General features: G+C 33.5%; 2 protein-coding genes across 6 annotated transcripts; one reads left to right on the forward strand and one right to left on the reverse strand.

Moving 5' to 3' along the window:
• Window positions 1-16,944: 16,944 nt before the first annotated feature.
• On the forward strand, window positions 16,945-107,307 carry LOC143240147 (uncharacterized). 3 transcript variants are annotated; one of them, XR_013021594.1, is made up of 16 exons: window positions 16,946-17,082; window positions 18,469-18,600; window positions 29,683-29,806; window positions 32,052-32,282; window positions 59,197-59,394; window positions 63,982-64,124; window positions 64,517-64,631; window positions 65,217-65,369; window positions 66,003-67,342; window positions 77,900-78,028; window positions 82,911-83,009; window positions 84,908-85,051; window positions 91,052-91,144; window positions 94,217-94,363; window positions 104,193-104,277; window positions 106,949-107,307. XR_013021594.1 is itself a non-coding variant. In XM_076482104.1 (15 exons), exons 2-15 carry the CDS (start codon window positions 18,499-18,501, stop codon window positions 106,979-106,981), a joined length of 3,051 nt encoding a protein of 1,016 aa, XP_076338219.1. In that variant the 5' UTR covers window positions 16,946-17,082; window positions 18,469-18,498; the 3' UTR covers window positions 106,982-107,307. The 3 variants fall into 3 exon arrangements, 2 of the variants coding, with proteins under 2 accessions (XP_076338220.1, XP_076338219.1); XM_076482104.1 differs by lacking the exon at window positions 104,193-104,277; XM_076482105.1 differs by lacking the exons at window positions 82,911-83,009; window positions 104,193-104,277; window positions 106,949-107,307 and having other exon boundaries at window positions 16,945-17,082; window positions 94,217-96,487.
• On the reverse strand, window positions 98,290-111,691 carry LOC143240148 (G-protein coupled receptor dmsr-1-like). 3 transcript variants are annotated; one of them, XM_076482107.1, is made up of 2 exons: window positions 111,559-111,691; window positions 98,290-99,824 (listed from the first exon to the last, which is right to left on the reverse strand). In XM_076482107.1, exon 2 carries the CDS (start codon window positions 99,540-99,542, stop codon window positions 98,406-98,408), a length of 1,137 nt encoding a protein of 378 aa, XP_076338222.1. In that variant the 5' UTR covers window positions 99,543-99,824; window positions 111,559-111,691; the 3' UTR covers window positions 98,290-98,405. The 3 variants fall into 3 exon arrangements, with proteins under 3 accessions (XP_076338222.1, XP_076338223.1, XP_076338221.1); XM_076482108.1 differs by lacking the exon at window positions 111,559-111,691 and adding an exon at window positions 111,512-111,526; XM_076482106.1 differs by lacking the exon at window positions 111,559-111,691 and adding an exon at window positions 106,947-107,080.
• Window positions 111,692-139,362: the final 27,671 nt, after the last annotated feature.

A 139,362-nucleotide genomic window follows, 5' to 3' on the forward strand; every position in this document is an offset into this window, starting at 1 on the left:
AACTGGTATTTATCAATAGCAATACAACTGTCTTTGTTTTTACCTCAATTCTGTTATAGCTGTACTATTTGTAGTCTAAGTTATTGATTACAACAGCCAAAATTGGTCCAACATTGCCGAGTGGTTAGGGCACTTGATTCATAATGTGAGGGTCATGGGTTTGCATCCCATCACACCAAACATGCCATTTAAGCTGTGAGGGCATTATAATGTGATGGTCAATCACTCTATTCATTGGTAAAAGAGTAGTCCAAGAGTTGGCACTTGGTGGTGATGACTAGCTTCCTTCCCTCTAGTCATTCACTGTTAACTTGGGGACAGGTAGGGCAAATATCCCTCATGTAGCTTTGTGTGAAATTCTAAAAAGAAACAGACAACCAACCAAAATACAGGATAAACTTGTTGCACAGTTTCTGTGTTTCATTATTGTTTTAAATTTATTTCTCTGGTGGCACAGCTGTATGTCTGCAGACTTACAAAGCTATAAACCAGGTTTCGATACCCATGGTAGGCAGAACATAGATTATGTAGTTTTGTGCTTAACTGCAAACAAATATAAATAAATCAAATGAATAAAAAAAAGTTTGTAATCAGGTACCTAATCATATTCATTGTTTTATAACTTAAAACATTTCTACCACTAATCAAATTGCAATAAAGATTTTTTGTATTCATATTATAATATAGATTGTCTGTATAGTACCTTCTTTAGAGCCATTGAGATGTGAGAATCAGCTATGACAGTTTATGCAACTTCTGATGATTAAGGTATTTCATTGATTACTCTGTCTTTAATATTAGCTTTAGAAGTGGAGTAGTGATTGTAACCAGATAACAATGTTGTTTTTAAATCTGTGAACCTAGTTTAAATTATAATCAATTGGAATTCCTCGAAACTTACACTTTCAACTTAGTTTTACTATTTCAGATTAAGTTATCTTGATTAACTTGTTCTTTGTGTAACTGATGGTCGTGTTTTTGTTCTTATGTCCTAAAGCTGATATTGAACAAAGTTTTAACAGAAATCAATATCTCCATAACTTCTTGCTAAGTGAAGATATTGCTTGCACAACTGACCTTTATATCTATTATCAAACAGCAGAGAATGGTTTAAGATGTGTTACTTACAAATGGATTTTATGAACAAGACTTCTCTGCATTGATGGTTAGTCAGTAATTCTGTTCTGTTGTATTTTAATTGAGGTCATGTTGGTAAGCTTTAATTATGCATCATATAAATTTGAAAACTATGATAATCTTTGTGGAATAACTGTGACACTGCAAGATTATGCAGTGGTATTTTTAGGGTAACTATGTGTGCACTTGCATCTTTTTTAAAGGTTGGTGTAGTATATAGTTCTACTGCCTTAAGTATTATGTGATCATCTGTGTTATTTTTTCATTTGTGTAAAATGGTATAATGTATTTTTAAAAGCTATTTTTTGTGAACTGAAATATTTGAGTTCCATTCAGTTTGATTGAGAATTGTGATGTCTGGCTCTGTGCAGTATGTGTTTTCAGTGGTGAAGAAAACTCAGGGCTGCAGATTTAAACTGCATAAAAGCTGTTTTGGTTTTAATAACACAGATTTCAAAAAAATATCTATTTCTATTGCATAAGCTCTTACTTGGATCAAATTATTTCGTTCATTGCAATGAACATTTTTATTATTACGTTTGTAAACAGAAGTATAAACAAACTGAAGGTGAAGGAGAGAATGTTGATGTCAAACCAATATACATCCTCATTCATCCAAATGATTTTTGTGAAATCTAAGTGTTTTTAGTCTCAAAATTGTTGATCTTTTATGTATTGCATCTGGAATATGTTGTTTCAATGGCCAGCTGTACTCAGCCATCATACTGAGTTCAACCTTCCATGATACCTCCTCTCCACATCCCTAGTGTACTGATGGAACTTTTTCCTTTTGTTCTTTCCTGATGACACCAATATTTTAATGAAAGAGTAAGTGAGTGTAAGAAGTAAACTTTCAAGGTCATATTATAACCCAACTTTTTACATTTATTAGTCATATTATTGACAACATTTTGGTCTTTGCTGTTTCCTTTAAAAATGTCAACAACATATTTAAAGGTAATTCGCCCTTCTTTGTCAACATTCCTCATTATCTTTTAGAACTGTTCATCCAAAGTCAATTTCCCAATTTGGGACCCAACAAAAACCATTTATTTGTGATTTGCTTCTGAAAGAACTGGGAATTGCCCACACAGTTACTTGCTGTAGTTGCCATCTTTGTCTAAGGCATTTACAAACTGTTTCATCAAGCCCAGTTTTGTGAGAAGTACAGGTAATAAGACTTTCTTCATGTCAACTAAAATTTCACATTCATTGTTTTTCTATCCTGGTATCAGGCTGACTCAGTGTGGCCCTTACTTTTCTATCCAGTGTTCACTGCATACTCTGCTGCCCCATTCACACAAAAAAACAACTTTGTATAACCAGATTGTTGAACCATCAACATACAAAGGAGTTTTTAAGTGTCCATAAAGTAGCCAACCATGTTCTTTGTATTTTACCTTATTAAGAAGTTCAAGATTTTCATAGGTGTATTTTAAACAAACCGAATGAATAGGAGGAACAGGTGCATATATGTTACCATTGTCAAGGAGAACACCTTTCAGACTTCTTTTGGAGTAATCGATGAACAATCACCACTCACTTGATTCACAGGCTGCAGTTTCTAAGATTGGTATTAATTCAGTAATATTATTACAATAAACCTCCTTGCAAAAAAGTGTGGTCTAAACTTTTCATCAAGATTACAGAACCAGTAAAATGATATTATCTCTGGAGAAAGTACGTTCTTAATGCTTGGAACTCCAAAATTTCTGAAAAAAAATTTGGAAAGCCCAAAGATTTCAATAAATCATTGAGTTAACCTCATGTGAGAAGTTATGGTTCACCAGGTGTTTCAGCTTGAAAACAATTCTTGTCATCATTCCTATTTGCATCAGATTCAGAAGCAGATGAAACTCTATCAAGAGTATCTGGTGGTGTAGGTACAGATACACCCGGGCTACAAGCAACAGATCTCATAGCAGACTGAAAGCTCAGATAAGAAATTTCCTTTTTATATCGAGTGTTGTAACCTTACACTTTACAAAAGTGAAAACAGTAGTCACCTTCATGGTTTCTAGTCTCACACAAGATCATTGGAATCCCAAAAGGTGATTTTTTCTTACCTTTTTTCTATTGTCTCAACTCTTCAGCACAAGCGGTACAAACTTTATGTGGAGCCCATGATTTGTTTTTACCCCCAATTCTTATTCCAAACCATGTGTAATACGTTTTTGTGACGAATGTTGTTGTGTTTTCCTTTACAAAAACATTATGTATGAGTCATTTACACAACGTTTTGTTGCTATAGCAATGACTAAATAATATTAAAAAGAAAAGAGTATTGTCAAAGTTGATCTACTCTTCCAACATAAATTACCAAATCCAACGTAAACTTTACCACTACTAACCTAATCTGTAACGTTTACTATCTACATTTGAAACACCGTGGTTATACTAATTACGTGAATTATCCATGCATGTTACGAGGCCTTAAAGCTTAGCTGAAATAATTTGCAATTTCTATCATATTCTAAATAACAATTCTATGTTAGTTATTACTTTATTGTTCCAACACGTTTAAAATCTATATCGTGAATTTCAATGCATTTCAATAAAATCAACTTATTTGTTAGGCCTGATACATCCTTTTTACTTACAATGGAGTGAATTGATGTTTTATAAACATTTTATCAATTTAAAATTTTCAATGTCGACAGAAGGAAGAAAGCTTGGAAAATATATGATGTGCTGTCATTTTAGTCTTTAGTACCTAATTTACAGTTAACAGCAACCTATTGGATATCTAATAAATCTGATGTGAATAGGAATATTACTTTTGTGTGTAATACCAAACAACGTAAGAGGTCGTGCATTTTATCAGAATAAGCAACGACACAAGAAAGAAAAGATTTAGCGATACTGTCGTGAAGCCGTATCAGAACGTTTTCTGATACGATACGTTTATGTATCTTTACGAAATTTGAGAAGCTTTCATTAATCATCAGTCTTTTGTGGAGAGAAAAACAAAATCTCTAATAAAATATTTTTTGCCAGAAATTAATGATTCAGTAACGAAAGATAATTATTGAGTACCGCACGATGCCTTCGTTTCTTAAATCAAAAACATTCACTGCTAACTATTATCACAATAACAAAAGATAGACAAATATTAACTTTTTATTTTACTTCTCATGCCATCTGTCATTTAGATGTTCAAACCTGATAATTTAACAAAAACACTGAAAAAAAACTATGAACTACTTAAATAATACAGTGGTAGTAATATAGATAATAAAGTATACACAAAACTATAAAACTTCGTAACAAATCGTTGGGAAACTTTTGTATCTGCCTATCATGCCCAGGTGGGTTAAGGCGTGCAACTCATAATCTGAGGGTCGCGGGTTCGCATCCCCGTCGCACCAAACATGCTCGCCTTTTCAACCGTGGAGGCGTTCTAATGTGACGGTCAATCCCACTAAAGGTTGGTAAAAGAGTAGCTCAAGAGTTGGTGGTGGGTGGTGATGACTAGCTGCCTTCCCTCTAGTCTTACACTGCTAAATTAGGGACGGCTAGCGCAGATAGCCTTCGAGTAGCTTTGCTACTCGAAATTCAAAAACAAAAAAAAACAAAAACTTTTGTATCTAGATGCATATATCGACAATGAGGATGAGATACGCACCCTTATTAGGAAGTTGTGGCTAACGTTGGTAATATCCATTGACGACTGACTGACCGTCTTCCCGTAACATACTGGAGATGTGCTTGATTTTGGACATCTCCCGCGCCTTTCACAGTAGAACTGTAGTTGTTGTTCTGGGATCTACTGGTTCCATCAGATTGGAAATGCTTATTGCCAGAAACAACTTGGCATACTCAAAGTGTATGTCTTGTCCGAAAGTGTCCACTGATCAATCGAATTTCCCCGAAGCAAGGCTGCTAAAGTATCTTTCTTGCTTCGCAGGGCGAGGTTGCGGGTTCGAGAATGCCTCATGCCTGTCTGCCTCACCAAGGAGCCAGGCTTCTTTAAAACTCACCTACTAGGTTTCATTAACGTAACACAGGTCTCACACAAAAGTGATTCATCCATCCCCTACCTCGTTCTCTGTGAGTAAGGAGCCGTTAAAAACAGGAGCAAAGTCATGGAATGAGGTTAAAAAAGCCCGATAATCAGACACGTTGAAAAAAGCATCGCCAACCCGATAAATGGCAGCCCCAGCTAGGCACTGCTTTAGACTAGGCGTCACATAAAAACAGTCAACGCGTATGATAATCAATCCCACTCTTCGTTGGTATTAGAGATTAACCCACTGTAGAGTTGGCGGTGAGTGGTGTTGACTAGCTGCCTTCCTTCTAGTCTTACACTACTAAATTAAGGGGCAGCTAGCGCAGATAGCCCTTTTGTAGGTTTGCGCAAACTTAAAAAACAAAGCCTGAGGATAATTATCAACGTGGCACATCACCATCTGGCCCTAAATGCCGTCTCGCTGAAAAACAGAGTGGTGTTGCTTTATCATGTGAGTACATTCCGTGGCAAGCAGACGGTAGAGAGAACTGCAGTCCATCGAAAAGTCATTTGACTTGATGTGACAGCGTCTGATCACCGCTACAATGTCAGTATACTAATTGAGTGGATCAAAACATGTTGGTCTACTCAGGCCTGGTGAAACACCAAAATGCCTGAGCCCTGTGCCAATCAGGAAACGAACAAGTTGGCTACAGGGATGAACCTCCCAAATGAGACAATGGACAGTTGTGGAAGTGGACAAGAAAAGAGAAAGACACTTGGTCCAGGCAGACGGGATGCTCAGTCCTCCCTTGTAAGGAGGCTAGATTTAATTACAACCAAAACACGGCCTCAGTCTTACCACTCCACAGGAAGGTGTAGATATGCAACTCGACAGCTCATGCACTGCCACTATTCAGAGGAAAAATTGCCCCAAGATACCATATCAATGGGAGTATTCACTCCTTTATCATCTCTGCTCTACCAACGAATAGTGGGATTTATCGTCACATTATAATGCCCCCACGGCTGAAAGGGCGAGCATATTTGGTGCGACGGGGATTCGAACCCGCGACCTTCAGATTACAAGTCGAATGCCTTAACCCACCTGTCTATAGCAATAATCTTGAACTGTCAAACTGATACGTTGTATCACCTCCTCCCAGGTAGCCTCAGGTTCAGTAAGGAAGCGGATCCTAAAACATTTGACTGGAGAGAAAGTCCATACCAAACCAAATGGGGTGTCTGTGGCTGAGGCCCATTTGCCCAGCCACTAGCTATAGACTTGGTATAGTTGAGTCGGGCTGCACTGGCTTGAGATTACTTGTTGACGATTGCCAGTGCTGAACCCAAGGATGTTAGGTTTGCTAAAAAGAGGTTTATGTCATCCGTGTGGCTAACATACTTAATTGACACCCACCCTTCTCGGCAACTGAAGGTTATGCACTGAAGCCGAGTGGTGCAGATAAGATATCAGGCACTCCATCAACAACGTATAATGAGATGGTGATAATGAGCATCATTGACAAACACCCTGACAGATGTTAAAAAGGGCCGTCAAGTATCCATTTACTGGGAGCCTGCTCGAAGAAGATGTATAGAAGGATCGTACATACTGCACAAAAATTGGAAGAAAACTAGATCTCTCGAGAACATACCACAAAAACTTGTAGTGAACTCGATCAAAGGCCTTAATCTGATCGAGTGACACATAAAATTGCATGGGTGTTCCTGTTCATGATGTAATGGGAACACGTCCCGTAAAAGCACCAAATTTTGTTGAATATTTCTACCCTGCACATCACACGTCTAAGTGCTACAGAGAAAAATGGACATAACAGCACTCAAACGGTCACACACGACTTTAGATACAATATTTACGTCCACAGCCAGGAGAGATATTGGATGCCACGAGGAAAGATCTTCAGACTACGTAAGATCCTTACAGATCAGAGTAATTAACCCATCCAGCATACCCGGAGGCATGGACTCACAGATAAAACAGTCGTTAAAAACTCTAATGAAAAGGGTTCCGTTGACGTGCCACATGTGGCGATAGAATTCCACTGGTAGGCCATCCGGTACTGGGCACTTACCAAGTGACATGAACTATATAGTCATCCAACATTCACCCAGAGTACTGGGTTTCACAAGGTTGTCAACTTGCAAAGGATCGAGGGTTGGCAAGAACTGTGTAATGTTTCGCCAAAGTCCCTGGTACACGGGCGAAGCCAAATATAATTGGCTATAATAGTTAAGGTACATGTTGAGAATGTCAGTAATGTCTGAGGACACCTGACCATCTTCCCTCAACAGACTGGAGATGTGCTTGTTTTTAGATATCTCCTGTGCTTTGCACACTGGAACCCTAGTAACATTTCTGGGATCTAGTGATTCCATCAGGCTGGAAATGCTCGCTGCTCAGAACAATTTGGCATATTCCAACACTATGCCCTTTTACAACCTTTCAATGTTCAAAAGCATCCATTGATCCATTGGTATACCTCTAAACAAGGCTACAAAGGTGTTCTGCTTACTTCGCAAGGCAAGACGGCGGGTTCGCGAATGCCTCTCTACCTCAGCAAGAAGACACAGGCTTCCTTAAAACCCATTTACCAGGTCTCATTGATGGTATCAATAGAACAGAGGCCCCAGACAAAGGCGATCAATTCGACTCCCACCACGTCCTCAGTGAGTAGGGAGACATTAAATCTCCACATTCCTAGACCCTTAAAAACAGGGATATTATCTTGGAATGTAGTAAAAAAAGGATCGATAGTCAGACATGTGAAGCGAAACATCACCCACCCAATAGACTGCAGCTCTGGCTAGACACTGTTTTAGGCAAGCCATTACATAGAAACAGTACAGGCGACAAGATATGCCCTAACTGGTCCAAGTAGTAACAAAGGCAATTCTTTAATGTATGCCAGACATCATGGAAGTAACCCAGTCTTATCGAGTTGTGGATCCAGGACAAAGTTGAAGTCTCCGCCAAGGACGATTCAGTTTGTGTTATCAAGAACCTGCCCAAGGAGGAAAAGAAGGTCCATAATTTCTTCCCTTGAACAGGTATATAGACATTAACAAACTGTATCTTACGACCCTGAGAGATGACATCAGCATATACAACCCGTCCTTCAGCATCACTATGTGATGCGAGAATACTTTTTAAAAAGTTGGGATTGAAGGAAATTCCCACCCTTCAAGCATGAGTCAAACCAAAAGACAAGAAAGCCCTAGCATGGAAACGATTTATAAAGAAAAAGTAATTCCTCTTAGAGATAAAATGAGTTTCCTGCAAAAATACAATGTCAACCTTGAATCAGATGAAGAGAGAGAATACGTAGAATTGCTTTGTGTATCTTCGCATTCCCTGGATATTAAGCGTAATGCAGGATAGACCCCTCAATGCCTCTCGAGGGAGCAACTTACTTCCTATGTTGCATTAGTGTTACAACTGGTAGGGAAGGGTCGTGCACCCTCTTCAGACTATATTGAGACATAGGTTCATCTGGATGGGATAACCACCCCATAACTTTACTTTGTCCCAGCAAAATTTCTTCCAACTCTTCCGATAACGAACTCAGAAGACTTGGAAAATCCTCCAAGTACTGTTAAGGGTGCATGCCCTCCATGCAAAAGGATGGTGAAAGAAGCTCGTCTTGCACCAGCATAGGGTTCCCACTTCGATCAAAGAGGGGGCCCGAGCCTCTTCTGAACTTGCAAGGAGGTCTGAGTCCTCTTAGAGACCTCAACCTCCTCCCTAACTAACAAGAGGGTCTGAGTCCTATCAGAGACCTGAACCTCCTCCTTAACTAACAAGGAGACATGAGCCTTCTCAAAAATTGAAACTGTTCAGGGTGCCTGAGCCTCCTCAGAAGACCCACCCTCTTTATGATCTTATAAGGAGCTATCCCAAACTCTTCCCGGGCCGGTGAAGAGGTCCGAGCCTCCTCAGAGGCCCCCACCCCTTCTTGGGTCGGCAAAAAGGCTCGAGTCTCCCCTTTTGCCAGTGTTGAGGACTGCTTTAAGGAAGACTGGACTTGCATACTGTCTTGGGTTTCTTGCCTTTTCTCGTGATCTTGGTTGTGTATGATGTTACGCGTCGTGGGCTGAGTGACGACCTATGATCGCCATCACATATGGGGCATTTTACTATGCATGTGTCTCTAGTGGGTCCAAATACATGGCACTTTTGACACTTTGAATTTTCATAACTCCCTGACAGATGGCCCTCCATGCCAGGGTAGTTTACCATGACATTAAAACCTTTGATTTTTAAAAAGTTTGAAACAGGTTTTCTCATATTAAAACACGCCCTTTTTTACCCTTGCATACATTAGAGCGTGTCTCGAAGCATTCGTGTTCTACTTTCATCACCACCCTTTATACCCGCAGTTCTGACGCTATAACGTCATGTGGCAGTTCAAATGGCGATAAGCCAGTGGTCAGCCAGCTCAACTCGAACCCTTCGCTGGGCGGAATTTTGATCCAGCCCTCTACACCCGCGGATTATGTATACTTATGTCAACTATGGAACACTGTATTCAACATTAATTGTGCCTCCACCAAAAGTTCTATTAGCTTCGTCTCAGTGTTTCTTAGAGGCGTCCACCCTAGCATTGAACTTGACGAAAACAAACAGGTCATCGAAAGTCAAACCCAAACCAGGCTACATGCAGTACATCGTATATTTTCTAAACATGCCAACCGGCTCACCTATTTCAGCAAGACTGTAACAACTTCAAAGCATAGCGTTGACTGCATTTTGTGCTATGGGTGTTTCTACCATATCTTTCATTTCAGCGCCGAACGCCCACGTCACCACTCCGCCCACCCGCAGTCATATAACACTTTCAGACGAAATAGGCAACCTACGGACGACTTTCAACAGTCAAGCACCGATTTACCACTTAATCCAGATCTAATCAGGAAAGACACCCAAACTTTCTCATCCAGCTCTACATCGGCGCCTTCAATCTCCACTTCCAGCAACATATCTGGACTTATTGATCCGAAGGAGGCATACAACAAATTCTGCCAAACCACAGCTTTAATTTCAGGTACTACAATCTCAAGCCAGATACAAACTACGCGACCTAAAACTACAGACGCATCAGTTCAGACAGACTTCAAGATCACAAACACTCAGAAGTTATAGACTAAGGCTGCAAGAAGTCACAAATCAGTCCAGACCACCATAGAACAACACATCCAGGGAGTAAAACCAGAGAACTCACGCTTACCCTCACCACTTCTATGTATCTCTGAACCCAAGCCCACACTGAAATTCCTCGATGGTATACAAGCGAAGCGCAAGCGGTTCATCCAAGATAGAAAAACCAATTACTTCTATAGTTCTGCCGTAAGCCTCTCACGTTTTTACGTGTTATTTGTGTGTGTGTTGTTGTTGTTTTTTCATACGTTTTAATCCTGTATGCATTATTAACCTAGATTTTCTTTCCCCACAGCTATTCCCGGACACGGTCTAGATAGATTATTCGGCACCCAGGCCGTGAAAGTGGGTTTTTTCGGGGCACCACGGTTTCCCCCCGCACTTAAATTTTAGGAACTGGATCTGTAGATCTCAGCTGGGGCAACTTGATCCATCGATCCATGCCCGGCCCTGAATCGGACCGTTTGATTTGAGTCAATATGTCGTCTGCCGACTTTCTTCTTGCTTTTTCTTCAATCGGGCGTTGACTTTGCCTTCACTTTGTCAGATGCCACGCCTACCAGACTCGCATCAACCAGATTCATGTTAAACTTATCAACCCTTTTAACCCCAAAATTATCAATAGTCACGTGGTCAATATTCTTAACTTCTACCAAAAGCGGGGTTAAAGGAGGACTTTAGTCTTCGAACGCCCCTGATGGTTAATATTTTTGAGGACATATTAACCTTATTCCAAAACAACTGCTCGAATAAAGAGAGTGGATCGAGTCCGCGGGAACCACGAACCTGATTGATCGGACTAAATATGGTTTGATAAACTAGAACAGAAAAATGGAACGTTAGAAACGATATATTTTACCGCACACACAGGAAAGAAAAAAGAACTAAACAAAAACGCTACAATATTCTATTAATTAAAAAAAATTCAACAATTAATTATACTTATTCAGAGATAAAACAATCATCCAGCTGACTAAACTAGTATAGCTCTCAACCGCCACACATTCACCAAGTCTACCGTGACTATTATAACAACAAACCATGGCAGATATTTAGTTTTGAAAGAGGTATTTCACTTTCCCAACTGGGGAGTTTAGGGATAGGAGTATCCCCTTCGCGAATATATTGACTAGTCAAGGAATTAAATGTATCAACGGATCAACGGTGTAAGTTGAATGGTCAGTGGATGCCTGTTACAAGATTTGGTAAATGTCCGGTGGGTGTCGAGGCTGAGTGAAGTCCAGGTCTGTTAGTGATGATGATGAGGAGCCGGAGATGAGAGAAGAAGCAAGTCGATAGCATTGAGACGAAACATCACATCAACGGGTCTTTAACAGGGCTACTTTGTGGCGAGGATCTATAAATCCAATAACTGAGACTATCCACAAACCGCAAACGAACTTGGCAGGAGTTTAGTTTAGGGAGATAGAAGTCTGAAGAATTATCTCCCCAATAGGGATAGTCAGGAATGTTGTGGTTCCTCTTCGTCTTCTTACATGAAAGATTATTTAACTTTACGTGGGAGTTTGCTATTATTTTGCTTTGACTTGTTTATGGTGATGAAGTGAGGTGGGGAGTATGAAAGTGACACGTGAGAAGGGAGAGCTGGACAAAGGCGGCATAAGGGAAGAAAGCCAGGCCAGAGCTAGTAGTCAGAATAGCCTGTAGGCTGGCAATACGAAACATTAACTCAAACGACTCCTTTCAGGACCAGGCAAGAATGTTGCCTTGGCTGGTATCTAGAGATCCAATACCGGAGACTTACGTATGGGGGGAAACGGGAGTACCCCGAGAAAACCCACTTTCACGTTCAGGGCGTCGAATAGTCTACCCTGAACGTACCCCAGATAGCTGGGGGAAGTCGAAATGGAACATCTAATAATTATGGGGTGATTAGGTACGACCACTCATCTCTGAAGAGACACCATGCTCGTTGCAACCTTGCTCTGAGGCTTTTTGGGCGTGCTTCTCTTATTATAAGACCTGGAAATATTTTCTTTCGTACAGACTCATACAACGAGTCGTCGTTTTGATTCTCTGCATAAGCTTGAGATGATCCTAGGTTTGGTGAATGTGGCATCTGAACTTGAATAGGTACATTCTCCGGGTATTCCTCGGTCGTCTGGGACAGTTCATGTTTTATAGGTATTCTAGCTTGAATAACTCGAGAGATGGTTGGGGGCTTGTCTGTCATAGTTGACTTATCCAAACAGGTAGTCTGTGTAGTTTGCATCTGGGAAGATGTTGTAGAGCATAGTGTAATAGACGACGTCTGAGTGAATTTGTCGAGATACTGGGTTTTGTTCTGTCCATGAGCGGAGGTCGAAGTGTCGCTTGTCTGAAAATGGTTGTCGTGCACCTTGATGGAAGTTCATGTTAAGTTGGATATCGGCTTTACGGGATACGATTTCTCTTTAGACTGTGGGGGCGGTTAATTGGATAAGATGATATGAAAGGTGGCAAAACAGGTTCTGGTTGCTTGGGTATCCTAGGATTAATTGAGCGACGGCGGGGACGTTCAGCACTAAAATGGAAGATGTGATAATAGCAACCACTACGTAGAATGGTATCGGCAGATTGTTTGGTGGTCGTTGCTATTTTCATGTAGGTTGTAGCTTGCTTGGTGGATTTAGAGAAGATACGATGCATAGAGTATATCTTGGACGTTGTTTGACTTTCAATGGCGCATTTGATTTCGTTAGGGTGAATAGAAGGGTGTTCCCTTTAAGAAAAACAGAGAAAAATCTAGTTGGGCTCTTGGTGGGTGAACATCTGACATTAATTTGGGTATTCCATGGCTCAAAAAAGTAAGATAAGTCTGCAGGCGTTGACGGGTGGAGGAGAATTCCCCCTCGGCGAAGAATTCGTGTTCTGAAAGGGTCAGGGAGGCATCAGGTTTAGCCTGTGCGATAAACGTGACGATTTGAAGAGGCGAAAGGTGGGGTGGCAGACCGTCGACGATTACTGGCAGGACCGGTGGCGAAATAGGCACAGCAGGACCAGGTAATGAGAACGTCATACTGGTAAAGCAGAGGCAGTACACACGTCTTACCTTTTCGGTGTACTGAGATTATCATGTTCTAAACAAGCCTTAATATGCGGCAATTTATACATCCGCATAAAGTAGTGCCAAATTGTTAAATGACCTTATTCATAACTAAAAATAGTTATTAGAAATTTTAAATAAAATTTCTCTAATTTTCATTTTTTTATGTTTATTTAATACATCCTTATATTTAATTTCTAATTCCAAATATTTTTTTTTCTTTAATAGATATTGAATCGTTTTCAATTTCTAATCCTGATAGATAAATAGTGTTAATAACATTGTTTACCGCTCTACATCACTAAGTCTACGGATTTACAATTATGATATTAAGGGCTACCTTTCTCTCTGTGGAATCAGCAAATAACCCAATTCGGTTTTGCTAAAAGAAAACACGAACACACAAACTTAATAACATTATTTATTTTACGATTATTTATACTAATTAAATAATCTATATATCTCTAAGTTAAAGTAAAAAATATTTGGATTTGTGTAGTTTTCAATAAATATATTTTCATAATAGTAAAGATATAAATTTGCTATACAAATAGAGTGGTCAGCTCCAATTGGAACTCCTATTACTTGTTAAAAAACCTGTTTATTGAAAAATATATAATTATTGTAAATATAAAAACTTAGTATATCTTATGTTTTTTGAGATACGTTTTCTTTCTTCCAGTTCTGTAAGTTTGTTTGATTTTTGGAATTTCGCACAAAGCTACTCGAGGGCTATCTGTGCTAGCCGTCCCTAATTTAGCAGTGTAAGACTAGAGGGAAGGCAGCTAGTCATCACCATCCACCGCCAACTCTTGGGCTACTCTTTTACCAACGAATAGTGGGATTGACCGTCACATTATAACGCCCCCACGGCTAGGAGGGCGAGCATGTTTAGCGCGACTCGGGCGCGAACCCGCGACCCTCGGATTACGAGTCGCACGACTTACGCGCCCAGTTCTGTAAGAGAATAGCAGAACTGTTCTATTAATGAATTTAAATAAACCAAAGATTAAATCTTTTAATAAAATTCTGGTATACAATGTGGTAAAATCATGTGTTTGAATATTACCTATTTGTTCACATTTTTTCTGCTATTTTAAAATATAGTTGATTATTTTTTTATTATCCAAAAAAGTATGTTTCTTGTTATTAACATTCACATTTTTTATTTTATTAAGTAAAATATTGAGTAATTTATTTAATAATATAGTCAGTTGTTTGATAATTGTTCTTATCGTATTGGAAATAAATCAAAATTTAATTGGAGATTTATATAGTTTGAGTATAGCATAAAGAAACGATAAATCTACACAAGAATTTTGTTTAGAGTAAAGTTTATTATAAGCTTTATTGAAATTATTAATTACTGCATCATTGGATTGGTTAACAAGATTAAATGTTTGTGTACTATTGATTTCTTTTATCATGGTTAATGCATAAAACGTTTTGCAAATGATATCAATTTTACAGTTAGCCTTATCAATGGGTACTATAACATATTTTCCTTACATTTCTTGAATCTTATTTTCTAAATGAGGAAATGATAAATCTGTATGGTATTTCTTTAATTTTATACGTAATAATATTATTTTTATTTTTTTAAACAAATACAACTTTCATACCAGAAACCATTTAGGCGGAAAAGATGTAATGTAGTTAAGTTTTAAAATATATTCATCAATATTGATTTTAATAGATTTCAAAATATTATTCTTATTACATTTTGTGGCTATTCTGTATTTAGATCTTTTTTGAGTATTTCACGTAATATTTTATCTTTTAAAATATTCAAATTACCAGTAACAATATGTTTATGAAAAGTATCAATAAATAAACTATTTTCACACTCACAAAATAAGTTATTAATTGGATTTACAGCGCTAAAATAAAGGATTCAATTCCCCTCAGTGGACTCAGCAGATAGCCTTATGTGGCTTTGCTATAAGGAAACACACACACGCAGTTATTAACTTCATCTACATTTAGATTAGGTAAAAAAAACAAAAAACTTTTATAATTATATAGTAATAATGGACAAACTGGAACTTCGTACTTGTAACTGACGGTAGGCTTTAAGTTTTTACAAGGAAAACATTATTTTTTATAGATTATTATTCAGAAACTTTAGAAATGTGTAAGCCATTGAATATTTTATGTCTAAAATTAATTACTAAATATGAAGGTTTGAAATACCGTTTCGTTTTTTGAAAACTTGATAAATCATTTACTTTTAATCGATATTTTATACTGTCTACAAGGAAGTGTTTTGCATGATCATTTAGAAAATCAATTTTTATTACATTAATTACTGCTTTTATTTTGGGAAGATTAAGTTGATAAATCTTTTTAAAAATAATTTATATACACTAATACTACTATAAAAACAATTGACCAAATAATTACAAAATTCTAATAAATTAACCCATTTTAATTTATTATTTCCTTTACCTCTAGTTTTCATCCCGGTCGCACCAAACATGCTCGCCATTTCAGCCGTGGGGGTGTTATAATTTACGTTCAATCCTACTATTCGTTGGTAAAAGAGTAGCCCAAGAGCTGGCGGTGGGTGGTGGTGACTAGCTGCCTTCCCTCTAGTCTTACATTGCTAAATTAGGGACGGCTAGCGCAGATAGCAATCGTGTAGCTTTGTGCGAAATTTAAAAAAAAAACTTCTAGTTTTCCTATTTTTATGAAAAAGTTATCTATAAAAAATTAGCAATACAATAATCATACTCAATTTCAAAGCAGTAGAATTATTACAATTTTTGTTTAATCCATAAAGATATAATGTTCTTAGTTTCAAAATGTATAAGTTTTCTCGTTAATCTATTGGCGTCTTCATTAACAGCTTCTAATATTGTTATCTTAACAGAGGTAAAAGGGTAAATCCTGAAATATTTTAATGCTATGGAATTGATTAAATTGTTTTTAACGTGAGATCTATGTAAATTTATACGTATATGCAATGGGTTTGAAGTTTGACCCACATATTCCATATTACATTTAGTACATGTTAGAAGATAAATTACATTTTTTATTTTACAAAATAAATTTGTGTAAGTAATAGGGTGAAAAGTACTTAGAGCAGGACATTTTTCACTATTACATTTTATAAAATTTGCAGCAATATAATTACTATAATTAGCTCGCTAGGCTGAACTATAGTTTCACATTATGTCATTAGTTAAGGCTATTACACTTAATTTGATAAAGATTGAACAGTGTAATGGAAAGTGCGTCATAATACAGCCATAATTCACATACATTGATTATATTTTAGTTAAAATGAGTACATTTTAATAAAATTAAATAAGCAAAATTACAAGGAAGAACTGCGTCAAAAACAGTAAATCCAAATCTCTGACTAATTATGTTAGTTATAACTTAAAATACAAGCCGAAACAAAAATAAATTAAACAAAAAACGCTGCACTAATTGGCAAGATCCCAGGATACAAGATATAATGTGGGATTATAAAATGTAACCAGAGTTTGGGTATATATATATGATTCTCAAACGATATATATATATATTTACATTTAACGTTTCAAAGCAAATGGATTTTAATTAGATATAAGTTTTATGTCATTTTCAAGCGAAACATAAAATTTTTTAAAGATGAATGAAGTTAAATTACACAGAGTCCCTCTATTCTGAATATAATAGTGCAAAACAGAAGAAACAGAAATTTTCGCGGGAAATACGACGTATTATTTTGAATGAATTGGATATGAATTAGGTCTTTATTGGTATAGATTAATGTAATTTAAAGTAAGTTAATTTTTTACATTTTGTTTGTGTTCTTTGTTATATAATTTTATAAAGAATATTATTTAAATTTTGTGTAGAGTATCTCACATAGTATTATTTGAGGCATTAATGAAGTTAATCGTAATTAAGTTAGTGATAAATGTATATACGCTATCATGGTATCTTTAACTAAATTTGACACTAACTCACAAACTCCACAAAATTGTATGAATTGATAATTATCCTTTGCATATATATAGTAGTGTAACAAATAAGCTAACTGAAATATATTGTGGTTTGAACTAAATGCAAAAGAAAATACAAAAATTCGTGAACGTGAAGATGACACCATCATATCGAACTTTTGAGTTCATAATTTTTAATACATTTTTACAAAATCTTTAGTAACTTGTATTACATCAACAATGAGTTAATTTGTTGCGACAAATTCAAATATATAGTCAACTTGTACCGATTATTGTCTAACATGCATACTGAGTTAGAATTTGTACCTTAACAAATGGATTTTTGCTTTTTTACATTTTTATTCACTTGAAAATCAGAATTTATTTTTGTTCAATAATAAGTCCATGAAATTTGTTATAAACATGTTTAATAATTAGTTTAACTTAATTATTGGAGAATAATGATTTGAGTACTAAAAAATCTAAATAGATTATTATGATATTACACCTTGGTTTTTATTAGATTGCTACCCACAACTTATGTACTGCTGCAGGTTTATGTTTTGAAGTTTGGCAGCATCCACATTTCATATTGTGGTTTTTCCACAACAACTGGCAAATTGTAGGTCAGATAATAAGACAAATTTTGCAAATAAATGCTTACCAGTAGGTATGAGGTGTAATAAATATTAGAATGATTTTGTTTGGGTTTCATTAAACATGTAAATAAGATGATATTTAAAAAAAGTATTAACAAGTTAACTGTCGGAAGGTTGAGCACTGCACCAGTAATATTTGGCTTGGGAATTTAAAACACTACAGAAAGTAATAAAGTAAACTTGAACAGTCCAGATCCAGGTTCTTTTTTCTTTATTACTTCAGACATAACTTTATCAAAAATTTGAGTTTCAGAACTCGTTTTCAACTAGATAAATGTGTCAAATATTTGAAAAGTTAATTGATTAAAATGCTTGACTTGGATGTTTGTTAAATTCATTATCCATTTTCACATAGACAAGGAATGGAGTTCCACCTACTGAGGATTCAGGCCAATTAGCCTGACTGATCTGAGTTAAATGTTAAACATAAAGTGAATCATGCAAGAAAATTCCACATCTTTCAAAATCCCAATTTAACCACTTGTTTCACATGTATTTTGTAGTTTGTAATATATATATATAAAGATTGTGTGCTTTATATAGTTTTTGTTTATTAACTCTAGGATAAAGCAAGCATGATGTAATAAACAGAAATGAACTTAGATTCAGGAAAAATCAAAGTTCAGCTGGACAAGAATGCATCAACTGACAGTGCATTTTTCAGTAATACTAGTGCTCTTGAAACACCTGCACAGGTGAGAATAATTTAGTCAGTGCATTGTTATGAATACTTTAACACTGCTAAACCAACATTGTACATCATTGAGAAAAAAAATTAAATAAGTTCAAAACAGTATTAGTTTGTGAATGTAATTTTATTCCATCTATGTGAAGTTTAATAAAGAAAATCACAAATATTGCAAGTTCTGTATTGTTTCCTGATAATAAATGTATTGTCTTGAATTTTGCTTTTGAAATAAAACTTTTTTTAGAATATTGGTATAGAGTTAGAAGCATTTGACATTTAAACCAAAAATACATAAACAGTAGCTTTACTTACTTTCATCACACCAGTAAATTTTTATTTTGATGACAAGATGATTTTAAAATAGAAAATTCATGTGTAACTATGAACAAACTAACATATTTCTCTTTCTTTATTTTGGTAATATGAAAATTTTATATATATATTCCATATTAATGCAATGTATTGCTACATTCACTCGAGGATGTTGGTATAAATACATTGCATAATCTTGTATATAATTCTGATATCACAAATATTCACATGTGCTTGTAAGGAAGTTAACTTAATTGAACTTGTGGACTTTTAAAATCATAATTGTCTTTTGATATTTTGCCATATTTTTATACCTTTATTAACCTACAGTTTTGCCTTCTGATTTGTGTTTATTAGGTAAGGGTCTTCATATTATAAGAAATTTAACCCACATGAGAAAAACATTAAAAAATTAATGGCAACTCAGGTTAGAAAAATTGTTATGGCCTATATGAATAACCCATGGGAGGTATGTTTGATTACCAGAGTAATGAGGTTAAAAACAGTGACCCAGATATGGGGAGTAAGATGTACATTGTATGCACTGGAAGCCAAGACTCACATTCAGTTTGTTGAGTTTTCTAATGAGTGAAAAATGTATGAACATTTTTCTATGTATTGTGAACAAATTTAATTATTTCTTACACAAATAGATGCTTTTGGAGTGATTTGCTGTTTTGAGTGGTTATTTAGAGTAAAAAAGTAAACCTATTGTACCTTCCCACTTGTATATTTTTATGAGAACATGTTCATGGTGTTAACTATAAAAATTGTTATTACTTTTGCAACAATAAATGTTTGTGGGAAGATTCAAGAAATTATGAAGTTAATTTATTTAGAAATACAAAACATTAAAGTTGGTCATTTTCTTGAATTTTTAGGATACGTTTTTGAACATTTAGGTTTATAATTTACACAGACAAATCTTGTTTCAATTTTAAAAGATTCTGGATAAAAACGTATTGTATTTTATTATTTTGTATTTGTGTAGAATCATTTCTGAAGTTAACGGTCACTTAGTTTATTTTTAAATCAAAAAACCAGTTTTGAAACCAACATGTTTTATACGTATAAGTTGCAACCTAATAACTATTACGTATAACAATTTGTGCTCTCTCTCACTAGACCTCCATTGTTATATGTAAGGTTACACCTTTCAGCCAGATAAATTAATAAAACTAAAAATCATGTTACAGTAATCTGCCTAACAGTCTTCCAGATTGATATCTTTAAAACATTTGGTAAATGACCTTCACTCTTTCATTTAGAAACAAATGAGTACATATACTTGTTGCTCCTTGTATTTGTACATGAAAGTAACCAAAGATGCTTGCTGAAAATGGTACATCTTTACTTACAAGCAGCATCCCCATACAGTAAACTGTGGTATTAGTATTTAATATAAGGATACTCTTTCATAAAGAACTGGTGTCTAATGTTGTGTTTAACTAATCACAAAAAATATCATTGGCTTCACTGCAGTTTATAGTCATATAGAAATTTGTTTGCTTATTCTTGAATTTTTGGAACATTGTTTTATGGCTGTTAGAGTTTAACTGGTCTGAGTATAGAGAGCAGGTTATGTCACTTTATCTGGGGTTTTATTCCCATCACTTGTTAGGCTTATAAAGACAGGAGATTGGTGTTTAGTCATCAATCATTCTTGTCTATTTCAATGCCTAGATTCTCTAGGGTTCACAAGTAACTCATTTTTCAATTAAGTTGGCTTTTATTTATTTTTACTAAGATTATAGATGGCCAAGTTCATTGTAGTCAACTCTTATCTATACATTATCATGGTAGTGCCATTCCAACACTTTTTGTCGTTTTTTTATGCACAATCATTAGGTTCTGCAGTTCAGGTTTTTACCTTCAGACTAGTATAGGTGCAACATGAGTTTTGTTGAATCATACATGCTTTTTCTCATAACATCCATTACCTAGTCCTATGTAAACACCATTCCATGGATAACTGGTTACTGCTGGCACCATTTCAGCAATTGTCAAAATGTCACTCCTGGGTTTGACTTTCAATAACAACCTGGGCAGACATCATTCTCAGAGCTGAGGCATCTGTTCTTATTTCAACTCTGAAAATCATTAGTCTAGGTATTTGTTTTTCATCAGTTGACTACCATTTGACTCTTAATGACCTCTCCCTCTCTCACTGCATGTATGTTTTTTTCTCTTTTGGTAACGTGGGCATCACTCATTTTTCACAAGCCATTATACAACAAAGGAATCATAAATATTGATTCACTGGATTCTCCAGTTTTCATATTCAGGATCATTCTTAGATCTTGAAGGGTTGTTATGCTGGGAAATTACTATGATCCTGCCTCATCTGCAGATCCATTTATTTACAAATGACACACTTCAGGAATGGGGTGCATATCCCAATTGTTAAGAATTCTAAATTTCACACGTAAACAATGAGACTTCTCTACACATTGTTTTAATCCTTTTTGGTCTTGTGGTCTGGGTTTATAAAAGGAAAATCTTTAGTTGTCATTCCAACAATTCCTTGGTGGTGTTTTGCATTTCCAATGAAGAAGGTAATTGATTCAGGGCTCCTAATTTTTGAACCTTGGACCTCATTTCACAGGATCACTTCACTAGGTTGCCATGCTCCACAGATGCTGTAGCAGATCAGTTGTCTCAGCCCAAACAGATTTAACAACAGAACAGATGCTGCATCATAAGATTTTGTTGGATTGGTTCTTATTTTCCAACACTAATGATTTGTGGGTTGACCACTTGTTTAAACACCTAATTACTGACACTTTGGTCTGGATAACCTTACCTTTGGATTTTGGCAGTGAATGCATTCCATCAGGACAGAATGGGATTACAACTCTTAAGTCTTTATTTTCAAATTCACATGTTGCCCAAGTTACTAACTGTTATTTGTTCCATTACATTGTTGGGTCCTGTTGATAGCACCAGATTTACAACTAAGCCCTAGTTTCTTTTTCTGTAGTACCTTCAAGAATGTTCACCTCTACCATGTCTTCTTCAGCTATCTTTGTGGAGGAAATCATGATCTGACATGATCCAGCTATCTAGAAGCACAGCCTTCAGACATGGAGGTTATGCAGTCCTTTGCATGGCATCAGAGTTTATTTTCTAAGTTTGCCATCTATCTGTTGTAGTCTTTGCTTAGTCCCAAGACCAAGACAAACATTTAACAATTGAAATGACACACACTTTTCAGCAATGGTGTTTTGAGAGGTGGTTGAACCCACTTCAGTCAGAAGTGCCAAACATAACTTGTTTTTGATCTAGGTTTTTGGCATAGGTTTTTGCATCTTATACAATTGCATCGAATAAGGCAGCTATATTGTCTGCCATTCAATACTCATGACAATATATTCTTTGAGTCCTCAGTACTCTCTGGATTCCTTGAGTTGCTTTGGGTCCTTTGTTCGAAACGACCATCTCAGTTACCTAATTGACATATTACTGTTATGTTACAAGTCCTTTCTCTATTGGCCTATAGACATTACCTGTTGGAGTTGTTTGTGCTGGTTGTCCATAGAATGCTTAATCATTTTATGTTCATCTTCAAACCATTTCTTCTTACCTAAGACATTGGTAGACAAGAGAAGGAATAAATCCTTTCAGTTACTGGTGTAGGGAACAAAAGTTTTTTTTGCATAGTGTTATGGTGAATTTCCTCAACACTTAGAGAAGAGACAAAAGTTAGGGCATTTCTACCTCGGTTCCTGGAAGTTTTTTTTGGGTCTCAGTAGAAGACACATCAGCTTACACAGGAATCTACTTGAAATACCAGTTAATATTTGCTGCTTGACTATCTGGTTGGTTTAAGTGTGGCACTTCCTGTTGATCAGTATTGGATTAGTACATTGTTTGTAGAAGATGGTCCATTGTTTCCTCATTATTACAGACACAAAGCAGTCCAATCCTAGATCCTTGGTTGAGCAAACTTGTTCCACATCATCCCCATAATTCTAGGGTTTAGTTTAATTTACTTGCTTACAAGGTTGGTGAGTAAAGATGAGTGTTTGTAATTCTGGACTGGATAAGTTCTGTTTATTCAGGTTTAGTAAGGCAGACACAATCCTCTCATTGTGAGCTTAGGATGTTCCCTTTAAGTAAGAGTTTTTGAGGTTGAGGAGAAGGTTTGTCCACTTCAGTGTTGCTTCAAATCGTGATTATGGTGACTCCATATGCATGACAATACAGCTATAGGCTGGGATAGACTCATATGCATATGTGTGTGTGTGTGTATATAGATTGTGTTCCAATTCCCCTAACCATTCATTTGGGATATAAGGCTCTGTTATTTCAACCCTGATTTGTGGAACCTTAACTATCTGGTTGGAGGGTGGCCAGTAGTGATGATAAATTATGTAAAACTCTACATACATTACAATATTTAAATATTAGATGAAGAACATTCCTGGTGTGGATGTAGTGCAGTTCCCCCACTCAGGTGCCAATCTTCTGCTGATACATCTGTGATCTGTATAGATAATACCCTCACTAACCCCTCCACTTTTTTATTGTGGGAGTCTAGCTGTTGTGTAAGAGGAGGTAAGTATGTTTTGGAAGTTAAAATATTCTTGAAAATGTATTTTCAATAATGTACAGTGTCTTCCTTCCTCCCTACTAAGAACCAGAGTTAGAGAGTGTGGATTGATTCAGACTTTAAAGCAATAATATTATCTGAATGAGGTGGTTATATACAGTACCAGGATAGTGGGTGCAGGTAGAGAGTAAGCAAGAAAAAGACCAATGCATAGAAGAGCAAAGGAAGAAACTGTGGCAGTCAATTAATAGCTGTACTGGGATGGGAGGTAATTATAGTTGGAAATACATTTATTTATAAAATGTTAACATAGATGTTTGACAAATTAATGATGACATTAGTATAATATACAGACAAAAAGGGACCATCTGATACTTCAAGACTGCCCTTTGAGTACATAAATATTTCAATCTTTTTGTTTCCAGAAAATCACTGATTCTCCTTTCAAACTCTTGTAAAGTGCTATACTCTACTACTATAAAGTATGTTCCATAAGTCAATCACTCTGCTATTTATATAGAAAAACAAACCTATCTTAACTAAAACATAGCCTGACAGTGTCTTTTTCACAAATTTTAAATGTCCTTCTATTTTGTTGTCTTCAGAATATGATCCCCAAAAAAATCAGAGGCCTTTATCACATTTATCCTGTGGGTAATCTTATTAAATTCAATATGATCTTATATATCTTTTCTCAAAAGAAATGAAGAGGACATAATCTATACATATAACATGACCTCTTATTACTGAAATTATCCTAGTAGCCCCTCTTATCTCTTTCTAGTAAGTCTGTATTCCTTCTTACAGAAGGTAACTGAAAAGTATTCACAGTATTCCAAGTGAAGCTTAAATAGTAATTTTTTTAGAGATAATTACCTCTTTTGATGTATAATGAGTTTGTCTATAAATATAACCAAAATTTCTATTAGATTTACTACTAGTAGGACGAAGAGCACTGCTTCAATGACTTAAGTAACTTTTATGTTTATATCTACTACTATGGGAAGATCCTTTTTTGAATTATGCTGTTCTTATTCATATTAAACATACGACCCAAATTATAATAACCCAAATGCATTAATTGTACACATATTATAATTAAAGGTCATTGGACAATTTTTTTTGACTTAACAATTGATTCAAGTCATTCAATATCTCAATATCCTAGAAACAGCTTGAATATTAAATACTCAAGTTTTGTGTCATCAGCAAACTTCACATATTTACTAACTATGTCTCTGTCAGTGTCATTAATGTAAAAACAAAGAGTTAAGGCCCAAGCATTAATCAATCATGTACTCCACTTGTAACAATGATTATTTTAACTATATGTTAGTAACCTATTGACTGAGCAGTTCCTCTGATTATGTGCAGAATTTTTACAAGCCTTGCACTGTATACAGCATCCGTGATGACGAGAAAACCCACTTGTAGGAAAGAAATATATATGTACATAGTGCTTTCTCTACCCATAATAGCTGTTTTTACATATATACATATACACCATGCTTGCCTTCAGCTGTAGGGTGTGCAGCCAGTTGGTTAATAATAACATCTTGCCATCTCTTATCAAACTACCATACAGTCCAATTAATTGTTTGTTATTTAGCCACTTGGTGATGTGATTTCCTGAGCTAATCTCTTGCATGCTATCTTACCAAAGTACAGCAAGCCAATTTTCTTTCATCCATATAATTAGTAACCCTTAGAAACAGCTAAAAGATTAGTAAGGCAAGATATTTCTATAGTAAATTCATGGTAATTTTGTTTGACATATTATCAAACTCTAGAATTTTTGTCACTATGAAAGTAAAACTAACTGATGTATAATTCCTGAGTTTACTCTTATCATATATTTTTAAAATAGGAGAATGTTAGCAACTGTCCAATCCTGAAGCATATACTACAAATGAAAAAGATAGTTCTGCATATCTTATCTTTGACCTCCCATAAAACCTTGAGGAAAATTTTGTCTGGCTCTGATGCTTTATTTATGTCTAATATCTCTCTTTCTACTCATCACCAGGGTTAATATCTACATGATTCAAGTCATAAAAGTTTAAAAGTGGCTTGACTTGGCAAGGAAGCAAACCTTATTATAAATGTCGAGGTACCATATTTACAAAAGGAACCTGCAGAAGTTATATAAGGCATGAGGGCCCAGACTGTATCTTTACCAAGATTATACGAGGGCTGTTCATAAAATACGCGGACTGTTTGAATTGCGCGGCTCCAGTTGGTTCCAAGCGGATTGCTTGGTGTCACTAGGTTCACACAGATCAGCTGGTTACAATGCCATTTCCCGATTGCAGATATCTTCATTTGTGTATTAGCTACGTGGTTTTAAGTGAAGTGCGATTTTTTCGTTTGGCGGATTTCAGAATGAATGACCTGAAGGAGCAACGACTTGCTGTGAAATTTTGTGTTAAACTTGGAAAATCTGCGACTGAAACTTTTGCTGTGCTTAACATGGCTTACGGTGATGTTGCTAAGAAGCGTACGGCATGTTTCAAGTGGCATGAACGTTTTAAGGATGGTCGACAGTCCGTTGAAGATGATGCGCATCCTGGACGTCCTTCCACGTCAACTGACGACCCACACGTTGACAAAATCAACACCCTGGTGCGGGCAAATCGACGTCTGGCTGTCAGGGAGCTTGCTGAAGAGTGTGGGATATCAGTTGGATCTTGTTACGAGATTTTGACAGAAAAATTGAAGATGCACCGCGTTGCTGCAAAATTCAGCTCTCAGAACTCGTGAGCTTTTGCCCACACACTCGATCACTGTTCTTCCCCACCCCCCTACTCACCTGACCTTGCTCCTTGCGATGTTTTCTTGTTCCCCAAACTCAAAAGACCCTTTAAAGGAAGAAGATTTGAGACGATTCCCGAGATTAAGGCAAATGCGACGAAGGAGCTGGAGGACATTACAAAAGAAGCGTACCAGGACTGTTTCAACAAGTGGAAACACCGTTGGGATAAGTGTGTGCGTTGGGGAGGAGAGTACTTTGAAGGGGTCCCAGACCTGTAACTTCTAAATAAAGTACATTTTGTTTTATGACGTCAGTCCGCATATTTTTTTAACAGACCTCGTAGTTAAACAAATCATGCATGGATAGTATAGGTCATATGGGGCAATTTTGTTTGTGTGGTTTAGGAATGCCATAGAGTTGTGGTGTATGTGTGTGAGTCAGTTTCTCTTAGAGAAAAACAAAGATCTTCAGTAATCAAGTTGTCCTTTGTTTGTGACATGGTTTTGTTTAGTTGTTTTCATCTGTGTATGTTTAGTTGTTTGGGATGGGTTTAAATTTCTTATTATTTGGAATGCTGTTGTTTATTTTCTGTGTTGTTTATAATTGCATGATCTTTTTGAAATATTGTACATTTATAATAAACTTTTCTTCATTACTCAGTCCAACTGTCTCTAAACTTTTACTTTCTAAAAAGTGGGTTCCTAATCATCAAATTTATGATTCAGGTCAATATTTTGCAGAAAATGCTCAGGGTCAGGAATATTTCTGATATCTTCATTTGCATCAAGAGAAGAGAACTTATAATTGTACAGTTAGGATAGTCTCAGAATTTATAGATTGATGGAAAAGTCACACTAGTGCTCTTCCATATGTGGGGAAAAATAAAGGGGTATTTTGACATATTGTAGAACATATTTTCCACAGCTGAAGTTGTTCTCAAGTGTTTGAACTTGTAGACACTTTAAATCAATCTGAATAAAGTTGTCATGGACCTTAACCTGACTTCAAAGCTGTATTTGCATATACTATTATAAAGTTATTATAGATTTCATAAATATACTATACTATTTATCTTAACCTAAACTATGTTTAAAAATTACTGTGTTCTCAAGGGCCATTCTAGATCTTTCTTTGGACTCCTAGAGGAGAATATTTGCACTACAAAATAAATGATAAGTGAATTTGTATTTTGATGTATGAAATGAAGTTTATGTACTCTTCTCTGCACTAAAGGGACAAGGACCACTGTCACAATAATATAAAAAAGTATTATTATAATTACTCTTCAGTAGAGTTCTTGAATGTATGAATTAGCAGGTCATGTGAGTTAGAGAACTGATATTCAGAGGAATTAATAAAGTTGAAGTGCTCTCCATTACAAGACTGGAAGAATAGATCTTAGCTTTTAGTGCTTGTCACAGTTTTTGACGAAAATCATTTTTCTTATATCTTACCTATTCTTGTAAGATAGCTTTTCTCAATTAGTATTACTCTCTATCAGCCTGCATATTCAATGTTCACCATTAGCCTTCCACCTCCAACTTCTGCATATCCACATGTAAATGATTATGCAGTAGCTTTCCATAACTAGGAGTGTGATAATTCTTATTCTAGCCAACACCCTCTCCACATTAGTACTCATTAATCACTTCTTGACTGGCAGTAGTACTGTACAGATTTGTTTGTTTTTGGTCACCAACTTGCCATCATTTTTCCTTTATACTACAGAATCAGTTTTCTTTACTATGTTTTTGTCACTTCTTTATTTACAGAGGTCTCTTTGCTAGTGTGTCATGGATCCCACTCTGTAATGAGTAGTGTCTGACCAGGTATACATGTTTTGATTTTTATATATGTAAAAATGGTTCGTATTGGTGAAGAAAGCTCTATGTAGAGAAGTGAACAACGTTTTGACCTTCTTAGGTCATCAGATGTTCTGATTTTCGTTTTTGAAAATCTGCACTGTCCATTCTGTGATTGTTCTTTATGTCAATTTTATTGTAGTTCTACCTACCATGGACTAGGTGTTGTTTGTGTGTTTCATTTTATTCTCATGCATGCTGAAATGATTATGTCTCAGAGTTAGATGATCCTTTGCTTACTGTGAACTGATGTATAATTCCAGATACCACTAGGTGTTTGATGACATCAAACTATCACTGTGATCTGTTATACCCTAGATGCTTGAAACTCAGGGGTTCCATTAATCAGTGATGCATATTCGGTGATTACATTATGTTTTACTACTATTTCTGCTTGTGATTCAGTTGTGAAAGAGTGAAGAGTATATCTGAATCAGATGTGGTGTTGTCGCCCACTGAGATGTGATATATTTTTTTGGTTTTGCACCTCCTGATCTCTCTTGAAGTGCTTCCTAAAGTAGATCATTTTTTTCACTAGTTCATTGTGAGATTTTAGCTATTTTGTGAAAGGAGGTAAGATATTGTATCAGAAAACGTTTTCCTAAACCAAAAATGTATTTCTGATAAATACTTATCTCACATTTCCCATCCAATCTTTCCACTTCTGGTGATTTATGGTATAGATCTTCTGACTGATCTTAGAGTAATTAAGAAGTGTAGACATGAAGAGAGCACTGTAACTAGGGGTGGTGTTACACTCTTATTGTTGGAGAACTGCTGCATAATCATTTACATGTGGATACATAAATGTCTGAGGTGGAAGTCTAGTAGCTGGTATTGGTGTCTATTGAAAATACACTTTCAGTTTAGGAAAATGTTAATTTTTTTATTTAGTAACAATCAACTAAAATGTTGATTTCATAAGTATAGAACACGAGGAATAAGGGCTTTAAAGCTTTAGAACTTATGAAGTAAAAGTATGCTAAAAACAATAGCTAGTTATGATATGTTGATAATTTTCTTAAATAAATTTCATGATCAGTAATCACATGAGTATAATATCAAAGAGTGGTTATCACAAATTTATTAAATTTGTTGGACACCTATGAAGAACTTATATTGTCTAATGAATAGACATTTAAACAATTTCTGAACATTTTTTCAGCAAACTTAGTACATTTTATTCCTAATTGACATTTAGTAATGAGTTTACTATGGAAACTAAAAATTAACCTAAAATTTGTTTAATACTTGTATCTTACAGTTGTTGAATTTTACTTGGTGTGCATAGCAGGCTGTGTTTCAAAAGTTGCATTTAATTTTCCTAATTTTTTATCCCTAAAGAAAAATTAGATTCTAACTATAATATTTTTGTGAAATGTTTAAAGAGATTTACAGTATTTGATATTTACATAAGTGTCTTTTTCACTAATTATCTTTAACCCTTTAAATTTTTTTTAAAAGTAACTAAAATTTACTAAAATAACATACACTTCATTAATTTTTTCCTTTTCCAGTTACTCCCCTTGAATTGGATTTTAAAATTTATTACTGATATTTGAAAGTACTTTTAATTTGATGATAAATGTCATTTGTATGTATTATTTGTAGCAATATGACTTTCCAGACTTCTGTGAATGGGAAAAAAGTAGCTGCAGTGAAATTCTTGAACCCAAGAAGAGGAAAATAAGAAGAAAGCTATTCAGTGGAACAGAAAATCAAGAAAATAATCCAGGTAAGTAAGATTTTTAAACCTCTTTTTTTCATGTGTATAAACTGTAGGAACTTTCAGGTTTGCACAATGAAATTTATATGAAATTGGAACAATAGTTTCTTGAAAGTTCAGTGGAATTAATTGACTACCTGTGAGCAATCTGTGTGAGTTTTGGTGCGGGAAGGCTGATTTTAGACTTAATATTTCTAATATATTTTTCAATTCATAACATGGGTTGAGATTAAATATACAGCCTTGTAATTTGTTTCATATTTTATGTAGTTTTTTTTTTTTCACAGTATCAGAAGTGCAATATTTGACAAGTTTTAGAACTATTAATAGAAAAGTGTTATGCATGTTCAACTGTAAAAAACATTGTATTGAAACTAGGGAAATATTCATATAACACTTTCCCCTCTGTTGGGTCATTCCTTTTGAAATTGTTGTAAACAGTAATGAAGCATAGTACTTATGAGTTTTCTTACTGGATTTTTTTAAAACATGGTATTAGAGAAAACTCCAGGTGGTGTTGCTCATTTAATTTTAAGATAGCGACATTGAATTGAACTAAGGTACGTGAAGTTGGTTCTTCAATTCTAACAAAATTACAAAAGTTACTGTTATGGGGGGAGTAATATTTTGTTTCTCAGAGTATATTTCAGCAGATTTATTTTTACAGTGAGGGGTAATTAGCTGCTCTTTGTAGCTAATGTTTTATTAATTTAAATATATCTGAAAATTAGTATGTATGAATTGAGAGATCTCTGAGTTTTACTATTATTATTTGACCTTTTCGTACCTGTGAATATTTGATGGTACATTTCTAAATGAATATACTACTCACATTATTTATTTTGTTTACTGTTTTTTAAAGAGTAATATTTAAATTTTTGTTTTATGGCTGATAATAAAGCTTAAAAATCATGGCTGTAAATGGATAGTGAAGAAACAATGCTTTGTAACAAAATATGTTATTAAAAGGCAGTGATATGTTTTATATATGAAACAGCAGGAAAGCAAACATAGTTTAGTAATTTAAGGAAATTATCCCTAAACTTAAAAATTTCAGGAATAATTGTGCTTCTGTCTCTTATTTTGTCTTTGAACCTGCATGCCCATGGAAAAATATTACTTAGCTAGGCCAGTTATGAAGATGTTGTAACATAATATTGGTTTATATGCAAAAACGGCTCGTTTGGGTTGAGAAAATATTTTACATAGAAGAGCGAACAACGTTTCGACCTTCTTCGGTCATCGTCAGGTTCACGATGACCGAAGAAGGTCGAAACGTTGTTCGCTCTTCTATGTAAACTATTTTCTCAACCCAAACGAGCCGTTTTTGCATATAAATTTCTCAACAAGTGGGTTTCTCGACATCACTGATAATATTGGTTTGTCACTCTGTGTTACTTTATTTGAAAATAATTATTTTATGTATGTGTTATATTTTATGATTGTATAATTGTTTGGTGTTTTTTTTTTATTACTTGTTAAAAGAAAGAAGAATACATTGTTCAGTCCACCTAATGATAAAAGCATTTTCTCCTTGTCTTAAATTGTTCTACAATTTAACTAAGTTTAATGAGTTTTCTTAACTAATACTGAGCATAAGTTTACAAGTGAACTCATCTTAACAGAAATTCCACATGTTAATTTTGTGTATCTCGTACTTTGTTACAATACAAAATTTACAACACTGTATTAATATTTAACTGGCTAATAGAAAGAAAAATAAGTGACCAAATTGTAGACTGACTAATAAACATTTGCTAATTCTAGCTTAACTTGCTCTTCAAAACCTTTGAAAAAATTTTCAGATGTTAAGCCAAGAAGTCAATCCTCTCTCTAGCTAGAGAACAATGTATCTAACTAAAAAACAGCCTAAGTGAATAGGTTATGCCAAATATTATTATATAAATGAAAATGCAACATCTTGGTATTTACCATCAAGTTGCAATATCCATGTCTGAAGATTTTTTTCAGTAGTACTTTATTTTTTGAAATTCGTATTACAATTTATACTCAAATTACAAGTTAAAGACAGAGTTAATTAGGTTGAATTATTAGAGAAAATAGTAATATAACTCTATCATATACCAGTTGTGTTCAGATTTAGAAAAATTCAAAATTTTACCTGTAAAGTTAAGGATCTTTCTAAAAACAATGTGATGTTTTATAGCCTGAAGCTAGAAAGTGTTTGTATTTTAGGTGATCAAATTGGTCTTAGTTAAATCTAATGAACATTTTTCTGTTTCCTTTGTTACAGTCTTTCATATAGAATTACCTACTTTACCAAATAGCAGCAGCACTCCTAAGTCCAAATGCCATAGCACTATTAGTCCTTCTGTTGAAACAAAGATTACTTCAACTTTGAAATGTACTCCTGTGTATGAAGGAACAAAAGACACTCCACTTAGCTCACGACGCCACACTCCTTTGTCAGAACGTCAGCAAATAGCTTTATTGCTCCAGCTTACAGCTTCTGAAAATCAGAGTGGTAAGTTTATTGCTTGATGATAATAGGATGTAATGGTATCATTTGTTAAACTTTGAAAATCTGTCTGTTATGTGTGTTTAATTTGCTATAAAGTGATCAAGTAGTCAATATATTTTTGCATTTTTAATAGTTTGAATTGTTAAAAAAAATGTCATAATCACTAGTAATTGTCAAGGGGCTAACCCTTTAGCTCTTTTGGTAGATGTTTTGACTGGCATGCATTGCAGGTTTCAAGTTCAATCCTAAGCAGAGAAAATTACCACAGAAGAATAAATGCTTGACAAGTTGTTATCCTTCAATTCTGAAATAATGCTTAATACATAGTTTCATGAAAGGAGATTAATGCAGTATCTTGAATTGTTAAAAAGTCTTTCTAGCAATTGGTAGAGAATTAACCATTTAATCAGTTTGATAGAGTACTTGTTTCTAGTTTGAGTGATCCTAAGTTCAGATAACGGGAGATGCAGAAACTTAAATGTCAGTCAGTGAGTTTATTACAAAATAGAAGCATAATTGAAATATGGCAACTTTTTATGTGACTTGATGCTTACGTTGTGTTGTATACTTAGGCATTTTCTTATGAGCATTTGACATACAAAATTCCAATACGATACATTACCTTTTCTCATTTAAGTAACTATTCTCTTTTCATCAACGTCCTATTGACCCATGCAACTCCCTCTATTCAATTCTACTGAACTGTCATTTCTAGTTTGGCAGAACTTATGTTATAACATTTAGTTTGAGCTCTCTTAAAGTGTTTTATTTTGATATTATGCCATATATTTGATTTAATTTGTCTCAACAAGTTTACTCTTTATTACACAATAGTGATATTTATAACTCACTGAGTTATTCTGAAATTGAATTACTTTATGTTTCTACCCAGTTACAGAATTTATTACTTCATTACAAAAACATTTTATTTGTTTCTGCTAAAACAGTTGTGTTTGGTTATTCATTTTGCATAATGGATTCTACATTATCATTTCTGTTGTGATATGTTCCATTAGCACATTTACACAGGCTCCAGGGCATGCTACTCCTCAGGAAAATTTATAGGCCTCATCTTGAGTTTATGGTCTACACATTTAAAATACAGTGTATTGACTTTGGAAAGATAAGTCTTTCTACTGTTATGTTTTTGGAATTATTTTATTGTTGATATTATTATTTGGAGTTATTAGGGTTCCATAACATAAGTTTTATTTGAATGGTTAATAATCATAGACGATTTCAGGTTAGCAATTAATCTTAGTTGTGTCCTTACTCCTATACCATTCACTTAGGTTTACCATGGTTTGTTATTTTAGGATTACCTGTAATTTATCTTAGTGGTAGATCAATCTTTAGCTTAACAATAGTTTTTCTTCCATGCATACGTATTGTTTGGTTAGGCTTCTGTTTTATTGCTTAGTGTTATCCTTTGTTCTGTATTCTACAGATGGACTTCACAAGTGTTTGTTACTTTTGGTTTGTCTGTAGTTCTACTTCCAGGTTAATCAATAATTAGATTAAATACCTTGTTCAATTAGGCTTATTAAGTGTCTGTTATTTTTGGTTTACCCAAGGTTCTGTTTAAGGGTTAATCGGTAATTGGGTTAAATATCTATTCTTCAACACATAACATCACATACATATGTTTATTTCACTACACATTCTTAAAATTTCCACTATACCAACTATTTCATTTTCATCTTTATAGTTTATACATCTTACCATTAATTTTATTTGTGGGGGCTCCTGGGATTAGGGTCCACTGTACCTGCTCCCAATGTTGCTTGCATTCCTCCTATAATGGCAGAACCCATTTTTAGATGACATAGATTTTGTCAATACACTCTTTAGAGTGTGTATTTTCAAACACTCCTCTCATCAGGGCCATCCATTATTCTCCTTGAATGCATTCAAAGTTGTTTTCTGTTATCTTTACTTTGGATTTTTGTCATTTTTTGCCTTCCCTCTTCATCTATATGCATTGATAGTTCAACATATCCCACATGGCTTTGGGCTTACAGCTTCCTCTCCTTCTCTTTTGGATCATTCTTCTTCCCTGATGCTCATCTCCAAAGATGTGGGATGCAGTTCTGTCAGTAGGAAACTCCAGGATAAGAGTCTACTGTTGAAATCTCTTATCCACTTCACACCCAAACTCTGCCAGTCCAAGGTGCTTTAGTTCACTTTTTTCTTGTCTGATGTGACTAATACTGTTTCTTTCTTATTTTTTTAATGATAGTAGCATGTATAACTCACCAAGAGGACACTCCTTTTTTTCTTGTTCCTTTTGAGGTAAACAGTGAATTTCTCTTCTTCTTCTTCTTTTTTTTGAACTCACATACTTGCCATACATTTCCTGGAGGGTCATTTTCCATGTGCTTTGTCCTTATTACTAACTGACTTTCCAGTTCTGACACACTTTCTCTCAAGCAAATGACTTCTTGATCCTCCAAATTTTTGGTGGCTCTGTCTCCTGTGAATTACTTACTCAGGTAAAGTTTTTGAATATTTTATCATTTTCCAGTTAGTTACCTCTTTCATTTTAAGTCTCTGGTTAATCTTCTACTTGTCCTGTCTGTAGTTAAGTTCAGACAGGCTTATATTAGTTTTCTTCTCATTCCTTCAGTTTTTTTCTCAACATTTTGGGCATCCATATCACTCCAATTCAGGTCTTTCTGGTTTTATCTTTGCTAGCCAGCACTGATTTGGATTTTTTGGCTGTTTTGGCTCAATTTTTCTTTTTTGTTTGGAATTGATTTTATTACCTCATGTTTTATTGGCTCATGTGATGTATTTTCTTTGACATTTACGTTTCTTACCATCTTCCACATATTTTTCTCAGTGGGATCCAGCTTATCTTTTCTTTCCAATACATTTTTAATGCTTCTTTCCATTAAGTTTATTTTTCATATGTATCATAGATGTCTCTGTTCTCTCACTCATTTATACTGTTGTTACTCCATTTGTGTTGTGGATTATTTAGGAGACACTTGCAGATTACTGCGGTTCTTCCCCTTCTGCTATCCATAGTTGTTTTTGTTATTTTGAGGATGTCACTTCATTTGGGGTCATTCTCAATTTTAAGTTTGATTGAGGTGGATGACATTATGCAGATATATTTTCAATGCCAAATATGAGGGCTCTGGATCAATAAATCATATTCTAACATTGCTATATACCTCATTCGTGAGTTGGAGTATAAGAGATGTGATATTTTATTTTACTCCAATTGGCCTGATTTAGATGTAGTTGACTTGCCATGTACAGTCCATCATGCCATAGCCACTCCACACCTTTTAATCTTATCCATTTTTATTTTTTCTGAAATTAAGTTTCATATTTATTTTATGATTTGGATCTCTTTCTTGCCATAGTTCTTTCCCAGTTAGATGTGCACCTTCATTTTTCCATCATATATGCAATGTTTTTCCAAGACATGATACAGTCTCTCATATCAGATCTTTGACTTTGAATATCTCCTCTTCAGATGATTTTAAAGGATGGTTCTTCCTTTCCAACACACCAATCTCTCCACCTATTCAATGCAGATTATAGCTTTTTATGTGAGAGGTGGAAGTGTACTGTATTGGAAGTTATAATTTTCCTATGTTAAAAATGTATTTCTTATAGGTACTTTCCTTCTCTCACACTTCCCACCCTTTCTCCCTACTGAAGTTGGGTGCTTCCATTTTCTGCCAAAACTCAAAGTGACAGTTTGGTAGAATTGAATAGGAGGAATCAGGTGTGTCAAGAGAGTATGTTGCATTCTTGTTGTTGGAGAGTTGTCACGTGATGATTTGCATGTGAGATGTATGACAATCAGTTATTTCCAAAAGAAAAAGAGATTCAAGGCTTGTAGCATGTGCAAAGAAAGTTATTTTATATACAGTGGGCAGTACTGAAAAAGAATAGTTATTAAAATACATTTTCAGCATAGAAAACTTATAATTCTCTTTGCTGTCAATTGATAAACATTCTTACTGACTAAATGAATCACAGATGAAAAAAACACATTAACTTATCGTACTTTCTAATTCATTGATGGACATTTGGCTGATAAAGCACTGAATAACACATTTTTATCTTTCACCAGTTTTCTACATACCATGGGAAGCTTTGAAACTACTTTCATGAAATTTCTATAATTCACCAGTCATTACTCATGTTAATAAACAAGTATCCTCTAGTGATTAAAAACATTAAAATTATTTTATGAGACAACTACAGTTTTCATGCATCTATTTGATTAACAAAACAATTTGCTGACTGAATTGTAAATTATTTTGGTTCTTTCTTACTCATCCTTTCACCAGTGCTAATGCATCTTACATTTTACTTTACACATATTTGTTCCAGTGTTAGTTATTCTTTTGCCACTAGGCTACCATTTTTGTTTTACCATTCAACATATTTCTTGTCATTTTTGCATATATCTCAAAACTTCTAATTGTTGGGATATTTTATTAGCATCCGTAATCCTTGTGTTTTCCTGTGATTTTGAAGCCATACCAACTTTTATCACAAAGATACCTTTAACTCCTGGATGAGACAGAAATAAGAAATCATGTAACCCAAGTACTTTACAGGTGGACCTTTTTTCGTATGGTGCAAAATGGAAATCTACGTGTACTTTACAGTCATTATATTCTGTTACTACCCAGATTAAAAGTATATGTTTTAAGTAGTTATAATGTGGTAGTGATTATTAGATATCAGTAATTGTCATGGTTAGTAGCCTCAATGATCACTAAATCTAAATTTAAAGTTAAATAGTAATTACTAATTAGATATTTAATAATTGAAACTGTCAGTGCTTGATGAAACTCTATAATTATTGAATTGAGGAAAACAAGACAATCATACATGTCACAAGTATATCATTTATTCATAACCATGGTCTCACCAGTAAAGGCATCATCTGGTAATTAGACTTGGGTGCTTGTATAGGCTACTGACTGTAACAGCAACTTACTATTTTAATCTATTTTTCACATTATTTATTTTCCTCTGTTCATTTTCTTTGATTTTGTTTCTCACTTTTACTTTGAAATTAAGTCCATTTTATGGAACTGATGACCATCTGTGTTATTTAATGTATTTAACCTGCCAGTCATAAAACTTATTTTGTGTGTGTCTTCTGATGAATTCCTGTTTCTGAAAAGATAAAGAAGTGTTAATAGTGACCTTTATGTAAATGTACATTACATCTACATTATTTAATGATCACAAACCAGCATCAGTAGTTTTTATTTTATTTTAAACTATAGTCAGCATTTAATTATGTTAATGAATAATATTGTCTTCTGTATTAAAATGCTTCCCATCACTGATGAAATAACTTGAAACTGTTATTTGTCTTTTATTCAAAACAATCACTTCATGTGTGTACTTTGATGTTCAGTTTTTGTGTACTTCTTTGTCAGTAGACGAGGGTCAATAATGTTTCTTACTATATATTCTCTGCTTAAAATTCTTTTGGCTTGAACTTTTTAATTTATCCTTTCTATATTCCTTCACAATCACTTTTTTCATTTCTACTATAGTGATTACTGACATACCAGTGAGTTAAGTCATTGATAAGATAGTGAATATTTTTATCATCTAGTAATAAGCTAATCTGTTACTGTCTATGTGGACTTTACTTCAAATTAATTTCACCAAATTATTTGAAAGAACCTGCCAACAGAAAAGAAACATCAATAAAATGACATCAAAAGTAGGATTGATTTGGTGAAAATAAGATAGAACTTTGACCAAACTTCAAGTTTTGTTCAATTTGACCGTAAGGGTAACAAGTTAAACAGGAAGCATGTTAAAAATGAGAAAACAATGGGGAAAAAAGAACAAACAAAAAGAGACAGAGAATTTAAAGAAGAAAGATACAGTAAATTTAAAATAGGAAGACCTAGGAAAACCTAGAAGACCAAGAAGAGAGGGACAGAAAATTAGAAAAATATGACAGGAATTTAATGGAGGAGTTAAAAGGAGATGTATTATTTATAGAAGATTTAAATTTAAATACTCTGATTATATACAAGAGCAATGAAGTTGTTGGAGATCCATAGACAGATTACATCAGTAATATTGAATGAGTACTAAAGGGCATTAAGAAAGTCAAAAACAACGCATAAAAACATCTGAGTAAAGAAAAACATAAACAAAGTGGAAGAGAACATCATTGATAGAATAAAATGTAGAAAATGAATTATTAAAAGCAAAGACTAAACTAGCCACATCTCTTTCTCAGTTGGCTCAAGAGTTTCAACTGAAAATGCTATTGTGACTATACAATCTTCTTATACAGCTCAAAGTCTTGTGCCATTTGTCTTCAAGTCAGTTTGTGCAAGTTATTGCAGTCTTAAATAGTTTTCAGGTGGATTGAAGTAGATGTGCTTTAAATGGTTGTTTGTTTCTCGTCCTGATTTGTGGAGCATTGAATTGGCTACTAAATTTTTGCAACCTAGAAGACCAAGATGTAAAATGGTTCCAAAAACTTTAGGAGTATAATTTTAGAATGGGATGGAGCAATGGGAATGCTTGCACATTATCATGAAGACTATTTGTTGATGAAGAGTGTAAGAACTAGGATAAGAGGGAAAATGTACAGCAGAATTTATTCCAAGATGTGGCATTTACAAGTAATGTTAAGGAACTGATATGGTACAGCATTCATCTGGAAGATGCTCAAGCAAAAAATAAAAGTTGAAAACCAATTATTTATTAGCTCAAGAATGGTACAGAAAGATACTGATGGTAAACAGTTGCTTCATCTTGTCCAAAAGCAATGATATATTGAGCACAATAGGATTCTTTATGCTAACAAAAAAAAAGGACTTATTATATTGGAAGTTGGAAGAGACCAGTAGATAGAACAAAGGCTACAGTTTGTACTTTCCCAGCAGTGTCTACGTTGTGAAGCATTCTGTCATCACGACAACTTTTTAACGACTGGGCACTTGAGTGAGTAACAGAATATGTATGCTGGGTTGAATGCCAGGAGTCTGAGAAGAATTCGTATAAAAACGTGAATAATGCTGTAAGCAAAACTTTTCATGAAAAATTGAACAGCTATAGCAGTATTATGTTGGAACATCATTGGAGAAAGTTGCTGTTGATGTGCTTGGTCCACTGCCACAGAACAACAGTGGAGATATATACATCATAGTTGTGATGGACTGTTTTACCAACTGGGCAAAAGCATATGGTATTCTTAACCATAAAACAGAAACTTTAATAAAACAGCTCATCCATAAATTTGTCTCAAGATTTGTACAGCAGTTCATAAAGTTACTGGCAACACATTATCATCACTATGTTTGGGAGAGAACTTAGAAGTACCAGTGTACCTTTTTACTCTCATCAATAGAACAGTTGCACAGAAGAATTTTACACTGAATATACAGAGTTAAAGAAACTTTATCAATGTTATGCATGACTTTTACCCAAGGAAGACTTATATGAGCTAGTGATAAAACAAAACTTGCAGGGGAGTTTGAAGTTTCATTTGAGACAACTTACAAAGGGTCATCAAGGATGGAACCACCTATAAATTCACTTGACCATCTGTTTATGTCAAATTCCCTTAGTGACTGGACATCCAGTGACAACAAGGAACAAAAAGCCATCCCATATGTATAACATGGACCTTGGAAGAGAAAACCATAAAAACGACTTGACAAACAGACAGTTTAATGTAGTGTTTTATTTTTGTATTAGTATTTTCAAGAGATATTAAAATCCAGGAAGGAGAAGTATTATAAATTAACTTTTTTAGTGTTACAGTTTGTTTTTTAGTTAAAGGAAGCTGCAGGTCATAGTGATGACATCAAGATAAACACATCTAGAACACATGAAAAAATCTAGGAAATTTTTACATCACTTTTTCTTGTAGATTTTAGAATGGATTAGAAATATGTGGGTGGTGACACATCCAGAGATATTTAAAAAGGTAGTAAGGTGAATCAGCTAGAGCATGTTTTTGTTTCAGATATAATCTGTTTTCAGCCAGGAGATATGAGTAAGTTGATGGACTTTGAATTATTTACACCAGATAATTTAAAAGAACTGGCAAAAAAGGTGTCTTAAGGTGGTTGACAGATTAACCTTCATCAGTACAGCTGGGGTCAATATGGACCCCTATGATAAATATTTTTTTAAGATTTTTTTATTGACCAGTTATATTTTTATTTATTTTTAAGTAATAGTCACATGATCATCTTCTGATACACAAATAGTGAAACTTTTAACGTTTTGCAGTCAAATAATATTTGTGAATAAAAAGTTGCATGGGGTCTGTGCAGACTTCAAGTAATATACAGATTTGGAGCTCTGTGTCTTCATTAAGCATTGTGTGTATGGACTCACAAAGGTCATCCATTGTGATAAACAGTGATAACGTATTTAGATATCTTTTGAAGTGAAGTAATGCACACAACCTACTTCAGAAACATCTCCAGAATCCCCATGCAATGCAGAAAGGCATCAAATCTGCCCTTGTAGATCTAGGATTGCTTGACACAAAACAGCATGCTTGTAAAGGTGTTCCAGCAACAAAAAAATCAGTATTATCTTTGCCCAAGAATCGCGGACAGGAAAGACTGTTAAACCTGTACAGCATGTGGAAACCATGTCTGTATTGAATACTCCACACCTAGTGTATGGTGTGATGAGTGTTTGTAAAACGACTGGTAAAAGATGTGAGAAACACTTTTTGTTCACTCAGAATAAGTTTTGCTTACATGATGTCCAAAATTTGGCATTAGTTTAGCTTTGAAACAAAGTTTGATGTAGTTCGATCCCCTTGGGTCCATTCGGACCCCAAGCACATTTTCATATAATTTGGTGATTTTTGTTATATATTCAAGAAATCTGTTTCTTTATTCAGTACAGTGGTACCTCGGTTCTCAAACTTAATCTGTTCCAGAAGGCTGTTCAAAAACCGAATCAATTTTTCCCATAAGAAATACTGTAAATTAAATTAATCCATTACAGACCTCCAAAAATTATGCATTATGAAGTATTTTGAGTAAAAATATTGCTTATTTATACCTGTATAATAATACTTACATGCATAAAGTCAACCACAAAAACTATAAACACAATAAAAAAATAATAAATGAAAACTTAACTGTACTTTACCTGTGCTGAGGAGAGCTGATGGCGTAAGTAAAGGTGGTGAGGAATGTGGAGAGTAGGAGGGTTATTATTGTTTGGAAGGGGAGTCACCTTCCATAAAAACATCAGGTAACTCTTCTTCTGGGGTTCTTTTTTGTTTTCTGTCTCTTTGCACCACTACAACCTGCTTGAGACTCACTGGACCTATTTCTCACTAAAAACTTGTCTAATGAGGTTTGTTTCTGCCTGCATTTTAAAATGTTTCTGAAGTAAGGGATGGCATTGTCATTGAAAAGGTTTATGCTGTGGTTTGCTACAGCTTTGTCAGGGTGAAAATTTTCCACAAAACTTTGTAACTCTCCCCATTTTCCACACATTTCCTTGATTAGTGAACTAGGAACACCCTCCCTTCCCTCCTCCTCATCTGAAGACACTTCCTCAGTTGCCATCTGTTGCTGCTCCTTCTGAAAGTCTTGGAGTTCTTCTCTGGTGAGCTCAGTGTTGTGGTCTTCCACCAACTCCTCCACATCATCACCACTCACATTCAAGCCCATACACTTGCCTGGTGAAACAATATCCTCGACAACAGGCTCAGCCTCAAAGCCTTCAAAGTCTCTATCTGCTACTGAGTCTGGCCACAATTTCTTTCAGGCTGAGTTCATGGTCCTCAAAGACACTTCCCTCCAGACTTTGTCTATGATCCTCAAGCAATGGAGGATATTAAAGTGATTTTTCCAGAACTCCCTGAGGGTTAACTCTGTATCAGAGGTCACTTTAAAGCACCTTTGAAACAGTGCTTTGGTGTAGAGTTTCTTAAAGTTCGATATGACCTGCTGGTCCATGGGCTGAATGAGAAGAGTCGTGTTAAGGGGCAAGAGCTTCACCATAATGAAACTGCACTTCTCCACCAACCCATCCTCCAAGCCTGGTGGGTGAACAGGTGCATTGTCCATCACAAGAAGGGTCTTGAGTGGCAACTGTTTTTCCGTAAGGTAATTCTTTACACTTGGGGCAAACACTTCATGAACCCACTCCATAAAAAATTGCCTGGTTACCCATGCCTTACTATTAGCCCTCCACATGACATTTAGTTTATTTTTCAGAAAATTATTTTTCTTAAAAACCCTCGGGTTCTAAGAATGGTACACAAGCAAAGGCTTAAGTTTTAAGTCCTCACTTGCATTACTACATAACAATAGAGTTAGCCTGTCCTTCATTGGCTTATGTCCTAGCAGTGACTTTTCCTCCTTGGTGATGTAGTTCTTCTTTGGCATTTTCTTCCAAAAGAGGCCTGTTTCATCACAGTTGAACACTTGTTGGGGAATAAACCCTCAGCTTCTACATATCCCTTAAATTCCCTAACATATTTATCAGCAGCGTCTTTCTTAGAACTGGCACCCTCCCTATGTCTCACCACACTATGTATGCCACTTCTCTTCCTAAATTTTTCAAACCACCCCCTACTAGCCTTAAAGGCATCACTTGTATCTGCACTCATTCCAGGGGTGTTTTTCAAGAGATCAGCATGCAACTGCTTTGCTTTCTCACAAATGATGGTCTCAGAAATGCTATCACCAGCTAACTGTTTTTCTTTTACCCAACAAGTTTTTCTACCTCTTCCATTGTTTGTGATCTTTGTTTTGTAAGCATTGTCACTCCTTTAGCAACATCAGCTCCTTTGATGACCTCTTTATTTTTCAGTATGGTGCAGACTGTAGACTTTGCCATACCAAACTGTGTACCAAGGTCAGACATGCAAACACTGCTATCATACTTCACTATGAGATCTTTTTTCACCTCTATTGTGGCTCTGACAACTTTTCTTTTTGGTTTTCTGCTTTCGTTATCCTTCTTTGACCCCATGTTGGCTTATTTAATCAGAATATTTAAAAAAAAAAAAAAAAAGAAAAACGAGAACGTTCACAGCAGATTTTAGCGGTGGTGTGGACTGAATGACAGGTGTGGGTAAAATGTTTTTAGAAAGCTTGGCGTGGGCCGAAAATGGTTGAAGAATTATTTGGGTCATCAGTTGGGTTATTTTGGGGTTCGGGCCATGACAGCTTGGTTTGGGAACTAAGTTTATGTTCGACAACCGAGACATTTTTTTCTCAAATAATATGTTCAAAAACCAAATTGTTCGAGAAGGGAGTCGTTTGAGAACCGAGGTACCACTGTATTTTATTAATTTTAATTGTGAGATGTCAATTAGAGAAGAGTGGCCCTATATTATAGAAATATATGTAAATAATGACAATTTTTTGTCTAAATATGAAAAAATGGATATAAGTAAATTTCATATTTTGTAATAGTAAATCACATACCATATAATTATGGTACTCAGTCTTTCTTACAGTTTATCTGCACAATACTATGAGAAGCTAGTATGCCTAATTTTTCAACATTATGATCATTATATATATGCAGGATCCGTATGGACCCCAGGTGTACTGAAAGATGGTTAAAAGGTGGTGTTTTAAACTTTGTGATTCTAATTTTATTTCATTTTACCAATGTAAATGTAACTGTGATTTAGTTTTTGAGGACAAATTATAATTATTCCACCAAATAATTTTATTAATGTGATATAATGATATCAGTGAATATTTAATTATTTGTTTGAAATTCAGTAATTAAGCAGTATTTAAGTGACAGATGTAATAAAATATGCATTCATATCACTTAATTATTATCCTCCTACACCCTACATATCACTATGTTTGATATTAAACATTTAATCTTAGAGTTCCTATGAAGTGCTATTTATGACCCCCAATTATATTTGATCTTTGCCTTATACAAGATTTGTGTGTGTGTGCGTTTGTAACGTATCAATTATATTTTTTATGATTTTGTTGGTATTTTATTCAAATTTTATTTTTAAATGTTTCTAAATTGAAAAATATCCCACAGTTCTGAGCTAAGTGCCATTGGGGTTCACTCTGCATCTCAAGCTAAATTTTTTTATGTACACTTCTAAGTGTTATTATATATATCATGTAGTAGGATTATTAAATGTAATTATAAATAATCTAGATTCATGCTATATGATGTTACTCTGTATTATACCTGAGCTACAGTAAATGTTGATATCATTGTAGCAGATTCAAAAGTTATTTACAAATGATTGCAGCTAGAGTGTCAATATTTAATGCAAATCAATCTTTAGCATTGCACTGATTTAGAAAAGTAAAAATTATATTAATATTGACTTAAATTTAAGTGAAAGTAAGCAAGATTAAAACTTCTTATAATATTGGATTATAATAACACAAAAGAAGAAATAGAAAGAATTGACCAAACAATAAACATGTATTTGCTGAAATGAAAAACCAGTCAACAGCTTGTTATTGTACTTTGTAATATTTTATGTGTTAGTGTTCTAAGTGACTACATCATATAAGTCTAAGAAAGGAAAAACATTCAGAGGAAGCTCATCAAAATATATATTTTTGCAATATAACTGGGGTGCTAAGTAAGTAACATGGAGCTTTCATTACACAGACATTGACTATTATTTGCTGCTTTAGTATCAGTTTCAAAAGTTCAAGGTCAAAGAATAATGAATATAATACTATGTGCCATTTTGTAATGGTTAATATTATATTGTCTTCTTTTTTACCCATGGTAATACAAGAATCACCACATTTCATGTTGATTGTGTTTTCAAGATTTTCAACAATGTAGGCAATAAATACATAAAGTAAAATTAATCTATATTTAATGTTTTGTATCTTCTAAGAAATCAGTTGTGTTTATATTCATTTATTTATTTTTAGGTTCTTCACAATTATAAGAGATAATTGCAAGAAATAAAACACATTGAATAAAAAAATTAACTTTTTTTTTTACTCTGTCTCTCTTTCTCTATCAGAGAGCTAATTTTGACTGTTAGCCACAGATTGCCATCAGTAGTAATAAGCTGCAGCTTTTCAAACAGTATTTTTAGATTATTTGAATAGATATGGAGATTCAAATTATTCAGATTATTTCAAGAAGCTGTGCTTTTGTGCAATTGGCTCATGATATCAAAAATTTGCTTTGAAAATGTTATGTTAGAGTAATAAAACTTCCATCCCACTACCACAAAAAAATTTGTGGGATGGAATTTTTTGGATTTATACAGGTTCTCTAGGATCAAATGCTAAACTGCTTGCAAATGTAAAGCATAATAATTGTATGATGTTCCATTTGAGTGCTTGAGCCATGTAAACCCACTCATGCCATATTTAATCTTCTAAACTTGTCACAAGCAAGGATCTTTTCATACTTCATAGGGTTTTGGGTCCATTTTACTTCACCGTATAGTAACACAAATTAATTTAGGTATGTGTGAATAATGTCATGATATTTTGTCAATTTTGTTATTCAGTATTATCCAGTGGACCAGCTGTTTAATGATTGTATAAATATATAGATGTTAAAATATTTCTTTTTAGCCAGAGGTGAAATTGAAAAGAAAATTGATTGGCTCTGCCCTCTGCTGTGGACTGCTTTTTTATCTATTAAAGGCTCATGAGCATAACTTGGATCAGCAAACCAAAGAAATACTATTAAGCATCTTATTATGGTGAAGTGTGTATAATATCTGTGAGGTTTTGAGTCTGTTTTACTTCACCAATATATTATTTACGAAAACTGTTTAGAATTACATTACTATTGGCTATTAAGTTCTTTGATGGCCTCTGTGTTACAGATTCTTTTTTCAGTTTCACTTCTGGTGAAAAAGAAAAGAAATCCTTAACATTTATATGTGTTTGTATATTTATATATACTGTTTTCAAATTTTACTCTTATAGCAACCTTATTTTACTGTAATGGATATAGTGTGTATGTCAGTATCTATGTATGTAACTAAATTTTCTGTGCCATGTATTGAATGACACCATAAAAAAGACGTTCATAAAACTTTTCACACTATGGGTATTCAGATTCCAGACAGTTGGATAAGTAACAGTGGTGTGTACAACAAAAATTTCTTTATCATAGAACAGAACATAATTTTAAATATTAGTACTTGTCTCACAACAAAAACATGACTTCACTAGGACTCTATGTGAGGGTTTGATTATGTCTTTATTGATGTAATGTTTAAATGTAGTACTGAGAAACTGGAGTTCTTAAAAAAAATGTTTGTTTTAATAAACAGTACCACTTTTAATATTTAAAAAAAAACATTACATTTTATATCAGTAAAATATATGAAAATTTGGAGTTCTGTACACTGAATCATTTTGATGCAATGAGTTGCATGTGACTAAACAGCACAATCCAAACACTTCCTGTGCAGTACTTCCCAGAAGAAAAAAAAAAATTTTAATGTTCACTGTTTCAAGTTTTTCATCGAGGTATGAATATTACTATTAATAATTACTAGCATAAATAACTGTGTCATTTATTTCTGCTAGTTTATGGCAATAACTTTTCTATTTTGGATTGCTGTTCGAAGATAGGTAGGTAACAATTTATTATTAAGCTGTAAAAACTGACATCAGAGTCACAAATGCATCAAAATAAAGAAACACTGAATATTTTTACATGAATCTGACTGATACATGATAACCAATTTAACTCAGACTGTGTTGCAAGTGGAAGATTTATTTCACCAGTATTTTTTTTTTTCTTAGTCCATACTTGTAACAATTATGAATTATAGGAGATTTCAAGTACTTTGATTAGTAAACCATATAGTAACATAATGGTCAATAGCAATGTAATTCTAAATAGGTTTCATAACTTAAACAATGGTGAACCTCTTATCTAATACTCAGTACGTAATTTGAGTGTTAGGTTTGGTCAAGAGATCTGGTAACATTAGCAACAAAGTCCACCATTTTACTTTTCATTTAAAACTGTTTGAAAGATAAATCAGCTCAAACACGAGATTAATTTAATGTTAGGAATATGCAATAGTGAATAAATGTTTAAAAGGAATAATTCAGAAATTTGTAAAATGTGAAAGAATTTTGAGTCATTGAAAAGGAGAAAAAAAGCAAATAGATAAAAATGTATAGAGAGGGAGAGAAAGTAAAAATAAAAGGTAAAGGATAGAGAGAGAAATAGATAAGAAAGAGTGCCAATTATTAGTTTTTATTTATTGAAGCCACACCACTATAACACTGTTATCAACCATTTAAAAATGGCAAATGGCTCGATAGTTATGGGGCTTGACTTACAATTTCCTTCCCACAAAAAATGTTCACCTTTTCAGATATGATGGCATTAGAAATGTGCTGCACAATTCCACCAATTTATGTGACATTATGACATACACCAATGTATGTCAAGAATTTACAGTGGGTGGTGATAACTAACTGCCTTCGCTCTAGTCTGTCTTTCACTGCTAAATTGGGGATGGGTAGTGCAAATAACTCATGTAGCTGTGGGCAAAACTCACAACAAACCAAATTCCAGTACTTTTTGATAAAAGAGTAGCTCAGTGGGTGGTGATGACTAATTGCCTTCCTTCTGGTTTTTCATTAAGTTCAGGAGGCTAGGGCAGATAGCCTTTGTGTAGCTTTGCATGAAATTTAAAACAAGCAAACAGAAATGACGAAAAGTTAGAAAAGAGTTTTAGGAGCCTTGGTTGAGGATATGAGAAAAATCTTTGATTTGTTTTTGTAGGAATAAAATATTTATCCTTCAGAGGACTATTACCTGAGTTATGATTTGTAATATACACTTAAAATTTAAAAGTGCAATCTTTTGCAATTTACCCTCTGTCTGATGACCATGTGAATTTTTTTATAGTTTTACAGTGAAGTTACCATTGCAAAAGGCTCTGGCATAAAAGTGTCATATCCATAGCACATACCTTCTCCTTGCCTGCTTTAAATAAGACCTTTAGTGTATGAGGACATTGATTTCCAATTATCCCTTTCAACAATGTGGTTGTACAAGTATCTACACATGTTGTGTTCAGTGACTTTATTAGTACATTGTCATGTGGAACAACATTAGTATCTCTTTCACTCTCTAGATGCTTGAGGTATGCAACAGTTGAATGGATATGTCATGGAAGTAACTTGTGTACATGTGACTTAGTTGCTTTTCTATTTGGAGTTCCTTCTTCATTATGTTATACACAATTGTCTAGGATACATAAACAGTTTTTTTCCCATTGAACATTGTGTTCATGGATTCTCATCTGTTACTTAGCTAACAGACTTTACTTACCAAGGATTTGTTATGACTTGTTACAATTCTCTTTGTGTATGACCCTGGTACCTGAAGTTTATCCATATTCCTTTATTTTCTAATTCCATTAAGTGCAAGGGATATCCACATCTAGGAAATTATAAATCTCTGATCTAACACATGTTTATGGTCTGAGTATATGAATATTTTCCTATTATATTTCCTTAGCAAGAACAACCAGTTTTTCAATTTGTGCATGGAATACTAATGTTAAAATTAGCAACCAGGTTTTCAGTCTGTGCATGAAATACTAATGTTAAAATTAGCAACCAGGTTTTCAGTCTGTGCATGAAATACTAATGTTAAAATGCATCTCTGACACATGCCATTCCACTTCAGTTTATATTGGCTGTTGTTTTATATTACTTGGTGATTTGCCCATTCAAAATAATTTTGATATAATATATTTATCTGTTTGTATTTTGACTTAAACTATAAGCCTGGTGTTATAATTATTGATTCAGCTCCTGAAATTGTTAATCATTACTTAACTTGCAACTGTGAAATGCCCTACATCATAACTTATCACTAAATCAAAGAAGGTCCATTCAAATTATTATTATCAGAATAAAATATAGAATGTTAATTTAAAAAATCTGTATTCCTATAACATACATTCTATTTATATTTACAGAAATAATCTACATTTATTTTTATGAATATATTCAACACTTCAACGAAATAAACTTTTATGATTTGTAATTTAAAGTCTGAATACACAATACTAGCACAAGGTTGAGGGTAAAAAAATGTTGCATACTTGATGTTTAGATCTGAACTCAGATTCAAATGATTCAGTGATCAGTTTAAAAATCCTAAAAAGGCTTAAGGGATCTAAATTGGAATCTACAAGTCATAGTAGTACATATATGTTTCTAGTAAAATCTTTTCACACCAGAAAAAAAATGGGTATTTGTATGATGAATTATTCTGTTATTGATTTACCTTCAGCTAGAGAGCCTCTTAGTGAAGATTATAAAAAATTAGTAGAAACTATACATTCAGTAGAAACTCTAGCAGTGAAAAGTACATTTTCTTTCTTCATTCTATTTTGCATTAGCTCTGTTGCAGTTTTAGAAGTGAAGTTTGAAAAGAAATCAGGCCTTTGTTTTATTTGAGAATTCCTCAGGTTCTGTGCTTCAAGAAAATCAGCAAAAATTACAATTTACTAAGAGCAATTCAGTTTTGAGAAGTGGGTTTTCTTTTTTCTGCCGAGGTCTCTTTTAGCAGTTGAATAATTTAGTTTCAATTTTCATATCAAATTCTTGCAGTTATGTGGCTGAGTATTATTTCATCTATCATCTTTCTAGTACTTTCAGTTTTTTATTGTTATAGTTTTATCACACTGATATGATTCATGGTATTCAAGTGCAACAGAAAAGTCTAATTATCTGCACTATGAAGGTTCATTATTGTTAAACAAAGAATGAATCAAATGCAAATATTTAAGGACAATGAATAAACACAAGTGAACTTGACATGTAAAATTCTTTATTCACATCATAGTTTTTGTATTACCAAACTGATTGGTATCCTATTCTTCATGACTATTGGTGTTGAGTGTTGAAACAAGAACTGCAAAATAAACAAAAATATGAAATTTTACACTGATGCCTTATTGCAGAATAAGTCCTGAGGTTATAATAGTTACTAAGTTTACATGCAATTCTAAGCCATCTCAGGTCAGTATGTACAGTATAGGTTTCTATATTACTTTTTCAATAGGCTACCTTCCTGGAAGTACATATGGAAACATATATGCTAGCCTGAGACTTAAGAACAAAGGCTGCAGTACATAACCTAACTTAAAGGGTTGTGATATGTTACTACCTCTTGAAATTTAGTCAGCTTAGATGTGATCATGTATATGCAGAAACTGCACGAAAATTTACCTGAATATACTTGACTTAAGTTATATTTTATGATAGTTATGGAAGAGTAAAATTAATAGCAGATTTATCAACAACTTCTACTTGCTACATACAATTAAATATGGTTTAACATTTAAAATTAAAATAACTTATATGTCTCTACCTTTCACAGGTGCTTGATAAATTTTTAAAATTAGCACATCGAGTATTACAAGGAAATCATGGGTACAACATTTACGATATTTTCATGATGTTAAAAAAACGTGTTCGAGAAGTCTTGATAGAAATCAGTAAAAACCCTATGACCATATAATTACCTAAAGCTATGCACTGAGCTATCTGCACTGTGTCAACCACAGGGATTGAACTTCAGCTTTTAATATTATAATTTATCAAGCCATCAGAACATTTAGTGATTACCAGTGAAGATTTTTAGAAAAAACTGGCCAAATGATTACTTAAATAAAAAACTAATTAGCAGGTGGAGCCTCTCCAGAGCATTGATAAAATATGAAATTATATGAACATGCAAATATGACGTGTTTTTTTGGAATTTTTTAATTTATTAGCTTTGCATAGTCTTCTTTTATTGTGTTTTAAAATATATGTGAAACACATTTCTTTTCCAAAATACTATCTTTAAACACATTTTTATTTTCTTAATGTATTTAGTGACCTTTCTTTTATGAATTTATCCTTGTACTTCTAACCATTGAATTAATGACAGGAGCTTTAAAATATTTAATATTTGTGAACCATACTGCTTTGGGTACATGTAGTGGTGAATGAAATGATAAACTGGGCCTCGCGTGTATTTGCTTTTGTAGTACATGAAACATTTGATTGAATATGTGCTTTGTAAAAAAAACTTAATTTAACCTGGACATGAAGTATGTGATATGTCCCCCAAAGTGAAATAACAGCTTAACTTGGACATTAAGAACTGAAATTTTCTGGTATGTTATTTTAAGTAAATCTGTAATTTTTTAAACTTTCAATTAAATAAGTTGTTGGTGGAAATGAAAATGAACATGAACTTGTGTATATTTTAAGTTTCCTAAAAGTAACTTGTGTGAAAAATATTTCTTAAATAAAATATATATATTTAATATTCTTCTGTTTTGGTGATGTCTAGGACATTATATTTTTGTATATTTTAAAATAAAGTATGCTATGCAACAAACTGTTAGAAATTGACAAACACAAAGGTATATCTTATATGAAATGTATCCCTTGTAGTTGGGGAAAGTATACAAGATGCAGATGGGCTATAGATAAGCATAATGCATGAATAATCAGTAACGAGACATACGTTCAGAACTTGCACGTGCACTGTACAATTGCTCTACATATAGTTGGAATATGTGCTGCAGGTAAGTTTTTTACCACATGTGCAACCATGTCTTTCAAAGATTGGTCTAATTCTGTCATAAGTATTTGAGAAAAGTTAAAAAATAATAAGAAACATATGACATTTAACTGATATTTTACAAAACAAAAGTGATTTTTATACCTTTCACAAAGCTTGCTTCCTATTACAGTAAGAGATGAGTTATTTAAACATACCTTTTTGTAACTTTATCATCCATTTATACAGCTTTCATGTTTGCATTACCTCTCTTCACAAGTAGTGATTAAATCTTGAATTGTAGTTTTTTGCATAAAATTAATTAAATTCAGGTTAACATCTATTTAAGAAACTTTTAATTGCTTATGTTATCATGTAGAAACAATTGTAACAATTTTTCGATTGTTTAAGTTATATGTCATTTGTAGGTCTATCATTTAGTGATGATTATTAAAAACAAGAGTAGTTGAATAAATAATTTGCATAAATATTTACAAGATGCAAATATAAAATGAAGTATATACTAAAAATAGTAATTTGGAAAAGATGAAGAGAATTCAAAGCACAGTTTTCTTTGTAAAGTAAAACATTTTTGCACATAACGAAAAAATATATAGCATTCAAAGTGTGCTATTATCCAAAATAGTTGTTTATATGTTCTTTATTAAGATATGAATTAATAAAATATTTTCCGTTAGGTTTTTTGTTCAATTCTTCAAGTAACTTTGAAGTACCAATGATCGCAGGTGCAAGCTGCGTTTGGAAATCTATTCAACAAGCGATTTTTCGTCAAAACCTTTCGGAAAAAAAGTGAAACTGGTTTGACTGGTTCTCGTTTTTTTGTTAACAAAGCGAAGTATTCATATGCCGCGTAACGCATAAAAATTTATGATGCGTACTGATTTGTTAAAACTAATTAATAAAGTAAGTTACGTTATAAACATAGTTTGCAAATAGGTATATAATATCTTATTAAACACGAAACAAGTTGCTAGTATTGGGAAACAAGCACCATGGGAGGTGCACGAGATGTATCTAACACATAACTCAAATATTTAATAAACTTATTTTTCAAAGTTAAGGATAAAAATTAAGTATGCTTTCTTTTTTCACTAATTTCGAAATTATTCATTGTGAAAGATAAAGCAATGGATTTACGTGTTTATACTTATAATACAGTTATTTTTGAGCATTACGTGTTTATACTTATAATACAGTTATTTTTGAGCAATTATCTTTTATTTTACATTGAACACTAGGTGTCGCATTAGTGAAAGTAAGGTTTCGGGCCTACTTCTTTGTGAGGTATGGAATTATAATTTTTTATCATAGTATAATTGTTTGTTTAGTATTTTATTAACACGTTAAATTTTAATAATCTACATCATAAACAATACTAAGCTATAAACGTAGGCTTCTATTAAAACTGATAAACATTAATGTAACATGCTAACAACCAACGATAAATCTTTTGGTCTTTCGTTTTTCGGTTTAACTTCGCGTTTTCATTGCAGCTTTCAAGGTTGCCCATCTATATACACCTTTTGATTCGTGAGAAGTAGAAAGTAAAAATTCTAACTCACCATTTTTTCACAAAATAATTGATTCTCTTTTTAAGCACTTTTAAAATTCTCATTTTATTCTAACAATGGCAGCTCGCTCTGTTAGTCGACTGTATTGGTTGGCATTACTTATATCGATAGCATAAGAAAACTCCAACTGTCTTTAGGCTAGCCCATCTATCATTCGGTGAGTTTTTAAATCGGAAAATTACTTTGGTTCACCGGTAATATCGAAATGTGCTTAATATTTGATGATAGTGGTATTCTGGTCGTTATTAAGATAACCACTTTTACACTTAAAAGTTGTAATATGGGCTACAGGTTTTTAAGCATGACTGGTGTGCTGCGTTGTGTTTGTTGGTACATGTAAAAGTATAAATTTTCGTCTAAACAGTAATAAGTCATAAAATGTAAGAATTGTAATTATTTATTACAATTTTTAGTGCAATTTTTAATTTAGTAAAATGAGTTGGTTATTCTGCATGTTCTCGTATTTATAATTGGTAAAGTAGGTTGGTGCCTCTGTCAATTAGCAACTTTCTTTTCCTGAGTAATTAGCCAAAAAGTTGTTCTTAAAATTCATAAGTAAAAGGAAAACATTGAAATATCACAGGTACAATCAATGAATGGAATCTGAACACTCACAGCTAAAAGCAGGTTTTTTCCATTGGAGTCTTTGCTGAAACAGCAGTAGCAAAAATTATTGATATATATGTAGAGAGATTTCATGCATATTGTTCTATACAAATATTTCATAAAACCTATTACTATAAAATAACAAATTATTCAGGTTAGAGCTTAGGATACAGATTTTAAAATTACAGTACGTGGCAACCATGATCAGTATTAGTTAACATGTGACAGCAGAATGTATGGAACAAAGTGTGTTGGTACTAAAACAGCAAACATTAATTTATCTTGCATTAAGGATCTTACAGCCTAAGAATGCCCATAAAAGTCTGAAATGCTCATGTGCTCCTATCCTAATGCCATTTATGAACTAATATCTACCAAGAGAATAATATAAGGTTTCAGTTGATGTGCAAATTTGTTAGCTTTGTCATGTATTTCTGTGTATTTTAGTATTAAGAAAATCCATCATGTTTTATTGTCTTCAGAAGGCATGATAAAGAAATCAAATGCTTCTATCATATCAGTCTTCTGAATAATATTGTAAACTTTAACAAGTTACCTTTTTCTCTTCTCAAGAAAATAAAATATCATAACCAAAATCATTCTTTTAGTACTCCTCTGAACCTTTTCTTGTCATTCGGTATCTGTAACTGAACATTATTCTATGTGAGGCCTGGTTAATGGTTTATGTAAAGTTATACTTATCTCATTTGTCTTCAGTTTTATAATGTTAAAAAATTATATACAATTACCATATAAAAATCTAGAGTAGAATTTAAACACAAAAAAACTACATGCAACAAAAGTCCACATCTATAACACTATGTAACAAAGTTTTTACTTTTTCTTGTTCCTGGGCAGAAAGTGTTATTTCCCAGTTGCTTATGCCTAAAGTAAATGGAAAAGACCTATTTTTCTCTTCAAACTTTTCTTTTGTGACCTGGGAGCATATAACAAAAACATAATGGGAGACTATATTTGGGGGCTGATATGTGAAAGTGATTTACATTACAGTCGCAAATCTCGAAAAACTACTCACTTCTAAACATTTTTGTTCATTTTTATATAACTTTAGTATAAATACATGTAAATTTTAATTCATGTGTTGTTTTATTCGGACCCTATGTAAATAAAAATATGTAAATTTGTCCATTTTTTACATAGAAAATAGTTTAATTTCTAAATTTCATTATTGAGGTCACAAAAGCAAAGTTTGAAGGGAATAATGGCCATTTTCTGTATTCTTACAACATAAGCAATTAAGAAATAATGCATACTATCCAGGAACAAAATTTTTGTTGCATAGTGTAATTAAATAATGAATGATATACTTTTCCTGATAAGAGAAATAATGTTTTTATTTAAAATATCATGATTGCAATTAGAAATAATAAAATAGTTTACTTATTATACTGTTTAAATAAGATAAACATAAAAATAAATATTTTTCATCTAAATATTTTAGTCATATATTCTCACTAAACAGTAAACTAAAATTATCTGATTTGATTATTTTATTTTGTAAATATATATAGAATAATGTTTATTGGCATTGCAACTCGGTAAAACCATGGTTTATCTGTTAAAAGTAAAAGCATTATTCAAATAAAGAACCAAACATCAATAAAATGCCTTTATATACCTTAAACTAGTTTTTAGTCATGTGGCTTTAATACAGTATGTATGTATATGTATACATAGTCCTTTGTGTAATTTAAAACTATGTACATGGCTATGACAAAACCTTCAAGCATCGTGCATTGTTTTTTGATATTCTAAAAAAAATGGTTACTTATGCAGTAATACTATTTACACTTGTTTTAAACATTAAAAATTTAAAACAACATCTTTATCACAAGAATTGTAACTTCTAAACTGTGTAAAATCTGTTTTTAACAAATATTTTTTATATGCGCTTCAGATGTCCTAAACATTACTATTTTTGATAAACAAAACTCTAAAAATTATATTTGAAAAAGACAAGATAGTAAAATTTATCTTGCAGTGTTTGACATCCATATTGTTGTGATAACTTAAAAATAATCAGTTATTGATTGAGGCATTAACTCTATTGCTAAGAGGGATGTCAACCAGTTTGTAGACTTATATTCAAAACTATATGGAACTACTGTTTCATGAATGTATGTCAGTAAGTTTGGTATCAAATTGTAGATATTAATATTTTGGTATTATACATTATTTAATTTAATAATTGAAAAGTAAACATTAGAAACACAATTCTTAAATATCAATTTTCGTGTGTCACATGGTATGTTGAATGCAGCTTTGGTTCAGATTAGGTGTTTGTGATGTCCAAATACAAAGTCTGTAGTTTCTTGTGAATTTTTTGTACTTGGTTGCTGATGGACATTGTTTGCTAAGCCTTTTAAAATTTCACACGTGGAAGGTATCAAACAAAATATATTTTAGGTTTTACATATTCAGTTAAATAACCAACAAATCATTAACAACTACACTATTACCATAGAATTCCACTATCATTTATTGAGCTTAGTAACTGCTATGTATTTTGGTTTTAAAAAAACATGAATCTTTGAGCAGACTAAAGATGCATCCTACCTGGAATCAAAAGAACGTGGTAGCCTTTTCACAGGTTAAAATGCTGAGAAAAACCACTCTTTGGTACACTCGTGTATAATATAGTTATTTACGTTTTTTTGCTATTCGACTGTATATATAAAAAACCTAAAAAAGATATCTTTTATATGCAAGATTTTTAAAGGCTTAGCAACCTGTGTTCAGTGGCAACTGAGTACTAAGGTCTGAGTGAAAAGATAATTATTTGACTTATTGTTTTGTATGTTAAGAAAATATTTTTAATTTATTTCTAAACAGTAATAATCTATACACACACACATATATATATATATATATAAAGTATAATAATTGATATGTGACTGTATATTACAAAATACTAGTCCATTAAAACATGGAAGACTAACGGTCAGTTTTATATTATTGGGTATGTAACACGAGTGCATGTGCACTGTGTCAGTGCATGTTATGTAATATTAGGTAGGCATGACAGAATGGTCAGTATGATAATAAATATATATATATATATATATGTTTATTTGTAGTGTTATGAGACTTAACCTACCTAGAATAAACATTTGTATTTTTGTGTTATAATATGTATTCATTCTAGCTTGAAGAAAGCATAATTTTTATTAACTTTTTTATAATGGTTGTGAGATTGATCAAGTGACAAACCTCTTATAGTTGGAATATAGAAAATAATATAAAATATAAGGTCTTACTGAAAACAAACATTCGAAATGTATTTATAGGGTTTTAGAGATTATGCCAGTAATATTTGAGATTTTTGGGATGAAAAATAGTATTTTTTAATCATAACATGAAATCAGTTTGCACTCAAACTAGTTATGAAACATACTCTATTTTCACAAACAAATCTTTTGTAAAAATATTTTATTTAAAAAAATCTGATTTTTTGAATACAAAATACTTGTAATCTTTAGTAAAAGTCTGCAGCTAGTTTGTGAAGATATACTTGCTGTATCAAAAGTTGTAGTGCAAATATGTAACATGTGAAAGTGTGTAGACAATCTTGTGGATATTACATCAAGGCCATAGTGAATGGGTTAAACATATTGCATGACACACAAAAATCAGTGTGTGGTTGTGTTTTTAATACATACTTTTCAGTTAAGAAATTAAATAATATATAATATAAAAATTTGAATTATCTAGCTTGATACCAAATTGAATGACATAAATTCATAAAATAGTTCAATAAAATTTTCAATTAAAGTCAACAAATGAGATGACATGGCTTTTGACCCATGACCCATTGTGATAGGGTTAATATGAATGTTTATATTTTCTTTAACATATTCCCTACAGTATCACTTGCTATTATCATCATTATACAATGAAATGCATAAAAGTAACAAATAGAAATATGTACTTACATTTTAACTGTTTCTGTAATTTTAAATTATCTTCTGGGGTTGTGGATAATTTCACTTGTAGTTTGTATTTAATATTTTTTTACTGTTATTTACTGTTGGTTATTTATGTTTACACATGCCAGTGGGTACCTGTGGGTTATAGAATATAAAAGGCAAAAATACCTTATCATTTGTTTGGCATAATCTTTTTTTACACATTTATTAATGTCAGCCTTTCAGAGTGAGGGGTGTTTTGGTGATTTTATAAAAGTTAGTAAACCTTCCAGATATGTATTTCAAAAACCAAGTAATGCTTAATTAACATTACAACTGAAATGTAAATTAAAATCTAAATAAAATTTAACTGTCTCTTTAATTATAACATATTTAGACAAGAAACAGCTGCTGTCATGAACAAAATAAAGAACAATAGTACAGGCAGATGTATCTGCCAGATGATGACAGCTTTGCCAATTTTACAATGACAGTTACTGCATTGTTGTGTAAAATGACTCCTTTCTAAGAACTATGAATACATATGTGTAATATTTAAACTTTAACAGGTGGAAATGGCACTTGCCCAGGGTTGAAAAAATGTATTCCTTGTTCCAACTGCATTCAGTGAAATAACTTTAAAACTTACCAGTCAGTAATGTCAGGTAAACAGCTTCTTGCTTAGACTTGTATATGAACACCCTTTATACTTTAAACTATACTTTGCTAAATTTCTGCAGTTTATAGCTTGTGAGTCACATCACATAAAACCTGAGGTAATACAAAACTTAAAACTGTATTGTACTTGATGTAATAATTTCATTAAAATACATTGAGAGTAAAGTGGTTTAATGATAATTTGAAGGTACCTCAGTGTTGTTGTTAAGGAATAATTTATTTGCATCATTATCACAAAGTGTTCCTTTTTTCTTTGGTAACATGAAAAGCTATAGATTTAGATATTTTGTAAGTTCTTCATATTTTTTGCATTGCACATCTACTCAATTTTTCATTCAAATTATTAACTTGTAATGATACTTCAGTCATAGAAGTTTGAAGAGTTCATGGGCTAACTGGATTTAATGCTCCTTTCAGGTAAGTGTCATGCTGCCATGATGTTTCATGGTTGCTGTAATGTACCACTGTTGGTCTTTGGGTTTTTTGTAGTCATTATGTAAGAAGTATAAGACTAATATTTCTGAAAGATAAGTAAAATTTTTTATATCCATTTACACTGTTCTTGCTATATTTACTATTCTGTAACAGGTAACTTCAGTCCATCTACTCCTAGAAACATCACAGATAACTGCAAAGTGAAAAAGAAAACACACAAGAAGTCCCACCTGTACAAACAAAACGAGAAGGGGGAAACACCCCTCCACATTGCTGCAAAACGTGGCGATGTGCGAAAAGTACGTTTTCTGATACGTCAAGGAGTAGACATCAACATAAAAGATTTTGCAGGTGAAAATTCTTGCTTACAAGTTTTATTTATTGTTAAATATGGGATTTGAGATAACAAAGACCACATGTGAATTGAACAAAAGTAATCAAAGTGACTGATGACTAGGCTATTGAAAGTAATGTGAATTTAAAAATTGACTACCACAGTTTTACCTCTTTAGAAGTGTACGTAAAAGAAATAGTTAGTGGTTTTGTAATTGTTTCACTTTAATGTAAAAGTAATAAAAAATTGTCAGATTTGACAAAGTTGTTGAAATACTCAGTTGATTTTCTAACTTATCATTAAACAAGAAATTCTTTATAAATATGAAAGGTTTTCCTATAGTAGTAAATTTGCATAGTTTGTGAACTGTTAATTTTACAGTTATATCTAAGATGCAAATATATGAATCCTTGTTTAAAGTCAGATAGTAAGCATGTTTTTTCAACTGTTTCTCATTAAGAAAAGAAGAAATATATTAGTATCAGTACAAGGCACAAGCTTTCCATAATCCTTCTATCATATGTGAATTTCACAGCATATGGTTCAACAGTCTAATTGCACAGAAACCTTTATGAACTTTTTTGATATGTTTTTGTATGGTATAACATGAATATCCTGGATTCTCCTTTATTGATACATACTGTTATCTGAGAATGTATGAAAGGCTTTTGTCACTGATTTTTGTTTTTGTGGATTCTTACTTGTTACAAGATGCTGCACTTTTTTTGTAACTTAAAGTTGCTTTCTTTTGGGTAGTCCTGATTCCACAGTTGATTCGTATTTGGTTTCCAGTACTATTAAGTATAATCTGTTTTGGAAATTCTAAGTTTCTAATATCTTTACGATTTGAGTGCATAAACTATTTATGTTGAAAAGGTTATTGCACTGCCTTCCTAAAGGTAAAGTTACCAGTGGCATCTTATTACCTGTAAAACATTGATGCCAAAGGGCAGTTCTGATACCTGCTACATCACGATGACTTGTTATTGACTGTTGTTTTTGTGGATCTTGCTTCTTTACATATTCACATTTGTTCTAACATGATCAACCCTTTTTATAGTTATTATTTAAAAGATTTATTAAATTTGAAACAGCAAAATATTGCTTGATCTCTGAAAAAATGAAATCGCACAATTTGTTTTTAGCTTTACAAAGTGACCTGAATACATATTAATAATGACTACATTAAAAATTGAAGGATAGTTTTATTTACTCTTGTTTATTTGATTTTTTTTTCCCATTTTAAATCTGTAATTAATAGAAAGGCAGACAATGCAATGATGTTTGTGTTTTAGACTGTGTACTTTAGAATATTGTCATTCATTAACCTAATAGAAATGAGTGATAGTAAACTAAATATTTTAACATTTTTAGATTATTACAGATGAGAGGTGTACCATTTGGAGTTCCTGTTTAAAATTCTAATAACATATTGTAGTATTCTTTGTGCATGGAAATAATTACATTACAGAAAATTCCAGTAGAGTACATTTATAAACTGAGTAATGAATTTCTCTGTATTAAACATTTTGAAGAGTATTCCCCTGGGCAGTGATATGATTGTTACTCTATTGTTTGGGGGATACAGTCTGCTTCTTTCCTGTGACTTGTATCAACAGTTGTTGGGAATGTCTGCCAAGAGTAAGTTTCATAGGTGATGATTCCTGCACATTTCTTGAAAGTGGTACACCAGAAGGACCTGTACTGCTTTGAAGTAGAAGTTTGATAAAAGTTGTGATCGGGTCCATTCTGAAGGCTTTCTGAAATAATACTGGCTGATTGGTTTGTTGTTTGTAACAAAGGCAAGCATTTACAACTTTTAAGTCCAAAATTTGAAAAACCAGGTTTTTATAAGATTTTATTGTCCTTCATCCAGTAGAATAGTAACTTAAGTGTTGATGCCCATAAACGTATTGTAGTCCACAATTAACTAAGGTTTTTTAACCTCAGTATCCCTTCCTCTTCTTGTCACTGTTGTTGTTTTACTAGAGTGTATAGTTAAAAGTGCATAAATATCTCGTTTGTCACTCCACTTTACAGCTGTCAGAGTTCTCCACTTTAAAATTGGGCTTCATATCTCTGTAAGTTTGTTGAAACCAGTTGCTCTGGAAAGTACAATCTCTTTTTCTTGAATGTCCCACAAGCATGGGAGGAGAATTGTAGAAGTTGTCCAGAAAAACCCAGTGTCCTAATCTATTTTAGTTGTCTATCAGCTAAATATTTCGCTGGCATTTGTTCTACTTTGCCTGTGTAGATTTTGAACTTCAGATTATCCATTCACAGCTTCTTTCAGGATTTACAACTTGTTTCCCCACTCTACAGGTTTCTTTGGTAAATATTGAAGAAAACTAATTTTACATTTTGTTCCCAGCATTTTTCATCTATAGTTAGTTCTCTGTTAAGAGAGTAGTGAGAAAGAAAAGAGTTTAGTAGACAATCTTTGATTGGTCTAACCTTAAAACGTTTATCATAGTTAGAATCGGTATCTAGGAAGAGCATTAGTAATGTTATTGAAATTTAAGTAAGTGTGGATAACTAAAAAACTGTCCTTGGAGAAGATGTTAGTAAACCAAGGATTATAGGAAGGAAGAAATGTAAACCAATAACTAATAAGATATGTAGGCTAATGGCTAATAAGATATGTAAGCTAATAGCCAGCAAATAATTGTAATATCACTCTATTTGATTTTTGCTGTGCCTGTCTTTTCTCGTGTGCAAATTGATTTGTTTCACTTACATTTAAAATTTCTACACTAAACAAAAAGTTTAAAAGGGTCAATAATTTGATTCAAGGAGGTGACTTTGTGTAGACACCTGTTAATGCAGGTAAGTGTAGTTGCTTTTCCTCAGTGATCTGCTCCCAGGTCCAGGTGTCACTGCAGGTAAGAGACTTCTCCTGCTAGGAAAGGGCAGTCCTAGTACACATTGGAGCTCCATCCTTTCCTTGCTCTGTCTTTTTTCTGTGGTGGTAGTGTAGTTCATCTAGATGTACCTGGCCTGAGTTGTTGTTGTATATCTTCATCTGATAAAGACCTTCTAGCTACTTTTATGGACAGATCAAGAATAGCTGGATTCATCTGAGGCCATTTTTTTTTTGTCCTGATTCTGTCAAGGGCATAGCAAGTGAAGCATCAGCTTCCTCAACTGCTAATTCCCCTGACAGACTGCTGCTTTAGTCAGAAGAGGAAGGTGTGTGCAGTGAAAACTGAATCTCTTCATCATATAGAACCTTTTTCTGTTTAAATTCATGGAACTTTGCTTTAAGTTCTCTTTTAGCTTTCATTTCTAGAAGAAAAACATTACATATATATTATATTGTGTATCATTTATTCTTTATTGTGTAATATTAAGTGTATTAGTTTTCTAGAAGTATATATATTCTGTGATGTGTATCATAGATTTTAGAAGCAGTACATGTTATGCTAAAATACAGAAACAGCTACAGTGTATTATGGTCAATAACTATATACCAAAACTATTGAACAAAGATTCCAGTTGTATTTTAAATAATAATAATTACTTCTGGTTATAAAGTCAATAGCAAAAAATATACTTGAAGTAGAATGGATCTGCTTGGTACCAATTTGTCAGTCTTCTAACAAATTGTAGAGATATATCCAAAGTCAGAGTGCTTGACTGAGTTTGAATGCTTTCAAAACAAATAACTGCTTTTGAAACATGAATGTTTATTGATTGATGAATAAATCTGCTGAAAAAGAAGTTGGTCTTCACAACTGTGTGCACCAATAAAATCTTTGTAAACTAATATAGTATTCTGCTAAATTTCTAACATCCCAAGACACTGTGTTATTAACATGAATGATAGTTTAGAAATTTTTTAACCATCTGTAATACATAATGGTGATCCAGGCTATCACATATTTTCAGTGGATGTAATCTACTGGACTCTTACTTCACTTTCCAGATTTCAAGGCAATTCATTAAGAAATGCCTGAGATATAACATTTCCAGTTTTGATTAAGTTTTTTCCTCTCTCTCTCTCTCTCTCTCTATCTTTCTTTCTTATTTTTATGTTCTTTGCATGAAAAGTATAGAAACTCTTTTTGATATAAAAATATACTTTTATGGTTTATTTTTAAAATTGACACATTGTAGATCTTTATAACCCAAATTTAGGAGTCTTATTTAGTGTAAGTGTAAACCACATGTCCAAAGTTATTCAACAAAAACTGTTCAGATTTTAATGAAAATCTTTGTTCATGTCTGCACAAAAGGTCACATGAGTTATCAGTCTAACATTTTTACTAGAAATTCACCTAAGAATAAAAGTGAAACATTTCTAGTTTTTTGTTATTCATATTAAACGTAATCTTGGTTCCAGTTGAATGTCATTTTCTCATTGGTGTGGTTTGTTGGTGTCTTTTAACAGAAAGTTGCAATATCTAATAAAAAACATCGTAAGTGTGTTAAAAAGGTACAGCCAAAAAAGGATTGAATATGCAACTTAAAGGAATGATGTCAAAATTGGCAGCCAAACTGTCAGTTACACACAGCATTAATAATAATTTACAGCAAATATGTATTCATTGGTTAGCTTGGCCACATATTATAAGCATGTGCTAAATTGTCAAATCTGTTTACAGGTTGGAGTCCCCTTCATGAAGCTTGTAACCATGGTTGGTATGGTATAGTGAGAACCTTGGTCAATGCAGGTGCTGATGTGAATGCTTCAGGTTTTGGAGGAGATACCCCTTTACATGATGCTGCAGTTAACAGTCATCATAAGGTGAAATATTATACATTGAGATTTTTTAAGGTCTTCTGTTTCCCCTAACATACTTCCTGCTTCATTCTATTATGACTTAATGACTACAGCATTATATCAAATTCAGAATCTGAGAAAGCTGTATTTGAAAAAAGTTTTAGATCACTCTTTCTTGATACTGAAATATATGATTTGCCCTACATATTTTCCTTTTGTCAAACTGTTACAGTGAGTTGATTAGGCAATGGTAACTGATCACAGATTTTGATTTTGAAGTAGTTCAATTTCTAATGCCAACTAGTAATGGTATGACAAAAAATTAACACTATTTCTTAAACAGTTCATTAGTTTTGTGTATTAATTTTCATAATTTGGTATGTGTCTTTATATATATATTTTACTGTTTCTTGTAGATTGTAGAATTCTTGGTTCATCATGGTGCTAGTCTTCTACAGAAGAATGCTAATAGTAAAACACCAGTAGATGTAGCTAGATCTGACGATACAAAACTTTTTCTGAAGGAACACGGTAATGTTGACTTTCGTAAAGTAGTGTTCATAGACAATCTTTGTTTTGTTGTGTTTTTTTGGTATGGTGATTCAAAATTTTTATATAATCACAGTAATATTTATTTTGGTAAAGGAGTGTTTGAAGAAAGAATAGAATTTTTGAATTACTGTTAAAAACTTCTAACTTTCATCATAGATAAATGTAGTTTTCTTTGTTTATGACTTTGTGTTTGTCTGATACAGTTGAGAGGAGCAATTGTCATAGCTGTGTACGAAACAGTTTCAAGTCATAAAAATGTTTTATTATTATTTAAAACCTTTATGGACTGGTTAGTTTTTGTAATGAATCATACTTGTAACAGTGATATTTGTTTTGTTATAAAATAATAATAGGTTCACAGGATGTTGTATCTATGTTAAGAGAATCTGAAACTATCATTTGTTTCTAGTTGTGAAATATTACGGATTAGCAAAACCTAGTTTCCTAAGTCTCCTCTTTCATAACAATCCACCAAAATTTATTTATATGCATATTATTATATATTATAGAAATTAACATTTTATACTGTTTTGGTGCAGTTTTGTAAAGTTAAGTTTTTTTCAGTAAGCACACCTAGGCGCTGTGGGAACACCTGTTGTGTTCGACTCTTTGCAGTCTCAGCAGCCAGCAAGACCAGCACCTTGACCAGCAAGGCTGGCTCTGAGCTCTGTTCACCTACCATGAGAAAAAATTTACTCCATAATCAGACACAAAAAGGTAAAATAGAACTCATTTTTAAAATGGTTTAATATTGCAGAACATTATTTTCCTCGAATTTAAGTCAGAAGCCTTTAACATATTTATTGAGCAAGACCTGTTGAGAATAGAATGCATTTATTAGCCTTGGCATTTGATTAAGTGCAGAAGCAGTGTAAAGGCATTAGATCTTTAATCTATTAGCATATAAATTATCCCATAAATATATGTGCATACATTTTATATTATAAGTAAGACATATTTAGAAAAAAGAAGGAAGAAAAAGTATTTAAAACAATAATTTAACTCAAAACCTGTAGCTGTACAGTTAATGAACTACTACTTTGAAATAATGGAAAAAAATAGTTAAATTTGTTTAGATGGAGAATAAACATAGACACACAGATGAATTATTTTTTAACCTAACAAATGGAAGGTTGGATTGAAGATATCCACAATGTCATAAACTGCCATTGAAGTAACACTGTACAATCTAGGTTTAAAATTTTAGATTTACTATTAATGTCAGGCCTTTTAAGCCATATATTGATGTGGGTAATATGAATGGCAGCCAGTGAGTGTGGTATAAAAATATATGTATATATATTCACATACACACACACACATTTTTAATTATTACTTTACTAATAATAGGTGCTGAAAAACCAACGTCCCCACGGCTGACTCTTCGTTTCCAGTCTATCAAGCCAAGAGATGATAAAAACCCTAACTGTGCTAAAGCACAAGAACTTAGTTCTGTACACCCACGATATCAGTCATACTGTGTCACAATGGAAGCAAGAGGTGATGTTTACGAATTTGATAAAGATGATACTTCTGTGTCTTCATCTCATGTTGTGACATCTGCAACAGACAATGATAATCAAGACCAGAAGCTTGATATTGTGACAAGTAGTAGTAAAGATACTGAAGCTTCTGTTGAAAAAGAATGTAAGAAAAGTGAAGCAGAGGCAAGCATAGTTGATGAAGTAAGACAAGAGAATCCAGAGTTCGAACTCATCGGAAATCAGAAGGTTGGTGGAGGTAGAGGGAATGTGAATGAGAGTGCAAATGCTGAATATGAGTTTAACAGTGATGAAGATAAAGAAGAGACTAAACGAAAGAGGAGAAAGAGTTCTGATAACACAAACTTATCCAAACTTGTTGTGTCATCCCATGTTGGATTGCAAAAGCAGCGAGGTCATGGGGTAAAAACATCTTTTCAGGAGGGGCTTTGTGAGCAGCAAAGTCCAAAGAGTAGAAAAATTGGTGGTGGCTCAAGTTCTGATACAGAGAGTACACAAAGTGATGGTGATAACGAGGCTGAACAGAAGTACCCAGCTTCAGAGCCTTTACCTGCTATACCAAGAAACATGAATATTTCCCCACCAGTTGGACCACATTCTCCGAAAGTACCACCATTGAAAATTGTCCTTCCTTCTGGATCAGGAGGTTTAGAGAATGACCATAAAGAGAGAAGCAAAGTCTCTTCTTCTAAACAGGCCCTTCCATACATTGTTAATACATCTTCAGAGGGAGGGGAGAGTAATTCTCCAGAGAGCACATCTGGAAGCACCCAGCCTGAAAGTGCTACCAAAGAAAATGGAGTAAATTATAAAGTGGAGTCATCAACATCTAAAGGAAAAGAAGAAGAAGAAAAGTGTTATCGTGTGACACGAAGTAGCCAGAGAATGCAGGCTGCTCAGTCTAATGTCAGCTCAACACAGAACCAGAATTTGGAGGCCAGTTGCCATTCATCAGTAGCATCTACTAGTGCCCAAAAGAGTGAAGTATCAGGTGAAATCTCACCAGATGAACAGGGTCAACACACTCAAGTTGATGTTCATCCAAGAAAAAGAAAGCTTCGTCATCGAGATGGCCCATCAGACTTAAACAACCAACAGCCATCAGGTTCTGCTCCTAACCTTCAAGATGATCAGCAGTCTCATCAGATGCTCAATTCTTATGAGATGTACCTTAATATAAGAAAGCAGGTGGGTATTTTTGTTTTAAACCACTATAATTTGTCTTATTCAATTGAAATGTTTTCTTGTTTCTTAATTGAGAAACATCATCTTAAACTTCAGATTCTTTTATTTGTTATTAACAGCATGGCTACAGGAAATCTGTCTGTAAAATGTTTTTTTTTAAAGTGTAAGTATAGGTTGTACTTGTTATTATTCTGTAGGTTATAGTTACGTACCTGTTTTTAGTAGTCCTTGTGAACTCTGTTTTGTCACATTCAAGATATTAAGACTTAATATAACATAAAAAATAACAAATAAGTCACTAAACATGAAACTCAGTAGGATAAGGATTTTTCAAATGTAAGCCTTCCAAAGCTTTTTTTTGTAATATGAACACATTAACCCCTTTACAACAGAATCAATATAATTTATACAAGTTCATCTTTGCATTTGCATACATTAAGTATTTGCACTATAACTTTTAATACTGCATATTTGGTAGACTTTTAGTAAAGAATACAAGTATTTTGTAATGATTTTAGAGGAATATTTTTATTGAAGGTTTGTTTGTGAAAATAGAATTGTTTTGCTACTAGTCTGAGTGAAAAGTGATATGTTATGATTAAAAAAACTATTCTTTGGCCAGACATTTCAAATATTATTTGTGTAATCCCTAAAACCTCCTGAATACATTTCAAATGTTTGTTTTAGGTAAGACATTATATTTTTTGTTATCTTCTACACTGTAACTATGTGGGGTCTGTCACTTAACCAACCTTGTGACCATCATACAAAAAAACTAGGAAATAAATATAAAAAATATGTTTTTTTTATGCTAGAGTGACAACATATTATAATATGAAAATATAAATGTTTGGTTTGAGTAGCTTAAGTGTCATAAAGCTATATATTTATTATTTTTATAATACTGACCATCCAGTCATGCCTATCTAATATTATATAGCTTGCAATGACACAGTGCACATGCACTAATGTTGCACATCCAGTAATATGAAGCTGACCTTTAGTCTTCCATGTTTTAGTGGATTAGTATTTTGTAATATACAGTCACACTTCAATTATTATATATATATATATGTATGTATGTATATAGATTATTACTATTTGGAAATAAATTATTAAACTTGTTTATCTTAAAATTTAGAACAATAAATAAAGAAGTAACGAAAATAATTATCTCTTGCTATGACCTAAGTATTTGGTAGCTAGCTACTCAACATAGGTTACTAAGCTTTTAAAAATTTTGCACATGGAAGATATCAAAATTTTAAGGGTTTTATATATATAAAGTTGAATAACCAAAAAAATTATAAGTAACTACACTGATATAGTAGAATTCTATAGTACTTTATTAACCTTAGTAACTACATTGTATTTAAATTTTAAAAAGAATGCAAAACTTCAAGCAATCTAAAGACAACACTTACCTCATTGAGATCTTGGATGCAAAGAACATTGTAGTGTTTTCAAATACTAAAATGGCAGAGCAACCACTCTGGAGACATTCCAAGCTGTTGATTGGTTATTTACATGTATATTAAAGTAGTTGTATGAGGAACTATTTTTAAAAAATGAAAAGAGGTGAATGGGGCCACCACGTTTGGTTCAGTACGCAAGTCATATCTCAGCAAAATAAAAAGATATGAGGTTCTTATCTTATATTCTAGCTTACCACTATTAGTAACTTGAGTTTCTAATTTGTATGGAAATATAGAATTAGTATCTTGACATTACAAACATCTAATTTTAAATGGTGCTGCATTCAACACACCACATGACTCACTAAAATCTATATGTAGATGTGTTCTTTCAATATTTACTTTTAAATTAACAAATAAACTTGTATATAATATTAGAATTTGAATTATAATCTACAATTTGATTTCAAACTTATTGACATAAATTACTAAAATGTTAAATGCAAGACAACAAATGTGATGACATGGCCTTTGACCCATTAAGAAAGGGTTAATCTATAATATTATATCATTATAGTGAAGTCTCCTTTTCTTTCTTTTTATACCCCCATGTCAAAGAAATAATGAATATTTGATTATAGTTTCACACAGTTAACTTTTAAAAAGTTGAGTGGTAACTCATCATTGAAACAAATTTTGAAGTCAATTTTACATGTTAATTGTAACTATTTCTTTATGTTTAACTCAGAAATAGTTTAGAATTGATATCTTATAAAGAAAGTGTGAATATATTTAAATAGAGAATGAATTAGACTATTAGGTCATAGAAAAGTAAATATATGTTTATAAACATTTACAAAACAAAAGGCTATTACCGTACATCACTATTGTAAAAAGTTTTGCATAAGCCACAAATTTTGAGTGAAACTCCAAATCTTATGTATTGTGTTCAAAATTTTTTTTCCTCTCAAGAATTAACAGCATTTTTGCACTTACAATTTACATATTTCATTGACTTATATAGTGTTGTATTTCTTAATTTTTTGATCAAGAAAAAAAACATTTTTCAATTAAAATTTTCTTTCCAAGTCAATGCAATTTTTTTTCTTTTGGGACATGTGAGTAATTATATGTGGTAAGGTTCTTTGACATAATTATTTCCCATTGTTTTAATCCAGATGGGTTTTATTAATCATGGGGATTTTGAATTCACATTTTCATGTTTGTCCCATATGCTGAGGTTCTGATACTTCTCAGCAAGAGCCATTCAGTATTATACTGGTGTTTGAAGGCATTCTGACAGTCTGTGATGTTACCATCATTGGGCACCAAATGGTTAGTTTCATTCTAATCTTGCATCCAGGATTCCCAGTTTCCTGCTTCTGTTTTCTCAACTAAGGCTGCTCCATCCTTCAACAAGTTTCATCACTATTTTCATGCTTGCTTTTGTTTCTAGTTCATTTCTGATAAGGATTGGGTAGTCTCACTTTTGTACTTCACTACATCAATTACACAAACAAGCTGAGTCTGATTTTGCCAAGCCTGAGGAGTCATACCTAATGTGGTCTTTTTGAATTTTGTTTCTCACATATGTGACATTTTATCCATTTCACCTGTTTCATATGAACTGCATCCTTTCTTATTACATGAACAGTCTTGCTCTTCCCTTCCCTAGATATTTGGATATATACTGACCACTCTGCTTCACAATTAAGTGACAAGATTAATATGCCTCTTCCCCTCCCTACAGGCTTTGGATCAGTTTGCTCTTGCATACTGTCATGAAGACTATACTTTTCTGGACTAACAATTATAAGGTTTTATTTTGCCTTTTTGGGGTGTGGCTCCTGAATCTCTTGTGAGTCTGACCCATGCCCAATTTTCCTGCCTTTGTCTTACCTTCACAACTCTTTCATTGTAGCAATCTACCATCCATCTCCTCTATGAGAGTTTTTATGTAGACATCCTCTCTCTTATTTCCTTCTAATCAGCTTTAGCTTGATATAAATGGTTTCTCTGGTATTGGGACCTTCTTGGTCATGATGCAACCTTAAATCGCATCTGTTTACCATCGTCTTATCTTTTGGATTTACGTATAGCTCCATTTTTGTGATGACACATTTTTGACACATTCCTGGGTCTTCAGAATCATGAGTTACATTTTTATACAATAATAGTTTATCCTTTACAACCTTTTTGCCCATTTATCTTAGTCAAAGCTCAATATGGCACCTGTTTCTCATTCCTTCCCGTACCTTGTTCGTGGCATCCTTTTATCTAGGATCATTGGGTTCCTCATGTTTTATTGGAAGAATTCATAATCTTGTTTTGTTTTCTCCACTTCTCTTATGTCTCTTGTATCTGTTTCCTTCCTTCCACCTCAGGATTCCGTAACTAGCCGGTACCCATTGAGGCAGTTCAGGAACTACAGTCTCAGCAAACCATTGAAACTTTACTACATCCTTCATGAGGTTTTATTGCAAACTATATTTTCCCCAAGAAAAGCTTTTGTTCACCATCTTCGTGCTGTGGCTCATTCTGAACTGGTGTTGTACTATAGATAAATCATATTTTTCCATGGAGTCATTTCTTGTCCTACAGTGGGCATTTTCTCTTGGCATATGGATGTTGCCAATGCTTGTCTACACATCCATATACCACCAAGATCTCATTCGTAACTTTGGTGCAATAATTACAGGGTGATTTGTCAATTTTCTGCCATAACCTTCTGGCTTGCTTCTGACGCTTGTATTTCCTGTAGGGTCATCAGGGCTTTTGTTCACCATCTTTGTGCTGGGGCTCATTCTGAACTGGTGTTGTTCAGCAGTACTTGTCAGCTTCTTTTAGTGGCTACTGAGGTTCTGTGGTTAATCAAATTGGAGAAGTTTTTCCTCTGACCTACCCAATATCTTGTCCATTTGGGTGTCTTTTTGTGACACTAATTTCAGTTGGGCCCAGCCTTTTACTCTACAATGACTTTCCATGGATATGTTAGTTCATGCCTTTTCAGGTCTCTCACTTTCTAAGTGTGAGGTTCTGTTGCTTTGTTTTTGGGAAGTGTTCTTCAGTAACATCACTGGTTCCCCTTGTCTGTGTGCATGTGTGATCCCTTCAATGAGCTCTTCATGATCATTGGAATCTTGCTCAGGATCACTTGTTAGAATCTAGTACTTTCCTCCTATCCTGATGGACAGGGCCAATACATTGGGGGGCACCTACTTCCTCCTTCTCCGGATTTACATATTTTCACAAATGCATCCTTCCAGGTCTGGGGTGATTGGGTCAATCACCAGGAGGTTTCTTGTTGTTGGTATTGTAGATGAAAGTTCCTTGCATATTATTATCCTTGAGCTTATCGTGGTTCATCAGGATTTTAATCATTCCATTTGCAAGGTGTTGTCTGATAGTGATTTATTCTGGCAGTTCTATAGTGGTAACACATACTAATCACCAAAAGGTACCTGATCGAGATCCTCATTTTTGAACATTGGATCTGCTACATTGGACCTACACACACCAGCTTCATCTCATTGCTTTTCATATTCCAACTGCTTTCAACTTCATAGCAGATCATCCTTCCTGTAACAACAAAATATATCCAGTGGAGTGGTTTTCAGATTGTTTTGTTCTCTGGTGACTTTTCAGTTGGTGGGGATGCTTTTGCCACAAACCTCAATCACAAGTTACCCCTCTTTTAGTCCCTGGTACCCCATTCTTGAGCTCTGGCTATTGATGCATTCAGTCTAGATTCCTTTATGTTTATCCTGATCAAATATTCTTTAATTAAATCTGCACTGCACAACCATGCTGACTCACTCTTTATCTTCCATGGCTTTGCAATGTTCACAGTTGAGGTAGGATGTTCCAGAAGATTGCTTCTAAGTGAATAACCTTATGACATAATTGCTTGATAAGCTTGCTCATTCCAGACCATATCACCCATGGGTAAGTAAATCTGTGTGGTCTGCTTTTTAAAATAGGATTTTGTGGTAACTCATTGCACTGCCTCAGGTGATGACATTCCTCTAGACTCTTCAATGTGTTTTTATTCTTCCCCTTTTTTCTACTTCAGTATGTGAGTCCTTACCACTTTCAAGTTCCAAGCTGCTAATATGGACAGCAATAGAGGTACCTTTTTGAATGAATTTCAGGCAAAGATGGCTGTAATCATTTATTGTATAGTAGGGAGATGGTATTCTGCAGGTGTAAATGACATGCTATTCTCCAATATGTTAGAAACACGAAGTAATGAGACATAAAATTACAATTCATCCCTTCAATTGGGAGCCCTTGTTCTACCTCACCTGGTGTTGGTACTCTGTGGCTTTGTTTTGGGTTTAGAATAGAACCAATCAGTATAAGTTCTCATATGTTTACGGTTGTCTATATTTCTTATTCAGTCATACTTCTTCTGGTTTATGGGTAATTGTTTTGGTTCTGTCTTTTTTGCTATATCTCATATTTTATTCCAAGAATATTTACTGCTTTTGAAATGGTTCTGATCGGTTTTGCTGTCAGAGGAATGAGTTATATTACATAGACATCCTTTCAATACTGGATGTTAGGTCCTTGGATTGATAAATCAGAACTAATGTATCATGCTTAGAAGTTGGGGTGGTTCTTGAACTCAAGGTGAAAATGGTATGATCCTCATCCTACCCCCACATTAATGTACCAAGTACGGTCCTTAGAACCCTAAGCATTGTAAATCTAGGAGCACATCCATGGTTTTACCCACTTCTATACTGTGTGGGATTATGTTACATCTTTGTGTTACAGTTTAGGATGACTGTTCTCTCCCACTTTGACGTTCTGTTCTATTTTTCACCCTTTTATACTGCATATTACACAGTTAAGTGAAGTGTACCTGGTACAGAGTAAGGGTGCATTTCCCCTCACCAAATCTTCAAATGTGACTCTCTCATTTCCATGAGTATCCTTCAGATATTTTTATTATCAGTTACTCACACAGGTCATTTCTTTTTTTCAATGTGGGATTTTAACTAATCTTATGAGTAGAAGGAAGTATCATAATTTTCCTGTACTGAAAATAATGGTTATTCTATTCGGATGAGTTTTGTGCTCTCCTACTGGTGCTTGGAAAATATCCATGAGATAACTGCCAGTTAAGCAAACTTATATTCTGTCCTTGTATGTGACCCTTTAGTGCCAGGTTCTTTACCCAATCATTTGATCTGTTACCTGCATTTAACAAAGAATATTCCGTACTTGAGATGTATGACATCTCTTCACTTCTGATGTATTCATTTGGCTTGCCTCATCAATAATAAACTTTTACTCAGGTGCTAGTGCTTGTTGGAATTACTACATATGAAGGTTATAGTGTAATGATGACTATATTATAGGCTGGTGTAATACATGTTAGCTCATGTAGGATTGTGAGCTTAGTTCAAGGCTTGTGGCATGTGTAAAAGATTTTTATGGCAGTGGTGCAAGATAACTCTTTATTACGCAGAGGTGAGTAAGTATCTGAAATATATTTTTAGGTAAATAAAACACTGACTTTATACAAGATTTTGTTTTTTTATTATCATATGTAAATTTTCCTTTTTTTTGTGTGTTAAATTATATTTGCCTGAAAAATTCAGAAATTTTCTTCAGTGGGAAGACATCAGACAACCTGAAATAAAGTAGGCTTAGCAATTTTACAGATTGGTTAAATGGTGAAAGAAAACCATTACATGTTTTACATTTGGAGAAGGTTTTGCCATCATCAGGTACAAAAAGTTTACCTAGGAACTGTGTGTGTGTATATATATATATGCAGCATGAAACAAACAAGTCTCATGACTGGAGATTTCTTAAACCTTGGTAAATGTATCTGTGATGTTTGTTTTGTTGTTAAATAAGATGTTTTTTCTTGTTGTGGTTGCTTTAAAGGTGCAATGTATGTAAACATGTTTTGTTTTGTTTTGTTCACCAAATGAAATTATATTTAAATCAGATAAATTTAATGTTCAGTGAATATGGTAGGAACCTACAAAATATTTTGATGACTCGGCTTGTAATTGAACATTATTTTTATGTTTTTCCTATTTGAATGATATACATAAATTGGTTAACTTGTTAATTATTTGTAATTGCAATCATGTTATGTTTTAAATAAAACATTATTAACCTTATTGGTGACAGTAAAACGTTTTCATTATCTAATTATCAATTTCTTTGATTCACATAAGGTGTGAGTTTATTGCATATTTCAATAATAAACTGATAACTGTGTGGTTGTTTCTACTTAATATTAATGATTCAGTCTTCAAATGGTAAATATCTAGATTCATTTTAAAAACTTGCACCAAGATTCAGCCTCCAGAAAGTGTAAGTTCTATGAAATTGAAGAATAACTAAAGAAATTACATAAAATTTAGGAGTATATCAAAATGAAAGATTAATACCATCTATAACAGGAACATGTTTCAATAATGAAGTGGTTCACAAAGTTATGGAGCTTATGTTCTCCAACTAGTTGTTTGGGAAGGGGTGAACCATGTACCATGCTGACAAGGAATAGTTTATTGAATTGATTTCTTCTATATATTTTTTTATTCACATCAACATATTTCCACTAACCATTGTCAAAAAATGTCAACACAACCATGAAAACAAAAACCCAGAAACTTAACTCACAGACAAAATTAACACTGATACACCAGACAAGAGCACAACATTACACTGCAATTTACTACTTATGCCTAATAATTACAAAATTATCGATACTTGGAGAAAACTTGCCATCAAATATAAAATATCTAAACTGAAATTGTTATTAAATAAAAGATTATGTAGAATCATACAGTGCCACCAATGTCATTTATACGGTAACAAGCAATAACCTTCTAGAGTTGTGCATTAAAGAAACTGGAAGAATATTGGAAATTAGATTCACCAAGCATATTTAAAAAAAAAAAAAATTTCTTTGTTAACCACACATCCAACTCTGAAAAACCTACAGTGTATCTATACAAAACACTGTCAGTTTAAACAAAGAACCAGACATAAAAAAAAACAACAGAATAATGGAAACTATCTTGAAAGATTAGGTCCCACTGTAAACTAACTTCCCATAGTACTTGGTTATCTATACTTGGCTATGAAGTAATTTTTGCTTATATAGCTTCTTTCTTGTATACTGTGTGTGTGTGTGTGTGTATATATTAATGTATCTATAAACTGCTTGTACCTGTGGAGGACATTATCTTGTTGTAACGTCATACATTTATAATAAAGATTTTTAATTACCCAGTCAATACATCTACAAATCTTTATTTTCTAAAAAAATGGGTTCTCATAATCAAATGTACATTCAAAATTTAATAAACTATTTTTTGTTCATGTTAAACCAAATAGTATAACACACAATCATAGCTAATAATCCATATTTTAGTAGTATATATATAGGTCTTAAGTTTTTCTCTAGGCATCTCCTCTTCTTTTTTTATTTACCACTCCTCTTAGAAGTATGAAATTTCACATCTTGTTCACAAATTGTATATGATGGCATGTAGCCTAGGCACATGCACTATGAGTAGCTATGTTCTGGGCAAGGACCTTCTTTAAAATTTTTGATCCTGACAATGAGATTATAAAGTTTACTTGTACAAGTTATACTTGTATCCATGTGCAGTATGTGATTTGTAAAATCAGGGGTTCAGTGAGCTGAGCAGATAGCCTTTGTGGCTTTGCTAAAAAAAACACACACACACTGTTTCTATCCTAGATCCATACACTTTGGAATGCATGTAACACTGCATAGCAAGTTTACAGTGCCCATTTGGCTAGGTTTGTTGCCAGAAAGTTCAAGAATACATACTTTTTTTTTGTTTTACTTGGATTGTCAATAAGTCATTCAAGTCAAGATGTAAATCATTTTGTTCAACTCCCAATAAAAAAAAAAGACTTGGATTTAATTTAAATCTGCAATTCTGTTGGCACGTGAACTGAATTAAGTAAACATAAAGAAATATTAATAAAACACTTGTATTTTTGAAATTTGTTTCTTTGCAACCAATTAGTCTTATATCGGGTGTGCCGTATTTGAATTATCCAAAAATATATATTAAAACATTTATCTCACTTGAAAACATAACTCCACAATTTCTGAACAACAAGCAATGCTTGGTTGTTGTTTTTTGTATCGTAAACAAGTCTTGAGTTATTATTATTATTCATATTACTGCTGAGAAATCAGCCAAACATTGTGGAAAGCAGTCAGGTATTTCAAGTATATTTTTATAAAGACTATATGTATGTCTCATTAGGTTCTGTTATGTAAAATGTTGCAAACTATTAAGAATTTAAATATCAAAAGAAGTGCTTATTATTTTCTTTCATGAATAAACTTTATTCAGTTGACTTTGTTTGAACACTTATTATTTGTTGCACTACACAGTAGGTTAGTTACCACAACAATGGAGTGGACACACTACAAGTCCCTACTTCAACATAACTTATCTGAAACAGTAGCCAGATATAGGAAGCCAAGTCTAAAAGCTCACTACCCACATGTTGTGAGGGAAAACGTTATTAACAATTTATTATGTTCTTTTTCAGTAACTTTTGAAATATATTCTACTTCCTGAGCACATTATCATTGTTAGGCAGGGAAAATTGGTGTTTTTATTTAATATGCATAAAGTATTACATCATTTCTGCAAGTAAATGTTTTAAAAAAAACCTTTTTATGACTGAATTTTTCAGGTTGATTGGCCAAATCCCAATTGAAACTATAGATAAAAAAGAGAAACAACAGACATATTTCTTTTAATATTAGTGTGTTTTAATACTGGGTGTTTAAGTTTAATTCTAAATTTATTTTAAAGTATCACTTTTTCACAGCTGGTGCAGTCTGTAGGTTTGATTTTTCCTTTTTTTATGTAGCTGAATATAAGATTTATCCCAAAGGTATGAATTGCAAATGATGAAGTGTTATAATAGTTGTTTTTAAGGTTTGGTATCCTTACTGTTCAACTGTAAGCTTTTAACTTAAGAAGCTGTATAGAATATTAACAGTTTATTGTAATTGTTTTTCATGCTGCAAGATATATTTGACATACATAACTATAGAATACAACATATGTATTATCAGAAAAGAAACAAAATAATATAATTTTGTCCTTTTCTTTAGGTTGATAAGAGACGAAAGGGAATGATGGTTGTGTATCCCAAGCCTCCTCAGGGGTACAAAGATTATCTTATCAACAGATGCTCCTATGTACTGGAGGGTAATGCAGCCAGCAGGTTGTCTGTTCCAATGGTAAAAACAAAATGTTCTTAGTTGTATTTTTAATGATTTAAGTATATTAGATAGAATATTTGAACAAAGGTGATTTTTTGTAGGCTTTGTATGGACAAAGATAAGGTTTCAACATGTACAGTAGTTGATGTAGGATTAAATTTGGTGAATATTGGTACTGTATGAATGAAAATCAAGTTTCAACACATTCAGTAGTTGGTATAGGCCTAGACTTAGTAAATATTGATATTGTAAGAATTAAAATAACATTTAATTATGAACAATTGAAGATGTATGCCTAGGCTTAGTAAATATTGCAGTTGTACAAGTGCAAATAGGGTTTCATTATGTATAATAGAAGATGTAGGCCTAGGCTCAGTAAATATTAAGAGTTGTGTGAGTGCAAATAAGGTTTCATTATGTACGGTAGAAGATGTAAGCCTTGGCTCAGTAAATGTTGGAGTTCTATGAGTGAAAATAAGGTTTCATTGCATATAGTAGATGTACACCAATGTTTAGTAAATGTTAGTATTGTATGTACAAGAATCAAGTTTAAATATCTACAACAGGTGTGGTGAGTATTAGTTTTGTATAAACAAAGAAGATCAGGTAACAGTATGTAAAAAAAGGGTTAAACTAGGTACACTAAGTGTTAATAAACATCAACAGTTGATATTACTGTTCTCTGCATTTTTGTGCTTTATCTTTTGTACAAATTAAAAATGTCTTCTGTTAAAATTACAAATATTGTTTTAACCATTGGAAAATTGATACAAAATGAACAAATCATAAGATTCTACATTAAGTTTAATCAGTAGACATGGATAAGCAAGGTTATATAAAGTTGTGTGTGTAATGATGTCATGTTTTTAAGGAACAGGAAGTCAACGATAGTGCATGAAGCAAACATCTAGTGTTTGTGTGTTTTCTAAATATTAGTTTTTAATGTTTTCATTAATAGTATTGTTTGTTAGATATGTTGCATGTATTTATTTGTATCATTAAGATTGCTTTCACTTTTAGCTCGGCATACAGATGTAGGACTAACTTGAATTTCCTGGCCAATATTTGTTACATAATATTGAGATTAAGATAAAAAACAGCAAGGGTATCCAACTGGCGAACCATTGTATTCTTATCATTATACATAATTACTGTATATCAAATTAGCTATATCGAGTACTGAGTTAAAATTTAGTTTTAATCTGTGTGAGTAGCTTGCTTTGATAGTACATCAATGATCATGATGAAATATGAAAAACTGATATGTAATTGCTAAAGAAAAAAAGGAAGCTGGAAGTTAAGAAATGTAATTTGCTTTCCTCTTCAGTCCTGATTGTTCCCTGACCATGCACAGGCGATTAGGGAGCAGGTCATGGTTTTGAATCCACATCCTACCAAACATGCTTTCCTTTTTAGCAGTGGGGTCCCTCACTAGTACAGTGGTAAGTCTACAGATTTACAAAGCTAAAATCAGGGGTTTGATGTGGCTTTGCTATAAGAAAAACACTCAACAGTAGGGCATTACAATGTGAAAGTTCTGCAAGAGTTGGCAGTGAGTGGTGATGACTATCTTTTTTTTAACCTTTCACTGCTAAACTAGGGACTGCAAGAGCAGATAACACTCAAGTAGTTTTGTGTGGATTACAGATCAAACCAAACTGATTGTTTCCTTTTTTTACATATATGTTTGTGTTTTTATGTTTATAAATATATATAAAATAAGCATTAAGAAAATTTTAGTAAAGAATCTATTGTCAATCCCAGTTGTCATCTTAGTCGTAACAGATAATGCCTGTGGTAATAGCTCCCAAATTCATTGGAGATATTCCATAAACCAAAGCTATTACCACAGGCATTATATGTTATGATTTTAAAATGACAACTGGAATTGACAGTGGCTACTTTACTCAAATCTTCTTAATGCTTATTTTATATCAAGTTCAGTATTATGCTATTATGCTCGTTTTAGTCACCTATTAACAGTCAATTAATTAATAGTGTTGAAACTATTTCATTTTATGTATATATTTTTTCAAAGTAACTTTTAATCCTGCACATGTGTAATGCACACACACTCGCATTTTTGTGTGATTTAAAGTATGTCATCATACATAAACTAAGTCTAAATGATATTATTAGCTTTAGCTTGAGATGCCTTTGGAGCAACAGGTTACAAATAATAAACTAAAATTCAACACATACAGAGTATAAAGTATTTGTAATAAATTAATTTGTTGTCCATTTTATTCACACTATATGTTTTTGTTATCTATATCTGTATTGGAGAATAGACAAATTAGTTACCATTGCTTTTAGATCTGGCATGGCCAGGTAGGTTAAGATGTTCGACTCATAATCCGAGTGTTGCGGGTTTGAATCCCCATCACACCAAACATGGTTGCAATTTCAGCCGTGGAGTGTTATAATTTGACGGTCAATCCCACTCTTCATTGGTAAAAGAGTAGCCCAACAGTTGGCGGTGGGTGGTGATGACTAGCTGCCTTCCCTCCAGTCTTACACTGCTAAATTAGGGATAGCTAGCTCAGGTAGCCCTCCAGTAGCTTTGTGCGAAATTCAAAAACAAACTATTACTTTTTGGTTTTGTTATTCTCATAATGTATTTCCCTTTACTCCCAAGATTAGCTATTTTCTTCCATCACTGCACTCTATATGCAAACGTTTTCTTAATGCATACCAAAGCCTTAAGCTCTTATCATTGGAATTGAATGATGTAAGCCACCATACATCACTTCACTATCAATAGGAGCATGACATACTCGTACAACTTTCTTTGTAAGCCTCTACCAAATTATCAGTTTTCTTTTTGCAGTGTTTGTGCTTGGGCATGTTGCTTTTTGTTTGTTTAAAGTTTCACATTCATATTTAGTATACTCATGAAGTGGTCTTCCTTTATTTCACTTCTAGTTTCTATTATGACTGTTTCTTAACTTCAATTTAATATCAGTTTATTACAGTCACAGTGTTATTTATACTTTCGATTATTAGTTGACTCTTTATAAATTACGTTTATATACCATTTCGTGGGTCGACCTGCAGCTAAAGCTACGTTTCGGGCCTCGGGTACAAGTAATCTGGCTGGGGATTTATCTTTGTTTATTTGAAAGGAGATCAACTTCTGTGGATGTTGCCCCACTTTCTGTGTGACTTTAGCTTGGTAAGTTGATATTCATACTTTTCCTTTCAGGTGCCCTTGCTTCATTTCCTCATTGTCTGGATCCTGCTCTCTATTCTTCAAGTTGAAATCTGCACTGTGTAGCCATGTTTACTTGCACTTTATCTTCCATGGCTTTGCAATGCTCACTGTTGAGTTGGGGTGCTCCACGAGAGTAATCATGGAATGTAATTGCTTCACAAACTTGCCCATTCTGGATTGCACGAGTAAAGCAGAATGGGATAGCTACTCATCTCTGCTATCCTTGTATTAAATAAATTTGTATAGTCTGCTTTTCAAAATAGGGTTTTGTGGTCACCCGTTGCTCTGACTCAGGCAATGTTGCTCCTGTGGACTCTCCAATGTGTTCTCACCCACCCCCTTTTTTCTAGTGTAGTATGGGATTCCCTACCATTTTGAAGTTCTAAGCTGCAGGAACAATCGATAATGGAAGGCATCCTCCTGAATGGGTTCCACACGAATATGGCTATAATCATTCAGTGAAGAGTAGGGCAGTGATGTTTTGCAAGTGTAGATGATGTGGCATCAAATTGCAGTTCACCACCTCAAATATCAGTACCCCATGGCTGTGTTTTGGATTTAAAGAGAATCAAATGTTTATGGTTGTCCGTATTCCTTTCTTGGTCATACTCCTCCTACTTTGTGGATCACAGTAAAGGTAGAGGGGGTCATTCCAGTTCTTTCCCTCATTGTATATTATTTTGAGAATGTAATTTCTTTTTGAGATGGTTCTGGTCAGGGGAGTAATTTATATTATACAGACATTCTTTCAATAATGAATGCCAGGCCCCCAGATTGATAAACAAAATCTAACGTGTCATATTCAGAAGGTCAGGTGGCTCTAAATTTCACCCGGTCTCTTGAACTTGAAGTGAAGACAATATGGTATTGTTCTACTTCTGTGGTTCCTAATGGCATGGGTTTTGGAGGTAGTAGACTTTCTAAATATAGTACATTGCACCCTAGCCACTCTAAACTTAAGAGCACATTCACTTTTACCCACTTTTATACTTTGTAGAGCTATGTTACATCTGTATTTACATGGCTCAGATTACTATCCTGCCAATGTTCTCTTCTGCTTGGATGTTCTCCTTTTGTGACTGTAATTACTATGCTTTTCACAAATGAGCAAAGGGTATACCTGATTGATAAGTGGTGTGGTTTCCCTCGAGATCTTCAGATGTGACTCTCATTTCCAAGGGTATCCTTTGGACACTTTCGGAGGGTACTTTTTCTCACACTGGTCCTGACACTTAATTAATGTGGTATTTTAACTAATCTTGTAAGAGGAGGAAAGTGCCATTTTGGAACTTATAATTTCTCTGTACTGAAGATGTATTTCCAGTAAAGTATTTACCTCCATTCAAACTTCCTACCTTTCCCTCTCTACATTCCTCCAGTGCTTATATCTTCTACTAAATTTCTGAGTGATAGTTTGATGGAGGTGTGCATCACACACATCACCCTTGTTTTGGTGGTGAAGTGACACAATGTACAAGAAAAACGTTGAAATTATTTGATTCTAATAGGGAGGAGTAGAAGGCTTTTAGCATGTGTAAAGAACAAGTGCATATAGAGGGCAGCACTGAACAAGAATTTCTAATCTTGTGAGAAGAGGAAAGTTCCTATATAAAATACGTTTTCAACATATGAAAATTATAACTTTGCCTATATAAAATCTATATGTAGAATTGTTTTGGTTACCAGATTCCACCTCCACAAAGTCTGTCTGGATCCATGAAGGAGTTATTTGTGCATCAGGAAAAGGAGCGTTATAAACTCCGATTACAACACCTCATAGAAAGAGTGAGTTTTGCTTCCACTGCATTTTTGCATTTATTAGAGTTGTTTTTTTTTCCTCAAAGGAGATAATGATAAAGATAACATAGATCAGGGGTCTCCAAACTGTGGCCTGCCAACAGTTTATTAAAGTAATAATGTAATTTTTTAATATTGTAAAAACACAAAAATAAAACATAATTGAGCAAAAGCCAATCTTGGTGCAATACACTTTTCTATTTGCTGGAAAACATCATATTACTTAGTGTTGCATCATCTTACTTATCAGTCTCAGTGCTCTGACTAGTGTACGTCAGTGTGTATCAGTGAATGCTGCTGTTTGCTTTATGTTTGAGTTCATAGCTATTCCTAGTTATTATTCTACAACAGATAGTGGTTAAAATGTGTTTTAAAAGGTTTAGTTTGACAAATTTACAAAGCTGTTGAAAGTGCAGGTTGTTCCAAACCTGTGGTTCTTCACTTATTCATCAGCTGGCATTGTGTGGAAAATATCTGGATCTCTCATGCCGTGGAACCTGTAGTTTCAACAGTGAACTTTATTTGCTCTCATGGACTCATCCGTCATCAATACTGTGAATTTTTGGCAGATATAGAAGCAACATATTCTGACTTGCTCTACCACACTTCACTTTGATGGCTCAGCTGTGGAACGGTTATGCCACGATTTTTTTAGCATAGAACTGAGATAGAACAAACAGTGAATGGCTTTGAAGATTGGCTTTTTCTGTGGACTTTACCTTGTACCTGAATAAATTCAATTTTAGATTACAAGGTGAATCTGTGCTTATCTGCAATATGTACACCAAGATGAAAGTATTTCTTCAAAAACTAATTTTTTTTGAGTCCCAGTTGATGAAGAATTTCTTCAGACACTTTCCATGTTGTGAAAACTTCAATCAAGAAGCAGGATCCCCATTCCCACACAGGTTTGCACAATATATCTTTTTTGACATGAAACTAGAGTTCAAGGAGCATTTTTTATATTGATGCAAGTGCAACTGAAATAAGGATATTTCAAAATCTATTTGATTGTGTTATTGATAAACTGCCACCTGAAGTTCAAATGAAAGTGATTGATCTGAAATCCAACATCTTGAAGGACAAATACAAAGAAAGGAAACTGATAGTCATATAAATGCCTTCCAAGTGATAAATATGTTCATTAATAAACTTTGCTCATGAATTTATTTCAGTTTTTAGCACCACCTATTTCTGTGAAAGCACATTTTTAAAGATGAACGATATGAAATTTAGTTACAGATTAGCCTTATCTGATGAGCATTTGCAATCATTTTTGATGATAAGGAGTGCTATCTTTGAACCTCAGTTAAGTGTAATTCTGTCAGCAAAGCACCTGTGTCATGCTTTTCACTAAAGCTAAAATGAAGACAGTTATGCATGTTAAATATTTTCAGTATGTTCTCTTATGAGAACTAAATTGATGTATTCTGACCACATATGCATCCCTAGTTAATTTTACCATGACCCCTCTGGCCCATGAAGCCTAAAAAGATCTACCTTCTATCCCTTGTCCAAAAAAGGTTTGGAGACCTCTGATCTAGATACTAGTAGCAAGTTCTTGTTATTTTAGTTTCACCATTTTGAACTGCCATGTGTATGTTGAGAAAAGCATGGAATCTTTCTCTAAAATAATTATTTTAATGGAGTACATAACTCAATAATTTCTTTTAAAAGAAATTACTCCTTTTTTATGAAGTCTTTCAGTGTTTTTTAGTGAAAATTATTTAAATAATTTATAAAACATTGTAACTGTCATTTTAAATTTGTAATAAATAATTATTGTAACAGCTTCATCAGCAAGTTACTTCATGGAAATTTTTCTGGTAGACATTTTCTTTCAGTTTTGTGTATGTCGTTAAAATGAATTGTTATTGTTTTTTTAGGAAAAACTTGTATTATCAGCAGAACAAGAAATTCTGAGAGTTCATGGAAGAGCTGCAAGAGCGATGGCCAACCAGTCTGTTCCTCTATCTGTATGTTCTGTCCTGAAAGATGAAGAAATTTACAATGTACTGGATTCTGAACATGTGAGTTTCTAAATTGAATTTGTTCTTTTCATGGCTGATCTATTTCCTGAGACATCAAGAGAATCTATTGAAATTTTCTGCTTATCTTACTTGTGATTTTTTTATCAGTAATCATGTTTGTTTTGAAAGGTATTCCATGCCTGCACAGTCACAATAAGTAACACTTTTTTAGTCATTTAAAATACTTATAAATGAAAAAAGCAGTGCAGAAGTTAGTAATGTAAAGAAGTTCTAAAACATACTCTGGATCCTTACAGTGTATTGCATTGTCATTTTAGCTTATGCTCTCAACAAAAAACTGTGTCAGAATTTTTTAATGCCTTTTAAGCACTGCAAAACATATGAATTGTGTTCTCAAGACAGCTGGTGTGGGTATTTTAATTAAGGTTCTAATACCCATACCAGCTGTCTTGAGAATGCAAGTTTACTTCAAGTGGGTTTCTCATCATCACGGACATATATGAATTACCCATTATTCTCCACTCTGTACCATCCTCTTGACATATTGCACAAACAGTGTGGTATCTTGCATAAGCTCTTCTTTCCTACCATAATTTAGATTTTGTTCTTGCATTTGTGACAGTGTTCTTTCTGGTGGAACTGTCTCCATCACAAACAGAAGAGCTGTATCACAGTTGAAGTCCTTCCTTCAACAGAATTCTTGTAATGTGTAAGATAACCTTGTTGCTGCATTGTAAGCTCTAATTGTGTAATGCATTTATGCCATTATATACTGGTATTCTTGGCAAATATCACAATCATGTAGATGGTTAATTTGCATAACACTCAACATTTTCTCTTGTGTTTGAATTAAGGTAGACCTTTTACTTGGCCCTATCACCTTGAGAGCCTGCAGAGCTGGATTTGTCTGTTACATTGCTAGCTTTAAACTCAGTGACATTTTAATGCTAGTTTTAGTTCATTCTTTCTCAGGTATTAAGTGACATTTCTGTACCTATTTCTGTCAAACCTGAAAGTGCTTGTGTTTCTTGTGAGATGATCACTACTGTTAGTTCTTCCTTCATCATGTGAGATATTAGCGTTGAATATGTTTTTATTTTAATTAGTTATGCATTCATATTTCCCTATTCCTTCTCAAGTTACTTTCTGGTGTGATTTTTGTGGGATGCCTTTTAACTTTGTTTTTTAATCTTGTTCCACAATCAATTTTCTGCACCATTATCAGCTATTATTATTGTTCTGATTAAATGTAATCAGGATCACATCTGCTTTGACTTTTTCCTGGCCTACGGGCCTCATTGATGTTTCTATTACAACATGTTTCAAATGTTAATTCTTCTGCTAAGCTATGTTATAAGGTTTTTGTTTAATTATCTAACATCCATTGTCATGTTATAAAAGACTGTTTAGATATTATCAATTTATTTTGAGTGAATATTTTATTATTGTTCAGTTCTTGTTATAATAAGAGTTAAAAGCAAACTGATGTTAAAAGTTGCATTTATAATTCTTTGATAATGAGAATATTGAATGTTGCATGCAGTACACTGACATTTAAAATATAGATTTCTAGAAGGTGGAGAGACAATTTAGTCATAAACATATAAATAGTATGAGTAGGAAACAGCAGACATGCAAAAACAATGGCACAAGAGAGTAAGGTCATGGCCAAGGAAAATTTCATCATGAAATTAACTGCCATGGTAGCAATAGACCTAATATTTCATATGTAAGAGGAAACTTAACAGTTTTAAAATAGACAAGAACTTTATTGCATCAAAGTTAGTTCTAATGTAACTGAACCAGCCTGAGTGCACTTTGACAAAAGGAACATATGATATCTGAAGTACAGGGACCAGACAATTGCTGGAAAAGCAGTATACAACTGCAGTAATTCATATCACAGTTGTAAATGAATTATATACAGAATACTAGTGCAATATAAATATAGTTTGACTTACTAACTGAAGTTCTAAAGTAATTGAATAGGCATAAGTAAACTTTTGAACAAGAAAAAGAGAACTATATAGTGTTTATCATATGCCTGTGATGGCTATAGTGTAAAAAAGCTGTTGCACTTATGTTTAACTAGTTCTGAATATACACATTATTTTAAAAAACAGATTGAGTGCTATTTGTTTATTTTTGAATTTATCACCAACAAGTTACAGGCACCTACTGTAGAAGAATCCTAAGTTCAAGAACAACACAGTACATATTTATACTGTTAACAAGTATAAGTAAAAAGTTGTTAATTGACAATTGTTGAACATAATTCCAACATTTAACATATAAAACTCATTAATATATATGCGTGTGTGTGTGTATATATATATAATATAAAACCATGCTTCATTTTTTCCTTGTTTCTAGTTCAGGGATGCTTGCCAGCAGAAATTAGGAATTTAGTATCTCATTTTCTTCTGGCATAGCCTAGTAAGCAAGATGGTTCTGTATGATCTACTTGTTGAACTCTGTTCTAGTTGATTCCTCCATCCATAATTGTAGGAGTAATCTCAGGTTATTCAATTTAAATTTTCTATTCATCATCCTCTTCCAGTTTCTATTCAATTTTGGATTTTAAGGTTTTGAACCTTTCCCATAACAAGGGAATATTTATATTGTAGTTTATGTTTCCTTAGGGTTTTTTTACTTGCTTCTTTGTGTTGCCAAAGAAAATGGGAGAGTAGTACAGGTCTTTCACATGCATAGTTAATGTAAATATTAAGACTAATTTTGTCTTAATCTTGTACTGTGGAGGGTCTTAGCAGTTTATGGCCTGGTTTTTGTACCTTATCTCATCATTTATGTAGTCAAACCAGTTGCTGGCTTTTTACACTTAATATTGGTTACCAGTATTACATAGATGTTTAGAGTATTTTCACTCAATCATTGTCTCATGCAAAACTGACCTCCCAGTTATCCTTTTTCCTGGGAGGGATTTTAACAATCCAAGAAACTTTTTATACATTTCCCTGGACAGTTCAATCTCTAGAGTTTTGAGTGCATATACTTTTCTATCTGTTAAGTAGATTCTGTCCATTTTGTTAATGATGGCTTCTTTTTCTGTGGCAATTCCCATTGATTCTGCTTTTGTGAGACACTAGTAATGGGGTTTTACTTTTCTGTGTAGTCTTTATTTAAACCTGTTGGAATTTTTTGTACTATGTTGAACCTTCGTGAGTTTCCTGTTGTAGGTTTCCTTTTCTTTCACCTCCTCCAGATCTCTGTCTTTTCATCAGTGTCTCTCTCCAGGGCTAGGGTGATTTGTTGGGGGACTTTCATCTGTAATATTCTAAGGTTTCTCATTTTCACATCATTCTGGTGGTGCTTTTGGATATTCATCATGAAAATCAGGTGTTTTTGCCTTTATTACAACACTGCTATGTTTTATTACTCACAAATAATTTGATTGGAATGAATAAATGGGCAGGATGAAATTTGATCTTCCAGCCTTTGGTTGCTGTACTCTCTTTACTTCTTTAGCTGCAATCACTTCATGTTTTTTTTTTGAGCTGGCATTTCAATGGTTGCCTAGAATTGTGATTTCAAAGTAAACCTGTAGCTGTTCTACACACTAGATGTAAGTTTGTGTATTCTACTCCCACTCATTACTAATCACTTCCAGGGTGTTTTTGGTTATGAACAATCATGACTTTGAAACAAACAATACAAAACAAAGAAAGATAAAGTTAAATACTGTGTTCTTATGTGTTGATAATGTGTATTTATATCAATTTGTTGAGTTAGGACTTTTGTGTATTTTGTAAATTTTGCATTTGTCCTAAGTAATCCAAGCAATATTGCCAAAAACTCTTGCACAACTCCAGGGTGTCTGAGATTGAGCATTTATTCATTATATTAACAAAAATCACAGTCTTTCCTTACACGGACTTCATGTGTAGATTTTTCAAGTTGGGGCTTATATGTACCTCAGCATTTAAATCATCTATACTGGATCATCATGAGAACTGTTGCCCGTAAGAAGTGGACACTAGGTACTTTCTGGTGGCTGATACACTTCCCACCTCCACATGTCTGTCATGTTCTATTCATGTTTATGAGTTCCCACCTCTTTTACAGTGTGAGTATTCTTGCTTTCAGTATTTCAGAGGTAAGTCTACTTATTTTGAATTTGATCTTCCTTCTTGCCTCTCCAGAATCAAATTTTCCCCTGACTATAACAATAAAATCTAAATTATGATGGGAAAACAAAAGTTATATAAGATTTCCCCACCTGCACAATAAGTCTTGCACAGGGTGGAAGAGTAAACAAACCTCTGGATAGGTCATGTATGTTCTCAATACCTAAAGGAAATTCTGAGGTGAAGTTTTTTGTTGAAAGCATAAGTTTAGACTCAGTGATGAAAAGTATTTCTGAGGTAAATCCCTGTTTGAAATTAATTTTTAATTCTGAAAATGTGAAAGTTAAGTTTTTCTGTGGCTATTTACCAGGGTAGCAGAAGATCCAAAATCTTCAAGGCACTAAACTTTCCAGAAATGTGTATGACTAGGGGATTGGGGATATAAAGGCAGATACTTCAACATCATGGTTTCTCTACAGTGAGAAATGTGAACAGTATATCCATTTTAATGAATTGAATGCCATGTCAGAGAGAGCATATATAAGATGCTTTTAAAACCATCACTACACACTTGAGCAGAGTATATTATTTTCCAGTTGAAGGTGATGAAAGTAAGGACATAGATGTCTCATTAATACAGTGTGTGTTACTGTTGTTTTAAGGACATAGATGTCTCATTAATACAGTGTGTGTTACTGTTGTTTTAAGGACATAGATGTCTCATTAATACAGTGTGTGTTACTGTTGTTTTAAGGACATAGATGTCTCATTAATACAGTGTGTGTTACTGTTGTTTTAAGGACATAGATGTCTCATTAATACAGTGTGTGTTACTGTTGTTTTAAGGACATAGATGTCTCATTAATACAGTGTGTGTTACTGTTGTTTTAAGGACAGATGTCTCATTAATACAGTGTGTGTTACTGTTGTTTTAAGAACATAGATGTCTCATTAATACAGTGTGTGTTACTGTTGTTAAGGACATAGATGTCTCATTAATACAGTGTGTGTTACTGTTGTTTTAAGGACATAGATGTCTCATTAATACAGTGTGTGTTACTGTTGTTTTAAGGACATAGATGTCTCATTAATACAGTGTGTGTTACTGTTGTTTTAAGGACATAGATGTCTCATTAATACAGTGTGTGTTACTGTTGTTTTAAGAACATAGATGTCTCATTAATACAGTGTGTGTTACTGTTGTTTTAAGGACATAGATGTCTCATTAATACAGTGTGTGTTACTGTTGTTTTAAGGACATAGATGTCTCATTAATACAGTGTGTGTTACTGTTGTTTTAAGGACATAGATGTCTCATTAATACAGTGTGTGTTACTGTTGTTTTAAGGACATAGATGTCTCATTAATACAGTGTGTGTTACTGTTGTTTTAAGGACATAGATGTCTCATTAATACAGTGTGTGTTACTGTTGTTTTAAGGACATAGATGTCTCATTAATACAGTGTGTGTTACTGTTGTTTTAAGGACATAGATGTCTCATTAATACAGTGTGTGTTACTGTTGTTTATTTATGTACATTGTGGCATTTCAATAGAACTGACTTTAAACTCATACACGACATTGTGTTGATGGCGATACTTGACAAGCTGAAATTAACTCTACATATTCAAAAATTGTTGCACTGATGATCTTCTCAAATTTATCTTGGGGATGGCTGACATGAAAATGTTCTTGTTGGCTCTGTGGTAAAATCTTTGTGACCAGATCTTTCAATGCTCACTGTATGTATGTATATCTTCTGCTTTTTAATTATTATATTCACAAGATAGTTTTCGAAGTTGACTTAGCCATGTTATTTTGTCCTGTGCAGTTAGTATCTTTAAGACATTGGATGATGTGAATTAAAATTATAGAAACTAAAATACAGAAAATTATGCCTAAATGTACATGTCTTATTTGGCTTGATATAGCATGTTTTCTCTCTCTTTTCAGGAAGATAAAGATAAACATGTACGTTCACGCTACAATGGACGTTTGTTTTTATCATGGTTACAAGATGTTGATGACAAATGGGAAAAAATTAAGGTAAGGTGACTAATTTTTACCAAACATTTCTTTTATATAGAAATATCTGTTGATTGAATATTCTTTGTTAGTTATAGGAAGTACTGTATTTGAATTTGAAGTTCAAAACATGATTGAAGGTCAGTATTCATTCTTGTTCCAAGCATTTCATCTTATCAATTGTGAGCAAGAAAATAAAAACTGACAAGAAATTGCAAAATCATTATAAGTAAAAGGTTGACTAAAAATGTAAATATTAATAATGATTATTGAATAACTGGGTTATTAAATTCTGTTTTTTCTTCAGTTTATACCAAAGATTTAAACAATATTCCTCATCCTGAGCAGTTACTAACGTTTTATCATAACATTGGTCTAATTTCAGGAATTTAGAAAACAGACCAATATTCTGTCAAAACATGAAACATGTTCTTTGAAAATAAATCGCTTCATTATGCTAATAATCATTGGTTGCCAACTTGATATAAAATCAGAGGGTTATAAATGGAGTTCAGTAAAACTGTATTAATCTCACAAATGGAGTACCTCAGAGCTCACTAGTAGGACACTTACTCTTTTTGATTTACAATGACAAATTAATGGTAATGGATTACTTGCTGGTGACATTAATGTTTTGGGTGTTCCTGTCTGTGAGGAGAATGCTACTGTATCACAACACGATTTGGATTATTTGGTGAGTTGGGGGAAAAAAATTGCATACAACTTTTAATTATAATATGTACTATGTAATGTATGTGAGATATCATAATTTGAATTATGGTTATATTTTTTATGAGAATAATCTCAATGGTGTTGTCGAGGATAGAAATTTTGTCTGGTTCAAAAGTCTTTTAAGATATCCAAGCAGTGTGCTGTTGCTAGGCCTTATTTGGAGTAGTATGTTCAATCTTGGACTCCTTATTTGAGAAAGAACATTGAATCATTGAAAAAAGTTCAGGAGAAGTTTACAAGGATGATATCTGTGATGTAAATATTGTCATAGAAGGATATGTTAAGATATCAGAACTTGTTTTCTGTTGAAAGGAAAAAAGGTTGGGTGAGGGAATCTGGTTGAGGTGTTTAAGATTGTTAAGTGAATTGATAATGTTGATGCATTATCTTAATTAAAGTATGAGAATGATAGGACTGTGGGACACAAATATAAATTTTGGAGGGTCATAAGCATCTTCATATTTTTAATAGGGTAATTGGCCTTTGGAATGGGTTGTGTTTGAATGTAGTGGATGTTAAAACACACACCCCACCAGTATCCTTTACTAAGCATAACAGGAAGTTTTAATGTCTCATATTCAAAATTTTATTAAACTTCTTTTTGTTTTTGTTATATAAATTAGTTTAGCATAAAATCTTAGTTAAAAATCCATATTTTAATAGTATATAAATTTCAAGTTCCTAATTCTACAAGAAAATGTTTAAAAAGCCCTGAATTTCTACTAGTATGATATGCTTGACATATTTTCTCTAGGCATCTGGTCTTTGTTTTTCCAACACCCCTTAAAAGAAAAATTAAAAATAAATTACTCATTATAGAATTGTCATTGCTCAGGCAAACCGTATGTTTCAATTTTGTTTGGTTACAGTGCTATGAGTAAAATATCAGATCCTTCTTTTCATGTCCTCTTTTTCAGGAGATGTTGGTTTTTTCTTCAGCGTAGTTGTGTATTACCCATAACCAGTAGAAAGTTAAGATTTCAATCTGTCAAATGAGGTATTGCATAGTGTTGTGTTCTGAACAGATAATAGTCAATTTCATTCAGAGTACAAGCAATGTTACATTGAAAAACTTAACTAGTTTGGATGAATTTGTAACAGCTCTTGTTGCACAGTTAAAAAGCCATTAAAGATGTGAAAGTTAGGGGAAATTGTCTACTTTTTGCATTTTATTAAACTGTGTTTTTTTGTGCAGTATTTAATGAAATGAAAATTATTCAGTGCATTACAACCATTAATATAAATATGTAGACTTAAATGTCCTTATTGGCAAAGAACAAAAAGATTGGTAAGTACTTTTAGGTAAAGGGCAATAAAATATAATTTTAAATAGATGTAAACTGTTACCAGTTTAAAGCTAGTTAGGATAAATAAACATAGTTTCATGTTACAATTTGAAGTCATTCTAGAAAAAAATTTTCTTTTTTCTTATTTTTTTATGAGGTGGTTACTAGATCGATCAAATTGGCTTATCCTATTTTGAGTTAGGGTAAAAAAATAAATTATAAAGTTTTCCTGAAGAAAAGAAAAAGCATTATAAAAGTGTCATTAATTCAGATGTCATGTAAACCTCTGTCTGTAGTCTTTTTGTGTCATTAATTCAGATGTCATGTAAACCTCTGTCTGTAGTCTTTTTGTGTCATTAATTCAGATGTCATGTAAACCTGTGTCTGTAGTCTTTTTGAAATTTTACAAGAATTTAGAAATCACTTTCTTATATAATTTTTTTTCCTAGGTCATTGTTTATACTTTACATAAAATGCATTACTTTTCAATTGCATACAATAATGTTTACCAGCATTTAATTTTAGAAACTTGCATAATCTTATGTTCCTTTATATTTTCATGTTGCTTTGCTAGGTTTAGTTCTTTTTACCATTACACATATTGTCTTTACTCTAAAAAACACCTACCAAAAAGTTAATTAGAAAGCATTCAAGTAAAAGTAGAAAAACTTGGTTGCTTTCAAACATAGCATTATGTGCACACTGCATCAGTAATATTGGCTGACTAGGTAGTGTATCTGGCTTGCATAGAAGTAGAGCTAAATGATTTGTAACTAAAACTTGTTCAATATACAACTAAACTGTAAGGGAACTTGAAAGTTGTTTTTATACATTATAATGGACAGTGCATGAGACAAAGAATTCACAACAGTGCTTTAAACATGTAAAATTTATTACTTTTTCAGTTTGTGTCAGTTTTGAAATAAATATTTACTTATAATAAAGTTTATTGATTGCATGAGCTTTGCATAAACGTATTTAGCCACCTCATAATTATATGAAATTTGACTGTTTGAAGTCAAAACATTGAAAGTAAAAGTGTCTTGATCTGAAAAATATTTTCATTGTTGTGCAGGAAAACATGCTACTGAGGCACCACAATGAAGCCGAATCCTTACATGCAGTCCAGAAGCTGGACTGGGAATGGAAAATGAAAGAACTTGCAATGTGTGATGTGAAAGCATGTCCTGTAATAGATGATATTTATGTACCCATGGTCCATGTAAGTGATGATTTTGATGTTTTGCCAGCATGATTAAGATGGTCCATGTAAGTGGTGATTTTGATGTTTTACCAGCCTGGTTAAGGTATGATTTGTACTGATAGTGATATGTGGAATCACTTGAGAATTTTTGTTTGATAATACTGAAAAACTATGAATTTATGTTTTATAAAAGGGAGATATCTTCCTCCAACTACGGATTAAACGGAACATTGTGATATGGTAATACTTTTAAACAAGTTTGATTATTTATCTCTGAAGAGAAATAACAGATGTGCATCCAGTTTCAACAGTTAAAACTGATTGATGTGATATTGATGTGTAATTGTGAGATAATTTTCATCAAGTATTGGAACTTTGCAGAAATGTACTTCAAACAGGGTGACTCCTGTGAGCAAGGAAACATTCACTTAGTATATGTTAATTCTGTAACAACTATTGTTGTATTCTTTTAAAAAGTGTAAGACTTTTGTATTCACTTCATGTACTATGTTAATACAGTAAGAAATATGACATATTAGAACATAATAGAGTTGAATGAGATTCAGTTTGTTCTTAAATGGTAATTAGTGTATAAATGCATAGAACTTCTGTGTATTAATACACAAATATCAGTTAATAATTTAATGTTTAATACAGAGAATAACACACTGTTGACTTTCATAAGCATAAATTGTGTTTGATAAACATAACAAAAATACAAAGAATGATGGGGACTATAAAGAGAATGTTATAAGGGTACAAAAATGTTGTTTTTTGGATATAGAAACAATGTTGGTAAGGGTGTAAAGATACTGGGAATGATGATAACTTTGTGATGACTTAAGGAGTTATGACAGTGTTGTGAGAAAATGAACTGTTTAAAGAATGATTCTAAAAATATAAGCTAAGACATCTGATGAGGAAAAGTAGATCAGATATTTTTGGTGTTAACAGTTTTTACATAATAAGGTGTTTAGACTATAAATGCAGATTTGATTTCTGTTCTAGAAAAGCCAGATCAAGCTGAAGTAAAAGTACAAACAGAATTGTTTGTAAGTGTTGTAAAAAAGGTTTTTGAAAACTGTTAAAAATTAATGGTAAAGGGCTATTGGTATATAATGTATGTGGGGGAATCTTGGAAACTGTGTGAAAGTCAATGGTGTGCTGATAAGTTTAGAACAGGCAAAACTGACAAAGTAAAGGATATTTGAAATCTATTAAAGGCTGTTATGGAACATTTAAACTACTAGAAAAGATTTACATAAAGCTTTTAATTGTAGGAAAAATACAGTATATTTTAATAACTATAATGATAATAGAAGTATTGACAACTGTATGAAATGAAAGTCAAAGGAATGTTACTGATTGTAATAAAGTTAGCATGTTGATAAATGATGTGCAGAAAGGACTGGTGATGGCTCTGGTGAAAATAAACAGTTAGAGTAATAGTGGTTAGTTTTTAACAGCTGTTCTGCAGGTAAATTCCATATTGCTAGCTATAACAAGAAAAAAACTGTTGATAGTGTAATGGTAAAGATTTAGTTGTAAATGTAGTAATTGTAGAAAAAATACTGAGAAAATTACAACAGATAGGAACTGGTAAATATGATAAAAATAAAGAGACCTGAATTATGTAACATTATAAATAGTGGTAAACAAGTTCAGATATGTAGGAGCTGGTGAAAAATGTTTGACTGAATTAAATATTTCTGTCAAGTGAAGTTTTTAACATGATGGTTTGTGTTGGAACTTTTAGATTTTGTGTTAATTCTTTTTATTATTGATTGTGGAAATATAATTTCCATTATTAGTCTTAAATAAAATGGCTTGAATCAGAATAAAGTATGGTGTTTCTGTGAAAAACAGTGTTAGAAGTAAGATTTCTTTTCCATAATTTGGTAATTCGTAAATAAACGTTCAATTTTCTGAAAGTGTATGTGTAATTTGTGTGTGTTGTCTATTAATTAATACTTTCCACTTTTAACACAATGTTTTCAGTAAGTATTGTTATACATTCTACTCTAAATTGAATGTTTTTCCAAAATAATTTCTTTTTCATCAGGAGATTTTCACACTTTAATATTAATTTCCTGTATGTTTAATGCTCATTTTTTGACTGGAAAATAAAGTTTATTGCTGTGAGCTTTGACTTGTTATTAAACCATATGAAATGCGATACTTATTTCTAGTTTCAAGTATCAGTTTATAAACATTTGGCTTAGACAGCTGTATAGAATAACTCACCAGTTTAAATAATAGCACTCCTAAGTGCATTCGGTTCATGTTTAAGTTTGTTTTTAGAACAAGATGACTCTGTTGAAAACAGGTGTTTTCTCTCAATGTGAAGTGAGATTTAAAAGAAATATAATAGCGATATAGAAAACAAATGCTATAGTGTTTCAGTTTCACCACTAGATTGTTGTTTATGTGTCTTATTTGGTAAACAAAAATTTAAACCACAAGGACTGAAAATATGAATGGCTCTCTGATGTCATGACCTATTTATCAAAAAACTCTTGAGGTGTCCAGAATTTTCATTGTTTTTCTTTTACTACTAACCTAAATTAAAGCGTTTAGTAATGTCTTTGGACAAACTGAGATAGTAAACTAGAGACAAAATTAAAAGATTAATGCATTGTAAGTTTCATGGTGGTAATACTACAGTACAGATGATTTGGTGTTCAAGTTTTGTGCTATAAAATAACAATAATAAATGTTATACAGATGATGTGTGGGTGTTTTTTTTTTAAATAGTTCATGATTTAATAAATGTTGCATTCAATGATATTGGTTTATCGTCACAATATCTATGCTGTATTGGATTAAAAACCAACAATTATAAAAACAGTACAACTCATAAAGTGGTGAAATTTTGAACTTTAAACTGTGACTTTATTTATGTTTTGTAGTAAAAGTCAACACAGGAAAATTTTATATATAATAAGCATGACTATGAATTTGTAAGTAGCCAAGAAGCTTTGTTCAAAATTTAACGTGTGTATAGTAATATGGCTGAGCAGTAAGGATTATAAAGATAAAATAAAGGTTTAGATATCCATGGTGGGCAGAGTACAGATATCTCGCTGTGTTGCTCAGCTCTTGAAAACATCCAAACACATTGATATCGAATAGCTGGAAACTTTAGCGAGTTTTATTTTAAATCATAAAAATTATTATTTGATCCATACAGACTATAGCGAAGAAATTTTATTGGGATACTGTGTAATACACATAAAGCATGGGTGTGTTTGTGTAAACACTGATATTTATAATTTCCATTCAAAACAACAACACTTGATAGTTGTGTTCCAAGTTGTTTTAGTAATTGTTTATTTTCAATGTTCATTCTTTAGAGAACATCCCATCCTACATTTTTAACACATTTTCAGTTTTACTTATACAGACACTGCAATCTTAACTAAGTATTGAGCCAATTCATATACAAGAAAGTTTTCCTGTTTCTCCCTCATATGCATTTTCAAATAATACTTTTTTTTTAGGTTATCTTTACCTTATAAACATCCTTATGCTGTAAGTTGACTTGTGGGGAAGGTTGAAAGGAACATTGACCTACAAATGTGTAGATTTTGTTTGTTTCTTCATTTTGTTTATTGAGCTAAACACTCGCACTGATGCAGCCACGAAGTTTCAAACACAGAAAATGTGTAGTTACATTCCATCTCGTTAATACTCGTTGATTAGTTTTGTATTTGACAATCATTATCCAAGAGTAGTTTGTTTGCTATAGTTTGACCCATGGTGGCTCCCTGATAAGTCTGAAGCTGGTAACAAAAAACTGAGCTTAGATATCCATAGTGGGCAGAACACAGTAAGCCCATCGTGTAACTTTGCGCTTAACAACTAATAAATTGTTGTATTTTTTTGTTATACTGAGTAGAGTATAGTTTGGAGAAATATTAAAGATTGAACAATTCGGCTACATGTTGTTGCTTTTATATATTTAATGGAAGTGTTAAATACATACATGAAAAAACTTGATAGTTTAGTTTGATATACTTAACCACTCCAACATTTACATTTAATTTTCATTTTTGTTTTCTTACAAGACAGTTGTATCCGTGGTAGCCGGTTCCTTTGGCGTGGTAATCCACGTGTAATGAAAATTAGGCTTAAAAATCCTGGCAAATGTTTGACGAAACTTGCGACTCATGGTACAGTATAAGATAAAGTTTACACCACTGTTTATTAGTGCCATGATATCCATCACCTCCCCTAGGTTGTGGTACACGTTAACAAAGAAATCTTTACCCAGGATGCCACACAGCAGGGCGAGTATCCCTGCTGGGAACTCGGTTAATAGAAATACTAAAAGCACAGCTAGTAACATTTTTGTTGTTGTATCTGTTGTTGGTTTGAAAGAGGTATTCCTGTTTTTAAGTCGATGCTTCCGGACGTTAGTAACGTACAGAACACGGACAAGTGCTATGCTCAAACTAGTGAGGGCAATACATGGAACAAGTTTCATTAAAACACTGAAGATCCAAAAATTGATCCTTTCTAGCAATCGATTGTACCTGACAGAAGAATCGCTGAAGGTTACCGTGTACTGATTCGTGCCACTGCCATTTTCCTGAATGGTGAATGTAAGGTAGATGGGTACACAGACTAGAGGACAGCACACATATGTACAGAATATTGCACATTTAGCACGGGACATCCTACACCACTTTTTGCTGTTAGTTGGGAAGCTTACGGAAAGTAACCGCCACATGGCAAGCGTCACTGTCAACCAGATCGAAATTGTGTGACACACCACTGTCAGGTGAGCATGGATCAGCGTGAATACTGCCCAGGAATAGGAATATCTTTCATTAGCTAACTGATTAGACCTTATGTACATATGTATAGTGTATGGCACATAGGATAACATGACAAACATGTCTGCCACTGCTAGTCCTGTCAGAATAGCGTTAGTTGGTGACAACATGTCTTTTCTTGTTAGCACAATGATGTTTAGGATGTTAGTAATTATACCAAACACACAGATCATCAAACTTAGGTATCCGTGAAACTCGGTGTATCGGTCTCTAAACTCGGCCATCTGGTCACCGTGGTATGGAGCTTGGTGATCAGTCGTGGGCGTATACGGTTCACACATTGTTCTGTTGATCTCGGAAAAGTTCATAGGGTGTGTCATCCATGGGAATAAAACGTTGGAATCCAATATTACGGCCATTCTGAATGTTGAGATTTCCTGATTCCTTTCAAGAAAATATTATAACGAACTTCACGAGAAGCGACAAAAAATTATTTATTCAGGCCATAGAGGTCACTTTGTGTTGTCAAAATGAGTTATTTGGTGATGATCAAGGATCAGAAATATTTTAGTAGAAGAGACTTAAAACTATCTGCTATGTGACTTGTTAGCAGCGTCTCGTCGGCGTGGTTAGGGAAATCTGTCTTTTTCACGAGGCATTCAAAAAAATTATGTTGGAATGAAACAGAACGCACCAGTTTGCTGTAAGAAATTAAAAATAATAATAAAAATACTTTCAATATACATGTTAATAGAAAATATTATTTACATCGCCTCAGTTCAAGAAAATATTGTAAAACGAAACTATTGAAAAGATAGGAAATCGTGTATTAGATAAAATCACAGGATATTCAACTGTACGATGAACTTAGATAAATATAAATGTGCTTATTGTGTGATCCAGGCTTGGCCTAGTGGTTAGCATACCAGCGTGTGAAAATGAGAGAACATGTCACTTTCATTTCCGGTGGTTAGGGCGCTCGACTCGCAATTCGTGGGTCGTTAGTTAGAATCTCCATCACACCAAACATGCTTGCCCATTTAACCATGGAGGTCGTTATACGTAAGGGTCAATCCCACTATTTGTTGGTGAAAGAGTAGCACAAGAGTTGGTGGTGGGTGGTAATGACTAACTGCTTTCCCTCTAGTCTTATACTGCTAAATTATGGACGGCTAGCGCAGATTAACCTTGTGTAGTCTTGCTCAAAATTTAAATCAAACGAACAAACAAAATATCTCTCCTTTGCCACTAAAACTCCGCACTCTATGAATGCATTACAACAGTATTGATGGAATCCCTTTATTCTGTCAGAAAAGGGTTGGTAATGGGTGTTGTTAATCGTCTCTTTAGTCCATCAGTTTATAATTAGGGACAGTTAACACTGATGACGTACGCGAGTAAGCCTGTGGTGAGAACTTACGTGACATATTTCTGTTCTAATGTCTTTGGAACTGCAAGAAGATATATGTAACTACTTAAAATATCACTTGTTTTATTGATAACCAGTTTCCTTTTAGTCGTAAAATTTTTAGAAGGCTAAAGGTGTATTAAATGCCCTAGTGGGTTTGGGCACTCGATTGTGTCGCGGGTTCGAATCCTTGTCACCGAACGTGCTTGCTCTTTCAACCATGGGGGAGGGGTATAAGGTGATGGTCAATCCCACCATTCGCTGGTAAAAGTATAGCCAAAAAGTTGGCTATGGGTAATGTTGACAAGCCGTATATCCTCTAGTTTATCACTACTAAGTTAGAAGCGGCTAGTACTATAGCCCTCGAGTAGCTTTGCGTGGCATTCTAAGCAATTCAAAATTTATAATAAACTAATATGATACACTGACGATGAGAGCTGTGTAAATAGTGCTTTATGGTTATTTAATGACACACACATGGAAACCTGAAATAAAATTTATTTTACCAACAAAGAAAGTAACAATTACACCTAAGACACTAATAAATATTCAAAGACCTATCGTTCTCTAGATCTTGTCAATTTATGCAGAAAAAGTAAATCGAGTCACTTTTTTTCCACACCAGCGTGTTTGTAGTTCTAGGCATCGACTTCAAATCACAGTAGGTGTATGAAATCACTCTCCACCACCTAAATCACAATAACATTAAGAAACTTGTACAAGGATATCGTACTATACATAAATATGTTATATTTTGGAGCCTCACGACGTCGTTACACTCCATGATCCCGCGTCCAATAACATTCTATCTGGTGACCGTGGTTCTTGGTAATAGTCTTGCATCATGCTTTTCGTTGATAAAGGCTCCATTGTAAGGCTGTTCTGTTAAAAAGACACAGTAGTCTGCTGACTTAACAATACCATCTGATATATACAGAAATCTATAACCGCTTCGTTCGGTGTCTTGACCAGCACAATGTCTTCGTATGGACTAGCATGAATAACAGTTTCATTTTTCAACTGTTTGAGATATGCTGACGGCCCGGCATGGCCAGGTGAGTTAAGGCGTGCGACTCGTAATCAGAGGGTCGCGGGTTCTCATTCCCGTCGCACCAAATATACTCACCCTATCAGCCGTGGGGATGTTGTAGAGTTACGATCAATCCCACTATTCGTTGATTAAAGAGTAGCCCAAGAGTTGGCGGTGGGTGGTAATGACTAGCTGCCTTCTCTTTAGTCTTACACTGCTAAATTAGAGACAGATAGCCCTCGAGTAGCTTTGCGCGAAATTGAAAAAAACAAACAAGCAACTGTTTGAGATATGCTAAAGTTGAACAGATATATCATTGGAGTATCTCGTGTACACGTGACTTATACAGATTTTTTTTTTTTTTTCCAGAGGAAGATCCTCCTTGATTACGTTGGATACTATTCCCTGAAGCACGTGAACGGCTTTTGTCACTGATCGTTGTGTTGGTGGTTTCTCGCCTGTTATAAGATAATACACTTTGTTTACCATGGCTGTGGTACAAGTCTCTTTATAGGGTTTTTTTCCGGGTAGTTCTAGTACCCAAGTTAATCCATGTTCTTTTATTTTCCAGTACCGTTAAGTACAAGTGATATTTCTGTCTTGCAAGTTCTGAATCTTTGATCTGAGTGTATGAATATTTTGCTGTTATATACCATACCCAAAACGGATCACTTGTTGGTAATGTTACACTATCTGCATAACGCCGAACAATAACAAAATGTAGGTTTGATACATGGTCAGGTTGGTTAAGGCGTGCGACTCGTAATCTGAGGGTGGCGGGTTCGCATCTCCGTCGCGCCAAACATGCTCGCCCTTTCAGCCGTGGGAACGTTAAAACGTTACGGTCAATCCCACTATTCATTGGTAAAAGAGTTGGCGGTGGGTGATGATGACTAGCTGCCTTCCCTCTAGTCTTACACTGCAAAATTAGGGACGGCTAGTGTATATAGCCCTCGAGTCGCTTTGCGCGAAATTCAGAAGCAAAAACAAAGTTTTGATACATTCCGTTCCACCAGAATTTTATATCAGCTGCGATTTCTATACAACTTGCTGATTTGTGTATTTGAAACTGTATATGTACTCAACTATCTTTGACTTTTATTTTTTTTTCGTAAAAACGAGGTAAATCGTAAAATAAATACGATATTGTATGTACAAATCAAACAACTACTAAAAACGTTTGCACAAATCAATTATTTTGTCCTACTGCCTGAATTGGGTACCGATTGCAGCTTAGGACTCAGCTTTCTCAAAAAGAATTTAAGGTTCATATTTCTCGTTCAGCTGCTGCAAAACGCGCTCCGCACTTATAGACCTTTGCAAGCAATACGATTAATATTGACAGTCAAATTCCACTTTGATGATATTAGAATTAGTGGTAGTGGCTGTTGCTAGTTGTTACTCTTATAATAGTTTGTCCATAACTATGGACAGCTAGCATGGATAACATCCTTGAAACGAAGTTACAAGGAAGTAAAAATATCTTATGTGAGTAGTCTGGAACTGCCAGCGATCAAATGTTTTTGTTGCTACTTTCGTTTTAAAGGTGATTAATTCATATATAACCAAATCGTTATAGATATTTTTATCAGTACGGAAGATATTAATATTGTAAAACCTGTCTGAGCCGGAAATGTCAAAATTTTACAGCATTATCTTAAGATTTTTCTTATAGAAGGCCCTCTATATGGCAGAACCTGCGTAACGCGGACGGAAAACTATCTTTCAACAAGCGGAATTAGAACCTGAGTAAGGCGGAAAATGTTTTGAATTAAATATTAATTTCTTATTTAAATAATAATTTGTTTAAATATTAATAAATTCTCGGACATTTTGTTACAGTAACTATTGGTTAAATATATTATGTTCTTTTTTCTGCCATCATTATTTTTGCAGTTAAATTAGATTCATGATTTGTAGAAATATATCTGTCTTTTAAGTATTCTACTTAAATAATTCTCACGAAAAAAAATAAATTCCTATCATCCTTAATTTTAAAATTTAGGGAAAATTTATCATGGATAGTAGGTAAAAATGAAAAACCGTGTTGTTCCAAAATTTAAAGAAGAATCAACTTCCTGTGGAATGGAAAGCGAATAATAAAGCATGGATGACAATTGCTACATTCCAGGAATTTTTGAACAAATTAAACAAAACAATGGAACAAGAAAATAGGAATATTGTACTTTTCCTAGATAGTGCAACTTGTTACCCAAATGTTCGTTTAGTCTTTCTACCTTCATGTACAATATCAGTTCTACAGCCACTAGATAATGGAATTATACATTGTATAAAATTGAAATACAGAAAACTGATGCTTCAGCATATTATTGCAAACATGGACAACTGTAAGAGAGCATCTGAAATGACCATGAAAATTGACATGTTAGATGCGATTGCATTTTAAATTCATTCAATCAAATGGTAAAAGATGATTGCTTTGAAACTGTAGATTTATTCTTGATAATGGCGGAGATTGTGGAAAAGTTGTTTGTTATAACCATTCTAGTGAAATTTAAACTCTGATTGAGAAGATTGATGCAGATGATTCTGTTAACGCGAAAAGTTTTGTGAACGTTGACAAGAATGTTTTAGCAGAAACTGATAAAACTGTTTTAAAATCTATAATAGAATCGCAAGATGGTAACAGTGTGAGAGATTCAGAAGATGAACAAAGTGGAAAAGATAGTGAGGAAACAGAAATTCCTACTTCATCGTAAGTGTTAAGTTATATTAACGCTATCAAACTGTATGCAGAAGTGAAGGGGGAAAATGAACTTTATGAAAAGACCGTAGAATTGGTGTTCTCTTTTAACCGCATGAGAAAGTCCATTAAAAAAACGAAACATTTGAAACTGAGCACTGTCTTCAAGTAAATTTGATTATAAGATTTTGTGTACTTACGTATGTTTTGAATATCTAGTTTTGTCCTTATTCTAATGAATATAGCATAAATAGTATAATAACTTTATTTACAAACGTCTTACTTCTCTTGAGTCAAGCAAGTATAACGTTCCGCTCAAAAATTATATATAATTAAGGAAATGCGTGTTCACTGTCCAGGCCTGAAAACCTGCTTAAACCGGAAATTTTACTCGGTCCCGTGCGATTTCGCCTTAGACAGGTTTTATTGTATAACAAAACTGAAACTGTTAGGCGTATACTTTTAACGGATATCGATTTTTACAGGAAGATACTAGTACTAGGCTAAGCATGGATATTTTTTTTTGTATTTTTAAACTATATGCTGTCAGTGGTCTAGAGCATAGCATTATGATTCTGAGGGGTAATGGTTCACAACACACTGCCGAAAAAAAGGTTCTGTAGTTATGAGCCGTGAATGTATTATAAGTTTTTGTTGGTTTGTTTGGAATTAAGCACAAAGCTAAACAATTGTGTTCTCTGCCCACCACGGATATCGAAACTCATTTTATAGCGGTGTGAGTCCATAGACATACTGCTGTGCCACTGGGAGCAAATTTTATAAAAGTGATGGTCAAATCCCTCTATTCATTCAGAGAAGAGTTGTTGATTAGTTAGTTGCCTTACCTGCTGCTTATCACCATGGTGCGCAAACTGTAAGGCGCGTCCCCCTTGGAGGGTCGGAGATTCATTACAGGACGGGCAACTTTGGCTGTGGGAGCATCTAAATTATATTTGAATGTATAATTTTAAAAATTACTGTACAAAAATGACTATAGGTAGGTAATATAGTAACTACAATTAACATTGGAAAATGATGCGTGCAGAATGTATATTCATGTAGGTTATACAGGGGAATTATACAACAAAATACGGGTTTAGAGAGGAGGTTGGCTTAAAAATATTGCGCACCTAAAGTTTATAATTTTAAAATTGGGAATGTCTCTATAGACCTTGGATAGCTTTGCGCCATATTTTGAAACAAACTTCTTTGTACTGACTTATTTCATTCCATTTAGGACTGTTTTCAGAGCATGTCAACTGGAATATTATTGTGGTCAGTTAAAGCGATTTTGGAGCCTCACCACGTAGTTACAGTAATTGTCGTCACGTCTGGTAATGCTGTATTTGATATTTGTACATATTGATAATAGCGTTGCAACGTAGTTTCCAATGCAAAAACTCTTTTAAAGATGTCACGTCAAAAACATGAAATTTATTTCTGCATACTTTCGATTTCCCATCTAGACGGTCTTCCAGCGCCTGTTTCAACAGTTTGGTCTCATACAAATCCATAGCTGACAGTATGTTAATTGGATAGAGAATGGAGGTGTATTAAAACCCACAACCGGACCGAAACAACGTACTAAAATCCGGAACAACGGAGATGTATCAATCAATAAAAGCATTTTCATTTGTAATTGAACTAAACTGAAAATAATATTTAAAAAAACATTTTATAAGAGCCTCCAAATGTGTAACAGCAGAAACCAATATCATATCTTTAATTTTTCCCCAAATTCCTGAATAATATATAAACATGTAAGTAACGTACGGTATTTGTTTTAAAACGAATCGTTTAAAAATACATGCAATGTATTCATCAATTTCAAAGCGTAAACATTCGTTTTATTAATCTTTAAGGTTATAAAACGAAAAAAATAATGAAAACATTTGTTGTGCTTTTGAAAATAAATATTATCTATCATTAAATTTCCTTGCATAAATAGTTCCGAATTAATAAGTGATATTATTTAAACTCGGAACAGACACTTTAACGAGAAATAGTACATAAAATCATTCAACACTTATAACATATCTTTATTATTACATGTAATATGAGCTATTATTTTGAAATTACATTTAGCCTAGTAAAACGTTTTTGTTGGATACGAAAACACAAATCCTCGTCATACCAAACATGCTCGCCCTATCAGCCATGGGGGCGTTATAATGTGATATTCAATCCCACTATTCGTTGGTAAAAGAGTTGGCGATAGGTGATGATGTCTAGGTGTCTTCCCTCTAGTATTACACTGCAAAATTAGAGGCGGCTAGCCCTCGTATAACTTTGCGCGAAATTCAAAACAAAGAAAGAAAAAAAAAAAGAAAACGCAGATTTTCAGTGGGAAGTTGTTAGTATCTTACCTTAAGCCCGGAACAGTGTATACACTAATAAATTATAAAGATTTTCGGGTTAGTACACAATATCTTTTCTTTAAAACATTATACTAACTCACATATCACAACTACCGTCGTCAGTTATTCATTCCAAGTTAAAACGTATACATTTAAATGATTAACAAAAAAACACTAATTGCAGTTAAGCGCAAAACTTCGCAATTGGCTATTTGTGGATTACGGGTATCGAAACCTGGTTTTTACTCACAATTCTAACATAACTTGTAGATTTGAAAATTTCTTATAGTTGAGTATTTTGATTTATAAATATTTACTACTTACAGTATGATTTCGGTCATGGACTGCTGTTCAGCTAAGAGCCCTGAGAAAAAAAAAAAAAAAAGACTTCTAACTGCATTGAAGGTGTGTATTTTCTTACAACCAAGCCACATTGGGCTACCTGCGGAGTCCACTGAGGGGAATCGAACCGCTGATTGTAGCGTTGTAAATCCGTAGACTTACTAACGGAGGGATACTGGGTGTAAGGAACAAGTGACATTAGATGGTAACTTACCAATAGCAGTGTATTACTGAAATTATGTTTGTGTTTTTTAATCGAAAACGTCTTAATATTAGATTCAATGGAACTTAAAGAATATAAGTGGCGTTAGGAGGTGTAATAATAAAGTTATTCTGACATTCAAAGGTCTCAGACTTTAATATACATTCATTCAACAGCGTCCTTCCTGACTCCCCAACCGATGACTCAAAGGTGAGTTGATTACGCTAGAAATTACGATTGGATACTCGCAATAGGTAAACCACAAATAGCAAACAAACTAGTTAAGTAAGGTGTGGTGTGAGAATACCTGGTAAGCTAGTGGTAAGTTAGAGGACTTACAACACAAGAATTTACAATAGTAAGAGGAATGATTTGCTGTATAACATAAATGTTATTTTTATCATGAATTTACCCTCTTTTATTTTGTCATAAAATTATTATATAACTGTAGTGGTTTTAACATAAGATTATTGTTTAATTTCACGGGTTTCCCAAGTTCACTATAGCGTTATCTCTGTAATATTTAAACCTTTTAATACTAAATTCAAGTTAGACTATGGGTAGTTATATTCCTACCAAGTACCATGTAGGATCTTAGCTGTTATCCATACGTCAACAATCTGTGTAGCACCTTACATATTCTCTACATATCAACTGAAATGTAGCATCATACTTATTTTCTAGATACCATCTACCACGTAAAAACTTACATCTTTTCTATATACTAACTCCTACGAGCATCTTACGTGCAACATCTTAACTGTTTTCTTTATACCAACAATAACGTATAATCTTGCCAATTTTTCTTTAAACCGGTTACCATGTAATATACTCTGTGTTTTATACATCTATGGAAATAAATTATGAATGCGTAAAAATCGCTAAGTTACAAATATAACTCAGTCGTATAAATTGGAGATACCAGACAAACATAAAAGCCAAGACAGAAGAAATAATTGTTGTAACCCTGCAGTCAACTATTAGTTTTACTGTGACAGTACTAATAATAATAAAACAAATAACAGATTACAAGGTTGTCTGTATTTTTTTTATATATTTAGTTTGTGTGTGTGTCTATTACCTTAACTGACGATGTTTTTGTTATAGTTTGTTGTTTTTTCTCTTACAAACACGGTACATAGAGTGGTATCTAGTCTCTGTGTCAGATGTCACCGGTTTTTTCTGTTGCCTGTCAAATATTACGCAATAATATATTTCTTGCGTGGATGCTACTGTCCAGTTTTCCGTTAAAAAAATTTCGTTACCAACAAAGCCGCACTCCACAGCTGGTGAGATCCATGTTTACTAACACGTATTTTATATTGCATATAGAAATAAGCCTCGTCGTATACGTTTTTTTTACTTTATTTTCGAGTGGTTGATTATTAAAACATGGTTAAACTATTTAATGAAAACTACATAAACGTCAAAGTAGACGTCTTACTTGGTGTATTTGTTCTTGACAAGTGGAATTTCGTGGATGTTTGGATATGGTGTAATGTAGTTATTGTGTTCGAAAACGCGACAGAAAAAAAATAAAGTACATTTTTTTGCAGTACTTTAGCGATTTATTTCTCTTATTTTACAACAGATATTTAATTTATTGCACATTTGACCTAAGATAGTTTCACATTGCACATTAAAAGTGGAACGCTACTTCTCGCTGGTGTAGATTAGATGCACCCATACACTTCACCTCAGACCAAACGTAAGTAGCATCTTACCTTGTTTCTGTATGTCGTCTACCGTGGAGCATCGTACCCGTTTCCTATATTTCAACTACTACGCAGCACCGTACCTTCTATCTGTATGCCAACTACCACGTAGCATCTAACCCGTTTTTCTATATATTTACTAACCACGTAGCAACATACTTATTTTCTACACACCAACTACCACCTAGCATCTTACTTATTTTCTATATGTTTACTAACTACCTAGTAACGTACGTGTTTTTTACCTACCAACTACCACACAATCTCTTACATGAGAACTACCACTAGCATCTTACATGTTTCCTATATATCAGCTACCAAGAGATATTGTATCTTAGCCGTATTACATATGTACCAGCTACGAAGTACTATATGTATTCTTTCTTCTACATACAAACCTCTAAGTTAAGTCTTACCTGTATCCTGTACATAGTAGCTACCGTATAGCATATGTTGTTAAGCCTAACATTGTTCTGTGTGTAGCCCCTTACTTTGTCCATTTTCCGCAGTTATAATTATCATCACTTTTTCATATCATGTCTGTTTCATGAGGTAATATTAACTCGGTATATTTGCGAACTTACAACGTTAGAAACAGGGTTTCGATACTCGTCTTGGGCAGAGCACAGATAGTCATTGTGTAGCTTTGTGCTTAACTTCAAACAAACAAATATTAACTCGTATATTTTCAGTAGCTTCACTTATGGTTGATTGTACTATTAGTTCGTGTTCACTGTACAGTTTCGCTTAGCAGTCGTATACATACACACACAATTTTATTTTTACATATAAAGACCCTTTTAAAATAGAGCTATGCTTGAGTCTGGAATTCAGTTAGCTTAGCAAAGTTTGGTCGATAAGTTTCTTATTTATAATGTTTAAAAGAGATAAGTACTTAGGACTTATTTCTTCATATATTATGTAACCCTGTAATTTGCTCATCAGTTCAGTTTTCTTAATATTTTTCACACTATCGAAGTGACTATCTGTAGTTATGTTTGAATAGTTGTGTAGAAATACCGTGAAACTCTAAGACTTCGTTAAAATATAGTTTTGTATTTGTTGTAGTTTGTTAATTTGTGTATTTGATACATTTATTCATATCATATAGGCAAATTCTACAACAGGTCTTACGTATATTTTGTAATTTTTTTTATATGTATTCTGGTGAAGCTCATTGATGTTTGGCAGTCAGATTTTTAAGCTAAATTTTTTCTTCAAATTATGGTTTTTATCCTATTAATGTGTGGTATCCAGTTTAACTTTGAATCAGATGTAATCTATAAGAATTTTGCTGACGTTGTTTTCTGTGAGAAAGTTCAGTTTAGAAATAACTGTGGTATTAATTTGTTGGTTTTATATGATTTTGTAAATACTATTATGACTTGTGTTTTGTGCGCATTAGTTTTAATTCTCGATGTATCACAGTACAATTATGTTTCGTTTAATAGTTGTTGTATATACATGTTGCCCTTGTTGGGTTTGGGACACTTTTTCAGATTGAAACATTACCAACTGTGAGTAAAAAATGTGGTTTAAGAATCATATTATTGGCATACCTGATAAACAGGGTTGGACTATGTTCTCCTCCTTGAGAGACACTCGCCTCCGGAGTGCATCACTCGGAGTAGATCCTCTCAATATTATATCTGACGTTTCTATCTTCCAGTAAGTTAGAAAGCCAGCAAATAATTTCTGTGGGGAGTTTCAGTTTTGTCACTTTGTATCGGAGTCCATTGTGCAATACTTTATCAAATGTTATTTCAACATCTAGGAATTGTGAGACAGTACATCGTACCATGTACTACTTCTTTTGTTAATCTTGTGAGATGATGTATTATAATGTAAACATTACATCTCTTATACAGTGGTCTAGGTGTTAGCGTAACAGTGGCGTTCCTTGCGCTTTCAACTACGAGTGACGATTAGTCCTACTTTTCGGTTAAAAGAACAGCACAAAGCTTTTAATTTATGGCTTCGAGTGTTGTTCATAAGCCGCTGATAAATATCCCTAAATTACGATACATAAACCTTAAGAATATCGGGCACGGCCGTTAAGCTCAGCTGCTTATAACTTGCCACTTTATAATTAATGATAGTGTGTTTCTCTAACAGACAAAATAGTTTTAGCTATAACATCTGCTATTGAATTACTATAGGTTACGTTGTTGTTGTTTTTTCAATAGAACGAAGTGGTTAGAGTGAGAAGAGGTGAGAAACCACATTAAAAACATATAGGGTATCCATAAATCATTGAACCATTTTCTAAGTTGATAATATAATAAGAACTATACCAGATAAACGGTTGTGGTTTTAGGGAATGGGAGCGTGAAGTATGTACCAACTATGCACCTAATATGATAATATTGCGTCCCGAATAACCGACGCAATTTGGACAATTAATCCGGAGATACTGGCGCTTATGCGAGAGTTTATCTGTTTATCGTATGTAGTTGTCATGCTATTCAGTTGATAGATGGCTGAAAATTTTATGTACAGTTAAATTAAGAAAAACAAGCGCATAATAATAATAAAAAACTATTTTATAAATTAATAGTCAACCTATTTTGTGACTTAAAGAATTCTACCCCTAAATACTGTAACAACAGTTAAGAGTACATAGTTTATACCTTATGTTTAAACTCAAAAGAGTGAGAGGAATGTACGAAGACCATACCTGACGACTCAACCACCTTCAAATGAATTATGATCACTGAGACACGAATCAAACTGAAATAGATACACTAGCAACTTTATCAGGACCACTGATAAAATGTGCAGCGAGCTTGTTGTATGACAGCAGTGTACCTGTATCGTTTTCAGGAAATACGTGAGTCAAGTGTCATTTTAGTTGTTGTTCTAAGACTTGTTACACATGACAAATAATGATATACAACTACGTGTTTTCACTTTCGTTAATACCTGTATCTTTCAAACGATATAAATTATCATTTTTCGCTTCAGGCCTCATGACTTGATGGTAATTACAACATGAGATTTTACTTCCATACCAAAACACATGCAATGCGCAGATTACAAATTGTTTTACTGCCACAGTCTTCTCTCAGATGTAATTTTCCTTACGTTATTTGTAGAACAGTTTAGTTATTTAGTAACTTTATTTTTACCTCCAGAAGTGTCACTATGTGTAAAATTGTTTGTTTGTTTGTTTGTTTTTGGAATTTCGCACAAAGCTACTCGAGGGCTATCTGTGCTACCCGTCCCTAATTTAGTAGTGTAAGACTAGAGGGAAGGCAGCTAGTCATCACCACCCACCGCCAACTCTTGGGCTACTCTTGTACCAACGAATAGTGGGATTGACCGTCACATTATAACGCCCCCACGGCTGGGAGGGCGAGCATGGGATTTGAACTGGCGACCCTCGGATTACGAGTCGAGTGCATAACCACCTGTCAGGACAATAATGTATTTACCAGTAACTTTATTTTTATACATATGCCACTAATGTAATGCAAGTATAGAATAATTTGGTTAAAAGTAATATTATTTTTTCCCACATTGGTGCCACTAATGTAATTATAGAATGACTTAGTTACCACTAATTTTAATATCACACATGTTGTTCCTACTAATGTTAGTGTAGAATAATTTAGTTACAAGTAACATTATTTTTCCATACATTCTTGCGACTAATATAAGTATATAGTAATTTCGTTATAAGTAACTTTATTTGTACCAACATTTATGTCACTAATATAAATGGAGAATAATCTAGTTACATGAAAATAGTAGCCGATATAAAGTGGCCGCAGAACGATATGTGTCAAAAGTACATTTTGACATTGTGGTTAATGTGTTGTCATTGAAAATAGATCACTATTTAGAATGCTACATAACAGCTTTTTCTGTAGAAACTGTTCAAACACACAGATCATAAAGCAGTGTTTAAATCGGGAATTTAAAGTTTTTGTTATTGTACTTTATGACAATGGATAACAATGGAACATGGATCAACTTGGGATAGGACCATCATGGAAAAGACTTGCAAACAGTCGTACCTCTGCTATGGTAAAAAAAAATGCAGTGTATAGTAACAAGTGAGAATCCACGATTACAAAGGCAAATGGCAAAATACGTCCACGTACCCCCGGAAACAATACGTGACAGAGCGAAGAACTGTTTTAATCTGAAAAGCAGCACAAATCGCGTGTATGCAAATTATCTCCACAACATATCAACCACGAAATATGAAGACACTGCAGGGAGGAATAGTATTATTTCGACATAACAGTTTTGCAGTGAAGGCGTTTGCAATGTAAACTACGCTGTAGGACTCTTAGTAAGTTGCAAAGTTGTCAGACAAAGGACAATCATATGTAATAAAATCATCTGTAACGACCTGGTAAGTCTTCAAACATGCTTTATTATAACATACTTAACCTATGTATAAGTAAGCTTGTCATCAAATTATAGTCAGTTGTTTTTATTGGAATATATTATTGAATGGCTTTTAAGAACGTTAGCCCTGCGAAATGTAACAGTAATATTATATTAGTTTTTAATTGTTAAAAGTATTCTTCGATTTCTATAAAATTATATTCCGTCCTGTATAATTCCGATATATAGTATTATAAGACCCTATAATCCTTTCTGTACGCTTTACCCTTTTGCAACCTAATTATGGATATCACGTATCGAAACTAAAAAAGTCAATGAATTAATGGCTCATTTATTTTCGTATTTTGTTTCAACGCTTCTTCTGTTGTTAGATGACGCAGGATTTAAAATGTGATATTGCTTTTACTGTTTGTTTGTGTTTTGAATTTCGCGCAAAACTGCACGAGTACTATCTGCGTTAGCCGTCCGTAATTTAGCAGTGCAAGTCTAGAGAGAAGGCAGCTAGACATCACCACCCACTGGGCTACTCTTTTACCAACGAATAGTGGGATTGACCGTAACATTATGACGCCCCCACAGCTGAATGGGCGAGAATGTTTGATGTGACAGGGAAGCGTTGCTTTTAAACATCACAAACCAGTTAGCACATGTCACTACACGTCCGTCATCTCTCTCTTTCTAGGTGTTTTGGTATATAAATTTTGTATACCTAGGAGTTTCAGATACACTAGACCTCTTCCTCCTTCCTTTTCATTATTAGAGTGGACTTGTTAGTATATTTAAAGTTAATACATGAGAGCCAGAGTGATGGACATAACTCAGGCCCTTTTCAGCGCAATGTCCATGTACAGTTACGACAGAAAGTGTTCGTACCCCTGCGTCGTGAGTAGTTTTTTCCTCATAACTTAAAAAGTATCAGAATTAGGATAATGAAAGTACAGTATATTATAAATATTATTCTAACACACATATACATATTTTTTTATGTAAATTGAACGACAAATAAACTGTTTATAAACAAATAACCAAACATAGTAGGAGCAGAAAGTGTTCGTGCATCTACTTTAATGGTCAGTTGTGTAGCCTTTCAGGTAAATTACTTGACGCAATCTCTCCTCATAGCCCTCCATGATCGTTTTACAGTACTCGACTGGTATTTTCTTCCATTCTTCTTTACAGAAGGCCTCCAACTCTTGCAAGTTTTTCGAATGACGCTGATAAACCCTGGTCTTCAACTCATGCCAAACGTTTTCACTGGCGATGGCCACTCCAGAACGCTTATATGATTCCTCTGCAACCAGGATTGCACATATTTTGATGTGTGCTTAGGATCATTGTCGCGCTGGAAGATCCAATGACGCCCAAGCCGCAAGTTCCGAGCATCATTCTTGATGCCTAATATATCAACGTTCTCTTCTTTTTTCATGATTCCGTTGACGCGGTGAAGGCTGCCTACACCAGAAGAGCTGAAGGATCCCCATAGCATGATCGAGCCACCTCCGTGTTTAACTGTAGGGACGGTGTTCTTTGGAAGATTTCGTTCCCCCTTCTTTCGGAAAATATAGCGAACATCATTATGGCCGAAAAGCTCGATTTTAGTGTCGTCTGACCAAAGAATACTCTTCCAATAGGTAAAGGGTTTATCTACATGCTTTCTTGCATACTTCAATCGTGCTTCTAAACGAACAGGCTTTAAATATGGAGTTCTACGAGGACGGTATGCTTTGAACCCAGAAGAGCGTAACATGTTTGTAACTGTAGAGGTGCTTACTTCAACCCCAGTTTCCCTTACCAGTTTCTGTATATCATTACGTGTTAAACAAAGGTTCCTACTAACTTCTCTGAGAACCTTCCTCTTGGTTCTCTCTGGAATTTTGGTGGGGCGTCCGGAATGAGAAAGGTTAGCAGTTGATCCTGTAAGCTTAAACTTGGCAATTATGCTTTGAACAGTAGATTTCGGCACATTAAGTTGTGTAGCAATACCGGAAAGAGACACACGAGACTTGTATTTTACTATAATTCGGTTTTTTAAATCACTGGACAGTTGTTTCCTGTCCGCCATGATGACCAAGCAGATAATGACGGAGACGGCGCTAAATTGCCGGAAATAAATTTTTTGCTGGCTAAATTCCAACAGTTATGAACCCAGTGTTTAGTTCTGGAATGGTACAATATAGTTTATTTGCCAAACTAAACAAAATTTTTACGGGAATATCAGTTTTTTCACAGGTTCTGAAATGTACGAACACTTTCTGCTCCTCCTATGTTTGGTTATTTGTTTATAAACAGTTTATTTGTCGTTTAATTTACATAAAAAATTATGTAGATGTGTGTTAGTATAATATTTATAATACACTCTACGTCTATTAGCCTAATTGTGATACTTTTTAAGTTATAAGCAAAAAAATACTCGGGACACAAGGGTACGAACACTTTCTGTCGTAACTGTATGTTGCCCTCACAGATTTTTTAAGTCTAGATTATAGGTGGCCTGTTTTATTTTAGCACTAGTTTATATATATATATTTACTTATTTATTTTTATTACTATTTTTTACTGATTTTTAATACTTAATTTTAACTTAATGATCTAATGTATAAATTAATCGGGGAGAGGTGTTTAGATCTCTCTTCATCATATATACAATTCCTGTCTAGTTCGTATGACAGCTCATTGTTTCTCTAATTTTTATCGACATATTTTATTGTATTGTATTGTTTGTGTATTAGAATATTTGTGCATGAACTTTGAGGAAGTGGTTTTAGGTACTCTATATGCTGTCGTAATTAATGTATTTTGTAATGATTGTAATTTGGTTCGCGTATGTTTTTTACTGACATCAATCCATGCAGGAGCTGCATAGTCTACCACAGGTCTTATATATCTTCTGTATACTTTAAGGATGTTTTCAAATGTTGTTCTATAATGTTTACCAGTTAGACTCCTAGCATAGTTTATTCTTCGCCAAACATTGGTTTTTATGTTATTTACATGTTTTGTCCAGGTAAGTTTAGAATTGAAAATTAGTCCTAAAAATTGTGCAAATGTAGCAATCTGGAGAAGCGCTCCGTTCATGTAAATTTGGGGTTGTCCTTTTTGATGTTTCGTTGATTTTGAAAATATCACTAATTGTGTCTTAGCTGTGTTTATTGCCGTCATCTCTCTCTCTCGGGGTTTGAGTATGATATGTACACACCCTGGAGGGTGAGGTTCTCTTTGACCTCTTCCTCCTTCCTGTACTTGTGTGGTCATGCAATGTTTGATGGTGGTAGTTACTGCTTTTTGGGGTCAGAGTGAGCTGAATTTACTCCGACCCTTTTGAAGGCAATGTCCATGTATTGATATACATGTATAGATATTGTTTTGCCCCATCAGTAAGATGTCTAGTTTGTTGGTGGCACTTTTTTTTACATTATATTTTTATATGTATATATATATATAATTTTTTATTATTTATTTTTATATTTAAAATATATATTGATAGGGGAGAGATGTTTAGGACTATCTTCATCATGTATGAGGTACCTGTCTAGTTCGCATAGTAATTCGTTTTTCATCCAATTTTTATCGAAGTATGTTATTGTGTTATGTAGGAGTCTACCTGATATGGTTGGTATGTTAGAATATTTATGTATAGATTGAGATGATGTTGCTCTGGGAACTCTATATGCTGTTGTGAGGAATGTGTTTTGGATTTATTTTGTCCTGTACAGTTATCCATGCTGGGGCTGCATAGTCGATTATTGCTCTAATGTATGTTTTGTAAATATTTGGTATATTGTATGTAGATGCTCCACTATTCTTGCTTGTTAGACTCCTAGCACGGTTGGTTCTTCGCCAAACTTTATTTTTAATTTCGTTTACATGGCTAAACCATGTTAATTTTGAATCATAGGTTAGACCTAAAAATTTTGCAGATGTGGCAGTCTTAAGTAGTGTTTCATTCATTTTTATTTCTGGCTGTAGTTTTTGTATTTTGTCAATTTTGTAAAGACGACAAGTTGTGTTTTTGCTGTATTTATTTTTATTCTATATTTTTGACATTATTCGCTTATTCTATTTAGTTGCAGTTGTATGTTTATGGCTACTATCGTTGGTGTTGTATTGTGGTCATCATTAGGGTAAATCTTGTTGTTTTGAATTTCGCGCAAAGCTACACGAAAGCTATCTGTGCTAGCCGTCCCCAATTTAGCAGAAAAAGAATAGAGGGAAGGCAGCTAGTCATCACCAACCACTATCAACTCCTAAGCTACTCTTTTACCAACAAATAGTAAACTGAGCGTCACATTATAATGCTCCCACGGCTTAAAGTGCGAGCATGTTTGGTGTGATGGGGATTCGCTGCCCTCATATTTCTAGTCGAGTACCCAAACTATCGGGCCTAGGATAACCTGCTGTGATTCTATACATAAGACAGCTTTATACTTTTGAAGGATGGGCCATACAATTAGCAGGGAGCTGCAAAACATTTAAAATCAATTTAGTGTCCTTATTTCAACAGTAATTCCTCAAATTTATTGAATAATAAAAAAGCATTCTAATTGGATTTTGTAACCTGGTTATAGATATACCAAAACTAATAAGTCATTTAATCAGTGGGTTATTTGAAAAAGTAGGAAATATTTATGCTCGTATTTTGTTTCTTCAGAGTAAATGTTGTTTAACAAATTAGTCATTCTTATATTAACACTAAAGAGGCCGTCAAAGATGGTTGTAGTATAGTGACGTAGTGAACCAAATTAACAACCATTCACTAAAAATTAATTATTCCCATAAAGCTTATTAAATGTTTTTGTTATTACAACTACAATTGCTTGATTTTCTGTGTTAGATTGATTAAAGTACATTGACATCTTATAGTTCATAAGAAATTTAGCACCTTTGTGATTTTTGGAAGGTGCCAAATTGTGTGACCTCGTGCGTCAGACGTCCTCATCATGCCAATTGTTTAATAAAATAGAAAACATCTTATATATGTAAAAACGGCTGGTTTGAGTTGAGAAAGTTTTTATGTAGAGGAGCGAACAACGTGTGAAGGTGACTTTCTGTGTTCTTTAAATCTGGTTTTCATTTTTCTACTTGTTTCTCCAATATAGAAGTCGTGGCAGTTATCACATTGTATTTTATAAATAATGTTGGTGTGGTGTTTGTCAGTGTAGTTTTTACATAGTAATATATCGCACGAATTAAAAAATCACGAAACTATACACTGCTGCGTACCATATATTCCCGACATCAGCAGAAAAATAATGAACATTTGGCAAAAACTAGTAACAAAATATGACATTCCAGTTAATACCAAATGTATTCAAAAACCAGGCACAAAACTGAGGTCTATACTATGTAAAAACAACACTGACAAACACCACACCAACATTATTTATAAAATACAATGTGATAACTGCCACGACTTCTATATTGGAGAAACAAGTAGAAAAATGAAAACCAGATTTAAAGAACACAGAAAGTCACCTTCACACGTTGTTCGCTCCTCTACATAAAAATTTTCTCAACCCATACCAATGGTTTTACATATATATTTTTCTCTACAAGTGGGTTTTCTCGTCATCACTGAGAAAACATCTTAATACTACATGTTAACATTTGTATTTGAAAACAGAGGCTTCACTAAATGTGGATAACTTTCAATCATACATTACACAGAAACAATGAACATCAAAAGTAAAATTCATTTGTAGTATATTTTAAAGTTGGGTAAAAGTTTCATCACACAGTTTTATGTTTTTAACATTGAAATCATAGTGAGATGATCAAGAGTTCCAACAGCTTGAGTGGAAAACAGCTTAAAACATAAACAGCTTTATCGTGAGTATGTCTGAATTTTGCCATCAGAAGTGTAACTAAAGGCTAAAGGTTAAAATTCCCAAATCTAGTTTTAAGAAAATAATCATTGACACTTTCGGTCATTGAGAAATATTATTTGAAGTTTTAGAAAATCGCATTAAACGTGGAGTGGGAGAAGGGGATGAGATGTGGTAATGGATCTCCATTGGATAACTCTACCCCTATATGAGATGTGGTAATGGATCCTCCATTGGATAACTCTACTCCTATATGAGATGTCACGAGTTAGTCTTTTAGGACTATAAATTTTTTGCATAGAGAGACAGACAGATAAACTTTCAACCAGGTCGCACTAACGTGCAGTCTGTTTTCAAAAGACGCGTGATTTAGAACGTGACTTTGCTGTTAAACATCACAGTCCAGTTATCACATGTCACTTACTTCACGTCCGTTATCATTAGAGTAAACCTGTTAAGACTGTAAACAGAAGACAGCTTCATAACTTCTGAAGTATTTGACATTGCACCTGTGATTCCAGGGATGGGCCATAGAAGGTACTCCTAACACTTGTTTGCGCCACATGTTAGAACATTTTTAGCTTTTCCTGATATTACAAGTAAACAAAAATTACCATACAATCAATTCTGTTTCAGTATATATATGTATGTGCAACGTTAATGCTGTAAATTTAATTTATTAACAATATATGAGAAGTCTAAAAGTATGCTTTACGTCAGATTGTAACAGCTACATATATATAGTGCATGTTTATATATGCGGGATATGTTATTTTAAAAATATGTATATTTTAAAAATAATATGAAAACTATATATGTACTAAGGTGTATTATCAAACCAAAATAAACCTCCAGATCGACAACCCATATGTGTGTATATATGACAATAATTAAGAGTCTTGAAATATTTGTTGAACAAGTAGATAACCGCAAAACATTTCAGGTCATATTAGTATTTTTATTTCAACAGTAATTTTTTAATCCAGGATTCATTGTATAATGCAAAAGAATTTTAATCGCAGACATTGTAATTTGTAAGACTACTTGCCTTAGGCCCAACATTAGTTAAGCCTATATTCGATATAGAGATAAATTAACATTGTAACGTTAGCTTAGTTAGGAGTAATCTTTACCGCACTGAATACCACCGAAAATAAACTTGTGATGTTATTCCACGACCTGAAAATAGGACATTTAAAAAAAAACATAAGCTTTCAATGAGTTATTGTGCAAAATGTGTACTGAAGTGTGTTTACCTGCGCGTGCATTTAGATAGTAAGGTTTTCTCGCATTTTAGGACAGAGTAAAACTCAGAATTGTAATAATATATTTTATCGATGTCATTGCATCGCAGTATAACCGCCAAAAGCTGGTAAAAGAGTTTTGAAAAAAATGACAGTATGGAAGAAACAGGGGCACTCGCAGGAAGGAGCAAGAGGAAACACTTGTCCTCCTTACATTTCACAGGAAGGAGCAAGAGGAAGCATTTATCCTCCTTACATTTCACAAAATATTGCACGAATGATGATGTAAACGTAACATCATAGTCAGATTGTTTTTTTGTTTGTTTGTTTTTGAATTTCGCACAAAGCTACTCGAGGGCTATCTGTGCTAGCCGTCCCTAATTTAGCAGTGTAAGACTAGAGAGAAAGCAGCTAGTCATCACCACCCACCGCCAACTCTTGGGCTACTCTTTTACCAACGAATAGTGGAATTGACCGTTACATTATAACGCCTCCACGGCTGAAAGGGCGAGCATGTTTGGCGCGACGGGGATGCAAACCCACGACCCTCAGATTACGAGTCGCACGCCTTAACACGCTTGGCCATGCCGGGCCTCATAGTCAGACTAGATATTTTTAGTAATTTATATTAAGACCATAAATTTATGTTTGCGTTTAAGCACACGTAATGCACAGTATCTTATTTTGTTGAGTTATGTTGTGAAAGTTTATCCCTTTATCCATATATTGTTCCTCCCCACGAAATTATTGCTATGGGCGCACATGGCAAGAAACGCTTGTTTAATATGTTATCTCTTGTATCAGTACTTCGCCAACCATGAAGACCAAGGGGCTTTCCAAACAAGTCAGAAATAAAGTGGTAAAGAAACATAGAGTCACTGATTATTCTTTTCAGTAAAGCAGAAAATTGGTCAGGGATGTTACTGTAGAGCCAGCAGTGACTTTGAAATATTTTAAAAGTTTCTTGTCAGAATGAGGAGTTAGTGTTTATACATCGATAGTATTGACAAAACTGACTTGTATGGACAAGTGGAAAAAAATAAAAAAATAATCATCTTAAATCTCGTATGGAGTTTACGACAGGGCATGTTAATAGTATTTTAGACAAGCGTAAACTGGTTTTGTGGTCAAAGCTAACATAGAACATCACACAGTCAATACAATTCCAACTGTTAAGCATGGTGGTGGCGTCATCATGTTATGTGGACACATCTCATCAGCAGGTGCTTGGAAGCTTGTCAGAATTAAAGAAAGGAGGATGGTGCGAAGTATAGGTAATTCTTAAAGAAACACCTGCTTGAGTCGGCAAGAATCTAAAACTGATCTGAAAATTCACACTTCAGCAAGACAATGGCAGGAAGCATAATGCCAAAGTTACACTGAAGTGGTTTCACAGAAATAAAATGAATGTACTGTTGTGGTCCAATCAAATTCCTGATTTGAATCCAATAGAAAATTTATAGCTAAACTTGAACATTGCAGTTTATCAATGATCCCTAACAATCTTCTCAGAAGTGGAACAATTTTGCCAGGAAGAATGAGAAAAAATCACATTACGTAAAGCTGGACGTTTCAATAAGTTTCACAGCATTAATTGCTGCCTACGATGCTTTCACTTAATAATAACTAGTAATCCGAATTCTTATGCAATCAGCAAATTTCAAGTTGTATATTTCCTTTGCAGATTTTACTAACATTCAACCTTCTTTACATAACACAGTGTTTAGTCATTAGAATTCTGAATAAAAACAAGTTCGTTAAAAAACTGTTTACATTATTTGTATTTCATCAAAATGTGACCTCTCTGATAGGTGGACAAGGTTGTAGTTTGTTTTGTTTTTTATCGTGATAACAAGCCAAGTAAGTAAAGTTTTAATTTTATCATAATTAAATCAAGCCAACTCGGCAAAACTTTAATTTAGTTCTCCGAACTGCTCCAAGGTTTGATTTATTTGTCATGGCAGAAAACATCATGCATGAAGTTTTAATTTTGTTATTATGACAACAAGCTAGCTAAACAAAGCTTTTGTTTTGATAATGTGACAATATGTTAGGTGGGTAAAGTTTTAATTTGTTTGTCATGGCAATAATTTAGCTGGGTAAATAGTTAATTTTGTTATTATGACAACAAGATAAGCGATCAATATTTGTATTTTTGTCATTGACGTAAACTAGCTTGTCAGAGTTTTAGTTTTGTTATGACGACAGGCGAGAGTTAGACAAATTATTGCGCACCAAAATATATTGTAAACGCCACTTAGAAACGTCTGCAAGTAGAGAACATTCCAGTTTGTGTGAGAATTTACCATAATGTGTTGTCTGTAATGACTTTATATATTTGCTTTGCTTTTTTGCAGTGTTATGGTAATGGATTAAAGAACAGTATACTAAACCATCTCAGTTAATTATAAAGGTTATTAGATAACAATACAGGATGTACAATTTATCATATGCATCTTATAAACGCTTTTACCAATTTTTCCACTTTCATTCTTAGAGAGAGAGAAAATAAAGAAAGAATTGTATATACAGGGTTAAAGTTTGCTTCAGTGCCGAAAGTGCTCAAACTTCTTGACTACCTTACCCTTTTTGAGCCACTGTTAAGGCAACACTAGAAGCGTGAGATCTATCCAACAGTGGTGAAACATTTAGTAATGTCAAAATTCATATCAGTTACGTTTTATGCTTGTCGGGACTGTATTCCTATAATTTGGAAAATAAATTTTTCAACATCAGTAGCGAGAAGAAACATATCTTATATAGCTTGAAATACAACAAAGAGATTGTCATCTTAAACCAGATAAAAGAAATAATACTGTTATTTCGTACAAAATAAACTATGTTGAAAAGGTCAAACAGGCCATTAATGACGTTACTACGTTTTCGAGACTGACCACTGATACCAGGAGAAATAGAATATTGCGTTAATTCTTAAAGTTCAGGAAACAAAACGTTGTTTATGAGAGAACTTATGACGATATTAGATCACTATGTTCTGATGCAGGACACAAGTGCATCTTCTTCCGATCAGTGTAATACACTTACTGCCCTCTATCGTAAAGTAACTGTTACTACTCTGTATTATTTTATATATTGCAGTAAATTCTTAAAAAAAACAAACCTTTTTTCCAAAAGTCCTTGTTAAAGTTTCAGCAACACCTGATGTGTTGCGTCACAAATTAAAATTTGATAACCGATTTCAGCTATTACTATTTTAGGCTATTATCTCTATCTTTCAAAACGTGATAGGTCGAATAGAAAAGAGATAGTCAACAGTGTCATCATACTATATATGCAAAAACGGCTCGTTTGGGTTGAGAAAATATATTTCATAGAAGGTCGAAACGTTGCACGCTCTTCTATGTAATATATTTTCTCAACCCAAACGAGCCGTTTTTGCATATATATTTCTCTACAAGTGGGTTTTCTCGACATCACTGATTAGTGTCATCATTTACTGCAATGGCATAGAACACCTGTCTTACTAACCCATTGTCTCTCTCCGAGTTATTTTTTGTTCTGTCTAGTCCGAGATACACAAAACGAACAAATATTGGTGCGATAGACAAAATGAATAAATACTGGTTGAAGTGCGACAATACAAAATGTAAAAATCTTAATTGTATTTTTTATTATTCTACCTTTCATATTCGTCTTCATTCATTTCACTTGTGCCTAATTAGTGATATCAATCAGCTTTTCTCAACTACAATTAAATTTTGTTGTTGGTAAAATAAATTCCGTCAATTATTTTTTAATTACACGTCCACATGGTACAGCTTGGATAATGAGTTATCGTAAGAAAATAAAATAAAAGCTGTTAATGGTTGCCAGAAGTCTGCACATTCGATCTCACAACTCATGTAAAACAATAATAATGGAATACGTCCCTCGATCAGGAGTTATAATCCTTTTTCTTTTTTTTTGATGAACCACTTGACCAAAAGTAAGTCACTTGCCTCCCTGCTCTAAACATACACAAAAATATATGATAACATTTTAAACTATTCCTTCTAATGTTGCTAATCCGTTCGTTTGTGTAATATCAGGCAAATTATTTATGGAAGTATATTTCACTGAAGCCCAACATCGTATTATTGTGGAATGTGAATATGTCACTTGTTTCTGTATCGTGTTGTACTGTGATACTTATTTATTTTTTTGTTCTGAATAATGTGTAAGTTTTAACATGTGGTCGGGAAAATTGCTAGTTAGTCTCCTTTCAAGGTTCCATTGTTCCTTAGTTTTCTTGAAATCAGATAATACCAGTAATTACTATGGTCCCCCGCTGGTACAGCAGTAAGTCTACGGAGTTACAACGCTAAAATCAGGGTTTCGATTCCCCTTGGTAGACTCAGCAAATAGCCCGATGTGGCTTTGTTATAAAACACACACACGTATGGAGCCGAAAGTAAACAAGCATTACTGTTTCTGAGTATTCCACAAGTTCCTATAACGTGAGGGGGGAAGGGAATATTGAAGCATAAAGAGCACGAGGGACGTATTACTAAGGGTGCACGTCGTTAGGTTGTACAATAGTATTACGTCATCTACTTCAGGAGACGTGAAAATATATGAGACTTAAAAAAGTTTATTCTATATCAGAACGTAAATAAAATATTTTCGTGATATTTGGTTTGTTTCATCAACAGTTTTGATAGTAACTATAGTACGTACACAATGATTTTAAAAGAACATGAGTACGATAATTATAGACGTGACTCAACCATATTTAAGTAAAGCATGCAATGACATGATATCAGTTATTGACAATAATTCGAGATAATTTAATTATAGTTTTTCTACATAACACAAACCACTGTGACAATAGTTTCAATTTCAGGAACATTGATTATTCTTTGACTAATAAAGATTTTAATATCTGATATACATTAAGATGAATTTCTTGAATATGTAAAAAAATAAACATTGTCTACTGCCTCACAATTTGGACTGTATTCTTCAATTTATGCGCGAGGTAGCATTTAGACGTAGTTTTTGAATCTATGTTTAATTTCATAGTGAAGAAGGAATGTATACGTCAGTAAAACAGATTTATTTATTCGTGGACTTAAGCCCGGCATTGCCAAATGGTTAAGACACTCGACTCGTAATATGAGGGTCGCGGGTTCGGATCCCCGTCACACCAAACATGCTCGCCCTTTCAGCCGTGGGTGTGTTATAATGTGACGGTCAGTTTCACTATTCATTCGTGTAGCTTGCGCGAAATTCAAAATAAACACACACATATTCCATGTTGAGAATAAAAACTGCAACAATGAAAATATTATATTATAACTTTTATTTGGAAACTGACCTTAAAACCTTCCCGAGTTGTGTCTCAGAACAGTTTTTATGAGCATTAACACTTTTATTGATGAGAAGAGAACAACGTTTCGACCTTCCTAGGTCATCTTCAGGTTAAACAGCCGTTCTGAGATACATTTTTATTTCAAGTGGATTTCTCGTCATCAAGGAATACATTCCCGAGTTGTTATACAGAACTGAGCTAAAACTAACAACTGAGGGAGAGAACACCATTACCCGTAGAGGCATAACCCCATTCGTCAGGTGGAAAGAAGTACTTGTAGCATGTAATTACAAGTGAATTTTTAAGATGAACAGTTGTATGCGTTAAAGTTCTGGATTGCCAATATTAAATTAGCTCGCATATAAGTCTGTTTGTTTGTTTGTTTTTGCACATCTGTTTTCAAGGCTGTGCCTTGTTCCATAAATAGTGTGGAAATCTCTAACTTTCCACCCTGGAATTTTTTTTCTTGTTATGATCACGCTCTCAGTGGTAAGTTTAATTAGAATTACTAATATAGGTAAACACTGATCCTAAGTTAATTCATTTCTGATAAGGTAAAACATCTGATTTATTGGAAACCGGATTATATTGTTCTTTGTAGCACAGTTATATATATATGTGTATAATGTGGCACCACACAGCATGGTTGGCATTAATCTTTCTTGCAAACTTCCAACGAATGATTAGCTATAAATCTGAACAGTTGTTCTAATAACATAATACTTGACATTTTGTGAATATGTTTCAGTATGTGTAAGGCAGCCATATTTAGAGTTTGTGATTTTATTTACATGCATTATTGATAACATACAGTACTGTGCAAAAGTTTTAGGGCAATATAATATATTATCTTTTTTTTTTCATATTATGGTACTAATTCTTCCATACCGTTGCAGAATGTAAATTTCAACACTATGGTAATGTTGACAACTGAATGAGCCAAGTTTAGAATACTTATCATTCTTTAGAATTACCATGTACTTGAACCAAGAGCATAAGGGTTCGGTTTGAATGAACACACTGATCAAATTTAGGGTCTGAAATAATTGTCACCCATACAATACAGAAAGAAGCTAGCATATTGTATCAGTATATTGTATATGCTAGAAGAAATCAAGCTGACAGCATTTCACAAATAAACCTTTATAAAAACAGTGATTAACACTGTACATTAAGTTTTGTTGTTATGCCATGGGCCAAAAAGTGTAGAGAATACGTCACTAGAGCAGAGTATTCACATAAAAGCTTTACTTGTTACTGGTTGGATTCTCTGACAAATTGATGCAGACTTAAAACCTTGAAATGCTCCCCAGACACTTTCAAGCACACCCTAAATCATAAGATTGAGACAGGTAGATTTAAGAATAGGAATGGAAGAGACAGAACACCTAAAGTCAATGATACTATTGTTAAGTAACTTCGTTTATGAAGTCTTCGAACAGAAGAAAGACTGTCATTGGTCTCAAGCATGAGATAAATGACCATGTACCAAATGATAGAAAAGTGTCCAAATCTACAGTATCAAGAAGACTCAACAAGAATGTAATATTTGATCATAGCAGTTAAAAAAACCTTTACTCTGATCTCTAAATATTGTCAAGAGACTGAAATTTGCAAAAAGCACAAAACTGGCTGTTGGTGATTGGGAAAAAGGTGTTATGAATGGATGAGTCCAAGTTTTAAATATTTGGTTCAAAGCGCGGGTAAAAAATACTTAGCTGAGAAAAAAAAACTACTGGAGCTATTCAAATAATGCAGTGAACCACTAAAAAAAAACTACTGGAGTTATTCAAATAATGCAGTGAACCACTAAAAAAAAACTACTGGAGCTATTCAAATAATGCAGTGAACCACTAAAAAAAACTACTGGAGTTATTCAAATAATGCAGTGAACCACTAAAAAAAACTACTGGAGCTATTCAAATAATGCAGTGAACCACTAAAAAAAAACTACTGGAGCTATTCAAATAATGCAGTGAACCACTAAAAAAAAACTACTGGAGTTATTCAAATAATGCAGTGAACCACTAAAAAAAAACTACTGGAGTTATTCAAATAATGCAGTGAACCACTAAAAAAAAACTACTGGAGTTATTCAAATAATGCAGTGAACCACTAAAAAAAACTACTGGAGCTATTCAAATAATGCAGTGAACCACTAAAAAAAACTACTGGAGCTATTCAAATAATGCAGTGAACCACTAAAAAAAACTACTGGAGTTATTCAAATAATGCAGTGAACCACTAAAAAAAACTACTGGAGCTATTCAAATAATGCAGTGAACCACTAAAAAAAAACTACTGGAGCTATTCAAATAATGCAGTGAACCACTATTCAAAAAAAAACTACTGGAGCTATTCAAATAATGCAGTGAACCACTAAAAAAAACTACTGGAGCTATTCAAATAATGCAGTGAACCACTAAAAAAAACTACTGGAGCTATTCAAATAATGCAGTGAACCACTAAAAAAAACTACTGGAGTTATTCAAATAATGCAGTGAACCACTAAAAAAAAACTACTGGAGCTATTCAAATAATGCAGTGAACCACTAAAAAAAAACTACTGGAGCTATTCAAATAATGCAGTGAACCACTAAAAAAAACTACTGGAGTTATTCAAATAATGCAGTGAACCACTAAAAAAAACTACTGGAGTTATTCAAATAATGCAGTGAACCACTAAAAAAAAACTACTGGAGCTATTCAAATAATGCAGTGAACCACTAAAAAAAACTACTGGGCTATTCAAATAATGCAGTGAACCACTAAAAAAAAACTACTGGAGTTATTCAAATAATGCAGTGAACCACTAAAAAAAACTACTGGAGTTATTCAAATAATGCAGTGAACCACTAAAAAAAACTACTGGAGCTATTCAAATAATGCAGTGAACCACTAAAAAAAACTACTGGAGTTATTCAAATAATGCAGTGAACCACTAAAAAAAACTACTGGAGCTATTCAAATAATGCAGTGAACCACTAAAAAAAAAACTACTGGAGCTATTCAAATAATGCAGTGAACCACTAAAAAAAACTACTGGAGTTATTCAAATAATGCAGTGAACCACTAAAAAAAAACTACTGGAGTTATTCAAATAATGCAGTGAACCACTAAAAAAAACTACTGGAGCTATTCAAATAATGCAGTGAACCACTAAAAAAAACTACTGGAGCTATTCAAATAATGCAGTGAACCACTAAAAAAAACTACTGGAGCTATTCAAATAATGCAGTGAACCACTAAAAAAAACTACTGGAGTTATTCAAATAATGCAGTGAACCACTAAAAAAAAACTACTGGAGCTATTCAAATAATGCAGTGAACCACTAAAAAAAACTACTGGAGTTATTCAAATAATGCAGTGAACCACTAAAAAAAAAACTACTGGAGCTATTCAAATAATGCAGTGAACCACTAAAAAAAAACTACTGGAGTTATTCAAATAATGCAGTGAACCACTAAAAAAAACTACTGGAGCTATTCAAATAATGCAGTGAACCACTAAAAAAAACTACTGGAGCTATTCAAATAATGCAGTGAACCACTAAAAAAAAACTACTGGAGTTATTCAAATAATGCAGTGAACCACTAAAAAAACTACTGGAGTTATTCAAATAATGCAGTGAACCACTAAAAAAAACTACTGGAGTTATTCAAATAATGCAGTGAAACCACTGAACCAAAAAAAAACTACTGGAGCTATTCAAATAATGCAGTGAACCACTAAAAAAAACTACTGGAGCTATTCAAATAATGCAGTGAACCACTAAAAAAAACTACTGGAGTTATTCAAATAATGCAGTGAACCACTAAAAAAAACTACTGGAGCTATTCAAATAATGCAGTGAACCACTAAAAAAAACTACTGGAGCTATTCAAATAATGCAGTGAACCACTGCAGTGAACCACTAAAAAAAACTACTGGAGCTATTCAAATAATGCAGTGAACCACTAAAAAAAAACTACTGGAGCTATTCAAATAATGCAGTGAACCACTGGAGCTATTCAAAAAAAAACTACTGGAGCTATTCAAATAATGCAGTGAACCACTAAAAAAAAAAACTACTGGAGCTATTCAAATAATGCAGTGAACCACTAAAAAAAAACTACTGGAGCTATTCAAATAATGCAGTGAACCACTAAAAAAAACTACTGGAGCTATTCAAATAATGCAGTGAACCACTAAAAAAAACTACTGGAGTTATTCAAATAATGCAGTGAACCACTAAAAAAAAACTACTGGAGTTATTCAAATAATGCAGTGAACCACTAAAAAAAAACTACTGGAGTTATTCAAATAATGCAGTGAACCACTAAAAAAAACTACTGGAGCTATTCAAATAATGCAGTGAACCACTAAAAAAAAACTACTGGAGCTATTCAAATAATGCAGTGAACCACTAAAAAAAAACTACTGGAGTTATTCAAATAATGCAGTGAACCACTAAAAAAAACTACTGGAGCTATTCAAATAATGCAGTGAACCACTAAAAAAAACTACTGGAGGTATTCAAATAATGCAGTGAACCACTAAAAAAAACTACTGGAGCTATTCAAATAATGCCGTGAACCACTAAAAAAAACTACTGGAGTTATTCAAATAATGCAGTGAACCACTAAAAAAAACTACTGGAGCTATTCAAATAATGCAGTGAACCACTAAAAAAAACTACTGGAGTTATTCAAATAATGCAGTGAACCACTAAAAAAAACTACTGGAGCTATTCAAATAATGCAGTGAACCACTCAAAAAAAAACTACTGGAGCTATTCAAATAATGCAGTGAACCACTGGAGTTAAAAAAAAACTACTGGAGTTATTCAAATAATGCAGTGAACCACTAAAAAAAACTACTGGAGTTATTCAAATAATGCAGTGAACCACTAAAAAAAACTACTGGAGTTATTCAAATAATGCAGTGAACCACTAAAAAAAAACTACTGGAGCTATTCAAATAATGCAGTGAACCACTAAAAAAAACTACTGGAGTTATTCAAATAATGCAGTGAACCACTGAACCACTAAAAAAAACTACTGAGTTATTCAAATAATGCAGTGAACCACTAAAAAAAAACTACTGGAGCTATTCAAATAATGCAGTGAACCACTAAAAAAAACTACTGAGCTATTCAAATAATGCAGTGAACCACTGAAAAAAAAAACTACTGGAGTTATTCAAATAATGCAGTGAACCACTAAAAAAAAACTACTGGAGCTATTCAAATAATGCAGTGAACCACTAAAAAAAAACTACTGGAGTTATTCAAATAATGCAGTGAACCACTAAAAAAAAACTACTGGAGCTATTCAAATAATGCAGTGAACCACTAAAAAAAACTACTGGAGCTATTCAAATAATGCAGTGAACCACTAAAAAAAAACTACTGGAGCTATTCAAATAATGCAGTGAACCACTAAAAAAAACTACTGGAGCTATTCAAATAATGCAGTGAACCACTAAAAAAAACTACTGGAGTTATTCAAATAATGCAGTGAACCACTAAAAAAAAACTACTGGAGCTATTCAAATAATGCAGTGAACCACTAAAAAAAACTACTGGAGTTATTCAAATAATGCAGTGAACCACTAAAAAAAAAACTACTGGAGCTATTCAAATAATGCAGTGAACCACTAAAAAAAAACTACTGGAGTTATTCAAATAATGCAGTGAACCACTAAAAAAAAACTACTGGAGTTATTCAAATAATGCAGTGAACCACTAAAAAAAAACTACTGGAGCTATTCAAATAATGCAGTGAACCACAAATAATGCAGTGAACCACTAAAAAAAACTACTGGAGCTATTCAAATAATGCAGTGAACCACTAAAAAAAACTACTGGAGCTATTCAAATAATGCAGTGAACCACTAAAAAAAACTACTGGAGTTATTCAAATAATGCAGTGAACCACTAAAAAAACTACTGGAGCTATTCAAATAATGCAGTGAACCACTAAAAAAAACTACTGGAGCTATTCAAATAATGCAGTGAACCACTAAAAAAAAACTACTGGAGCTATTCAAATAATGCAGTGAACCACTAAAAAAAAACTACTGGAGCTATTCAAATAATGCAGTGAACCACTAAAAAAAACTACTGGAGTTATTCAAATAATGCAGTGAACCACTAAAAAAAACTACTGGAGCTATTCAAATAATGCAGTGAACCACTAAAAAAAAACTACTGGAGCTATTCAAATAATGCAGTGAACCACTAAAAAAAAACTACTGGAGCTATTCAAATAATGCAGTGAACCACTAAAAAAAACTACTGGAGCTATTCAAATAATGCAGTGAACCACTAAAAAAAAACTACTGGAGTTATTCAAATAATGCAGTGAACCACTAAAAAAAAACTACTGGAGCTATTCAAATAATGCAGTGAACCACTAAAAAAAAACTACTGGAGTTATTCAAATAATGCAGTGAACCACTAAAAGCCCCGGTCTCTACCCAGTTGAACAGATCTGGGATTTGATAAATCAAAAACTTGACAAATCAATAGTTACTTCCAAAGAAACTTTATTGGAGTGTATTAGTAATAGTTGGAGTAAAATTTCAAAGGAAACATTGATTAAATATGTTGTAACAATGCCTGAAAGATTTTCTGCAGTTATTAGAGCAAAAGAAGGGAATAAAATTTTAAGTGTTTGCTGAACACAACCACTTCCACTGAGTTTCTGTTGTACTAAATATGAATATTAATAAAATTTTGATGTTTCACCTGTGATTTATCTCACACCCCTGAAATCTAATTTTTAACTTTATCCTAACACTTTTGCACAATACTGTATCTACACTCAGTGGCCACTTTATTAGGTAAACCTACTTTTTAACGCAAATAACCAAAGAGCGAATGCAACTGGATATGTACAGCATGCAGACATGATCAAGAGGTTCAGTTGTTGTTCGACCAAACATTATAATGGGGAAGATACATGATCTAAGCGACTTCGACGGTGGAATTATTGTTGGTGCCAAGCTTGGTGAATCCAGTATCTCAGAAAATGCTGTCCTCCTTGGATTTTCACCCACTACAGTCTCTAGAGTTTGCAAAGAATCGTGCAAAAAAAAACAAAAAACATTCATTGAGCGGCAGTTCTGTGGGCGAAAACAACTTGTTAATGAGATGGGTCAGTAAAGAATAGCTAGACTCGTTCAACCTGAAGGAAGGCCACAAATATTCAAATAACCACTCTTTAAAGCAGTGGTATGCAGAAAGACGTCGAACATTGAAGTTGATGGGCTACAGCAGCAGAAGAACAAACCTGATTTCACTCCTGTCAGCTAAGAACGAGAAGATGAAGCTACAGTGGGCATGAAATCGCCAAAATCGGACGATTGAAGATTGGAAAAACGTCGCCTGCTCTGAAGAATCTCGATTTCTGCTGTGACATGCAGATGGTAAGGCCAGAATTTGGAGTAAACAGCATAAATCCATGGATCCATTCTACTTTGTATCAATGTTGCGTGCTCTGGTGGTGGTGTAATGGTGTGAGGAATGTTTTCTTGGCACATATTAGGCCCCTTAATACCATTTGAGCATCATTTGAATGCCACAGCGTACCTGAGCACTGTTGCTGACCATATGCATCCTTTTATGGTTACAGTCTATCCTTTTTTCAGTACCTATTTCCAGCAGGATAATGCGCCATGTCACAAAGCACACATTATTTCAAGCTAGTTCCACAAACATGATAGTGACTTCAGTGTACTCCAATGACCTGCACAGTCTCCAGATAACAATCCAATAGATCACCTTTGGGATGAGGTGGAAGGGAATGTTTGCAGCATGAATGTGTGGCCGACAAATATACAAGAACAGCGTGACATTATGGAGTTAGCATGGACCAAAACCCCAAAGGGATATTTCAAGTACCTTGTTGAAATCATGCCACGAATAATTCAAGCTGTTCTGGAGGAAAAAGGGGGTTCTACTAGGTACTACATAGGTGTACCAAGTAAAGTAAACACTAAGTGTGTATGAAACTTATATCAGTCATTATTATGTATAAAGTTCCAATTCGTAATCAGGGTCGCGGGTTCGAATCCCCGTCACACCAAACATGCTTGCCTTTTCAGCCGTGGGGGCGTTATAATGTGACGGTCAATCCCACTATTCGTTAGTAAAAAGAGTAGCCCAAGAGTTGGCAGTGGGTGGTGATGGCTAGCTGCCTTCCCTCTAGTCTTACACTGCTAAATTAGGGACGGCTAGCGCAGATAGCTCTCGAGTAGTTTTGCGCGAAATTCAAAAACAATTCTACAATAGTAGTGGTTAAAACATATTTACTGACCTAGATCTTTTGCAATTAAATTATTGTATATTACTTAGAGACTTAGGTGAGCATCCTTTTTCAGGGCGAATAGATTTTATACAGTACATTAATTACAGAAATGATGCTTAAAATACGGTTGTTTAAAGGAAAACGCACCTGTATAACCAGTGTATAAAACATCTGTATGATAGTTTATTAATAATGTATGATCTGTTCTTCAGATAAAATCCTTCAACATATGTCAAGCCAAAGGCATTTTGATGTATGCTGTTTTATTCGTGAAGTAGATATATTGCCAAATAGAAAGGAGAACTCCAGGGCCTGAGAAGACCAGTCAAGCAGCTGAAAAGATTTTATTTTTAATTGTTATACAATGCAGTTACTTAGCCTTATACGTTTTTTGAAACAATATTAGATAGTTCTTGAATAACTATAATTTATCTTAAATTGAATATGTTTAACATACCACTTCTTGTGATGCAGTGATATTTTCAAGGATTTATAAAACAAGTGTTTTGTTTTTCATTTTTGTGTCATATAACTGTAACCATATGCTTTTTTATTGTAAAGTATGCAACTTATTCTCTCTCCATCCGTTGTTAGTTTTAATTCAGTTATGTAAGACACTTTTTTCACAATATAGAAATGTTTTAAATTACTTTTCTGAATAACGGTTGGTATGCTCACTTGTTTAGGGCTCAGCATGGCGAGGTGGTTAAGGTTCGACTGGTAATCTGAGGGTTGCGGGTTCGAATTACCTTTACACCAAACATGCTCGCCCTTTCAGGCGTGGGGGCGTTATAAAGTTACGGCCAATCCCACTATTCGTTGGTAAAAAGAGTAGCCCAAGAGTTGGCGGTGGGTGGTGATGACTAGCTACCTTTCCTCTAGTCTTACACTGCTAAATTAGGGACGGCTAGCGCAGGTAGCCCTCGAGAAGTTTTGCGCAAAATTCAAAACAAACACTGTGGTTAATTTTTTTTTTAAATAATGGCTAGAGAGGTCACTGCAAGTAAAAAGAAAATGGAAAGATATTACACTGAAATAAATTCACACATTAATACTAATGTATATGATTTTGAAACCGTTTTAGTACATTTATCTGAAACTCAGACTTTTCCTTGCTGACAATATCACGATATGTATATGTGTTACAAAGAATGGTGCTATAATTCAGTTTGCAATGAGTCAGATCTTTTACCCTAAGACAAATTGATTAACTCAGAATCAGTGAATATTTATATTAGTAATTCTAACGAAACTTACCACCTGGAGTGTGTTCATGACAAGAAAAGAATTCCAGAGTGTGAAGTTAGATATTTCCGCACTGTTTGTGCAACAAGGCAGGGACTTCTCATTAAATGTGAAAAAAGACAAAAAACTGACTTATATGAAAGTTAATCTAATCTTGACGATCCAGATTTTTAATCCACAGAAGTGTTCTTGCCTAAAATTACCTGCCATAAGTACTTCCCACTGACTTGACGAATGTGGACATACACATACTATTGGGTTGAGGAATAATTCGTGAGCGTTTTTTCAAGTTAAAAAATATATTCATAAACGAAACGCTTTCGCAAAATATTTCATGTCATTTGGTAGATACTTTTTTGCTCTAATAGATGGTGTGTTTGATTTTCATATGTCTTTAATTTTTGCTTTCATTTTCAGCTCATTAAATGGAATGTCAAGTGGACAAAATCGAGCATTTTCGACACCATCTGCTTTTCGCATTTAATTTCTTGCAATTTCGTTTAAAACAATGCATACTATATCCCTAGGTATTACATGAAATAAAGTATCATAATAAATGTTTTGGGTGTAATGTGTTCATGCATTGAAGTATTGTATAGTCTTGCATGTAATGCTTGAATGAAATTATTTAAAAACGCTCACGAATTATTCCTCAACCTAATAGTAATGGTATTCTTTCTCTCAGTTGTTGGTTTAGTTTTAGTTCAATTCTGTACAATTTAGGGATGTTGTAAGTTACTTTTCTGAATTAAAGTGCTCACGTTTTTATGATACAGTTTTTATCCTCAGTTGGAAGACGTGCACAAGTGCAATACGAAAGGTACGATGTTTTTCAAACTTTATGTAAAGTGCATGAATTGATACATTTTGTTTTACTCACTGTTAGCCTCAGCGACCTACAAAACCCTTTCTTTATTGTCAGATCGAAAATATAGTGAAGAACACGTATTATTTGTATAAATATTTATTAGTTATATTTGTAATGTTATTTTCAATGAGAATTATGCGAGCTCTAGATCAAAAACAGAAAGTAGGAACTTAGGAGCTTGTTTGTTTGTTTTTAAATTTCGCGCAAAGCTACACGAGGGCTATCTGCGCTAGCTGTCCCTAATTTAGCAGTGTAAGACTAGAGGGAAAGCAGCTAGTAATCACCACCCATCACCAACTCTTGGGCTACTCTTTTACCAACGAACAGTGGGACTGTCCGTCGCATTATAATGCCCCCACGGCTGAAAAGGCGAGCATGTTTGGTGCGATGGGGACTCGAATGCCTTAACCCACCTGGCTTTGCCGGGCCAAAACGTGTGTGTAATATTTCTTCATGTGTATTTCTCTTATAACAAAGCCATATCAGACCATCTACTGAGCCCACCAAGGGGAATCGAACCCCTGATTTTAGCGTTGTAAATCCGTAGACTTACCGCTATACTAGCGGGAAGCAACCTAGAAGCATACAATAATAGCGTATTATGTAGAATTTTATGAATGTACATTTAGTTTTCTGTATCAAGAGATAAATTTAACCATGTAGGTTATGTTTAACACTGTTTTTGTATGGAATCATGAAATCACTTTTATGAAGTAGTTTTGTGTAAAGGGTAGATATGTCTTTTCTTGTAGACAATACCTTTCGTTGTAAGATCTCAAAATTTTGAAGTATATCACCATATTGAAAAAATGGTCATATTAATATCCATAGTACTTATTTTTAGAATAATGTAGTTATGTAAAGTCCATGATTGGTTTGTGTTTTGGAATTTCGCACAAAGCTCCACGAGGACTATCTGCGCTATCCGTCCGAAATTTACTAGTGTAAGACTAGAGGGAAGGCAGCCAGCCATCACCACCCACCGCCAACTCTAGGGCTACTCTTTTAGGAACGAATAGTGAAACTGACCGTCACATTATAACACACCCACGGCTGAAAGAGCGAGCATGTGTGATGTGACGGGGATTCGAACCCGTGACTCTCAGATTACGAGTCGAGTGCTTTAACCACCTGGCTAAAGTCCATGAATAGATGAAATTGTTTTACTGACTATTAACCTCGATTACATACTCTTTATTGTTGAACTGTTCAGTTTTTATATTACAGTTTTCATTCTCAACATAGAAGTCGTGTAAATTGTTGAATACTTATGTAAAATGCATGAATAAATAAATCTGTTTTACTGACGTACAAATCCTTCTTCACTGTGAAATTAAACATAGATTCAAAAACTACGTCTAAATGCTACATCGCGCATAAATTGAAGAACACAGTCCAAATTGTGAGACAGTAGGCAATGTTTATTTTTGTACATATTCAAGAAATTCATCTTAATGTATATCAGATATTAAAATCCTTATTGTACAAAGAAAAATAAATGTTTTTGAAATGGAAACTATTGTCACAGTGGTTTGTGTTATGTAAAAAAAACTATAATTATCTCGAATTATTGTCAATAACTGATATTATGTCATTGCATGCTTTACTTAAATATGGTTGAGTCACGTCTATAATTATCGTACTCATGTTCTTTTAAAGTCATTGTGTACGTACTATAGTTACTATCAAAACTGTTGATGAAACAAACCAAATACCACATAAATATTTTAGTTACGTTCTGATATAGAATAAACTTTCTCAGTCTCATATATTTTCACGTCTTCTGAAGTAGATGACGTAATGCTATTATACAACCTAGTAACGTGCACCTAACAATATGTCATTAGTGTTGTTAATGGTTCGATGCCCCTACACACGTCTTAGGAGCTTGTCGAAATTGGGTGAAGGTTATATTTGTTTATTTCCTGCTCCATACAAGTATAGTGGTCTACAACTGCCTTTTTCTGCATAGAAAAAAAAACATTGCTTAACCGAGCAAGTTACGTTAATATTTCAACAGCAGTGTCCTTCACTGGTGATCTCTAAAAGGTAGTCCCATTTATATTATAATGAGGATAGAGTGAGTCTGAAACTTGTTTTTCTTCCACAAGGTCTCGTTCGAAAGTTTCAAAAGAATAATCAGTAAAAGTAATTGTCCAATGTGTTTGAAACATCTAAGCAGACACACATATACTGTATGTTTCATCATATACTAAAGAGTGAGCATTTTTTAAAAATTCATACAATGTATCTTTGTTTCTTGTCGCATTGTTCCAGTCAGTGTGCGTTTTAGGACCACAGTGTGAATATGCAGGTCAAACTCTGGTGCCATGACTGCATGATATTGTTCTTGCAAAGTGTGCTATGCTCGACTAAGAGGGTATTGTCCTTTACTTATCTTCCTGTGAAATTAACTTTAAAACGTTTTCGTGGTTAGGAAATGATATTTTACATCATTAGAAGGATTCAAATCTAAGAGGAACAGTCAGATACCGAAGAGAGATGGATTTTTTGTTACAGTTTGTTGGGTCGAAAAACTGATACTTTAAAGGTCTATGAGATCAATCTCATTATGACCAATGACTTACAAAAGACCGCCATAATTTAGTACTATTATAATAGCAGATCACATTTTCCTGCTGAAAATTAACTTCAATGTGAAGGAATCATAAACAGAGGATTGTTGTAGTGGTAGGTATCTGATGAGTCTGAAACTGAGTGGAATGGTCTCTATAAATCTTTCAGACTTATGCCATCTAAAATAACTCAATCCCACCTCTGGTAAAAGACTACTGAAAATAACTTAGAAAGTCTGAAGGTGTTGTTGGTGACCAAAATTTACCAACTGGAGCTGTCTCATCGGCAAATGAAAAGGCAAGCACTGATTAATAAAGCGAATGGGTCATTGAATTTTAGTGCTCCTCCCAGAACTAGTGGTATATTGTCAATAGGAATATAATCTACCAAGAGGCTTCGGTTGGTGAATAGCACAGGAGCTCCTGAGAAGCCCTATCATGCTGTGCTAATGTTGTCAAGGATATCTAAGTCAGAAAGGAAAGTTTCTCGCTATAATCACAGACCCCTACAAGTTTAAACAAAGCTGATCACTCTGCTAACATTCAAAGACGCAGAGAAAAAAGTTTGACAACTTTTTGGTGCTGTCAGGCGGGTAAACTGCTTGGAATGGACTATGGAACAGATTGTACAATGCCTGGTCATGAATCTTGAAATACTTTGAGTACTTGAAAGAGCAGTAACCATGAATTTTTAAAACAGTAATTACTACGCTTACCAGGAATATGAACCAATAAAAAACAGAGCAATCTATCAGGCTTAATTG

Source organism: Tachypleus tridentatus, chromosome 13, assembly GCF_004210375.1.
Source record: "Tachypleus tridentatus isolate NWPU-2018 chromosome 13, ASM421037v1, whole genome shotgun sequence".
NCBI lineage: Eukaryota > Metazoa > Arthropoda > Merostomata > Xiphosura > Limulidae > Tachypleus > Tachypleus tridentatus.

What these genes read in the sequence shown, in the direction of transcription:
- LOC143240147 (XM_076482104.1), top strand. Translation starts at nt 18,499, where the DNA reads ATGAACTTAGATTCAGGAAAAATCAAAGTTCAGCTGGACAAGAATGCA. An exon ending in AAATCAAGAAAATAATCCAG is followed by an intron (nt 29,807 to 32,051) that starts GTAAGTAAGATT and finishes CCTTTGTTACAG; the next exon opens with TCTTTCATATAGAATTACCT. An exon ending in CAACATAAAAGATTTTGCAG is followed by an intron (nt 59,395 to 63,981) that starts GTGAAAATTCTT and finishes ATCTGTTTACAG; the next exon opens with GTTGGAGTCCCCTTCATGAA.
- LOC143240148 (XM_076482107.1), bottom strand. Translation starts at nt 99,542, where the DNA reads ATGGCCGTAATATTGGATTCCAACGTTTTATTCCCATGGATGACACAC.